We start from the raw sequence: 144179 nt of genomic DNA, 5'->3' as shown, positions 1-144179 counted from the left end.
CGAAGCGGATCCAGCCGCTGCAACACAGGGACCGCCTGATGTTTGAATACACAGGGCGCGACGATCCAATGCGCGCCACCAAAGACAATCTCTCCTCCGACGCCATCGACAAGAGGATCCGGGTCCTCATCAAAATCCCACGTGAACTCCACGTTCACGTATGCAACAAAGACATCCACACGGAGGGATCCGGAACCGCGGTACGTCGTCTTGACTTTGGTTTATTGTTTTTCTTCAAACTTTTTTGTCTAAGCGTTAACTTTGCATTCAGCTCGAGGCGCTTGAGGAAAGCGAACTCGGAACTCTCCTCCGAGTCCCGTCCACCGGCAACGCGGATCCGGAAGCCGCATCGGAGGCGGAAGCTCCTGAAGCTCCACGTCCTGCGAAGAGGAAGAAGCCAGCCCCTTCCAGCCCTTATGCGAAACGCCCTCGCGAGACGCTCAGCATTGCGGCTACCCGGAAAGCTGAGGCGGAAAAGAAGCGCCTCTCTCTGATTAATACCAGGAACAAAGGGCAGCCTGCCATCCAAAGCATTTCTTCAAACCTTCCGGTAAACGTCCACTTCCGAGACCCAAGTTCTGGTTTAACGCTTGCTCTTATACTTTTATGTTTTTTCTGAAGCTCCGGAAGCCAGCCCCCCAAGGCCCCAAGGGTCCTCAAGAAGAAAGCCAAGCCATCTCCGGCTTCATTTCCCATTACTCCTGAGGTTGAAGTTCCGCCCAAGGCTTCCTCCGCCACCAAGCCGGATCCAAAGGATGTCATCGACATTGATGACCTTCCTGAAGATCCCGTTCATCATGGCGATTCCACCAAGGGGACCTCGTCACCAATTCCTCCGCCAGATCAACCAAGCTCCGCTTTCGCGGGGCCCACTGAAGGAGAACAGGAGCAAAAGGCTAAGCTCCTCCAAGTTACCAACGCGATCCGAGTCAACCTCCAACCAACTCCATCCCTCCAAAAACTTACCCTTGCAGAACGTCACGCGGAAGTTTCCGCCATGCTGAACAAGGTATGGGGAAAACCGGACGAGGAGGTGCGTGAACTCGCCGAGCTGGAGAGCGACTTGAAGGATTTTTTCGCCAAGCACAAGGAAGTGCGGCAGGTAATACTAGCCCCCAAGCATTGGGTGATATAGTTCCGTGCAACGTGTATTATCCGATGCTTTCCCAGAATGTACTTTAGACGGAAAAAAAAATTTATACCTACTGAATTCCTCGCTAGCCCCCAGGATTTTTAAATATCCGGCTAACTCCCTGCTGCTTCACAGACCACACGGAAATTGCACGAAGATCTGCGCATTCACGTGCTAGAGCAGATCACGGAGATCGAGGGGCTGCGCCAGAACGCGGAAAACAGCCAAAAGGCTATCCAGCTGCTTGAGACCCGCCTTAAAGGTACGAGATCCGGGTCTTCACTTTTTGTACTGTCATAGTTCAGGATGCATAATGTGTGCAACTTTCTGCCTTCAGAAGAATCTGCCAAGCACTCCTCGTTTGATGAGCTTTCCGCCAAAGTCAAGGTGCTTAAGGCGGAGAACGAGTCCCTCAAAGCCTTCATCCAAGAATCCTCAAGCAAGGAGACTGAGGCGAGGAAAGAGCTCTCCGAGAAGCATGCCCGCGACCTGGCGGAGCTGAATGAAAAACTGGAGAGAAGCCAAGGCCGCGTGATTTCCACAATTGCCAAGAACAAAGTTCTGGAAGCGGAGGCGGAAGCCATTGACAAACTTATCTTTCGTAAGCTTTTTTCCGTATCGTTGCTCCGACTAACTTGTATGAGTCCTCTCCAATGAACTGAATCTCTTTCTTCCACAACAAGCCTTGGCTTTGAATGGTCAAAAGAGTCAAACCTTACGAGGACGGAGGCATACGATGAAGCGCGGATATCAATTGACGCGTTATTTGAAGCTGTCGCGGAATCGCCACAGCTCGTCTCTCGAAGAAGGCCAAAACCACGGTCATCGATACGATGACCAAACTTATGAAGCCGGTGCCAGATTTCATCAAGGATCGGCAGAGTCTTCAAAGACGCGGAGTCGCCTCCCTAATCCTGGCCACCTGCAAGGCTCACTTCCCCTCGCTCAACCTGGCGAATGTTGCACGCGGAGCCCCCAAGGGTTCCGACATGGATGCCCTCCTCACGGAAACCGAAGGCTATGAACAGCTGTTTGTCAGGCGAGTGGATCACTCGTTCTGGTATAACAAGCACGATCTGCCCGAAGGATTTTCCGATGCAGAGGAAGAAGCGGGTGAGCCGGAGTATTACGGGGAAGGATCCGGGTCAAGCGGCGATCATTCCGGAGGAAACTCTGGTGACGACTCCGAAGCCGGATCTGGTGACAGCCGACGACGGCTCCTCCTACCAGCAATCAGAAGAGGAGGACTCCGAGTAGAGTTCCTGTTTTAAACAATGAAACAAGTTGCATCATTTTGGCCCCAGAGTGGGTTTGTAATAAGACTTAAATTCTTAAGTAGCTAGGAACGAAACGATTATGCATGGGGCGGAAACACTTATCCTGCTATCCGTTAATATTATGTGCATGTTTCGTTTTATGTCGGAAAGCAAGTGCTGACTTCATTGTTTTCCGGCTTACTCGCTTGACCTTCCGCGAGCCGGAAGACCTTAGCCGGAAACGCTCGCCAGCGGCGACGAAGCCCAATGGCAGTCCGTCAATAACCGCGGAAACAAGCCCCCAGGCATAGGTGCCGGAAATCGCTACTAGGAATCCACAAGTTCGCAACAGATAACAACTTAATCAGAAAACTTAAGCTTACGTCCTAAAGGACGATTTTGGAAATCACAACTTTCATACACGCCTAGGCGGAAATATCCAGCTCTGCGGTTTTAGTCGGAAAAAACATACACGATCTAAAATGAACAAGTAAAGGAGGTAAAAGACTCAAAGAGTGAACCATAAGCTTTATTTCATTGATCATGTATAACTATTACAGAGTTTATAACTCGGAGAGTATATGCTAAGTGTAGAAAGGACGTAGCTGTGCGATGTTCCAAGGGCGATCTGTTTCATCGTAAATGTCATCCGGATCCTCACGCTTGCGTTTCCGGTGCCAGATTAAGGGTGTCTATCCCTCAGCTCGCGGAAATCAACAAGGTAGTACGACCCGTTATGGAGCACTTTGCTAACGACGAAGGGTCCTTCCCATGGAGATTGCAGCTTATGGTCTTTCACCTGTCGAAGGCGGAGGACCAGGTCTCCTGCCATGAAGGAGCGATTCCGAACTCGACGACTGTGATAGCGTCGGAGCTTCTGCTGGTAGATGGCGGAACGCTGATCAGCTAGGTTCCGAGCTTCCTCGATTAGGTCCACAGATAGCTGTCTGGCCTCGTCAGCTGTTTCTTCATTGTAGGCGGAAACTCGCGGTGAATCGTGGATGATGTCGGAGGGAAGCACGGCTTCGGATCCGTATACCAGGAAAAATGGGGTGAACCCTGTTGATCTGTTAGGGGTAGTTCGTAAACTCCATAAAACAGCTTCCAACTCGTCAGCCCAAGCTCCAGCTGCTCGTCGCAGTGGTTCTTCAAGGCGCGGCTTAATTCCTGATAATATTAGACCGTTAGCCCTTTCAACCTGACCGTTAGATTGTGGATGAGCCACGATGCAAGGTCCAAATCGAATCCCCATTGTGTCACAATAATCCCTCAACTCTCCTTGAGCGAAGTTTGTGCCATTATCTGTGATTATGCTGTGTGGGATGCCGAATCTCATCACGAGGCTGCAGACGAATTTTAGTGCCGTAGCACCATCGGCTTTTCTCACTGGCTTTGCCTCGATCCACTTGCTGAATTTGTCAACAGCGACCAGGAGGTACTCAAAACCGCCAGGAGATGATCTTTTTAACTTACCAACCATATCAAGCCCCCAGACCGCAAATGGCCAGGTGATAGGTATGGTCTTCAGCTCTTGGGCTGGAGCGTTTGGTTGAGTAGCGTAGTACTGACAACCTCGGCAGGTTTTTACCAGCTTGTCAGCATCTTCTTTAGCTGTGAGCCAGTAGAATCCTAGCCGGAAAGCTTTGGCAACAAGGGATCTGGGAGCGGCGTGATGCCCGCAATCCCCTGCATGGATCTCTCTGAGGATTTCAATGCCATCTTGATTGGAGACGCATTTGAGAAACACCCCCGCTGCACTTCGTTTGTAGAGCTGTCCATCAACAATTGTGTAGGTTCTCGCTCGTCCGATGATTCGTCGTGCGAGGACCTCGTCCTCTCGGCAACTTTTGATCGATGAGGTAGTCCAGGAAAGGTCGTGTCCAAGCCGGAATGATAGCCATCACTTCCCTAGCCGGAGACACCGCCACCTCTGGGTTTTCCGGTTAGCGCCCTTAACCGAGGGTATCCGGAGATGCTCCAGGAAAATGCCGGGCGGAATTTGCTTCCTGCCGGATCCGAGCTTGGATAGCATGTCTGCCGCTGTGTTATCGTCTCTCCTGACGTACTTGACTTCGTATCCGAGGAAGCACTTTGCGATCTCGTCAACTTCGTCTCTGTAGGCCGCCATGACGGAATTTCTGGCGTTCCAGGTTCCGGCTACTTGTTGTGCCACCAGGTCGGAATCTCCACAGCATATGATGTGCTTGATCCCAATTTCCTTAGCGATGCGCAGACCGTGTAGTAGAGCCTCATATTCCGCCATGTTGTTAGTAGCTTCGAAGTGGATCTGCAGAACGTACTGCAGTTCTTCTCCGGTAGGGGACTTCAGGGTGACTCCGGCTCCTGAGCCTTGATGCTGCTTGGATCCATCGAAGTGCATGACCCATGTCTCTGGTTCCGGCTCCAGACTTGCATCCGGAGCTTCATCCAATCTGCAACGAAATCGCCAAGACTTGGGATTTAACCGCAGTCCACAGGCTTGTAAGCGATGTCGAAGGCGGATAATTCGATGCCCCATTTAGCCGTACGTCCTGTTGCGTCAGCGTTGTTGAGAATTGTTGACAGCGGAGCCTTGCTCACAACTGTAACTGGATGCTCTTGGAAGTAATGCCTCAGCTTCCGGCTGCCTAGGAACACGCCATAAGCTAGCTTCTGAAAGTGAGGATATCTCTGTTTTGATTCCGTCAGCACCTCGCTAATGTAGTAGACCGGTCTCTGGACGTCATATTCATGACCTTCTTCCTTTCGCTCCACCACGATGACGAGGCTGATGACTTTGTTGGTAGCTGCCAGGTAAAGGAGCATAGGCTCTGACTCTGCTGGGGCTGCCAAGATAGGCGGGGAGGTGAGTATTTCCTTCAACCCTCGAAGAGCTGCGTCAGCTGCGTCGTACCAGACGAATTTGTCTGTTTTCTTCAGCAGCTTGTATAGAGGTAGCGCCTTCTCGCCAAGACGGCTAACAAACCTACTGATTGCTGCGACGCAACCAGTTAGTCGTTGCACATCTTTGAGACAAGTTGGCCGTTTGATCCACAGGATTGCCTTGATCTTTTCCGGGTTAACCTCAATGCCTCTGTGAGAGACTATGAAGCCAAGGAGTTTTCCGGCTGGCACGCCAAAAACGCACTTCAGCGGATTCAACATCATCTTGTACCTGCGGAGGTTGTCGAAGGTTTCTGTGAGGTCGCTGATCAAGTCGGATCCTTTCCGGGTCATGACCGCGATGTCGTCGACGTAAGCGTGCACGTTCCGGCCAATTTGGTCCTTCAGGCACCGCTGCATCGTACGTTGGTAAGTAGCACCTGCATTTTTCAAACCAAAAGGCATAGTAACATAGCAGTAAGTACCAAACGGGGTAATGAATGAAGTCGCCTTTTGGTCGGATTCCTTCATCCGGATCTGATGATACCCGGAATACGCATCAAGAAAACACAGAAGTTCCGCCCCCGCCGTCGAATCAATGACCTGGTCAATGCGCGGCAAAGGGAACGGATCCTTCGGGTAATGCTTGTTCAAGCCAGAGTAATCGATGCACATTCTTAGTATTTCAGTGTCTTTTTTGGGTACAAGGACGGGATTCGCGACCCAATCGGTGTGGATAACTTCTATTACAAAACCTGCTTCTAGTAACTTTGCTAGTTCCATTCCTATGGCGCGGCGCTTCTTGTCTCCAAAGCGTCGCATAGCTTGCTTCACTGGTTTGGCCCCTGGATTTATGTTGAGGTAGTGCTCGGCGAGTTCCCTAGGTACTCCGGACATGTCAGAAGGTTGCCATGCGAAGATATCCATGTTAGCGCGGAGGAACTCGATGAGCGCGCTTTCCTATTTGGGGTCCATGTTGGCTCCGACTGAAACCTGCTTGGAAGAGTCACCTGGGATGAGGTCATGCTTCTTGGTTTCTATCGCGGGCTTGAAGGAGGTTTTCTGCTCGAAGATCTGCTTCTTGGTGGTCTGCATCTCAGTCGGATCCACCGCGGCTCTGTAGCCTTTCAGCTCTTCTCCGGATATCACAGACTCTGCGAAGGCGGCTTCGCCTAACTCGCACTCATGAGCCTTTTTGTAGTCTCCGGATACGGTAATCATACCTTTAGGACCCGGAATCTTGAGCTTGTTGTAGATGTAGCACGCTCTTGCGTGGAACTTGTGGTAGGTGGGCCTGCCGAAGATGACGTGGTAGGAACTCTTGAAGGGCACAACTTCAAACGTGATCTTTTCTTGGCGGAAATTATGAACATCGCCAAAAGCCACGGGAAGTGTTATGCTGCCGAGGGAATTCGCCTTCTTACCCGGAACCACGCCATGAAACTCAGTGTTGCTGTGTTTGAGCTGTTCCTTGGTGAGGTTCATCCGCTCTAGAGTCTCCAGGTATATGATGTTCAGACTAGCTCCACCATCCATGAGGCACTTGGAGAAGTCATACCCATCTATGCGGGGACTTACAACCAAGGCGTAGCATTCTTTTGGCACAACGGCAGGGTGATCCTCCCTGTCAAATGTGCACGGGACTTCCGACCACCTAACATACTGCGGCACAGCCGGAACTGTGGCGTTCAGGATCCGGGTAGCTGATTTGGTAGCGCGGACTGTTGGGGTTCCGAGGAAAGTGTGGTAAGCCCCCACGCTCTTTTTATCGAATGGGTTGGATTTTCCTGCGGATCCTGCCTTGGGATCCGGCGAGTTATCATCCTCATCCATCGCCTCGGAACTATCATCTTCTTTGTCCTTGTTCTTTCCCTTGCCACCTTTGCTACGTGGGCGGTGCTTCCGGGCGCGCTTGTATCCTGCCTCCGGGTCGTTTTTTAGATCATTGACCCACTTGCAGTTGCGGTTGGTGTGAGTGGACTTCCCCGTAGCCGGATCCAGATGGGCCAGGCAGGGCATGTCTCTGTATTCCTCATAGGTTTGCGGGGCGCGGATCCGCCACCGTGACCTCGGAGGTATGCCGCCGACCCCTGCCGGCTCCGCCTCCGCGTCCGCGTCCTCTGCCGCCTCCTGAACCTCCGCGTTGAAACGCCATGGCGATCATCTCGGATCCGCCACTCTTCTGGTCATCAGGGTTCTTGCGCTTATGGCTGCTGCTGCTACCGTTGTCACGGTTCTTCTTTTGCTGATGCAGGGGGATCGCTGTGGCTGCGAGATCACCGCCTGCGTCGTCATCGGCGGCAGTGTGATCGCTGGCGATGGTGATCATGTCGTCCAACGTCAGTTGATTTGCATTGACCATGCAAGTTAGCTTGTGCCGTAGCAATCCTCCTCGCTGCAAGCCCCCAATGAAGGCGTGCATTGCTGTGCGGTTGTCGACGTTCTCGCACTCGTTTCTGCATGCTAACCATCGGGTGAGGAAATTCCTCGATGTTTCGCCCTTCTTCTGGATGCATGCCTGTAGGTCGCTTGTTGTGGCAGGTCTCTTGTAGGTGCCCCTGAAGTGTTTCTCGAAAGCATTCTTCAGGTCGAACCAGCAAAAGATGGAATTCTTCTCGAGGTCACTTAGCCAGATCCGGGCTGGACCTACAAGGTACAACTGAAGCATGCGGCAGGCGATGTTAGGGGTTCCTCCGGCGAAGGTTACAGCATTGTAGTAATCCTCAATCCAGGTATCCAGCCTTTCGGTGCCATCATAATGCTTCAGGTTTCCGGGTAGCTTGAGGTTCATCCTTGGCTTTGGTTCCTCTCGAATCATCCTGCCAAAGCACTTCGGACCGATGTAGTCGGTTCTGTATTCGTTGAGGCGATCCCGTGCGTCGCGTGAGCCGTGGCGAGGAGACTTTGAGCGAGAGCGAGATCTTCGACCGTTGCCTCCGCCTCCACCTCCGCCTCCACCGCTAGGTGGTGGTGAGGGAGACCTGCGAGGTGGGCGGTGCAATCTCTTGCTTCCGCCTTCTGACTCTCCTTGGCCTTCCTGGTGCTGGCTCCGGCTCCTGTGGCTGCCTTCGCCCTGGCGCTGGCTGCCCTGGTCGTTCCTGCGAGGCTCCGGGTCACGGCTCCGGCGAGGCTCTGGGTCCCGGCTCCGACGAGGTTCTGGATCGCGGTCCTCATTCCGACTCCTCCTGGGCTCGGGCTCATGAACATTGCTCTGGTTCCGGCGAGGTTCCGGCGAGCGCTCCCTGTTTCTGTTTCTTGGCAGCACGTTGTCGCGGATAACAATCCCACCATGCCCTGGGGGCCTGGTGTTTCCGGCTGGACTACGGCGGCGAGGGGGTCGCGGGTAACCGTTGGGCGGAGGAGAGGGGTTGCGGTATTTGTCTCGTCCAGAGTACATCGCATCCTTTCCCTTTCTTGGATCTGACGGTGGCGTCTTTGATGGTACGGGGATTGGATTTGGGTGTTCCCTGGCTTTCCTTCTGCGCTCCGAGGATCCGGTGTGTGATTCGTCATCGGGTCGCCGATCAGCGCGGGCGTCCTTCTGCGCGGTAGATATACAGATATCCGGATTGGAGTCCAACGTGCGCCAAGTATCCGCCTTGCTGTGCTGCTTCATTGCTGAAGCGACGAGTGTGCGAAGATAGTTGATATCGACCTCTTCGTCCTTCTTCTGCAGTAGTTCCGCAGCTTTTAGCATGTTGTCCTTTGGGGTTTCCAGCGGCTGGTGCTCTGCGGGCGTGTTGAAGGGTATCCTGCGAGGCGGAATTGCTTCTCTAACAATTCGATCGGCCTCCGCCTGCGCATAGATCATCTTTACTTCCCACTCAGCCCTCATGCTCTTGACTTGCTCGAGTGTGGCAGCAATCTCGCGGTCCTGTCTGTCGAAGTTTTCCGCCCAGCCGCATGATCTGCCCTCCCTACCTTTAACGCAGCTTCGGTATCGGCGAGCTTCTTGGCTGTGGCCAGCATTTCCTTTCTGGTGGTTTCTAGAGCCTCCAGATCTGCGGCGTCGCCCGGGGTTATAGGTGTGTTAAGAACTGCTCGCGCGGCCACCTCCTCTCGCCGACAGATTTCCTCCGAGGAAGAATCCCTTTGGGGTCGTACCGAGACATTGGAGATCCTTGTTGGGATGGTTGAGGGTCAGATTGGCTGGTTGGTTCTTCAGATCCGCTTGTCCCTGCGCCGCTATCGTTGCGAGAACCTCGTTTAGGCCGGGCGGAGTCGACTTCAGGCTGATCACTGTATCCGTATTCCCTTATCTTGCGAACGAAGTCATCAGACTCCATGGAGGGGGTATCTCCCGAAATTGGGCTCAGGTTGCCCAAAATCGATTCTTCAACCGGAGTCTCGCTCTCTCCGACAAGCTCAGCCTGATCCGGATCCGCGTTGTGTTCCGGTGCCTCTTCCTGCTCAGGACCAGCTCCGTCTTCTTGAGGGGCGGTTCCGGCGGTATGGGCCAAGAAGTGTACGAAGTGGCACCTCTGCTTTTCTAACACACGGGAGACCTGTGCGGATCTGCATTGGTCTTCCACCTTTGTTTCCCTGCTCGGGCGGATTGGGTGGGCTTTGAAATTTCCAGATCCAAGGCGGAATCTTCCCCGGGGAAGCTCCTGCGTCTCGATCGGATCTTCGCGACGGCGTCCAGCTCTGCGGCGGTCGCGTCTGCGTTACTTACCGGTGGGTTTCCGTTGGAATCGACGGTTTCCCGATGAAGATGTGTATGCCGCCAATTGGGACGATGGAGAGCTTGACGGGTTTGTCCTAGCCGAATCCAGCACTCATCCGGAGGGACGATCGGCAGATTTCCGGCGTAAAGGACGCGCCCCACAGCGATGGTGTCGTCGTAGCTTCCCATGGCGGAACCCTCCCGGTTCCGGCCTCCAGACGCCACAGGCCCCACGGTGGGCGCCAACTGTCGTTGCCTAATCGACGGTACCCCGGAGGAGGGATCCTCACGAGGGGGAAAAGAAGTAGGGGCCATAGGGCGGAGTGCTCTCGGGACGGTGGTACGCGAGTTACCCAGCTTCGGAACACCTGCACGATGACAGGGCCTACTGCTGCTTGTCTGGAATTATCTGGGCGCTTTCGCGTTGTTACAATGAGTTGTGGTTGTGCCTCTAGGGCTCCCGGGATCCGGCTTATAAAGGCGCACGGATCTAGGGTTTACATGGAGAGTCCTAGCCGGATTACAGATAGCCTAGCTACGGTACAATATCTTGCCGTGCACGTCACGGATCCGCCTTCCATACACGTCGTACTGGATCCGGGTTCCTCATGAGCCTCCATGGATCCGGGTTACCCCTATGTCGGTACGGATCCGGCTTACTGATCCTGGGCTGGACTTCTTCCTTTATGATCAACAGCAACTGGGCCGCCCGATGGGCCACATGCCTCATCACCGTCTGTGGGCCACCCGGGCTTGCCGGATCTAGGCACTGTCGATGGTACACCCATGAAGTATACCCACAACACTAAGTTTATGACAAATTGAGTTCAAATTTTAATTCAACATAATTAAAAATCTAGGTGAACTCCCACTCAAAACAATATCCCTCGCATTGTCTTAGTGATCACACGAACCAAATCCACCACACCTAAACTCGATCATCACGAGAAAAGGTGTGATTTCAATGGCGAACACTCAAAGTGTTCATCATATCAACCATATGATTCATGCTCTACCTTTCGGTATCACGTGTTCCGAGACCATGTCTGTACATGCTAGGCTCGTCAAGGCCACCTTAGTATCCGCATGTGCAAAACTGTCTTGCACCCGTTGTATGTACTTATTGAATCTATCACACCCGATCATCACGAGATGCTTCGAAACGACAAGACTTGGTAACGGTGCTACTAAGGATGAACACTTTATTATCTTGAGATTTTAGTGAGGGATCATCTTATAATGCTACCGTCGCGATCTAAGCAAAATAAGATGCATAAAAGGATTAACATCACATGCAGTTCATATGTGATATGATATGGCCCTTTTGTCTTTGCGCCTTTGATCTTCATCTCCAAAGCACGGACATGATCTCCATCATCTTCGGGCATGATCTCCATCATCGTCGGCGTAGCGTCAAGGTCAATGGCGCCGTCTTCATGATTGTCCTCCATGTAGCAACTATTACAACTACTTTGAAATACTACTCAACATGAAATATAAAGACATAAGGCTCCTGCCGGTTGCCACAATACAATAATGATCATCTCATACATATTCATCATCACATTATGGCCATATCACATCACCAAACCCTGCAAAAATAAGTTAGACGTCTCTAATTTGGTTTGCATATTTTACGTGGTTTAGGGTTTTCGAGAGAGATCTAATCTACCTACGAACATGAACCACAACGTTGATACTAATGTTTTCAATAGAAGAGTAAATTAAATCTTCACTATAGTAGGAGAGACAGACACCCGCAAAGCCTCTTATGCAATACAAGTTGCATGTCGAACGAGGAATAAGTCTCATGAACGCGGTCATGTAAAGTTAGTCTGAGCCGCTTCATCCCACTATGCCACAAAGATGCAAAGTACTCAAACTAAAGATAACAAGAGCATCAACGCCCACAAAACCATTGTGTTCTACTCGTGCAACCATCTATGCATAGACACGGCTCTGATACCACTATAGGATAACGTTGCATAGAAAACAAAAAATTTCCTACCGCGAACATGCAATCCAAGCCAAGATGCAATCTAGAAGACGGTAGCAACGAGGGGTTTATCGAGTCTCACCCTTGAAGAGATTCCAAAGCCTACAAGATGAGGCTCTTGTTGCTGCGGTAGACGTTCACTTGCCGCTTGCAAAAGCGCGTAGAAGATCTTGATCACGATCGGTTCCGGCGCCACGAACGGGCAGCACCTCCGTACTCGGTCACACGTTCGGTTGTTGATGAAGACGACGTCCACCTCCCCGTTCCAGCGGGCAGCGGAAGTAGTAGCTCCTCTTGAATCCGACAGCACGACGGCGTGGTGTCGGTGGTGGTGGAGAAGTCCGGCGGAGCTTCGCTAAGCGTGCGGGAAGTGGAGGAGCGGGGCGGCTAGGGTTTGGGGAGAGGGGAGCGCCGGCCACTATGGGGTGCGGCCACCTTGGTGGTGTTTGAGGTGGCCGGCCCCTATGGGGTGCGGCCACCTTGGTGGTGTTTGAGGTGGCCGGCCCCCTCCCCCTTGGCCCTCTATATATAGGTGGAACCCCAAGAGTTGGTCTCCAAGTCTTCGAATAAGACCCGAACCAAAAACCTTCGATATGGAGGGGAAACCTAGCCAAGCTAGGACTCCCACTAGAGGTGGGAGTTCCACCTCCCATATGGGGGGGTGGCCGGCCCCCTAAGGGGGAGTCCACTTGGGACTCCTCCCCCACTAGGGTTGGCCGGCCATGGAGGTGGAGTCCCATGTGGACTCCACCTTCCTTGGTGGTTTCTTCCGGACTTTTCTAGAACCTTCCATAGAACCTTCCGCGACATTTTAATTCATATAAAATGACATCCTATATATGAATCTTATTCTCCGGACCATTCCGGAACTCCTCGTGATGTCCGGGATCTCATCCGGGACTCCGAACAAATATTCGAACTCCATTCCATATTCAAGTACTACCATTTCAACATCCAACTTTAAGTGTGTCACCCTATGGTTCGTGAACTATGCGGACATGGTTGAGTACTCACTCCGACCAATAACCAATAGCGGGATCTGGAGATCCATAATGGCTCCCACATATTCAACGATGACTTTAGTGATCGAATGAACCATTCACATACAATACCAATTCCCTTTGTCACGCGATATTTTACTTGTCCGAGGTTTGATCTTCGGTATCACTCTATACCTTGTTCAACCTCGTCTCCTGACAAGTACTCTTTACTCGTACCGTGGTATGTGGTCTCTTATGAACTCATTCATATGCTTGCAAGACATTAGACGACATTTCACCGAGAGGGCCCAGAGTATATCTATCCGTCATCGGGATGGACAAATCCCACTGTTGATCCATATGCCTCAACTCATACTTTCCGGATACTTAATCCCACCTTTATAGCCACCCATTTACGCAGGGGTGTTTGGTGTAATCAAAGTACCTTTCCGGTATAAGTGATTTACATGATCTCATGGTCATAAGGACTAGGTAACTATGTATCGAAAGCTTATAGCAAATAACTTAATGACGAGATCTTATGCTACGCTTAATTGGGTGTGTCCATTACATCATTCATACAATGATATAACCTTGTTATTAATAACATCCAATGTTCATGATTATGAAACTAATCATCCATTAATCAACAAGCTAGTTTAAGAGGCATACTAGGGACTTCTTTGTTGTCTACATATCACACATGTACTAATATTTCGGTTAATACAATTATAGCATGATATATAAACATTTATCATAAACATAAAGATATAAATAATAACCACTTTATTATTGCCTCTAGGGCATATCTCCTTCAGCTAGTATTTACGGATGTTTGCTAACAAGCCAATCATATATTACTTGTAATCCCGGAGGGAGAGCATGTATATTTAGCCTCTCCTACATAGAAAGCTGCATCGAAGACATTGAACCCAAGATCTTCACTAATTGATCTTGGACAAAGCCACCACTATTACCACCGCCTTTCCGCACTCATGGTACTGTTAGTTTAGTTTGTTTTATTGCTGCAGCACTAACATTTATTCCGTGTATTTTATTGTTCTGCAAAGTCACCTCTCATACCCGTTATCGCTCTAGTTTTATTTCCTAGATATTGCAAACGCTTAGTGTGCGTAGAGTTGTATCAGTGGTTGATAGAACTTGAGAGAATGTTTATCCTACCTTTAGCTCCTCGTTGGGTTCGACACTCTTACTTACTGAAAAGGCTACACACGATCTCCTATACTTGTGGGACATCAGGGGTCTCCGGTTGCTGCAGCGCGACACCTTGGACGAGAAGCTGCTAGCGGCGGAGCTAGGGCGGTGGGCCCAGCATACTTCGGCAGGGATGATGGCCGCGGTGGCTGCTAAGGCAACGCTACGACCTGGGCTCGGTGTGCGGCGTTCTTCGTGGAGGATCTGCAGGTTGGGTCTTTGCGGGTCACATCTAGGCCTGTGAGGGCCCGATCTAGGCCTGGCGGGCTCGAGATGATGTCCTGCCAGCGTGGGGGCGGCCAACGAGGAGATGAACGGCGAGAATGGCAGTGGGGTTCTGCTGGTGTCTGTTGTTTGGTGGCCTTGGCGGGCTGCTCGAGCTGCTATGAGCCGTGGTCCGTCTGTGACCCTTCGGTGCGGCGGATTGGCGGCGCTGCTCAGGCCTAGGGTGCGCGGGCACCTCTTTGGCTCAACGTGCTCCTGGCAAAGAGGAGGCCAGGACAGCGGCATGGGCGTGCAGTTCTGACGGCCAACAGAGTATGGCCTCGTCTGGTCTTCGCAGCGCGAGGTGTGCTGTTGTGCGAGACGCTGCACCGAAATGTCGTGACTCTGCCCTCCTGATGACAACGATGTCGGGGCGGTGGCCCCGGATAGGTGGCCAGGATGGCATGGCGCGGGTGTCGCGGCGTGAGGTGTTGTGACTCTGCAACATGTTGTTTTGACCGGTGGTCGGCTACAGTGCCACGCCCCTTGTCTCGCTGCTCCTTAGCCCATGTCGTCAGGCCTGATGGTCGAGATCGCGCACCAGGTGAAAGCCTTGCACTTAGGTGCCAACGTCGGCGGCGGCCTAGGGTGGCATTCTCCTTCTTGATTGCGACGTGCGGGTGTTGCGATGTTCTATCGACACGAGTGCCTTAAGTCTCTCCGGGTGAAAACCTAAGCTCTTATGGAGCGAGCGGCTGCGACGCATGTGTCGTCACCTTCTTGAGGCGTCGCCTTGGAGTCTCTTAACTCTCGCGGTGCGATGGGATCATGGTAGCCATGTGGGGTGGCATTGTGGTCAGGATGGTGGATGTCGGGGCGGCGGCCTTGGATGGCGATCGTATGCCGAGGCGGCGGCCTCGTGTAGCGGAGCAGCCATGGCTCTACGAGGCAGAGTTGTGGTTTTTTGTTTCGCATTGGTGTCAAACTAGCCACGAGGATGTCTCGTTTGTCACATCTTTCTTTTATATTTCTCTTCCTTTTCATCCTTTTCGTATAGTGCAAAATTGTAAATATTCTTCTACATGCTAATATATGAGAGCCAGCGATTGCTGGATCTTTCGGAAAAAAAATAACAACCTAAGTATAATTTATATTATGTTAGTCAAAATAACGATCTAGAAACACGTGTAGGCCCAATGAACTAGAACAAAGAAAGTATTGTAGTGTGGCACGAAAAAACATGTCGGTTACACATAAATTATACAATTGTACAGTACTTTTGTCACTCCCTTTGGTGCCGCAAAGAATAAAAGTTGGGTACATGTAGTTCTAGAATATTATAGTGTGGCACGAAAAAATATGTCGGTTACATATAAATTATACCATTATGCGCTGGTTTAGAAGCTTTAATTATAACGACAACCTATACAGGTTGATCTTGAAAACAAAGTGTATTTCAGCTGTATTTTACATATTTTGTTGCTAAAATCCAGTCAAACAACACGCATAGCTAGTAGATGCTCCCTAATTAGTTCCTCATCGCAATAATTGATGATAGATTTCCTAAGCTATCATGGACGCATATAATTACATGTAAAAAGGCGATAGAAATAAAAGTAGTAGGTTTTCCAAGTGTTGAAAAAACTCTAAAATCCATGCAAGCAACTCACAAAGAAACCAAAAATGTTAGTGTAGGTCTCTAGTAGTAAGAGCATGACATAAAAGAGGTTAATTTGATAATTTTCAGCAATTTAAGAAACATCATTGTAGTTCCTATTTTTCAAAAAATGACACTGCAATTCTCTTTGCACCATACAGATGCCATTGAGCTTACTTAAACACGCAAGTTGGAAAATATACTTTGTCTTTTCTATTGTAAGGACATCTACATGGTGGTGGACTCGATCTGAATCGCATGTTGACCAGCTCGACCAGCGACGCGGTCTCCATCTTCCTCCTTGATAAGTCCAAAAAATAACATGGTTTTCACTACATAAACATGTACTTTTTTTTATCTCGTTGATTTAGCTTTGACTATGTCCTAAATGCACGATTACAACTATTGATTTATTTTCACGAGAGATTTGCACACTCATTAGGGATTTGATCTTATCATTTCGGATTCGATCTTATCCCTACGAGGGCTGGCCGACTAGGCTTCTTGGGCCTGGTGCAGCTGCCCCATGAGGCCCCCGCAGCATTCCCTCAGCCCATGTGGCCCCTCCCGAGGTGGTGGGCCCACCGTTGGCCCTCTAGAACCTTCTAGAAGCTCCAGTCAAAACACCAAAACTTTTCCCGAACCCTGGAAGATGACATCCCTTATATGAATCTTATTCTCCGGACAATTCCAGACCTCCTTGTGATGTCTTGGATCTCATCCGAGACTCCAAACAATATTTGGTTTACATCTCATATTTCATATCTACTTAAACAACATCGAATCTTAAGTGTGTCACCCTACGGTTCACGAACTATGCAGACATGATCGAGACACCTCTTCGATTAATAACAAATAGTAATACCTAGGGATCCATAATGGCTCCCACATATTCAACAAATTTCGTGATCGAAAAACCATTAACATACGATATCGATTTCCTTTGTCGCGCGATACTTTACTTATCCGAGGTTCGATCATTGGTATCTCCATACCTAGTTCAATTTCGTTACCGATAAGTACTCTTTACTCATACCGTGATATGCCATCTCTTGTGACCTAGTCACGTGCTTGGAAGCTAATTAGATGACATTCGACCGAGAGGGCCCAGAGTAAATATATCCATCATTTGGATGGACAAATCTGACTCTTGATCCACGCGCTTCAACCCATACTTTCATAATACTTGACGCCACATTTACAACCACCCAATTACGAAGTGGTGTTTGATGTCATCAAAGCATCCATCTGATGTAGATGATTAACACGATCTCATGGTCGAAGGATTAGGTAACTATGTGTTTGAAAGCTTGTAGCAAGACGAACTCAATGACTTGATCTTATGCTATGCTTACTATGGGTGTGTGTCCATCACATCATTCTCCTAATGATATGATCTTGTTATTAACAACATCCAATATTCATGATCAGGAAACCATGATCATCTATTAATCAACAAGCTAGTTTAACAAGAGGCTTACTAGGGACTCTTTTATGTTTACAAAACACACAAGTATTAATGTTTACGGTTAATACAATTATAGCATAGGATGCAAACATTGATCATAAACACAAAGATATAATAATATCGACTTTATTATTGCCTCTTGAGTATATCTCCAATAGTCTCTCACTTGCACTAGAGTCAATAATTTAGATTACATGGTAAAGTACCTAACACCCATGGCGTTGTGGTGTAGGTCATGTTTTGCTCTAGGGAGAGGTTTAGTCAATGGATCTGCCACATTCGAATCTGTGCGTACTTTGCAAATCTTTATGTCACCATCTTGGACATACTCGCGAATAGAATGAAAACGTAGCTTGATATGCTTCAGCTTCTTGTGTGACCTTGGCTCTTGTGCATTGGCTATGGCACCCATGTTGTCACAACAGATGGTCATCAGATCCAACACACTAGGAACCACACCAAACTCAGTAACGAACTCCTTCATCCATATCGCTTCTGATGAAGCCTTCGAAGCAGCTATGTATTCTGATTCAGTTGAAGATTTTGCCATAGCGCTTTTCTTGGCACTCCTCCAGCTCATTGCTGCACCATTCAAAATAAATACGTATCCAGATTGAGACTTTGAGTCATCCGGATCGGTGTTCCAACTAGCATCGATGTAACTGATTACAGCGATCTCTTGATCACCTCCATAACAAAGAAACATATCCTTAGTCCTCTTCAAGTACTTCAGGATACTTATGACCGTTGTCTAATGTTCCATTCCATAATCACATTGATATATGCTGGTCAAACTAACAGCATGTGCAATATCCTGTCTCGTACACAACATGACATACATGATAGAGCCTATGGCCGAGGCATAGGGGATTTTGTTCATCCTTTCTCTTTCTTCTGTCGTAGATGGACTTTGAGTTTTACTCAAGGTCTTACCTGGCAGCATGGGCAAGAACTCTTTCTTGCTTTCATCCATTCTAAACTTCTTTATAACTTTGTCCAAGTATGTAATCTGTGAAAGCCCTATTAAGCGTCTTGATCTATCTCTATAGATCTTGATGCCTAAAATGTATGCTGCATCGCAAAGATCCTTCATTGAGTTTTTTTAATTTAAATAGCCTTTGCCACTTTCAACAAGTTCTATATCATTCCCAATCAACAATATGTCATCCACATATAGTACCAGGAATGCTACAAAGCTCTCACTCACTTTCTTGTAAATACAAGCTTCTCTAAAATTCTGTATAAATCCAAAGTCTTTGATCACCTAAGCTTCGGTTCCAACTCCGAGATGCTTCCTTCAGTCCATAAATGGAACGCTAAAGTTTGCATACCATGTTAGGATCTTTAGGATCGAAAAAACCCTTGGGTTGTATCATATACAACTCTTTCTCAATGTCACCATTAAGGAACGCCATTTTGACATCCATCTACCAAATTTCATGACCGAAAAATGCAGCGATTGATCACAAAATCCTCACGAACTTTAGCTTCTCTACCGGTAAGAAAGTCTCATCGTAGTCAACTCCTTGAATTTTTCGAAACCCTTTCGCGATAAGTCGAACTTTATAGATAGTAACATTACCATCATCGTCTATTTTTCTTTTGAAAATCCATTTGTTCTCGACAGCCTTGGGGCCATCAGGTACATCCACCAAAGTCCATACCTAGTTTTCATACATGGATCCCATTTCGGATTTCATGGCTTCTCGCCATTTGTTGGAATCTGGGCTCATCATTGCTTCCTCATATGTCGCAGTGTCATTATTGTTGTCCACCAACATTACATTCAAGGCGGGGTCATACCAATCAGGAGTGGTACGAATCCTCGTCGACCTGCGAGGTTCAGTAGCAACTTCATTCGAAGTTTCATGATCATTATCATTAGCTTCATCTCTTATCGGTGCAGGCGACACAGGAACATCTTCCAGTGCTTCGCTACTCTCAAATCCGAGAGAAGGTTCAGTAACCTCGTCGAGTTCTACTTTCCTTCCAGTCACTTCTTTCGAGAGAAACTCCTTTTCAAAAAGGATTTGTTCTTGGCAACAAAAACTTTGCCTTCAGATCTATGATAGAAGGTATACCCAGTTGTTTCTTTAGGGTATCCTATGAAGACACATTTTTCTTCTTTGGGTTCAAGCTTGTCAGGTTGTAACTTCTTTACATAAGCTTTAACTCTTAGGAACAACAACTTAGGTTTCTTACCAAACCATAATTCATACGGTGTCATTTCAACGGATTTAGATGGTGCCCTATTTAAAGTGAATGCGGTTGTCTCTAATGCATAACCCCAAAATGATAACTGCAAAGTTGTAAGAGACATCATAGACCGAACCATATCTAAGAGAGTTCGATTACGACGTTCGAACACACCATTACGTTGTGGTGTTCCCGCCGGTCAACTGTGAAAGTATTCCGCATTTCTTTAAATGCATGACAAACTCGTAACTCAGATATTCACCTCCGCGATCAGAATGCAGAAACGTAATCTTCTTGTTACGTTGATTTTCTACTTCACTTTGTAATTCCTTAAACTTCTCGAAAGTTTCGGATTTATGATTCATGAAGTAGATATACCCATATCTACTCAAATCATCTGCGAAAGTAAGAACATAACGATAACCACCGCGTGATGCTACACTCATTGGACCGCACACATTTGTATGTATTATTTCCAATAAGTCTGTAGCTCGCTCCATGATACCAGAGAATGGATTCTTAGTCATTTTCCCATTAGACATGCTTCGCATTTTTCAAGACATTCAAAATCAAGTGATTCCAGAAGTCCATCGGAATGGAGTTTCTTCATGCGCTTCACTCCAATGTGACCAAGACGACAGTGCCACATGTATGTAGAATTATCATTTAATTTTATTCGTCTAGCATCAATGTTATGAACATGTGTATCACTACTATCGAGATTCAATAAGAATAAACCATTCATCTTAGGTGCATGACCATAAAAGATATTATTCATATAAATTTAACAACCATTATTCTCAGACTTGAATGAATAACCGTCTTGCAATAAACAAGATCCAGATATAATGTTCATGCTCAATGCATGCACCAAATAATAATTATTTAGATTTAAAAGTAATCCCGAAGGTAGATGAAGGATGAGCATGCCGACGGCGATCACATCAACTTTGGATCCATTTCCAGCGCGCATCGTCACCTTGTCCCTCGCTATCTTCGTTTATGCCATAGCTCCTGTTTCGAGTTACAAATATGAGCAACCAAACCAGTATGAAATATTCAGACACTACTACGATTACTAGTAAGATATACATCAATTCCATGTATATCAAATATACCTTTCTTCTTGTTGTTGCCGCTCTTCAGATCTGCCAGGTACTTGGAGCAGTTCCGCTTCCAGTGCCCATCGCCTGTGTAGTAAAAGCACACAATATCAGGTTTAGGGCCAGCCTTGGGCTTCTTCAGAGGCGCAGTGATGACCCACAAGTATAGGGGATCGCAACAGTCTTCGAGGGAAGTAAAACCCAATTTATTGATTCGACACAAGGGGAGCCAAAGAATATTTGTAAGCCTTAACAGCGGAGTTGTCAATTCAGCTGCACCCGGAAACAGACTTGCTCACAAGAGTTTATCAGTAGCAACAGTTTTATAGTAGTAGCAGTAGTGAAATATCAGCAGCAGTGTAATAAGGACAACAGTAGTGATTATAGTAAACAGCAGGATTAAAATATTGTAGGCACAGGGATGGATGAACGGGCGCTGCATGGATGAGAGAACTCATGTAACAATCATGGTAGGGCATTTGCAGATAGTAATAAAACAGTATCCAAGTACTAAACAACCATATGCATGTGTTCCGTATATAGTCGTACGTGCTCGCAATGAGAAACTTGCACAACATCTTTTGTCCTACCAGCCGGTGGCAGCCATGCCTCTAGGGAATCTACTGGTAATTAAGGTACTCCTTTTAATAGAGCACCGGAGCAAAGCATTAACACTCCGTGAACACATGTGATCCTCATATCATAGCCTTCCCCTCCGGCTGTCCCAATTTCTGTCACTTTGGGGCCTCGGGTTCCGGACAACAATATGTGTATACAACTTGCAGGTAAGATCATAAAGCAATGAATATCATCATGAATCGATAACATGTTCAGATCTGAGATCATGGCACTCGGACCCTAGTGACAAGCATTAAACATAACAAGTTGCAACAATATCATAAAAGTACCAACTACGGATACTAGGCACTATGCCCTAACAATCTTATGCTATTACATGACCAATCTCATCCAATCCCTACCATCCCCTTCAGCCTACAGCGGGGGAATTACTCACACATGGATGGGGGAAGCATGGCTGGTTGATGGAGAGGCGTCGGTGGTGATGATGGCGATAATCTCCTCCAATTCCCCGTCCCGGCGGAGTGCCAGAACGGAGTTTCTGGTCCCGAGACGGAGTTTCGCGATGGCGGCGGTGTTCTGGATGTCTTCTGGCAATTTCGTCGAACCCCCTCGCGTTTTTAGGTCAGAGGGCTTAAGTAGTCTAGAGGGGAGCGTTGGGGGTGGCCGAGGCGCTGCCACCATAGGCCGGCGCGGCCCAGGGGCCCACCGCGCCGCCTGGTGGTGTGGGAGCCTTGTGGCCCCCCTCCGTCTCGTCTTCTGGCTCCGTCAATCTTCTGTGAAAATAGGCCCAATGCAATTATTCCCGGGGATTTTCCTGAAAGTTGAGTTTCTGCACAAAAATAGGACACCAGGGCAGTTCTGCGGAAAACAGCATTAGTCCGTGTTAGTTGTATCCAAATTACACAAATTAGAGGCAAAACAATAGCAAAAGTGTTCGGGAAAGTAGATACGTTTTGGACGTATCAACTCCCCCCAAGCTTAGCTTGTTGCTTGTCCTCAAGCAATTCAGTTAACAACTGAGTGCGATAAAAGAACTTTCACGAACACATTTGTTCATATGATGTAAATATCCTCATGATATGGGCAAGTACTTAGGCAATTCATAATAAGCTACATGCAAATAAAGTCATCTAATAGTTATGTCAATCATGCAAAAGATACCAACAAACTAATAATAAGCATCATGAATCATGTCTATCAGCAGGATTGCAATGTTCATAAAAAGATATGATAAAGTGGTATCTCGCTTGCCCGTATTTGTACAGCAAAACATAAATGCCCGGGCACCTTTGAAGTTCATGGAAAGACTGGAAGTAGAGATTATCAAGGATAAAAGCATCAAAGTTATACTACAGCTAATCATATTTTAGGACAAGCATATTATACTAAGAATGGCAGTTGTGCTCTCAAGAAGATGCTCAAAGAAAGGATGGTGACTCAACATAAAAGTAAAAGATTGTCCCTTCGCAGAGAGAAGCAGGGATCAACATGTGCTAGAGCTTTTCATTTTTAAAACAGAAGTAAAATTATTTTGAGAGGCGTTTGTTGTTGTCAACGAATGGTAGTGGGCACTCTAACTACCTCATCAACCAGACTTTCAAGAGCGGCTCCCATGAAGGACGTTATCTCTACCAGCAAGGTAAATCATCCCTCTTCTCTTTTGTTTACACATGTACTTTAGTTTCATTATGGATGACACTCCCCCAACCTTTGCTTACACAAGCCATGGCTAACCGAATCCTCGGGTGCCTTCCAACATTCACATACCATGGAGGAGTGTCTATTTGCAAATTAAGTTGCTTACTGATAAATCAGAACAAAACATGTGAAGAGAATTATTGATGAAAGTTAATTAATTGGGACTGGGAACCCCGTTGCCAACTCTTTTTGCAAAATTATTGGATAAGCGGATGTGCCACTAGTCCATTGATGAAAGTCTGTCAGGAGTAAATGACAAGGTTGAAAGATAAAACACCACATACTTCCTCATGAGCTATAAAACATCGACACAAATTGAGAAGTATTTTGAAGGTTTAAAGGTAGCACATGAGAATTTACTTGGAATGGGTATTTATGGTGGACACTTTGGAATAACTTGGTTTTCAGGGGTTTGGAAGCACGAGCAGCGTTCCCTCTCAGTACAAGTGAAGGCTAGCAATAGACTGGGAAGCGACAATCAAGAGAGCAATAACTGTCATAATCATGCTTAACTAGAGATGATAACTAGAGATGTTGCTAGTGTTCTCCCTACCAAGAATGCTAGTAGCAAGATAGTAAGTGAAATATCTAATGGCAGGGAGTTGAATGTTCCTTATCTTGCCGCGCTGAATGGTGCGGCTATCATCATTGGTAACTTCTCGATAGAGCTCCGTCAAAGCTTTGGGACTGTTCTCGATCTTCTTCGCTGTACCTACAGGAGTAATATCCAATGCAGCAAAAAAATCCTTCAACTTCATAGTAACAGGCCTGTCATAAATCCTAAATTTAAGTGACTGATGTCTACTTCCCCCTCCTTTTCCTGTAGACAGTGTTGGGCCTCCAAGAGCAGAGGTTTGTAGAACAGCAGCAAGTTTTCCCTTAAGTGGATCACCCAAGGTTTATCGAACTCAGGGAGGAAGAGGTCAAAGATATCCCTCTCATGCAACCCTGCAACCACAAAGCAAGAAGTCTCTTGTGTCCCCAACACACCTAATAGGTGCACTAGTTCGGCGAAGAGATAGTGAAATACAGGTGGTATAAATATATATGAGCAGTAGCAACGGTGCCAGAAAATAGCTTGCTGGCGTGTAGTTGATGGTGGTAGTATTGCAACAGTAGTAACGCAAAGGTGGAACAAGAAACAAGCGTAGTAACGCAAAGATTTAGGAACAAGGCCTAGGGATTACACTTTCACTAGTGGACACTCTCAACATTGATCACATAACAGAATAGATAAATGCATACTCTACACTCTTGTTGGATGATGAACGCATTGCGTAGGATTACACGAACCCTCAATGCCGGAGTTAACAAGCTCCACAATTTGTTCATATTTAAGTAACCTTATAGTGTAAGATAGATCAAAAGACTAAACCAAGTACTAACATAGCATGCACACTGTCACCTTCATGCATATGTAGGAGGAATAGATCACATCAATATTATCATAGCAATAGTTAACTTCGCAATCTACAAGAGATCATGATCATAGCATAAACCAAGTACTAACACGGTGCACACACTGTCACCTTTACACACGTGCAGGAGGAATAGAACTACTTTAATAACATTGCTAGAGTAGCACATAGATAAATTGTGATACAAACTCATATGAATCTCAATCATGTAAAGCAGCTCATGAGATTATTGTATTGAGGTACATGGGAGAGATGAACCACATAGCTACCGGTACAGCCCCGAGCCTCGATGGAGAACTACTCCCTCCTCATGGGAGCAGCAGCGGTGATGAAGATGGCGGTGGAGATGGCAGCGGTGTCGATGGAGAAGCCTTCCGGGGGCACTTCCCCGCTCCGGCAGGGTGCCGGAACAGAGACTCCTGTCCCCCAGATTTTGGCCTCGCGATGGCGGCGGCTCTGGAAGGTTTCTGTGGTTTTCGTCGAACGTCTCAGGGTTTTCGATCCAGGGGCTTTAAATAGGCGAAGAGGCGGCGCAGGAGGGTCGAAGGGGCGACGACACCATAGGGCGGCGCGGCCAGGGCCTGGGCCGCGCCGGCCTATGGTCTGGGGGCCCAGTGCCCCCCCTCTGGTCCTTCCCGGGTGTTCTGGATGCTTCCGGTGAAAATAGGAACTTGGGCGTTGATTTCGTCCGATTCCGAGAATATTTCGTTACTAGGATTTCTGAAACCAAAAACAGCAGAAAACAGGAACTGGCACTTCGGCATCTTGTTAATAGGTTAGTTCCAGAAAATGCACGAATATGACATAAAGTGTGCATAAAACATGTAGATAACATCAATAATGTGGCATGGAACATAAGAAATTATCGATACGTCGGAGGCGTATCAGCATCCCCAAGCTTAGTTCTGCTCGTCCCGAGCAGGTAAAACGATAACACAGATAATTTCTGGAGTGACATGCCATCATAACCTTGATCATACTATTTGTAAAGCATATGTAGTGAATGCAGCGATCAAAACAATGTATATGACATGAGTAAACAAGTGAATCATAAAGCAAAGACTTTTCATGAATAGCACTTCAAGACAAGCATCAATTAAGTCTTGCATAAGAGTTAACTCATAAAGCAATAATTCAAAGTAAAAGCATTGAAGCAACACAAAAGAAGATTAAGTTTCAGCGGTTGCTTTCAACTTGTAACATTTATATCTCATGGATAATTGTCAACATAGAGTAATATAATAAGTGCAATATGCAAGTATGTAGGAATCAATGCACAGTTCACACAAGTGTTTGCTTCTTGAGGTGGAGAGAAATAGGTGAACTGACTCAACATAAAAGTAAAAGAATGGTCCTTCAAAGAGGAAAGCATCGATTGCTATATTTGTGCTAGAGCTTTGATTTTGAAAACATAAAGAGAGCATAAAAATAAAGTTTTGAGAGGTGTATGTTGTTGTCAACGAATGGTAGCGGGTACTCTAACCCCCTTGCCAGACAAACCTTCAAAGAGCGGCTCCCATTTTATTTTATTTTGGGTGGCACTCCTTCCAACCTTTCTTTCACAAACCATGGCTAACCGAATCCTCGGGTGCCTGCCAACAATCTCATACCATGAAGGAGTGCCTTTTTATTTTAGTTTTATTATGATGATGACACTCCCCCCAACCTTTGCTTACACAAGCCATGGCTAACCGAATCCTTCGGGTGCCGTCCAACAATCACATACCATGGAGGAGTGTCTATTTTTGTTAATTAATTTGGGACTGGGAATCCCATTGCCAGCTCTTTTTGCAAAATTATTGGATAAGCAGATGAAGCCACTAGTCCATTGGTGAAAGTTGCCCAATAAGATTGAAAGATAAACACCACATACTTCCTCATGAGCTATAAAACATTGACACAAATCAGAGGTGATAAATTTTGAATTGTTTAAAGGTAGCACTCAAGCAATTTACTTTGGAATGGCAGGAAATACCATGTAGTAGGTAGGTATGGTGGACACAAATGGCATAGTGTTGTTTGGCTCAAGGATTTGGATGCATGAGAAGTATTCCCTCTCGATACAAGGTTTAGGCTAGCAAGGCTTATTTGAAACAAACACAAGGATGAACCGGCGCAGCAAAACTCACATAAAAGACATATTGAAAACATTATAAGACTCTACACCGTCTTCCTTGTTGTTCAAACTCAATACTAGAAATTATCTAGACCTTAGAGAAACCAATTATGCAAACCAAATTTTAGCATGCTCTATGTATTTATTCATTAATGGGTGCAAAGCATATGATGCAAGAGCTTAAACATGAGCACAACAATTGCCAAGTATCACATTACCCAAGACATTTATAGCAATTACTACATGTATCATTTTCCAATTCCAACCATATAACAATTTATCGAAGAAGAAACTTCGCCATGAATATTATGAGCTAAGAAAACATGTGTTCATACGAACCAGCGGAGCGTGTCTCTCTCCCACACAAGCATGATGTAATCCAATTTATTCAAACACAAACAAAAACAAACCGACGCTCCAAGAAAAGCACATAAGATGTGATGGAATAAAAATATAGTTTCAGGGGAGGAACCTGATAATGTTGTCGATGAAGAAGGGGATGCCTTGGGCATCCCCAAGCTTAGACGCTTGAGTCTTCTTAGAATATGCAGGGGTGAACCACCGGGGCATCCCCAAGCTTAGAGCTTTCACTCTTCTTGATCATAGTATATCATCCTCCTCTCTTGATCCTTGAAAACTTCCTCCACACCAAACTCGAAACAACTCATTAGAGGGTTAGTGCACAATAAAAATTAACATATTCAGAGGTGACACAATCATTCTTAACACTTCTGGACATTGCATAATGCTACTGGATATTAATGGATCAAAGAAATTCATCCAACATAGCAAAAGAGGCAATGCGAAATAAAAGGCAGAATCTGTCAAAACAGAACAGTTCGTATTGACGAATTTTAAAATGGCACCAGACTTGCTCAAATGAAAATGCTCAAATTGAATGAAAGTTGCGTACATATCTGAGGATCATGCACGTAAATTGGCTTAATTTTCTGAGCTACCTACAGGGAGGTGGACCCAGATTCGTGACAGCAAAGAAATCTGGAACTGCGCAGTAATCCAAATCTAGTACTTACTTTTCTATCAACGGCTTAACTTGGCACAATAAAACACTAAACTAAGATAAGGAGAGGTTGCTACAGTAGTAAACAACTTCCAAGACACAAATATAAAACAAGGTACTGTAGCAAAATAACACATGGGTTATCTCCCAAGAAGTTCTTTTCTTTATAGCCATTAAGATGGGCTCAGCAGTTTTAATGATGCACTCGCAAGAAATAGTATTTGAAGCAAAAGAGAGCATCAAGAGGCAAATACAAAACACATTTAAGTCTAACATGCTTCCTATGCATAGGAATCTTGTAAATAAACAAGTTCATGAAGAGCAAAGTAACAAGCATAGGAAGATAAAACAAGTATAGCTTCAAAAATTTCAGCACATAGAGAGGTGTTTTAGTAACATGAAAATTTCTACAACCATATTTTCCTCTCTCATAATAACTTTCAGTAGCATCATGAGCAAACTCAACAATATAACTATCAAATAAAGCATTCTTATCATGAGTCTCATGCATAAAATTATTACTCTCCACATAAGCATAATCAATTTTATTAGTAATAGCGGGAGCAAATTCAACAAAGTAGCTATCATTATTATTCTCATCAAGTGTAGGAGGCATAGTATAATCATCATAAAATGTACTCTCCATAGTAGGTGGCACCAAAAGACCACTATCATTATAATCATCATATATGGGAGGCAAAGTATCATCAAAGTAAATTTTCTCCTCAATGCTTGGGGGACTAAAAAGATCATGCTCATCAAAACCATCTTCCCCAAGCTTAGAATTTTCCATATCATTAGCAACAATGGTATTCAAAGTGTTCATATTAATATGTTCCATGGGTTTTTTAATTTTCGGATCAAACCATCCATGTCTTAAATCAGGAAATAGAGTAAAAAGCTCATTGTTGTCCATTATGCCTTACTAGTGCAAACAAGAAACAAAAAGTTGCAATTGCAGGATCTAAAGGAAATAGCTTTGAGTACTTACAATCGCCGGAAAATAGCTTAGTAGCCGAGGTCCGGAGTGTGAGTACCTTTTACCTTTCCTCCCCGGCAACGGCGCCAGAAAATACTTGATGCTGTCCAGGACTGGCGCGTGGTTGACGAGGGAGGAAATCCCCGTTGTGTAGCTTTCTGGTCCCCGGCAACGGCGCCAGAAAATAGCTTGATGTCTACTTCCCCCTCCTTTTCCTGTAGACAGTGTTGGGCCTCCAAGAGCAGAGGTTTGTAGAACAGCAGCAAGTTTTCCCTTAAGTGGATCACCCAAGGTTTATCGAACTCAGGGAGGAAGAGGTCAAAGATATCCCTCTCATGCAACCCTGCAACCACAAAGCAAGAAGTCTCTTGTGTCCCCAACACACCTAATAGGTGCACTAGTTCGGCGAAGAGATAGTGAAATACAGGTGGTATAAATATATATGAGCAGTAGCAACGGTGCCAGAAAATAGCTTGCTGGCGTGTAGTTGATGGTGGTAGTATTGCAACAGTAGTAACGCAGTGGAACAGTAAACAAGCAGTAGTAACGCAGTATTTAGGAACAAGGCCTAGGGATTACACTTTCACTAGTGGACACTCTCAACATTGATCACATAACAGAATAGATAAATGCATACTCTACACTCTTGTTGGATGATGAACGCATTGCGTAGGATTACACGAACCCTCAATGCCGGAGTTAACAAGCTCCACAATTTGTTCATATTTAAGTAACCTTATAGTGTAAGATAGATCAAAAGACTAAACCAAGTACTAACATAGCATGCACACTGTCACCTTCATGCATATGTAGGAGGAATAGATCACATCAATATTATCATAGCAATAGTTAACTTCGCAATCTACAAGAGATCATGATCATAGCATAAACCAAGTACTAACACGGTGCACACACTGTCACCTTTACACACGTGCAGGAGGAATAGAACTACTTTAATAACATTGCTAGAGTAGCACATAGATAAATTGTGATACAAACTCATATGAATCTCAATCATGTAAAGCAGCTCATGAGATTATTGTATTGAGGTACATGGGAGAGATGAACCACATAGCTACCGGTACAGCCCCGAGCCTCGATGGAGAAGTACTCCCTCCTCATGGGAGCAGCAGCGGTGATGAAGATGGCGGTGGAGATGGCAGCGGTGTCGATGGAGAAGCCTTCCGGGGGCACTTCCCCGCTCCGGCAGGGTGCCGGAATAGAGACTCCTGTCCCCCAGATCTTGGCCTCGCGATGGCGGCGGCTCTGGAAGGTTTCTGTGGTTTTCGTCGAACGTCTCAGGGTTTTCGATCCAGGGGCTTTAAATAGGCGAAGAGGCGGCGCAGGAGGGTCGAAGGGGCGACGACACCATAGGGCGGCGCGGCCAGGGCCTGGGCCGCGCCGGCCTATGGTCTGGGGGCCCAGTGCCCCCCTCTGGTCCTTCCCGGGTGTTCTGGATGCTTCCGGTGAAAATAGGAACTTGGGCGTTGATTTCGTCCGATTCCGAGAATATTTCGTTACTAGGATTTCTGAAACCAAAAACAGCAGAAAACAGGAACTGGCACTTCGGCATCTTGTTAATAGGTTAGTTCCAGAAAATGCACGAATATGACATAAAGTGTGCATAAAACATGTAGATAACATCAATAATGTGGCATGGAACATAAGAAATTATCGATACGTCGGAGGCGTATCAGTGACGGTGAGAAGTGTGTGTTGTTGAATTTAAAGCTTTCAACAAAGATTTTAGTTAGCCTGTAGTATTGACTCCTCTCATCCTCCATATAGGTAGATAAGCCCACATTATTGATAAGGAACAAGAAGTCATCAAGTAGCCCTGCATTACGCAAAATGTCATAGCATGGAAAGGATGAAGCATTAGGAACTCCATTATCCTCTTCAACTTCGAAGCTCGGTGCAATGACATCCTCATCATAGGATCATCTAACTCGAGTGGCTGCCCTTGAGGGCCTCCCCGTTCTTGTCGTATCCCTTTTGAACACTTCTCCAAAGGTGTGGTTTTGCATCTTCCTTTTCGGAGAGCAAATGTGCCAAATTTCAGACAGAAATCTAGGCTGAGCAAAGAGATCGAGAAATCCTGAGCTCTTGGGCGAAAACGCGAGTGAGAGAAAGCTGGTACGAGTTTTTTCGGGAGAGAGAGTAGAATGAGTGGAAGGGATGACCAAGTGGGGCCAGGAGGGGCCCTCACCACAGGGTGGCGCGCCCCCCTCCTTGGCCGCGCCGGCACATGGGGGGCAGCCCTGGGGTGCCCCACTGGTCAGCCCCAGGCACTCCCAGGTTGCCCTTCGAAAAATAAGACCAACAGTATAATTTTTGTAAATTTTTTAAAACTTTGAAAAATGCACATTTCTGGGTGTTAAAATTATTATTACAGGGCAGAAAAAGATTTTCAAACCTCTAAACAACTAAAGCATCTTGCAAAACAAGTAGTACTACAGCAAGTAAAACAAGTGGAGGAAGAAAGAAAGGTTGTTTAGCTCTTCCATGCATATAAAATATACTTGTTAACAAGGTTGATCAAGTCTTGCCACCAAATAAATTTTACATGGCATAAGAAGAAATAAACCTCAAATCAATCATGTTACCTTATATTGTATTGATATGGATCCAATCATAATATTTTGATATCCTTGTTTAGCCTCATATATAGGACAATCAGTAACTCCCACCTTGATAGTTCTCGCATTAGAAATTGTATTAACTCCACATACTTTATCAATCCTCTTGGGAAAATAAACAGTATGCTCGTCATCAACATTGAAAGTAACTTTTTCTTTATTGCAATCAATAACAGCCCCTGCAGTGTTAAGAAAAGGTCTTCCAAGAATAATAGACATATTATCATCTTCAGGCATTTCCAACACAACAAAATCAGTTAATATTAAGCAATTATTAGTAACTTGAACAGGAACATCCTCACATATACCAACAGGAATAGCAGTAGATTTATCAGCCATTTGCAAAGATATATCAGTGGGTATCAACTTATCTAAATAAAGTCTCTTGTAAAGAGAAAAAGGCATAACACTAACTCCTGCTCCCAAATCAGATAGAGCAGTTCTAACATAATTATTCTTGATGGAACAAGGGATAGTCGGTATACCTGGGTCTCCCAGCTTCTTTGGAACTTTGCCATTGAAAGAGTAATTAGCAAGCATAGTGGAAATCTCCTCATTAGGAATTTACCTTTTGTTAGAGACAATATCTTTCATATACTTTGAATAAGGAGGCAATTTAATAGCATCAGTCAAAGGGATTTGCAGGAACAAAGATTTCATCCAATCACAAAATTTATTATAGTGTTCTTCTTCCTTTGATTTTAGTTTCTTAGCAGGAAAAGGCATTTGCTTTTGAACCCAAGGTTCTCTTTCATTACCATGTTTCTTAGCAATAAAATCTTCTTTAGTGTACTTTTTATTTTTAGCATGCTTTTCAGGTTCATCTTCAACCTCTTCTTTATCAGAAGCATCATTCTTATCATTATCTTTATCATGTTCATTACCACTTTCAGTTTCAGCATTAGAAATAGAAATACTATTAGGATCATTAATAGGCTCAGAGGATTCTACAACAGTTTTATGTTTCTTCTTCTTTTTGTTAGAAGGAGCACTAGTTTCAGTTCGTTGAGAATCTTGTTCAACTCTTTTGGGATGCCCCTCAGGATATAGAGGATCCTGAGTAGAAACACCGCCTCTAGTTGTTACTTCATAAGCATGTTTTTTATTTAGAACTATTTTTTAACAAGTCATTTTGCACTTTAGTGAGTTGATCAATTTGAGTTTGAACCATATGAAAATGTTTAACAAGCATCTTAACATCATTGGAGGTTCTCTCCACAATATCATGCAATTTACTAATAGCTTGAGAATTTTCCATTAAATGATTCTCTACTCTCATATTAAAATTATCTTGCTTAACAACATAATTATCAAACTCATCTAAACATTGATCAGGAGGTTTTGAGTAAGGAATATCTTCCCTACTAAAGCGTTGAAGAGAATGTACCTCAATCGTGGATGAAGGGGGAGTTATCTTACATAAATCTTCTATGGGAGGTAAATTCTTCACATCTTCAGATTTAATACCTTTCTCCTTAAGAGATTTCTTGGCTTCCCTCATATCTTCATCATTTAATTTAATCATACCCCTCTTCTTCAATATTGGCGTTGGGGTTGGTTCAGGTGTAGTCCAATCATCATGATTTCGGCCTATTCTAGCCATTAATTCTTCAGCTTCGTCTGGAGTTCTTTTCCTGAAAACACAACCAACACAACTATCCAGATATGCTCTAGACTCAATGGTTAGTCCACTATAAAATATATCAAGTAAGTCATGCTTCTCCAAATCATGTCCAGGCCGAGCTCTGATAAGAGAGCAAAACCTTGCCCAAGCTTCAGGCAATTTCTCTCCATCTTCCTGGTCAAAACTATAAATTTTCTGCAAAGCAATATGTTGAGCACTAGCAGGAAAGTATTTTCGAAAGAAAACATCAAGCAAACCAGTTGGACTATCAATAGAATCAGGAGGCAAACTATTATACCAAGTTTTAGCATCATCCTTTAATGAGAAAGGAAAAATTTTAGCAACAAAATAAGTACGCTTCTTGATATCATCAGAAAACAGGCTACTCAAAGTAGAAAGTTCATTCATGTGTTCTGCAGCACTTTCTTTTTCAGTACCACAAAAAGGTGTTTTCACAACAATAGATATATGAGACAAATCAAGAGAAAAATCATAATCCTTATCCTTAATGTTTATAGGAGATGTGGCAAACTTAGGATCAGGAGACAGTTTATATCTAATTGTATGTTGTGCAAGAAGCTTTTTAATATTACTTGTACCAGTAGTAGCATTACATTTATCAATAAAATCATCATCAAGTTCCACATAATCTTCATCAAGATCATCACTAGAGTATTCAACAGACTCAGGTGAATTAACAGGTGTAACAGTATTTTCATTAGGATTTTCAGTATTTTCAATTTGTCTAGACCTAGCAATTGTAGCTTCTAGAAAAGGACCTAACGAACCATCATCATCAAGCACAGTATAAGCATCATTAAAATTATAAGAGGAATTTTCAGATTTAGCAGAAGTACCAGCATGTGAAGCTTGTGGTGGTGAAACAAGTTGATTTATCACAGATGGTGAATCAAGAGCAGCAGAGGTACTCAGAGTCGTACCTTTTCTTGTAGTGTATGGTAATATGGCGAATTTAGTATCGCGAGGTTTACCCATGATGGAGAATTTGCAGCGAACAATATTAATCCAGGTGAACTTGCAAATAAAGCTATGCTCCCCGGCAACGGCGCTAGAAAATAGTCTTGATGACCCATAAGTATAGGGGATCGCAATAGTCTTCGAGGGAAGTAAAACCCAATTTATTGATTCGACACAAGGGGAGCCAAAGAATATTTGTAAGCCTTAACAGCGGAGTTGTCAATTCAGCTGCACCTGGAAACAGACTTGCTCGCAAGAGTTTATCAGTAGCAACAGTTTTATAGCAGTAGCAGTAGTGAAATATCAGCAGCAGTGTAATAAGGACAGCAGTAGTGATTATAGTAAACAGCAGGATTAAAATACTGTAGGCACAGGGATGGATGAACGGGCGCTGTATGGATGAGAGAACTCATGTAACAATCAAGGTAGGGCATTTGCAGATAGTAATAAAACAGTATCCAAGTACTAAACAACCATATGCATGTGTTTCGTATATAGTCGTACGTGCTCGCAATGAGAAACTTGCACAACATCTTTTGTCCTACCAGCCGGTGGCAGCCGTGCCTCTAGGGAATCTACTGGTAATTAAGGTACTCCTTTTAATAGAGCACCGGAGCAAAGCATTAACACTCCGTGAACACATGTGATCCTCATATCACAGCCTTCCCCTCCGGTTGTCCCAATTTCTGTCACTTTGGGGCCTCGGGTTCCAGACAGCAATATGTGTATAGAACTTGCAGGTAAGATCATAAAGCAATGAATATCATCATGAATCGATAACATGTTCAGATCTAAGATCATGACACTCGGGCCCTAGTGACAAGCATTAAGCATAACAAGATGCAACAATATCATAAAAGTACCAACTACGGATACTAGGCACTATGACCTAACAATCTTATGCTATTACATGACCAATCTCATCCAATCCCTACCATCCCCTTTAGCCTACAGCAGGGGAATTACTCACACATGGATGGGGGAAGCATGGCTGGTTGATGGAGAGGTGTCGGTGGTGATGATGGCGATGATCTCCTCCAATTCCCCATCCCGGCGGAGTGCCAGAACGGAGTTTCTGGTCCCGAGATGGAGTTTCGCGATGGCGGCGGTGTTCTGGATGTCTTCTGGCAATTTCGTCGAACCCCCTCGCGTTTTTTAGGTCAGAGGGCTTAAGTAGTCCATAGGGGAGCGTCGGGGGGTGGCCGAGGCACCGCCACCATAGGCCGGCGCGGCCCAGGGGCCCACCGCGCCGCCTGGTGGTGTGGGAGCCTCGTGGCCCCCCTCCGTCTCGTCTTCTGGCTCTGTCAATCTTCTGTGAAAATAGGCCCAATGCAATTCTTCCCGGGGATTTTCCTGAAAGTTGAGTTTCTGCACAAAAATAGGACACCAGTGCAGTTCTGCTGAAAACAGCATTAGTCCGTGTTAGTTGTATCCAAAATACACAAATTAGAGGCAAAACAATAGCAAAAGTGTTCGGGAAAGTAGATACGTTTTGGACGTATCACGCAGCAGCTTGCTTGCCGCCCTTCTTGAAGTTGTCCTTTTCTTTAGGCTTGCCCCGTTTCTTGAAACTGATGGTCTCATTGACCATCAACACTTGGTGCTCTTTCTTAATCTCTACTTCAGCAGTTTTCAGCATTGACAAGAGTTCTAGCAACGTATTGTTCATGCACTGCATGTTGTAGTTCATCACGAAGTTCTTGTAACTAGGTGGTAGTGATTGGAGGACACGATGAATCCCCAATGCATTAGGAATCGTTGTTTCTAAATATTGGAGCTTCTTCGCGTGCCCAGACATTTTGAGCACATGCTCGCTAAAGGAGCTGCCCTCTTCCATCTTATAGTTAAAGAACTATTCAGAGGCTTCATAGCTTTCCACGTCCGCATGAGTTTTAAATATCATTATGAGATCATTGATAATATCACAAGGGTCGTGGTTCTCAAAGCGCTTCTAAAGCTCTGGTTCTAAACCGTAGAGGATGGCACACTAAACTGTTGAGTATTGATTCTTTCGAGTGAGGTAAACATTTTAAACCTCATTGGGAGCAATTTCTGTAGGTGGGTCACCCAGCAGTGCATCGAGCATATAGAGCAGATGCTCAGCAGTGAGGACAATCCTCATGTTACGGAGCTAGTCCGTAAAGTTGCTTCCATTGTTTTTCATCTTTTGTTTCTCTGGGAACGCATTAAAGTCGATGGTAGGGGCCACCATGATCTACAACATATTTGCAAAGAATTTAGACTAAGTTTATGATAAAATAAGTTCAGTTTTAATTCTTAAATTAACTAGGTGAACTCTCACTCAAAACAACATCCCTCATGTTTCCTTAGTGATTACACGAACCAAATCCACTACACCAAGTCCAATCTTCACGAGAGAATATGTAGCTTCAAAGGCAAACATTCAACATGTTCATCATATCATTCATATGACTCATGCTTTACCTTTTGGTATTCCGTGTTCCGAGGCCATGTCTGTACATGCTAGGCTCGTCAAGTTTAACCTTAGTATTCGCATGTGAAAATCTAGCTTGCACCCGCTGTATGCACACGTAGAATCTATAACACCCGATCATCAAGTGATGCTTCAAAACGACGAGTCTTAGCAACGATGCATACTATGGACGAATACTTTATTATCTTGATATTTAGTGAGAGGGATCATCTCTTCTAGTGCTACCGTCACGATCTAAGCAATATAAGATGCATAAAGGATTAACATCTCATGCAATTCATAATATGTGATATGACATGGCATTTCTTCTTGTGCTTTTGATCTCCATCTCCAAAGCACGGACATGATCTTCATCATCACCAGCATGGCGTCAAGGTCAGTGGCGCCGCTTCATGGTTGTCCATCACTAATAGCAAATATAACAACTACTTGGAACAAAGCTATTACATGATGAATAGACACACAGGTCTTAACAAATTTAAGGAAAACCATTTTGCTCCTGCCGGTTGCCATAATACAATAATGATCACCTCATACATCAAATATAATCACAATCACATGGCCATATCACATCACATGCCCCTGCAAAATCAAGTTAGATGCCTCTAATTTTCTTTGCATGTTTTACGTGGCTTGGGGCTTTCGAATAAGAACCGTTCTTACCTACGAACAAGAACCACAACGCTGATACAAGTGTTGTCAACTGCACATTGTAAATTGTATCTTAACTATAATGGGAGAGACAGACACTCATAAAGCCACTTATGCAATACAAGTTGCATGTCAAGCGTGGAGGAAGTATCATGTGCGTGGACATGTAAGGTTAGCTGATGTCTATGCACGCTTCTATTCTTGTAGGCAGTGTTGGACCTCCAAGTGCAGAGGTTTGTAGAACAACAACAAGTTTCCATTAAGTGAATCACCCAAGGTTTATCGAACTCAGGGAGGTAGAGGTCAAACATATCCCTCTCAAGCAACCTTGAAATTACGATACAAGAAGTCTCTTGTGTCCCCAACACACCCAATACACTTGTCAGGTGTATATGTGCACTAGTTCGGCGAAGAGATAGTGAAATACAAGTAATATGGATGATTGTAAGTAATAATTGCAATCTAGAATAAAAATGGCAGCAAGCAAACATGTAGCATAACTGGGTTGTAAACGATGTTTCAATGCTTAGAAACAAGGCCTAGGATCATACTTTCACTAGTGGACACTGTCAACAATGATACCATAATTGAATACATAGATATTATCACTTCGCTATGCTACTCTGAACCACTCTCCGATTTGATAATAAACACAGATTCACTACGTAGGGATTGATACGCGTACAACACGTGACCGTTGGGAACCCCAAGAGGAAGGTGTGATGCGTACAGCAGCAAGTTTTCCCTCAGTAAGAAACCAAGGTTTATCGAACCAGTAGGAGCCAAGAAGCACGTTGAAGGTTGATGGCGGCGGAGTGTAGTGCGGCGCAACACCAGGGATTCCGGCGCCAACGTGGAACCTGCACAACACAACCAAGATACTTTGTCCCAACGTAACAGTGAGGTTGTCAATCTCACCGGCTTGCTGTAACAAAGGATTAGATGTATAGTGTGGATGATGATTGTTTGCAGAGAACAGTAGAACGAGTATTGCAGTTGATTGTATTCGATGTAAAGAATGGACCGGGGTCCACAGTTCACTAGAGGTGTCTCTCCCATAAGAATAAGCATGTTGGGTGAACAAATTACAGTTGGGCAATTGACAAATAAAGAGGGCATGACCATGCACATACATGTTATGATGAGTATTGTGAGATTTAACTGGGCATTACGACAAAGTACATAGACCGCTATCCAGCATGCATCTATGCCTAAAAAGTCCACCTTCAGGTTATCATCCGAACCCCCTCCAGTATTAAGTTGCAAACAACAGACAATTGCATTAAGTATGGTGCGTAATGTAATCAACAAATATATCCTTAGACATAGCATTGATGTTTTATCCCTAGTGGCAACAGCACATCCACAACCTTAGAGGTTTCTGTCACTCCCCAGATTTAATGGAGACATGAACCCACTATCGAGCATAAATACTCCCTCTTGGAGTTACAAGCAAAAACTTGGCCAGAGCCTCTACTAGCAACGGAGAGCATGCAAGATCATAAACAACACATAGATGATATTGATAATCAACATAACATAGAATTCATTATTCATCGGATCCCAACAAACACAACATGTAGCATTACAGATAGATGATCTTGATCATGTTAGGCAGCTCACAAGATCCAACAATGATAGCACAATTAGGAGAAGACGATCATCTAGCTACTGCTATGGACCAATAGTCCAGGGGTGAACTATTCACTCATCACTCCGGAGGCGACCATGGCGGTGAAGAGTCCTCCGGGAGATGATTCCCCTCTCCGGCAGGGTGCCGGAGGCGATCTCCTGAATCCCCCGAGATGGGATTGGCGGCGGCGGCGTCTCTGGAAGGTTTTCTGTATCGTGGCTCTCGGTACTGGAGTTATTCTCGACGAAGGCTTAAGTAGGCGGAAGGGTAGGTCAGGGGGCGCCACGAGGGGCCCACACCACAGGCCGGTGTGGCCAGGGCTTGGGCCGCGCCGCCCTGGTGTGTGGCGGCCTCGTTGCCCCACTTCGTTTCCTCTCCGGACTTCTGGAAGCTTCGTGGAAAAATAAGATCCTGGGCGTTGATTTCGTCCAATTCCGAGAATATTTCCTTACTAGGATTTCTGAAACCAAAAACAGCAGAAAACATCAACTAGCTCTTCGGCATCTTGTTAATAGGTTAGTGCCGGAAAATGCATAAATATGACATAAAGTATGCATATAACATGTAGGTATCATCAATAAAATAGCATGGAACATAAGAAATTATCGATACGTTGGAGACGTATCAGCATCCCCAAGCTTAGTTCCTACTCGTCCCGAGTAGGTAAACGATAACAAAGATAATTTCTGAAGTGACATGCCATCATAATCTTGATCATACTATTGTAAGCACATGTAATGAATGCAGCGATTCGAAGCAATGGTAAAGATAATGAGTAAACAATTGAATCATATAGCAAAGACTTTTCATGAATAGTACTTTCAAGACAAGCATCAATAAGTCTTGCATAAGAGTTAACTCATAAAGCAATAATTTCAAAGTAAAGGTATTGAAGCAACACAAAGGAAGATTAAGTTTCAGCGGTTGCTTTCAACTTGTAACATGTATATCTCATGGATATTGTCAACATAAAGTAATATAACAAGTGCAATATGCAAGTATGTAGGAATCAATGCACAGTTAATACAAGTGTTTGCTTCTTGAGATGGAGAGAAATAGGTGAACTGACTCAACATAAAAGTAGAAGAAAGGCCCTTCGCAGAGGGAAGCATTGATTGCTATATTTGTGCTAGAGCTTTGATTTTGAAAACAAGAAACAATTTTGTCAACGGTAGTAATAAAGCATATGCATCATGTAAATTATATCCTACAAGTTGCAAGCCTCATGCATAGTATACTAATAGTGTCCGCACCTTGTCCTAATTAGCTCGGATTACCTGGATTATCACCGCAATACATATGTTTTAACCAAGTATCACAAAGGGGTACCTCTATGCCGCCTGTACAAAGGTCTAAGGAGAAAGCTCGCATTGGATTTCTCGCTTTTGATTATTCTCAACTTAGACATCCATACCGGGACAACATAGACAACAGATAATGGACTCCTCTTTAATGCATAAGCATTCAACAACAATTAATATTCTCATAAGAGATTGAGGATATTTGTCCAAAACTGAAACTTCCACCATGGATCATGGCTTTAGTTAGCGGCCCAATGTTCTTCTCTAACAATATGCATGCTCAAACCATTCAACTCATGGTAAATCGCCCTTACTTCAGACAAGACAAACATGCATAGCAACTCACATGATATTCAACATAGTTGATGGCGTCCCCAGGAACATGGTTATCGCTCAACAAGCAACTTATAAGAAATAAAATGCATAAGTACATATTCAATACCACAATAGTTTTTAGGCTATTTGTCCCATGAGCTATATATTGCAAAGACGAAGAATGGAAATTTTAAAGGTAGCACTCAAGCAATTTACTTTGGAATGGCGGAGAAATACCATGTAGTAGGTAGGTATGGTGGACACAAATGGCATAGTGTTTGGCTCAAGGATTTTAGATGCATGAGAAGTATTCCCTCTCAGTACAAGGCTTAGGCTAGCAAGGATATTTGAAACAAACACAAGTATGAACCGGTACAGCAAAAATCACATAAAAGACATATTGTAAACATTATAAGACTCTATACCGTCTTCCTTGTTGTTCGACCCTTACTAGAAAATATCTAGACCTTAGAGAGACCAATTATGCAAACCAAATTTTAGCGAGCTCTATGTATTTCTTCATTAATAGGTGCAAAGTATATGATGCAAGAGCTTAAACATGAGCACAACAATTGCCAAGTATCACATTATCCAAGACATTATACCAATTACCACATGTAGCATTTCCCGTTTCCAACCATATAACAATTTAACGAAGCAGTTCAACCTTCGCCATGAATATTATGAGTAAAGCCTAAGGACATATTTGTCCATATGCAACAGCGGAGCGTGTCTCTCTCCCACACAATGAATGCTAGGATCCAACTTTATTCAAACAAAACAAAAACAAAAACAAACCGACGCTCCAAGCAAAGTACATAAGATGTGATGGAATAAAAATATAGTTTCACTAGAGGAACCTGATAATGTTGTCGATGAAGAAGGGGATGCCCAAGGCATCCCCAAGCTTAGATGCTTGAGTCTTCTTGAAATATGCAGGGGTGAACCACCGGGGCATCCCCAAGCTTAGAGCTTTCACTCTCCTTAATCATATTGTATCATCCTCCTCTCTTGATCCTTGAAAACTTCCTCCACACCAAACTCAAAACAACTCATAAGAGGGTTAGTGCACAATCAAAATTCACATGTTCAGAGGTGACATAATCATTCTTAACACTTCTGGACATTGCACGAAGCTACTTAAAGTTAATGGAATAGAAAATTCATCAAGCATAGCAAAACAGGCAATGCGAAATAAAAGGCAGAATCTGTCAAAACAGAACAGTCCGTAAAGATGAATTTCTAAGAGGCACCAGACTTGCTCAAATGAAAATGCTCAAATTGAATGAAAGTTGCATACATATCTGAGGATCACTCACGTAAATTGGCAGAATTTTCTGAGTTACCTACAGAGAATTAGGCCCAGATTCGTGACAGCAAGAAATCTGTTTCTACGCAGTAATCCAAATCTAGTATGAACCTTACTATCAAAGACTTTACTTGGCACAACAATGCAACAAAACTAAGATAAGGAGAGGTTGATATAGTAGTAACAACTTCCAAGACTCAAATATAAAACAAAAGTGCAGTAGTAAAATCATGGGTTGTCTCCCATAAGCGCTTTTCTTTAACCCCTTTCAGCTAGGCGCAGAAAGTGTGTATCAAGTATTATCAAGAGACAAAGCATCTACAGCGGGGTTTGGAGTTTTCTCAACTATGCATTGTATCTTATCTATGTAAGTTTCAGAGGCTCCCTTTTCATTACCCTTAGGCTTGCTACTCTCATCAAACAAATTTTCAGGAACAATCCTATCAAAATTCTTTTCTAGTGCCTCGCACATTCCCAAGAGCTTGCAAGGTATTGATGTTTTAATATCCCCTCATAATTAACTTTATTAGTGTATTTTCGTCTATCTTTTTCCATCTTTTCAAGGGTGCTAGCAAAGTTTGTATAAGAGCCAAGCATATTATATTTAGTAAAGACTTTTCTAGCTTCTCTTGCTACATCACAAAATTCTTTAAGAAGGGTTTCTAAGACAAAATCTTTCTTTTCTCCTTCTTCCATATCACCTAGTGTAAGGAACATATGCTGCATTATGGGGTTAAGGTTAACAAATCTAGCTTCTAACATGTGTACTAAAGAAGCAGCAGCAATTTCATAAGTAGGAGAAAGTTCTACCAAGTGTCTATCTTCAAAATCTTCAACCGTACTAATATGAGTGAAAAAATCTTCTATATTATCTTTCCCGAGGATAGACCCTCGGCCTACCGGTACATCTTTAAGAATAAACTTAGGAGGAAACATGATGAAGTAAGTAAAGTAAATGCAAATAACTATTTTTTTGTGTTTTTAATATGGCAAACAAGATAGCAAATAAAGTAAAACTAGCAACTATTTTTTTGTGTGTTTTGTTTTAGTGTAGCAAACAAAGTAGTAAATAAAATAAAAGCAAGACAAAAACAAAGTAAAGAGATTGGAGGTGGAGACTCCCCTTGCAGCGTGTCTTGATCTCCCCGGCAACGGCGCCAGAAAACAGTCTTGATACGCGTACATCACGCGACCGTTGGGAACCCCAAGAGGAAGGTGTGATGCGTACAGCGGCAAGTTTTCCCTCAGTAAGAAACCAAGGTTTATCCAACCAGTAGGAGCCAAGAAGCACGTTGAAGGTTGATGGCGGTGGAGTGTAGTGCGGCGCAACACCAGGGATTCCGGCGCCAACGTGGAACCTGCACAACATAACCAAGATACTTTATCCCAACGTAACAGTGAGGTTGTCAATCTCACCGGCTTGCTGTAACAAAGGATTAGATGTATAGTGTGGATGATGATTGTTTGCAGAGAACAGTAGAACGAGTATTGCAGTTGATTGTATTCGATGTAAAGAATGGACCGGGGTCCACAGTTCACTAGAGGTGTCTCTCCCATAAGAATAAGCATGTTGGGTGAACAAATTACAGTTGGGCAATTGACAAATAAAGAGGGCATGACCATGCACATACATGTTATGATGAGTATTGTGAGATTTAATTGGGTATTACGACAAAGTACATAGACCGCTATCCAGCATGCATCTATGCCTAAAAATTCCACCTTCAGGTTATCATCCGAACCCCCTCCAGTATTAAGTTGCAAACAACAGACAATTGCATTAAGTATGGTGCGTAATGTAATCAACAAATATATCCTTAGACATAGCATTGATGTTTTATCCCTAGTGGCAACAGCACATCCACAGCCTTAGAGGTTTCTGTCACTCCCCCAGATTTAATGGAGACATGAACCCACTATCGAGAATAAATACTCCCTCTTGGAGTTACAAGCAAAAACTTGGCCAGAGCCTCTACTAGCAACGGAGAGCATGCAAGATCATAAAAAACACATAGATGATATTGATAATCAACATAACATAGCATTCATTATTCATCGGATCCCAACAAACACAACATGTAGCATTACATATAGATGATCTTGATCACGTTAGGCAGCTCACAAGATCCAACAATGATAGCACAATTAGGAGAAGACGACCATCTAGCTACTGCTATGGACCCATAGTCCAGGGGTGAACTACTCACTCATCACTCCAGAGGCGACCATGGCGGTGAAGAGTCCTCCGGGAGATGATTCCCCTCTCCGGCAGGGTGCCGGAGGCGATCTCCTGAATCCCCCGAGATGGGATTGGCGGCGGCGGCGTCTCTGGAAGGTTTTCCGTATCGTGGCTCTCGGTACTGGAGTTATTCTCGACGAAGGCTTAAGTAGGCGGAAGGGTAGGTCAGGGGGCGCCACGAGGGGCCCACACCACAGGCCGGTGCGGCCAGGGCTTGGGCCACGCCGCCCTGGTGTGTGGCGGCCTCGTCGCCCCACTTCGTTTCCTCTCCGGACTTCTGGAAGCTTCGTGGAAAAATAAGTTCCTGGACGTTGATTTCGTCCAATTCCGAGAATATTTCCTTACTAGGATTTCTGAAACCAAAAACAGCAGAAAACAGCAACTGGCTCTTCGGCATCTTGTTAATAGGTTAGTGCCGGAAAATGCATAAATATGACATAAAGTATGCATAAAACATGTAGGTATCATCAATAAAATAGCATGGAACATAAGAAATTATCGATACGTTGGAGACGTATCAGGGATGCATAAGCACTCCTTAAAGTTCGCATTCCCAATCTATGAACGCCCCATGCTATCACTTTGAGCATACAAAGATGTTACTAACTAGACATCACAATTCATAAGTATTTCTGCAAATTAAGCATAAGAAATAAACACGGTGTGCACACTGTCACCTTCACACCGTATCCCCGGAGATCACATAATAAAACCACTTGAGCAGCACAATAGTTGAAGAATAACATCTACTTATTCAACTAGTTGAATAAGTATATGTTATTCTTCAACTATTGTGCTACTCAAGTGATTTTATCATGTGATCTCCGGAGACACCTTGCCCAACGGTGTGAATGTGATAGTGTGCACACCGTGTTTGTTTCTTAAGCTTAATTTTTAGAAATACTTATGAATTGTGGTGACTAGTTAGTACCATCTTTGTATGCTCAAAGTGACAGCGTGGGGCGTCCACAGATTGGGAATGCGAACTTTAAGGAATGCTTATGCAACCCTTCGCAGTGAATTTGTGTTTATTATCAAACCGGAGAGTGGTTCAGAGTAGCGTAGTGAAGTGATAATATATATGTATTCAATTATGGTATCATTGTTGAGAGTGTCCACTAGTGAAAGTATGATCCCTAGGCCTTGTTTCCAAGCATCAAAACACCGTTTACAACCAGTTCTGCTACATGTTTGCTTGCAGCCCTTTTTATTTTAGATTGCAATTACCACTCATAATCATCCATATTAGTTGTATTTCATTATCTCCTCGCCGAACTAGTGCACCCATACACCTGACAAGTGTATTGGGTGTGTTGGGGACACAAGGTAGTTCTTGTATCGTAACTGCAGGGTTGCTTGAGAGGGATATCTTTGACCTCTACCTCCCTGAGTTCGATAAACCTCGAGTGATCCACTTAATGGAAACTTGTTGTTGTTCTACAAACCTCTGCACTTGGAGGCCCAACACTTTCTACAAGAATAGAAGCATGCGTAGACATCAGATGCCGATTTCCTTTATCGCGCGATACTTTACTATTCCGACGTTTGATCATTGGTGTCTCCATACGTAGTTCAACCTCGTTATCGATAAGTACTCTTTACTTGTACCGTGATATGAAATCCGTTGTGACCTAGTCACGTGCTTGCAAGCTAATTAGATGACATTCCATCGAGAGGGCCCAGAGTATATCTGTCCATCATATGGATGGACAAATCCCACTCTTGATCCATGCGCTTCAACCCATACTTTCAGAATACTTAACGCCACCTTTATAACCACCCAATTACTAAGTGGTGTTTGATATCATCAAAGCATCCATCCGGTGTAGATGATTAACACGATCTCATGGTCGAAGGATTAGGTAACTATGTATTCAAAGCTTGTAGCAAGATGAACTCAATGACTTGATATTATGCTATGCTTACTATGGGCGTGTATCCATCACATCATTCTCTTAATGATATGATATTGTTATTAACAACATCCAATATTCATGATCATCTATTAATCAACAAGCTAGTTTAACAAGAGGCTTACTAGGTACTCTTTTATGTTTACAAAACACACAACTATTAATATTTCTGGTTAATACAATTATAGCATGTGATGCAAACATTTATCATAAACACAAAGATATAATAATAACGACTTTATTATTTCCTCTTAGGAATATGTCCAACACAAATGGTGGTAAAAATAACATAAGAGGGTAGAACACTTAACGAGCACTCGTACGGTTGTGATGATCGTACCGCGCGCATGTACCCGACATTTTGGATCGCAAGAACACCCGGATCTGGTGCAATTCTACACTGATTTTGTCCCGGTTTGTCCCTAGACTTTTCTTAGGTGTTAAATTCAATTGGGGGAGCATTGAAGACCCCTCATAGGGTTATATAATGGAGGGAGATCCTCCAAAAGATCCAATCTCATTCACATCTCCACACGGTGAAGCCCTGCTATCGTGCCGCCTCCATAGTCCTTAATCACCACCACCGCACCATTGAAGGGAGAAGAGAAGGAAGAGGAGGAGAAGGGGCACACCGCCATCACCGCGGATGCCGGACCTAGGCCGTGCACGTCGCCATCATCACCATCTCCATCAAGGCCCCATCTCCTTCTCCATAGTTTGTGTAATTGTAAAGTTGAACATGGTTGGAATCTCAATAATATATTCATCTATTTTTTTTATTCATCCATGCGTGATTGATTCGATTCTAGGTTGAGGTATGATCTAATGCCCTAAGTTAGAATGTGTTGTGATCTAGTATTCATGTACATGAGTTACGAAGAATAGTTCATAAGATCCTTTGGCTTGGAACTGTACTTTTGCCTTGACACCCAAGAATTATGCACAACATACATAGTGTGACATCCCGGTAATGTATATTTGTCTATGAAATCTCTTGTAAATAATGGATATCATATATTCACCCATCTGACATTCCATTCAATCCTACAACTACGTACAATATCTTTAGTTTAATCATTGTTTATGGTTTACTTTCTCTACTTTTTTTTATTGTGTCTCATTATTTTTTCTTATTCACAAGTATTTATAAATCTTTAGTTGATTATAGTAGTTCCATAGAAATCTATAGAATATTCTAGTTCAAAACCATGGTTTGGGTGTGAACTTGGCTGCACTGACAACGTAATTTGTGGGCTTGTGTAGTGTCCATTATTTTAAACTCTCATTGGATCGATCTTTTAGTCAATTATTACTATTATTAAGTACTACAATAACCTTGTGTTGGTGCAGGAAACCTAGACATCAAACTGGCACCATTACCGGGGAGTAAAGCACTTGGTCATTATCTTCCCAATCACATATAATTTATTGTTGTTTGTTGCTATTTATCTTACTGTCTTAATTTATGTTAAATAAAAAAAATCTACTAATTTTTTTTCTACTAATCATGTCTCCCAAGTTGTCTATTCTAGAACATATGAAACTTGCAATGGAGGAGAAGGTATATGAGGAAATATATGTATTATTGCTTTGCTGGTTGATTTGAGGTTTTTTGTTTTTGTTTTTTCATGTGTGTGGGTTGCATCTTTTATGTGCAAGCCGCGCATGTGTTGGTGGGTGTTTAGAAAATTAAAAATGTTAGTCTTATGTGTACATATGTTAATGTATGTGAAATACTTTTGTACTTACACGCGTGGGTGTGGGCATTTCCATCATCATCTATTTTGCTTTCAGATTCGGATAAAAGGAGGAGAGAGTTATTTTTTTCATCTACCACGACTAGTGAGGATTTTGAGGAATAAATCAATGGTACACAACACATCCACACTCATACATGTGTATATAAAATCCACTTGCTAATATATGCTTGTTTTTTTATCGTGTAAAGCTTTGCTATTGCGTAAAACCGAGAAATATGATCATCGTAGACTGTGTCGATGCAAAGTACTAATCTTCTATTTCTAAATAGGAGACCCCCACTACACTATTTCTCTCTACATGCAGGCTATACACATCAGCAAATCTCTAATTGGTCCATGTCATTTAGCCATCCACATTTTTTTCCCAAGTGGCCTAAGTAATACTCCCTCCGTTCCTTTCTATAATGCATATTGTTTTTTCACTTTTGTTTCAGAATATAAGAGTAAAGCTATGTTTTTTTGCAAAGAACCCCTTCCACCGATCTGTTCCCATTCAGAAAATCTGGAAATGAATCTATTCCCGTCCAGAAAATCTGGAAACCAATCTATTCCTGTCCAGAAAATGTGGAAACCAATCTATTCCCGTCCAGAAAATGTGGAAACCAATCTGATTATGGAAAGAATAGCGGGAGAGAGGGAGTACATGACGCTATCGGTTATGGAAACAGGATTATTTTCTGAGATCTGATTTCAGTTTCCTATTATGTCTCTAAGATCGCTAGGGGGTTTTGTGTCAAAAAATGGCTTGCGCTAATTTCCGTGCAAAAATACAATAGGCACTATAGAAAGGAACGGAGGGAGTATCATTTTTCCCTCAAGTATTTGTCTATGGACCCTGGTCTAGTGCGACGATGTATTGGAAACTGAAACACCCCAACACATTGATTCTAAAAACTGAACAGTTAATAGCCCAGTCCATTCCTCTACCCGGGTGTCCCATTCCCGTAGAGGTTGCCTGCTAATCTCTTTGCTCTCGATTTATTCTACCCCTCTCTATATATATGAATAGAACTTCTACTCAATCCCATCGTGTATTGCTTCAAGACCTACCATGATGCAGTCTAGCCATGAGCCATCTTCTCTACATTCTAGACAGTGCTGGCATCAACAAACATGCAGATCATTTGCATATGTATATATCAACGCAACTATGACTAGATTGCATTGATTTGCCATCTGTCTTTACCTCTTGGGAAGCTCGGCGGAATTGGTTTTGCTCCTGGAGGATTATTCAATCAATTGATAGGATTCAACACAAACTGTCAAGGTGTGAGTTTGGTCATGCAAATCACTCTCTTTAGAATTTTGTTGGCTTGGTAATGATTCTCATTTGTTAAGCATAATCCTCTGCAGATTCATATATTCTTCTAATACTCACGTGCAAAATCAAAAACTTTGTAGTTCAATTGTAGTTGCTTTTCCCGTGGAGGCTTATTCAATCAATTGACAGGATTCAACATAAACTGCCATGGTGGGTGAGTTTGGTCATGCAAATGATTCTCTTTCAAATTTTGTAGGCTTGGCAATAATTCTCATTTGTTCAGCATAATCCTTTGCGGATTCATATATTCCTATAATACTCACGTGCAAATCAAAAACTTTGTCATTCGAAGTTACCTCTCATTATATTTTACATGGAAACTTTTTCTCTTAACCTTTTTCTTCTTTTGATTCAATCGCAGGAAAGGGCAAAGTAGATGTGTATCTGTGTTTTCTTTCCAACTCCAATCTTATCACAGGAAAAGAAACCACCACAAGGGATAGACCATTGTATGGTATTGTTAATTAATGTCTTCAGATCCATCTCAGAATATGGATGCATGGAATTTGTATTCACGAAAAAGTGTACAGTATAATTATCCATAGCAGATTATATCTACGCTCTGTAAAGGAGATGTATACCTATATAGCTGATCACTTTTGGCATTCACATTTATAAATTGAGTTGCTTCATCTTATATATAGTGCCTCATAAAGATGTGTTCTTTAATTACACTTATTTCTGCTACATGTAATGGTTTGATATGAGCTATTGCTCAAGCAAAAACGTTTCGAAACATAAGAGTATGGCGATTTCATTGTATAGGAATAAAGCATGCTATAACAACTCAAATCATTCGATAGTAATTATCACAGTTCTTGAATTTTTTGAAGGTGGGTGGGAATTATAATTCAGGGCGAACTAAAAAATAATTGCATTTTTTATACTGATATAAAGGTTATGTTTAGTCGAGATAGTTTTTTCGCTCAACTTCCCGCAGCAACGCGCGGGGTATCCTCTAGTTAAGGAGTAATGAAGGTGGCACTAGTACCTAGTCATGCTGTGAAAAATAAAAGTTGTGTGCATGTAGTTCTAGAGTTATAGAGTGTGGCAAAAAAATGTCGGTTACGGGCATATATTATACCATCGTGCACTGGTTCAAAAGAATTAATTGTACCAATAGGCTATACATGTCGATCTTGAACAAAAATAATGTATTTCGGCTGTATTTGACATATTTTGTTGCTAAAATCCAGTCATGCAACACATGTAGCTAGTAGATGCTCCAAAACTATTTCATGTTCGCGATAATTGATAATAAATTTGCTAAGCTGTAATGGACACATATAATTACCTATGAAGGCAATGGAAATAAAAATTAGTAGGTTTTCCAAAAGTGTTGAAAAAACTCTAAAATCCTCCATGCAAGCAACTCAGAAAGAAACCAATAATGTTAGTGTAGGATTCTATTAGTAAGAGCATTACATAAAAAAGGTTAATTTGATAATTTTCAACTATTTTAGAAACACCATTGCAAATTTTATTTTCCAAAAAATCTCACTCAATTCTTTTTACAACATATAAATGACATTAAGCTCACTTAAACACACAAACTAGCGAATATAATCAATACAAAACGGACATCTACGTGGTGGACTCGATCTGAATCACATGTTGACTGGCTCGACCCATGACGCAGTCTCCATTTGACCCCTTGATGAGTCCAAAAAACAACATGTTTTTCAGTGCATAAATATATACTATTTTTGTCTCATTTTATGCTCTATCTACCTTTGACTCTATCTGAAATGCACAATTACAACTATTGATTCATTTTCATGATATATTTGCACAACTAATAGTTTTTGTAGTATTTTATCACTTTTCCTTGTCTTTGTTAGGTGTAGGTGTTATGAACCTCTATGAATCAAGCAAGAAGAAATTAAGGAGCCAAGATGAGGCAATATGTATGAGTTACATGCACCACGAATTAACTATTTCAAGGGTGGAAAAGGATAATATTTCTATCACAAGATAATGAAGATCCAAGACTATGGTGTTATAGCCCTCATCGATATGAATCCAACATGACAGAAGAAGACCTAAATCGGAGTTGGAGTCATTGGTTGGCCATCACCATTGTTCTTCCTCTCTAATTTATCCCTAACATTGTTTTGCTTGGTGGGATTTGAGAGAGAAGAATTTTAGAATGTTTCTTAGCTTTCTTGTTTTGTATTCTTTCATAATGTTGAGCTATCCTTTACAATCTTTTCGAGTGAGAGATCATGTGCTTGTTACAATTGGAGGGTAACACCTCCTTGCTGGCTTGGCGGTTGGTGCTGCAATGACCTCTTGATGGAAGATTTGAAGAGGTATGGGATTCTCCTTTGTGGAGTTTCTGAAGTGGTTGTGAATCTAGCCATTTCTGAAGTGGAGGAAAAGCTAGCTATAAGAAAAGATCATTATCTTCGTCAGGGCTTGAAGAAGAAGGTGAGACTCTGTGGCGTTCTATGGTCCTTCATGGTAACCTAGATCTCTTCAACAATAATTATCTTACTTTGTGTAAGTGAATATCAAGATAGATCTTTGCACACGATCGTCTCTACACCGAGTTTTATTTCCTTGTGATACCCCTCATGCTTGAAATACTTATATCTTGTTTATCACTTGTGAAATATATCTTGCGCTTTGTTGCTTAGCTTAAGTTGTTAGTGCACTTAGTTGAACCTAGCTTATTTAATCTTTGTGCTTGAAACCTAAGCAATAATTTACTTTCACACTCTTTCAAACCAAATCCGTAATAATTTCAAAAAACACTTATTCACCCTCTTTAGGCGACATCTCATCCTTTCACGAGGGAGTAGATAAATGTGAAAACATGGAATTAAAAATATGTAGGGGCATTAGTTGTATTTCAGAAAAAAACTCTAAGATTCGTGCAAGCAACTTGTAGAAACCAAGTACATCATACTAGAGTTCTAGTATCAGGAGCGTGACATAGATATCATTTGTTGTCCGCTATTGCCTCGCGAGGCTTAGGGTGAAGTACCTCAACAACAATAATAAACGTCTTTGGTAAAAAAGGAGGAAGTGTCAATTTCTTCCATTCATCTCTCTATCCTGGCCCTTAACCTCCTTTTTTTTAGTGTGTGGTCATCCCTTCTCCTTTTCCATGATTCCTGATCTTGGTATCAAGATAAGTCATTTTTTTTAATATGGAGGTAACATAACCTAGATATCTCAACACTAGTTATCATAATTGTTACCCCGTCTGGTTGGGTTTATAGGTCATGTGCATCTAAGTCACAATTTGACCAATGTAATACAAGATATATTACAAAAGATATATCACTGAAAACTTTAGATATTATATTTACTAATAGTATAATTTCTACATTATAATATTAGAAAAATTAAAGATATAGGAATACGCACATGACCTATAAACGAACTAGAGGAGTACTAAGAGCATCTCGGGAGTGCACGGCTAGGTAACTTATCACTAAAGAGGTGTGACCTTAAGATCTTGGGCATGCGGAAAAGACGAGGTAGAGTTATTAAGGCACAAAGAAAGCGGGCCAACATTTCCCACAGAGATAAACAAGTAAATAGAATATGGAATAATGGGGTAATTAGCAATTGGAGTTTGTTTTAAAGACGAGGTAGAGTTATTAAGGTGTATTTATTGTTATACGAAGGCGCATTAACCACAACTCTTCGGTAATTATCAATTAGAATTTCTTTTAAAACTTAGCAATCGGAGTTTATGCATCTATATTTTTAACTTATCACGTTCTCTCTTCTACTATAAGTATTCATAAAGAAGCTACCTAGAGCTAAAATCATATTAATCAACAGGTGGTAGACCGTGAGGCCTACAAGTGACTTGTCCGCATTTTAATCGGTTTCAACCGGATTCAAATTTAAGTGTAGAAATATACTAATGGTTGATTTTCGTTATTAGAGTAAAGATAGTTTGTCCAATCTAGGTGTATTTAGACCATCTCCTTGTGGAAAATTAGCATGGAGTATACATTGTACATACGCAACAAGACAAACTCTCGTTTCCAGTCTTCAAAATTATACATCTTCTACCTTTTCAATCTCTCAACATTTGGGGGGGGGGGGGGGGGGGGGTAGGGGGGGGGGGGCATGTTGCCGCCAAATTTCGTGTATAAACAGATTAGGGAGGCCGAAATTCTGAAAATCATTTAAGATTTAAATATTTTTTGACAAAAAGAGAGAAGAAAGTGTGTGTTGACGATCTATATAATTTTCGACAATAAAGAGAGAAGAAAATGCAAAATGTCGTCTGTGGGGATCAAACCCACGACCACATTGTTAAAAGCCATGCGCTCTATCACTAAGATAAGAAGGCCGTTTAAGATTTTATATTTTTTGACAAAAAAGAGAGAGAAGAAAGTGTGCGTTGAAGATCTATATATACATTGTACATAGGCAACAAGCCAAACTCTTGTTTTCAGTTTTCAAAATTATAATATTGTACCTTTTCAATCCCAACATTTAATTGAAACAGATTTGTGGGGGTTGGGGGGACATGTTGCTGCCAAATTTCGTGTATAAACAGATTAGGGAGGCCCAAAAAATCTGAAAGTCTTTTAAGATATATATATTTTTTTACAAAAAAAGAGAGAAGAAAGTGTGCATAGAAGATCTATATTTTCAGTTTTCAAAATTATAATATTGTACCTTTTCAATCCCAACATTTAATTGAAATAGATTTGTGGGGGTTGGGGGGACATGTTGCTGCCAAATTTCGTGTATAAACAGATTAGGGAGGCCCAAAAAATCTAAAAGTCTTTTAAGATTTATATAATTTTTGACAATAAAGAGAGAAGAAAGTGCAAAACGCCGTCTGTGGGGATCGAACCCACGACCACGTGGTTAAAAGCCACGCGCTCTACCACTGAGCTAAGAAGGCTGCTGTGGTCAAACTAAATTATTTGTTTTATACAAACCTATTTTAGCCTATTTGTAATGCTCAATGGGTTCATGCCCGCCCGCACCGAAATCAAAGTGAGCGTGCAAATCGGGCACCGCGGTTCCCTCTTTTCATAGTACTCCGATACACTATAGCGTCGGCCACATATATATCTATAAGACTGTATAACTGAATCTCCATTATCGACGAGGCTGCTCGACGTTAGCACCGGTCGGACAACACACACGGAGCAGAGCAGTCCCAAGCACTGCAATCAAGTGACAATGCAAGCGAGCTGCGCGTCTGTCGCAGTTACATCTTCACGACTAAACCGTCTTTAATTTGTTACACTACTAAACCACAAGGTCCACAACAAAGACGATCCATCGATATCCTTCTTGAGAACCCATGCCGTCATCCCGTGCGAGCATACTCCTCCTAAGTGAGGGGAACTGGTGCCAGCTTCCCGCCGTACACCTCCGGCACCTGGCTCTCGTCTAGCTCCCGCCGCAGAGTCTCCCCTAGTTTTTTGTCGTCGATGAAGACGAACTGGGCCGATCCATCCAGAAGAAAGGATCAATATAAGAGAGATTGAGAACCAGGGACGGTCGAGGGTGCGAGGAAGTACATACCTTTTCTCTGGTGTTGGCGTCGATGAAGGGTTGCACCATCTTCCAGGCTTTCATGAACAGGTAAGGGATGTGGATCATGAGCGCCTTGCCCAGCCTCTCTGGGTAGTAGTTCTGCATGATCTCAATGGCCGCTATGTATGCCCTGACATCGCAGTTGGCGTACCCCCACCCCTTCAGGTCCACGATGCACAGAAACTTCTCCTGCCCTCGAGGGATCCTGCAAAATCAAATCCCAGTGCTATACTGAATTCTGCTAAGATTCAGACTTATCAACAAACATGTAGCTAGTAGTAATGTAGTACCTGGTACAAATATTGTCGAGCAAGTAGATAATATACCCTGCAGAAAGAAAAATAATATCAATGATAACTCCATATTTTCTGAAATGCGGATCATGTTTGTTTCTTTAAAGCGTATAAATATGGGGCACGACTAAATCACTTATCCGAAACTTTAGGATCTTCTTCACACAGCCACTTAAACTTAATCATCACTCTATAGAATTTGTTTCGTTGGCCCACTTTTAAGTGTTGACAGAGCATCGTTCTTTTCTTTTTTTGACATGGAGGCAAAATCTTTCAGGCATCTCATTAATTAAGAATAATAGAATTTCCTAGCTAATCTTTGACGCATTCATTAATTAAGAATAATAGAATTTTCTAGCTAATCAGAATAGTCCTGGTCTGGTGATATATTCTAACCCCAGGGTCCATGTCTGCAAATCTAGAAAATGACCGCTCAAGAAAATCTTCGAATTCCATTCTATTTCTCTAACATGAGATCATGAGAGTGAAGGTGGGATGTGCACGGCACGTACGCTTGAAGCCGGCCATGTCGCGGTTGGCCGATAAGTGCTTGGCCGGCAAGACGAGCAGAACGGGGCGGCCGGCTCGGTCCACGCCACACATGGAGGCGCTGTGTGCATCGATTGATGCAGAGGCCGGGGCTATGCTCCCATATCTAAAAAAAAAAAAAAAAACATGGAGGCCATCTGGTTCGACAGCTCCGCCTGCACCCGCTCCGGTGGGATACCGCCGCCCGGCACGGCGTCCCGTCTCCACGCGACGGACTTGAGGAGCATCGCCGACGCCTTGCCCACGTCCTGGCCCCGTGCCCGCAGGAACCTCCTCAGCGTCAGGTTGTCCACCTCCTGCACGACCCATGCATGTGGCTATCTGTTAACTAAGTTACTGAATTAATGGAATTCAATTGCTGAAGTGCTGTACCAGCTGCGTCATGTGACCTTGTGAGTGAGAGAACTATTTGGTCGTCGCACATGCTTCACGTGGTCACGAGTTTGCTAGCTAGAGTTGAAGTCGTGACACACGTGTTCCCAATTCCCATCACTTTACTGGAGTATAAGGGCATCTCCAGCGGCGCGACAGCGATCGTTTGCGTCCGCGCGGACCGGAAATGCGTCTGACACCACCTCCAGCGAGACGACGCAAAGTGATCGGACCGTCCGTGGAGACGCAAACCTGGCCCAAATATGCGTCAGGTTTGCGTCTCCGCGGACGCTCGGCGGTCGCGCCTAGCGTCCGCTCGCTTCCCCACGGGCCTTCATGGCAGTGATCCAGGTTCGATTGGCCTCGAATTCACAACGCACGTCGGTGTGGCAACCGCGCCGAGCAACCGCCGCAATGGAGCGCCGAACCGCTGCGGAAGAGCAACCGCCAGCCTGTTCGTTATACGCGCCGCTGTTAATCCTCGCACATTATAACCCCGCGTCTACGGTAATTCAAGTTCAACCTCCTCTTCTTCCTCTTCTCCAACACCGGCACGCCATGAGAGACTACACGCTGCCATCCGACTCGGAGAGCGAGGGCAAGTCGCCGGGATTTCTGCATTGGTGGGAATCCCCTGCGACGCCAAGCGATCCGGGCTCCACGCCCAGCGACCCTGCCTCCAGGCCGAGTGAGGAGGAGGAGGAGGACGGAGGCGGCAATGGCAGCGAAGGCCATGCGGAGGACGGAGACGGCGCTGCTAGTGACGCCGAGGACGAGGAGGACGCCATTTCTTCCAGTTTCAACTCCTCAACAGGCGCGTCGTCCTCCAGTTCCGACGAGGAGGTGACAAGCAAGAGGCGCAGGAGTTTCGACGAAGAGGCAGGGCCTTCTAACAAGAAGGCCAAAAAATAGTTTTAGTTTATATGTTTTTAAATTTGTTCTTCTTTGTATGTTAAATATGTTTGAATCTAGTCGATTGAAGTATCCGGTTAATTGTTTAGGCTATAATCTATTCGATTGGAGCAACATGACATCATTGAGTACTACTTTTTCGCGTTTAAACTTTATCATTCAACAAAATTGAAAATAAGTAGCACAAAAAAAAAACACTTGCATGTCCAAAATTCGTTGGACCGCTAGAGGTAGCCCCCGATGCAAACGGTCATTTCGCCCTTGACGGTCATTTTGGCATCCGCCAGGCGATGCAAACGGATGCTAGCGGACAATTTGAGCGTCCGAAATGCGTCGCGCCGCTGGAGATGCCCTAATACTACGTGAGTATTCAGTCAACGATCAGTTTGTTAAGATGAATCCCCATCAGCTTTTTTTTCGAAATGGGGAATGAAACCCCGGCTTCTGCATCATGATGATGCACACGGCCTTTTATTAAACGTTTATGAGTACAAGATTAAAACATCTCAGGCATCGCCTAGAGTTGATACAAAAATCAATCAACGAAATAAAACAAGAAAATACAGACTACACATCATTGTATCCGTCTATTGTGCCGCCAGCCAGCCTGGCACAAGATATCCTGAGCGACCATCTGGAGCCGTGTGCATCCAGTAGCCATAGCATCCCGCTGTCCCTTCGGTGACAGAAGAGCCCACAACTGGACAAATCCCCATCAGCTAGCTTAATTAGAGGGCGAATCTGAAAGTAGGTGGAGCACGAGCAGCGGTAGCGAAAGTTGGCGTCTTCGTGAGTCCCGCCGGAGCTAGGGCCTAAGGCCGCCCGCGGCGGCCGGATGTCGTCGGAGTGGACAAGGGAGCCTCTGCAGGCGGTGGAGCTCCCGGAGTCCATCCGGGGACGTCGTTGGGCGGACGTCGCGGACGAGGAGGCCTCCGAGGAGGCGGCGCATGCAGAGGTCGCCGCGCGATGCTAGCCGCCAGGAACTGCGACGTTCGGCGACTACCTCGTCGTGGCTCGGCGTGGTCGGCCGCGCCGCTCCCCTCCTCGCCGCCGTGCGGGTCCGGGCAGCGCCGTCCGCCGCCGTCGCGGGAGCTGCGGGGCGGGCGAGCCTCACGCGCCGCCGCTGCGCCGGGAGGAGTCGCCCAGGGGCGCGTCGGAGGAGCCCATCACGGGCCAGGGGAGGGCGCCGCAACCTACAGGGGAGGTGGCCGTGCGCGGGCCGGACCAGCTGGCTTCGGTACCGCCGCCGCCGCCACCTTTGTCGGGGTTGGGGAGTCCCTCGCGTGGGGAGACGACGACGCCCGCTCCTGGGCCGTCTGGGCCGCATGGGCCTGGGCCTGTGCTGGCCTGGAGACGCCAGGATGCGAGGTGCGCCGGGCCCGCGTGGCCCACCCACGCGGCTAGGTGGCTCTGGATTAGGCGCGACGCTCGGGACCTAGGGTTAGGAAGTCCCGCTCGCCCCGACCAAGTCCGCCGCCACGCCGCCTCTGCCCGCTCCATCCGCCTCCACCCTCCCCCGCCGCCGCTCACCGCCTCGTACCGCGACATAGTGAAGGAGATATGCCCTAGAGGCAATAATAAAGTGGTTATTATTTATATCTTTATGTTTATGATAAATGTTTATATATCATGCTATAATTGTATTAACCGAAACATTAGTACATGTGTGATATGTAGACAACAAAGAAGTCCCTAGTATGCCTCTTAAACTAGCTTGTTGATTAATGGATGATTAGTTTCATAATCATGAACATTGGATGTTATTAATAACAAGGTTATATCATTGTATGAATGATGTAATGGACACACCCAATTAAGCGTAGCATAAGATCTTGTCATTAAGTTATTTGCTATAAGCTTTCGATACATAGTTACCTAGTCCTTATGACCATGAGATCATGTAAATCACTTATACCGGAAAGGTACTTTGATTACACCAAACACCACTGCGTAAATGGGTGGCTATAAAGGTGGGATTAAGTATCCGGAAAGTATGAGTTGAGGCATATGGATCAACAGTGGGATTTGTCCATCCCGATGACGGATAGATATACTCTGGGCCCTCTCGGTGGAATGTCGTCTAATGTCTTGCAAGCATATGAATGAGTTCATAAGAGACCACATACCACGGTACGAGTAAAGAGTACTTGTCAGGAGACGAGGTTGAACAAGGTATAGAGTGATACCGAAGATCAAACCTCGGACAAGTAAAATATCGCGTGACAAAGGGAATTGGTATTGTATGTGAATGGTTCATTCGATCACTAAAGTCATCGTTGAATATGTGGGAGCCATTATGGATCTCCAGATCCCGCTATTGGTTATTGGTTGGAGTGAGTACTCAACCATGTCCGCATAGTTCACGAACCGTAGGGTGACACACTTAAAGTTGGATGTTGAAATGGTAGTACTTGAATATGGAATGGAGTTCGAATATTTGTTCGGAGTCCCGGATGAGATCCCGGACATCACGAGGAGTTCCGGAATGGTCCGGAGAATAAGATTCATATATAGGATGTCATTTTATGTGAATTAAAATGTCGCGGAAGGTTCTATGGAAGGTTCTAGAAGGTTCTAGAAAAGTCCGGAAGAAACCACCAAGGAAGGTGGAGTCCACATGGGACTCCACCTCCATGGCCGGCCAACCCTAGTGGGGGAGGAGTCCCAAGTGAACTCCCCCTTAGGGGGCCGGCCACCCCCCATATGGGAGGTGGAACTCCCACCTCTAGTGGGAGTCCTAGCTTGGCTAGGTTTCCCCTCCATATGGAAGGTTTTTGGTTCGGGTCTTATTCGAAGACTTGGAGACCAACTCTTGGGGTTCCACCTATATATAGAGGGCCAAGGGGGAGGGGCCCGTCACCTCAAACACCACCAAGGTGGCCGCACCCCATAGTGGCCGGCGCCCTGATGTCTACGTTCCCCCTCCTTTCCTGTAGACAGTGTTGGGCCTCCAAGAGCAGAGGTTTGTAGAACAGCAGCAAGTTTCCCTTAAGTGGATACCCAAGGTTTATCGAACTCAGGGAGGAAGAGGTCAAAGATATCCCTCTCATGCAACCCTGCAACCACAAAGCAAGAAGTCTCTTGTGTCCCCAACACACCTAATAGGTGCACTAGTTCGGCGAAGAGATAGTGAAATACAGGTGGTATGAATAAGTATGAGCAGTAGCAACGGTGCCAGAAAATAGCTTGCGGGCGTGTAGTTGATGGTGGTAGTATTGCAGCAGTAGTAACGCAAAAAAAAACAAGAAACAAGCAAAGTAGTAACGCAGCAGTATTTAGGAACAAGGCCTAGGGATTACACTTTCACTAGTGGACACTCTCAACATTGATCACATAACAGAATAGATAAATGCATACTCTACACTTTTGTTGGATGATGAACACATTGCGTAGGATTACACGAACCCTCAATGCCGGAGTTAACAAGCTCCACAATAATGCTCATGTTTAAGTAACCTTTAGTGTAAGATAGATTAACGCTACTAAACCAAGTACTAGCATAGCATGCACACTGTCACCTTCATGCATATGTAGGAGGAATAGATCACATCAATAATATCATAGCAATAGTTAACTCCATAATCTACAAGAGATCATGATCATAGCACAAACCAAGTACTAACACGGTGCACACACTGTCACCTTTACACACGTGCAGGAGGAATAGAACTACTTTAATAACACATCACTAGAGTAGCACATAGATGAATTGTGATACAAAACTCAGATGAATCTCAATCATGTAAAGCAGCTCATGAGATCATTGTATTGAAGTACATAGTAGAGAGATTAACCACATAGCTACCGGTACAGCCCCGAGCCTCGATGGAGAACTACTCCCTCCTCATGGGAGCAGCAGCGGTGATGAAGATGGCGGTGGAGATGGCAGCGGTGTCGATGGAGAAGCCTTCCGGGGGCACTTCCCCGCTCCGGCAGGGTGCCGGAACAGAGATCCTGTCCCCCAGATCTTGGCTTCGCGATGGCGGCGGCTCTGGAAGGTTTCTGTGGTTTTCGTCGAACGCTATAGGGTTTTCTGATCCAGGGGCTTTTTATAGGCGGAGAGGCGGCGCAGGAAGGTCGAAGGGGGGCCCACACCCTAGGGGGGCGCGCCCCCCCCCTAGGCCGCGCCGGGGTGTGGTGTGGTGGCCCTGCCACCCTTCTCTGGCGGTTCTCGTGTGTTCTGGATGCTTCCGAGTAAAATAGGAACCTGGGCGTTGATTTCGTCCGATTCCGAGAATATTTCGTTACTAGGATTTCTGAAACCAAAAACAGCGTAAAAACAAGAATCGGCACTTCGGCATCTTGTTAATAGGTTAGTTCCAGAAAATGCACGAATATGACATAAAGTGTGCATAAAACATGTAGATAACATCAATAATGTGGCATGGAACACAAGAAATTATCGATACGTTGGAGACGTATCGATCCCAAGCTTAGTTCTGCTCGTCCCGAGCAGGTAAAACGATAACACAGATAATTTCTGGAGTGACATGCCATCATAACCTTGATAATACTATTTGTAAAGCATATGTAGTGAATGCAGCAATCCAAGACAATGTATATGACATGAGTAAACAAGTGAATCATATAGCAAAGACTTTTCATGAATAGCACTTCAAGACAAGCATCAATAAGTCTTGCATAAGAGTTAACTCATAAAGCAATAAATTCATAGTAGAGACATTGAAGCAACACTATGGAAGATTAAGTTTCAGCGGTTGCTTTCAACTTGTAACATGTATATCTCATGGATAGTTGTCAATGCAAAGCAATATAACAAATGCAATAAGCAAGTATATAAGAATCAATGCACAGTTCACACAAGTGTTTGCTTCTTGAGGTGGAGAGAAATAGGTGAACTGACTCAACATAAAAGTAAAAGAATGGTCCTTCAAAGAGGAAAAGCATCGATTGCTATATTTGTGCTAGAGCTTTGGTTTTGAAAACATATAGAGAGCATAAAAAATAAAGTTTTGAGAGGTGTATGTTGTTGTCAACGAATGGTAGCGGGTACTCTAACCCCCTTGCCAGACAAACCTTCAAAGAGCGGCTCCCATTTTTATTTTATTTTTGGGTGGCACTCCTTCCAACCTTTCTTTCACAAACCATGGCTAACCGAATCCTCTGTGCCTGCCAACAATCTCAGACCATGAAGGAGTGCCTTTTTATTTTAGTTTTATTATGATGACACTCCTCCCAACCTTTGCTTACACAAGCCATGGCTAACCGAATCCTTCGGGTGCCGTCCAACAATCACATACCATGGAGGAGTGTCTATTTTTGTTAATTAATTTGGGACTGGGAATCCCATTGCCAGCTCTTTTTGCAAAATTATTGGATAAGCGGATGAAGCCACTAGTCCATTGGTGAAAGTTGCCCAACAAGATTGAAAGATAAACACCACATACTTCCTCATGAGCTATAAAACATTGACACAAATCAGAGGTGATAAATTTTGAATTGTTTAAAGGTAGCACTCAAGCAATATACTTTGGAATGGCGGAAAAATACCATGTAGTAGGTAGGTATGGTGGACACAAATGGCATAGTGGTTGGCTCAAGTATTTGGATGCATGAGAAGTATTCCCTCTCGATACAAGGTTTAGGCTAGCAAGGCTTATTTGAAACAAACACAAGGATGAACCGGTGCAGCAAAACTCACATAAAAGACATATTGAAAACATTATAAGACTCTACACCGTCTTCCTCGTTGTTCAAACTCAATACTAGATATTATCTAGACTTTAGAGAAACCAAATATGCAAACCAAATTAGCAAGCTCTAGGTGTTTCTTCATTAATGGGTGCAAAGTATATGATGCAAGAGCTTAAACATGAGCACAACAATTGCCAAGTATCACATTACCCAAGACATTTATAGCAATTACTACATGTATCATTTTCCAATTCCAACCATATAACAATTTAACGAAGGAGAAACTTCGCCATGAATACTATGAGTAGAAACCAAGGACATACTTGTCCATATGCTACAGCGGAGCGTGTCTCTCTCCCATAAAGTGAATGCTAGGATCCATTTTATTCAAACAAAACAAAAACAAAAACAAACCGACGCTCCAAGAAAAAGCACATAAGATGTGATGGAATAAAAATATAGTTTCAGGGGAGGAACCTGATAATGTTGTCGATGAAGAAGGGGATGCCTTGGGCATCCCCAAGCTTAGACGCTTGAGTCTTCTTGATATATGCAGGGGTGAACCACCGGGTGCATCCCCAAGCTTAGAGCTTTCACTCTCCTTGATCATGTTGCATCATACTCCTCTCTTGATCCTTGAAAACTTCCTCCACACCAAACTCGAAACAACTCATTAGAGGGTTAGTGCACATTATAAATTGACATATTCAGAGGTGACACAATCATTCTTAACACTTCTGGACATTGCATAATGCTACTGGACATTAGTGGATCAAAGAAATTCATCCAACATAGCGAAAGAGGCAATGCGAAATAAAAGGCAGAATCTGTCAAAACAGAACAGTTCGTATTGACGAATTTTAAAATGGCACCAGACTTGCTCAAATGAAAATGCTCAAATTTAATGAAAGTTGCGTACATATCTGAGGATCATGCACGTAAATTGGCTTAATTTTCTGAGCTACCTACAGGGAGGTAGACCCAGATTCGTGACAGCAAAGAAATCTGGAACTGCGCAGTAATCCAAATCTAGTACTTACTTTTCTATCAACGGCTTTACTTGGCACAACAAAACACAAAACTAAGATAAGGAGAGGTTGCTACAGTAGTAAACAACTTCCAAGACACAAATATAAAACAAAGTACTGTAGCAAAATAACACATGGGTTATCTCCCAAGAAGTTCTTTCTTTTTAGCCATTAAGATGGGCTCAACAGTTTTAATGATGCACTCGCAAGAAATAGTATTTGAAGCGAAAGAGAGCATCAAGAGGCAAGTATGAAACAAATTTAAGCCTAACATGCTTCCTATGCAAAGGAATCTTGTAAATAAACAAGTTCATGAAGAGCAAGGTAACAAGCATAGGAAGATAAAACCAGTGTAGCTTCAAAAATTTCAGCACATAGAGAGGCATTTTAGTAACATGAAAATTTCTACAACCATATTTTCCTCTCTCATAATAACTTTCAGTAGCATCATGAGCAAACTCAACAATATAACTATCACATAAAGCATTCTTATCATGAGTCTCATGCTTAAAATTATTACTCTCCACATAAGCATAATCAATTTTCTTAGTTGTAGTGGGAGCAAATTCAACAAAGTGGCTATCATTATTATTCTCATTATCAAATATAGGAGGCATAGTATAATCACAACAAAATTTACTCTCCATAGTAGGTGGCATCAAAAGACCACTATCATTATCATCATAAATGGGAGGCAAAGTATCATCAAAGAAAATTTTCTCCTCAATGCTTGGGGGACTAAAAATATCATGCAAACCAGCTTCCCCAAGCTTAGAACTTTCTATATCATTATCAACAATGGTGTTCAAAGCGTTCATACTAATATTACTACCAGCATGCAAATAAGATTTCATAGGTTTTTTAATTTTCGCATCAAACAATCCATGTTTTAAATCAGGAAATAGAACAAGAAGCTCATTGTTGTCCATTATGCCAAACTAGTGTAAACAAGAAACAAAAAGATGCAATTGCAGGATCTAAAGGAAATAGCTTCGAGCACACACACGACGGCGCCAGAAAAATACTTTACCTGGAACCGGAGTATGAGTGCCTTTTACCTTTCCTCCCCGGCAACGGCGCCAGAAAAGTGATTGAGGTCTACGGTCCCCATCCGTTCCTGTAGACAGTGTTGGTCCTCCAAGATCAGAGGTTTGTAGAACAGCAAGAAGTTTCCCTTAAGTGGATACCCAAGGTTTATCGAACTCGGGGAGGAAGAGGTCAAAGATATCCCTCTCATGCAACCCCGCAACCACAAAGCAAGAAGTCTCTTGTGTCCCCAACACACCTAATAGGTGCACTAGTTCGGCGAAGAGATAGTGAAATACAGGTGGTATGAATAAGTATGAGCAGAGTAACGGTGCCGTAAAAATAGCTTGCGGGCGTGTAGTTGATGGTGGTAGTATTGCAACAGTAGTAACGCAAAGAAAAACAAGAAACAAGCGTAGTAACGCAGCAGTATTTAGGAACAAGGCCTAGGGATTACACTTTCACTAGTGGACACTCTCAACATTGATCACATAACAGAATAGATAAATGCATACTCTACACTTTTGTTGGATGATGAACACATTGCGTAGGATTACACGAACCCTCAATGCCGGAGTTAACAAGCTCCACAATAATGCTCATGTTTAAGTAACCTTTAGTGTAAGATAGATTAACGCTACTAAACCAAGTACTAGCATAGCATGCACACTGTCACCTTCATGCATATGTAGGAGGAATAGATCACATCAATAATATCATAGCAATAGTTAACTCCATAATCTACAAGAGATCATGATCATAGCACAAACCAAGTACTAACACGGTGCACACACTGTCACCTTTACACACGTGCAGGAGGAATAGAACTACTTTAATAACACATCACTAGAGTAGCACATAGATGAATTGTGATACAAAACTCAGATGAATCTCAATCATGTAAAGCAGCTCATGAGATCATTGTATTGAAGTACATAGTAGAGAGATTAACCACATAGCTACCGGTACAGCCCCGAGCCTCGATGGAGAACTACTCCCTCCTCATGGGAGCAGCAGCGGTGATGAAGATGGCGGTGGAGATGGCAGCGGTGTCGATGGAGAAGCCTTCCGGGGCACTTCCCCGCTCCGGCAGGTGCCGAACAGAGATCCTGTCCCCCGCATCTTGGCTTCGCGATGGCGGCGGCTCGAAGGTTTCGTGGTTTTCGTCGAACGCTATAGGGTTTTCTCGATCCAGGCTTTTTATAGGCGGAGAGGCGGCGCAGGAAGGTCGAAGGGGGGCCCACACCCTAGGGGGGCGCGCCCCTAGGCCGCGCCGGGTGTGGTGTGGTGGCCCCGCCACCCTTCTCTCGCGGTTCTCGTGTGTTCGGATGCTTCCGAGTAAAATAGGAACCCGGGCGTTGATTTCGTCCGATTCCGAGAATATTTCGTTACTAGGATTTCTGAAACCAAAACAGCAGAAAACAAAGAATCGGCACTTCGGCATCTTGTTAATAGGTTAGTTCCAGAAAATGCACGAATATGACATAAAGTGTGCATAAAACATGTAGATAACATCAATAATGTGGCATGGAACACAAGAAATTATCGATACGTTGGAGACGTATCACGCCCCCCTCTCCCCAAACCCTAGCCGCCCGCTCCTCCACTTCCCGCACGCTTAGCGAAGCTCCGCCGGACTTCTCCACCACCACCGACACCACGCCGTCGTGCTGTCAGATTCAAGAGGAGCTACTACTTCCGCTGCCCGCTGGAACGGGGAGGTGGACGTCGTCTTCATCAACAACCGAACGTGTGACCGAGTACGGAGGTGCTGCCCGTTCGTGGCGCCGGAACCGATTGTGATCAAGATCTTCTACGCGCTTTTGCAAGTGGCAAGTGAATGTCTACCGCAGCAACAAGAGCCTCCTCTTGTAGGCTTTGGAATCTCTTCAAGGGTGAGACTCGATAAACCCCTCGTTGCTACCGTCTTCTAGATTGCATCTTGGCTTGGATTGCGTGTTCGCGGTAGGAAATTTTTTGTTTTCTATGCAACGTTATCCTATAATGATATCAGAGCCGTGTCTATGCATAGATGGTTGCACGAGTAGAACACAATGGTTTTGTGGGCGTTGATGCTCTTGTTATCTTTAGTTTGAGTACTTTGCATCTTTGTGGCATAGTGGGATGAAGCGGCTCGGACTAACTTTACATGACCGCGTTCATGAGACTTGTTCCTCGTTCGACATGCAACTTGTATTGCATAAGAGGCCTTGCAGGTGTCTGTCTCTCCTACTATAGTGAAGATTCAATTTACTCTTCTATTGAAAACATTAGTATCAACGTTGTGGTTCATGTTCGTAGGTAGATTAGATCTCTCTCGAAAACCCTGAGCCACGTAAAATATGCAAACCAAATTAGAGACGTCTAACTTGTTTTTGCAGGGTTTGATGATGTGATATGGCCATAATGTGATGATGAATATGTATGAGATGATCATTATTGTATTGTGGCAACCGGCAGGAGCCTTATGTCTTTATATTTCATGTTGAGTAGTATTTCAAAGTAGTTGTAATAGTTGCTACATGGAGGACAATCATGAAGACGGCGCCATTGACCTTGACGCTACGCCGACGATGATGGAGATCATGCCCGAAGATGATGGAGGTCATGTCCGTGCTTTGGAGATGAAGATCAAAGGCGCAAAGACAAAAGGGCCATATCATATCACATATGAACTGCATGTGATGTTAATCCTTTTATGCATCTTATTTTGCTTAGATCGCGACGGTAGCATTATAAGATGATCCCTCACTAAAATCTCAAGATAATAAAGTGTTCATCCTTAGTAGCACCGTTACCAAGTCTTGTCGTTTCGAAGCATCTCGTGATGATCGGGTGTGATAGATTCAATAAGTACATACAACGGGTGCAAGACAGTTTTGCACATGCGGATACTAAGGTGGCCTTGACGAGCCTAGCATGTACAGACATGGTCTCGGAACACGTGATACCGAAAGGTAGAGCATGAATCATATGGTTGATATGATGAACACTTTGAGTGTTCGCCATTGAAATCACACCTTTTCTCGTGATGATCGGGTTTAGGTGTGGTGGATTTGGTTTGTGTGATCACTAAGACAATGCGAGGGATATTGTTTTGAGTGGGAGTTCACCTAGATTTTTAATTATGTTGAATTAAAATTTGAACTCAATTTGTCATAAACTTAGTCTAAACTTTTGCAAATATATGTTGTAGAGATGGCGTCCCCAATCAATTTTAATCAGTTCCTAGAGAAAGAGAAACTTAAGAGAAACGGTAGCAACTTCACCGACTGGTTCCGTCATGTGAGGATCTTCCTCTCTGGCGGAAATCTGCAATATGTGCTTGATGCACCGCTAGGTGACCCTCCTGCAGAAACTGAAACCGATGAAGTAAAAGCTGTTTACGAGACTCGGAAAATTCGGTACTCTCAAGTTCAGTGTGCCATCCTGTGCAGTCTGGAATCAGATCTTCAAAAACGTTTTGAGCATCACGATCCTCATGAGTTGATGAAAGAGCTGAAAGCTATTTTTGAGACTCATGCGGCCGTGGAATGCTATGAAGCATCGAAACAATTCTTCAGCTGCATGATGGAAGAAGGCAGCTCCGTTAGTGAGCACATGCTCGCCATGACCGGGCATGCGAAGAAACTCAGTGACTTGGGAATAGTGATTCCTAACAGACTAGGGATTAATCGTGTCCTTCAATCACTGCCACCAAGTTACAAGAACTTTGTGATGAACTACAATATGCAGAACATGAACAAGGAGTTACCTGAACTCTTTGGCATGCTAAGAGCTGCTGAGATTGAGATCAAGAAAGAGCACCAAGTGTTGATGGTCAACAAGACCACCAGTTTCAAGAAACAGGGCAAGTCTAAGGGAAAATTCAAGAAGGGTGGCAAGAAAGCTGCCACGCCTCCTGTGAAACCTAAGAACGGCCCTAAGCCCGATGCCGAGTGCTATTACTGTAAGGAGAAGGGACACTGGAAGTGTAATTCCTCCAAGTATCTGGCTGATCTGAAGAGCGGCCTTGTCAAGAAGAAGAAAGAAGGTATATCTGATATACATGTTATAGATGTTCATTTCACTGGTTCTCGTTCTAGTACATGGGTATTTGATACTAGTTCGGTTGCTCATATTTGTAACTCGAAACAGGAACTAAAGAAGAAATGACAACTGCTGAAAGATGAAGTGACGATGCGCGTTGGAAACGGATCCAAGGTCAATGTGATCGCAGTCGGCACACTTCCTCTACATCTACCTTCGGGATTAGTTTTAAGCCTAAATAATTGCTATTATGTACCTGTGTTGAGCATGAACATTATATCTGGATCTTGTTTAATGCAAGACGGTTATTCATTCAAGTCTGAGAATAATGGTTGTTCTATTTTTATGAATAATATCTTTTATGGTCGAGCACCACAAAAGAATGGCTTATTTCTGTTAGATCTCGATAGTAGTGATACACATATACATAACATTGATGCTAAGCGAATTAAATTGAATGATAATTCTACTTATATGTGGCACTGTCGTCTTGGTCATATTGGAGTGAAACGCATGAAGAAACTCCATACTGATGGATTACTTGAATCACTTGACTTTGAGTCACTTGATAGATGCGAAGCATGTCTAATGGGTAAAATGACTAAGACTCCATTTTCTGGTATGATGGAGCGAGCTACTGACTTATTGGAAATCATACATACCGATGTATGCGGACCAATGAGCGTAGCATCGCGCGGTGGTTATCGTTATGTTCTAACCTTCACAGATGATCTGAGTAGATATGGGTATATCTATTTCATGAAACATAAATCCGAAACTTTCGAGAAGTTTAAGGAATTTCAAAGTGAAGTAGAAAATCAACGTAACAAGAAGATTAAATTTCTACGATCTGATCGTGGAGGTGAATATCTGAGTTATGAGTTTGGCATGCATTTAAAGAAATGCGGAATACTTTCACAATTGACACCGCCGGGAACACCTCAACGTAACGGTGTGTCCGAACGTCGTAATCGAACTCTCTTAGATATGGTTCGTTCTATGATGTCTCTTACTGATTTGCCGTTATCATTTTGGAGTTATGCATTAGAGACAAACGGCGCATTCACTTTAAATAGAGCACCATCAAAATCCGTGAGAAACGACACCGTATGAACTATGGTTTAATAAGAAACCTAAGCTGTCGTTCCTGAAAGTTTGGGGTTGCGAAGCCTATGTAAAGAAGTTACAACCGGACAAGCTAGAACCCAAAGCGGAGAAATGCGTCTTCATAGGATACCCTAAGGAAACTATAGGGTACACTTTCTATCACAGATCCGAAGGCAAAATCTTTGTTGCTAAGAACCGAACCTCTCTTGAGAAAGAATTTCTCACTAAAGAAGTGACTGGAAGAAAAGTAGAACTCGATGAGATTGATGAATCTATACTCGTTGATCAGAGTAGCGCAGATCTGGGAAGTTGTACACTGCATCGCCCGCACCGGCAACAGAGGAAGCTAATGATAATGATCATGAAACTTCGAACGAGGAAACTACTGAACCTCGCAGATTGACAAGGAAACATACCACTCCTGATTGGTATGATCCTTGTCTAAATGTCATGATTGTGGATAACAATGATGAGGACCCTGCGACGTATGAAGAAGCGATGATGAGCCCAGATTCCAACAAATGGCAAGAAGCCATGAAATCCGAAATGGGATCCATGTATGATAACAAAGTATGGACTTTGGTAGACTTACCCGATAGCCGAAAGGTCAGTCGAAAATAAATGGATCTTCAAGAGAAAAACAGATGCTGATGGTAATATTACTGTCTATAAAGCTCGACTTGTCGCAAAGGGTTTCCGACAAATTCAAGGAGTTGACTACGATGAGACTTTCTCACCTGTAGCGAAGCTAAAATCTGTGAGGATTTTGTTAGCAATAGCTGCATTTTTCGATTATGAGATTTGGCAGATGGATGTCAAAACGGCGTTCCTTAATGGAGACATTGAGGAAGAGTTGTATATGGTACAACCCAAAGGTTTTGTCGATCCTAAAAATGCTGACAAAGTATGGAAACTTCAGCGTTCAATCTATGGACTGAAGCAAGCATCAAGAAGTTGGAACCGACGCTTTGATAAGGTGATCAAAGACTTCGGGTTTATACAAAGGTCATGGAGAGGCCTCGTATTTACAAGAAAGTGAGTGGGAGCTCTGTAGCATTCCTGATATTATATGTAGATGACATATTGTTGATCGGGAATGATATAGAACTATTAAGCAGTGTTAAAGGTTATTTGAATAATAGTTTTTCAATGAAAGACCTTGGTGAAGCATCGTATATATTAGGCATCAAGATTTATAGAGATAGATCAAGACGCCTAATAGGGCTATCACAGAGTACATATCTGGACAAGATTCTAAAGAAGTTTAGAATGGACAAAAGTAAGAAATGGTTCTTACCTATGTTACCAGGCAAAGTCTTGAGTAAGACTCAAGGACCAACTACGGCAGAAGAAAGAGAAAGGATGAGTAAAATCCCCTATGCCTCGGCAGTAGGATCTATCATGTATGCCATGCTATGTACTAGACCGGATATAGCACATGCTGTTAGTTTGACTAGCAGATATCAAAGTGATCCAGGAATGGAACACTGGACAGCGGTCAAGAATATCCTGAAGTACTTGAAAAGAACTAAGGATATGTTTCTTTGTTATGGAGGTGACCAAGAGCTCGTTGTAAGTGGTTACACCGATGCAAGTTGGAACACTGATCCTGATGACTCTAAGTCACAATCTGGGTACGTGTTTATATTGAATGGTGTCTGCGCAAGCTGGGCAAGCTCGAAGCAAAGGCACGGTGGCGAAGTCTTCAACAGAATCAGAGTACATAGCGGCTTCAGAGGCTTCATCAGAAGCGGTATGGATGAAGAGGTTCATTGTAGAGCTCGGTGTGGTTCCTAGTGCATTGGACCCATTAATCATTTACTGTGATAACATGGGTGCCATCGCCAATGCACAAGAGCCAAGGTCACACAAGAGGCTGAAGCATATCAAGCTGCGTTACCACTCGATTCGCGAGTACATCGAAGATGAGAAGTAAAGATTTGCAAAGTACACACTGATCTGAATGTAGCAGATCCGTTGACTAAAGCTCTCCCTAGGGCAAAGCATGACCAACACCAGAATGCCATGGGTGTTAGGTATATTACAATGTAATCTAGATTATTGACTCTAGTGCAAGTGGGAGACCGAAGGAGATATGCCCTAGAGGCAATAATAAAGTGGTTATTATTTATATCTTTATGTTTATGATAAATGTTTATATATCATGCTATAATTGTATTAACCGAAACATTAGTACATGTGTGATATGTAGACAACAAAGAAGTCCCTAGTATGCCTCTTAAACTAGCTTGTTGATTAATGGATGATTAGTTTCATAATCATGAACATTGGATGTTATTAATAACAAGGTTATATCATTGTATGAATGATGTAATGGACACACCCAATTAAGCGTAGCATAAGATCTCGTCATGAAGTTATTTGCTATAAGCTTTCGATACATAGTTACCTAGTCCTTATGACCATGAGATCATGTAAATCACTTATACCGGAAAGGTACTTTGATTACACCAAACACCATCGCGTAAATGGGTGGCTATAAAGGTGGGATTAAGTATCCAAAGTATGAGTTGAGGCATATGGATCAACAAAGTGGGATTTGTCCATCCCGATGACGATAGATATACTCTGGGCCCTCTCGGTGGAATGTCGTCTAATGTCTTGCAAGCATATGAATGAGTTCATAAGAGACCACATACCACGGTACGAGTAAAGAGTACTTGCCAGGAGACGAGGTTGAACAAGGTATAGAGTGATACCGAAGATCAAACCTCGGACAAGTAAAATATCGCGTGACAAAGGGAATTGGTATTGTATGTGAATGGTTCATTCGATCACTAAAGTCATCGTTGAATATGTGGGAGCCATTATGGATCTCCAGATCCCGCTATTGGTTATTGGTCGGAGTGAGTACTCAACCATGTCCGCATAGTTCACGAACCGTAGGGTGACACACTTAAAGTTGGATGTTGAAATGGTAGTACTTGAATATGGAATGGAGTTCGAATATTTGTTCGGAGTCCCGGATGAGATCCCGGACATCACGAGGAGTTCCAGAATGGTCCGGAGAATAAGATTCATATATAGGATGTCATTTTATGTGAATTAAAATGTCGCGGAAGGTTCTATGGAAGGTTCTAGAAGGTTCTAGAAAAGTCCGGAAGAAACCACCAAGGAAGGTGGAGTCCACATGGGACTCCACCTCCATGGCCGGCCAACCCTAGTGGGGGAGGAGTCCCAAGTGAACTCCCCCTTAGGGGGCCGGCCACCCCCCCATATGGGAGGTGGAACTCCCACCTCTAGTGGGAGTCCTAGCTTGGCTAGGTTTCCCCTCCATATGGAAGGTTTTTGGTTCGGGTCTTATTCGAAGACTTGGAGACCAACTCTTGGGGTTCCACCTATATATAGAGGGCCAAGGGGGAGGGGGTCGGCCACCTCAAACACCACCAAGGTGGCCGCACCCCATAGTGGCCGGCGCCCCCCTCTCCCCAAACCCTAGCCGCCCCGCTCCTCCACTTCCCGCACGCTTAGCGAAGCTCCGCCGGACTTCTCCACCACCACCGACACCACGCCGTCGTGTTGTCGGATTCAAGAGGAGCTACTACTTCCGCTGCCCGCTGGAACGGGGAGGTGGACATCGTCTTCATCAACAACCGAACTTGTGACCGAGTACGGAGGTGCTGCCCGTTCGTGGCGCCGGAACCGATCGTGATCAAGATCTTCTACGCGCTTTTGCAAGTGGCAAGTGAACGTCTACCGCAGCAACAAGAGCCTCCTCTTGTAGGCTTTGGAATCTCTTCAAGGGTGAGACTCGATAAACCCCTCGTTGCTACCGTCTTCTAGATTGCATCTTGGCTTGGATTGCGTGTTCGCGGTAGGAAAGTTTTTGTTTTCTATGCAACGTTATCCTATACATAGTACTCAAGCGCACCCGGAGCCCGTCCTCGAGCTGTTGGGATTCGTAGCATAGAAAACAAAAATTTTCCTACCGCGAGAACGCAATCCAAGCCAAGATGCAATCTAGAAGATGGGAGCAACGAGGGGATGAACGAGACTAACCCTTGAAGATTTCCAAAGCCTACAAGAGGAGGCTCTCGTTGCTACGGTAGACGATCACTTGCCGCTTTCAAAAGCGCGTAGAAGATCTTGACGGTGCCACAATCGGGCAGCACCTCCGTACTCGGTCACACGTACGGTGTTGATGAAAATGACGTCCTTCTCCCCGTTCCAGCGGCAGCGGAAGTAGTAGATCCTCCTCGGAATCCCGGCAGCACGACGGCGTGGTGGCGGTGGTGGTGGAGATCTCCGACAGAGCTTCGCCTAAGCTATGTGGGAGAGAGAGGGAGGAGGGAACCGCTAGGGTTTCTGGGAGAGAGGGCTCTTGGGGGGTGCGGCCATGGTGGTCTTGGTGTGGCCGGCCAGCCCCTCCCCTCCCCTCTTTATATAGGTGGAAGCCCCAAGGATTAGGTCAAAAGTCTCCGAATAAGACCCCAACATAAACCTTCCATATGACCAAACCTAGGGGGAGTGGGACTCCCCCCTTTCCTTTGGTGGGGTGGCCGGCCACCATGGGGAGGAGTCCACTTGGGACTCCTCCTCCCTTAGGCTGGCCGGCCAAGGTGGGTGGAGTCCCAGAGGGACTCCACCTTCCATGCTGATTTCTTCCGGACTCTTCTAGAACCTTCCAGAAAAAATACCGGATCATTTTCAAACCTAGAAAATGACTTCCTATATATGAATCTTATTCTCCGGACCATTCCGGACCTCCTCGTCATGTCCTGGATTCCATCCGAGACTCCGAACAAAACTTCGAACTCCATTCCATATTCCATATCTACTTAAACGACATCAAACCTTAAGTGTGTCACCCTACGGTTCGCGAACTATGTAGACATGGTTGAGACCTCTCTCCGACCAATAACCAATAGCGGGATCTGGAGATCCATAATGGCTCCCACATTTTCAACGATGACTTTAGTGATCGACTGAACCATTTACATACGATACCGATTCCCTTTGTCAAGCGATATTTTACTTGTCCGAGGTTTAATCATCGATATCTCTATACCTCGTTCAACCTCGTCTCATGACAAGTAATCTTTACTCGTACCGTGGTATGTGGTCTCTTATGAACCATTCATATGCTTGCAAGCTATTAGACGACATTCCACCGAGAGGGCCCAGAGTATATCTATCCGTCATCGGGATGGACAAATCCCACTGTTGATCCATATGCCTCAACTCATACTTTCCGGATACTTAATCCCACCTTTATAACCACCCATTTACGCAGTGGCGTTTGATGTAATAAAAGTACCTTTCCGGTATAAGTGATTTACATGATCTCATGGTCGAAAGGACTAGGTAACTATGTATTGAAAAGCTTATAGCAAATAACTTAATGACGTGATCTTATGCTACGCTTAATTGGGTGTGTCCATTACATCATTCATATAATGACATAACCTTGTTATTAATAACATCCAATGTTCATGATCACGAAACCATGATCATCTATTAATCAACAATCTTGTTATACAAGAGGCTTACTAGGGACTCCTTGTTATTTACATAACACACATGTATCAATGTTTCGGTTAATACAATTATAGCATGGTATGTAAACATTATCATAAACAAAAAGATATATTATAATAACCATTTTATTATTACCTCTTGGGCATATCTCCAACAGTCTCCCACTTGCACTAGAGTCAATAATCTAGTTTACATATGTAAAGATATAACACCTTGGCCTTCCGGTGCTTTATCATGTTTTGCTCACGGGAGAAGTTTTAGTCAACGGATCTGACATGCTCAGAAACGTATGTATTTTGCAATTCATTTGCGTCTCAACGCATCACTCATTTTTCAAATGAGTCGGCATTAAATATGTCTGGTCTTCTGGTGGAACCTTAATTCCGCGTTCTGAAATATGTCACTAATATTGTCATACACAATATAGCTTCAAAGTTCTGACACTATCGGAACTACACCAAGTTCTCAAAGAACCTCTTGACTTAACATCCTCAGTCATTTTCAAAACAATGACATACTCTGCCTTCATTTGTAGAATCCGTCACAATATTTAGAACTCTTCTAAATCTAGCATTGTGCTACCTTTTAAACAACACTTAGTCTAATTGAGATTTGAATTTCATTTTTATATGTGACCAAACAAATATTGGTGCAATACCTTACATCAATTTGTTTGTCATTACCCCATATAAAACTATATATGTATCCTTGGTTCTTCTAAAGCACACAGGGATATTCTTACTGTTTGTCCAATGATCATCACATGAATCATTCTGGTATATGCTCCTAACTCTTTAGAGTATAGGACATCTGATTTTGTACATATTATTCGTGATCTAAAATCACTCATGTGTTTTTACTCATTGAGTGTCAATTACACTCAAGTCTTGTTAAACCTTCACATGACAAGAACATTTTCTTAATATTTCTATATTGAACTACTTCAATATCCATTCTATGTACTTTGACTTAAACTTATTATGTGTTTCAATCTATCTTCATAGATCTTGACACTAAATATGTTTAAGTCCATATCCTTTCATTGAAGTTGAGTTTCAATGAAATCTTTTAATCAAGTATATAATTACATCATTTATAACCAACTATATGTCATCTACATAAAGTATTATAAATATGTCTCAGCGCTCCCACTTAATTTCTTGCAAATGCAAGCCACTTCATCGTTTCTGATGAAATCAAAACCTCTTTGACTATTTCATCCGCTGAAGATTCCAACTCCGCGATACTCGCTTCATCCAATTGAAGTTTGTATACCTATCTAGTATTCCACGGACCAGCAAAACTCTTGGTTGTATCTTGTATACACCTTTAATACACAATTCTGATAAGTAATGTATTTTGCCATCCTACTAGCATATCTCATAAAAGAAATATGTAGTGATTACTAGAATAATCCACATAGACTATAAGCATTGCTATGGAAGATCTAATCTTATCGTAGTCAACTCTTTGAACTTTGTCGTAAACAACTTTTCGACAAGTCAAACTTCATCAATTTTATAGATCCATTTACTTTCAATAAGTATTCATCTATCTTGGATTTCATGGCGTATAACCATTTTAACGGAGTCAGGGCCCATCATAACTTCTTTGTTTGTAGTTGATTTATCATTGTTCAAAATCAATCCTTTGTTCACAAATCATTTATTTGATCACAAAGTAAACCTTACCTACAAGTTTCAATAAGTACTTCGATCTCCATGGCTAAAACACTTTGTAGTCATGGAAGCCATGATCGTCGTGGCCGCTTTCGGAACCAATTTCCGATGCTGCGCTACTCTGATCATTATGCTCAGGTTCATAAACCTTATCAAGTTCTATTGTCCTCCCACTCAAATACTTCGCTAGAAAACAATTTCTTGAAATAAATAAGAAACATCGACAAACATTTTTGTCTTTATATCCATAGTGGAAAGAATTCCCAATCAATACTTTGGGATAACCAACAAAGAAATTCATCCGATTTTGGTTGTAAAATCTTAGACCAAAATATAAAGAAAGGACTATTAGGGTTTATACCCATGCCATAACTTGTATGGTGTCATTTCAACGGATCATGATGATGCTCTATTTAGTGTAAAAGCGGTAGTCTCTAAAGCATAATCCACAAAAATATAATGGCATCAATATATTATCTCATCATTGACCCAACAAGGTTTGGATACATCTCTCAGATACTCCATCATCACTATGATACTCCAAGAAACGTGAGTTGTAGAACAATTTCATAACTCTCTTAGATGTTCGCTAAAACTCGTAATTCAAATATTTTCTCAATGATCCAATCATAGATATTTGACTTTTCTATTACGATGATTTCCACATCATGCTGAAATCTATTTGAATCCATTCAAATGTTTCAAACTTCTTCCTTATCGAATATATCCACATGTATATACTCAAGTCATTGTTTGAAGTTTTCATGAAGTAGAAGAATCTCCCGCACACAACTATGCCTAGTGAACCATATACATCATCATGTATGTTTCCACTAAGTTAGTTGCCCGTTCAAATCTTGGCCTATGAACGGTACTTAAGTCATTCTTTTTAGAAGAGATTTGCAAGCGCCAAATGATTCAAAAATCAAATGACTCCAATAATCCATTTGCATGGAGTTCCTTCATGCGTTCCTTTCTAACATGACCTAAATGGCGGTTCCACAAATAAGTGGAATTCAAATCATTTGCCTTATGGCATTTTAGCGTCAGTGTTATGTATGTGTGTTTTCACCATTAAGATTTATAATAACTTATCCATCGTACATGGAGTAATGTCATAACTTGAACAACTCATTGTTTTCATTTGACCAGAGCAAAATAACAATTATTAAGTTCTTTATTATAAATTCTAAGGGCTACGTAGAATGCCAACGACAAACATAATAACACTTTATTATGTTCCAGACGTGCATTATTACCATATTCCTTATCAGTCACTTAGGCCATTGTATTCTTGTATTGCGTTGTTTTGTATGGCACTTCATACCAACCAATATGGTACAAATACCCAAGAATTTCATTGTGTGACCAAACTAGGAATACAACCATAATATGTATATCATTTATATACACCTGAGCTAGACTTTCTAGTTTTTTATTTTCTTTTTGCCAAAATATCTTTTGTAGTTTCTATTTTAGCTTTCCTCATTATTCAGAAAACACTTCATCTTTAATAACTTCTAGGTTTGTTGGTCAAATACCAATAACCTTGAGGTTCTTACTTTGAAGTTGATCATCATATGACAAGTGTTCTAGATTTCACTATTAGTAACTTTGTAATATGATGAACGATTTCACTCATAATTTTATCCATCAATTCATGATGACTTTCCGAGACCATGTCTGTACATGCTAGGCTCGTAAAGTTTTAACCTCAGTATTCGCATGTGCAAATCTAGCTTGCACCCGTTGTATGCACACGTAGAATCTATAACACCCGATCATCACGTGATGCTTCGAAACGACGAGTCTTAGCAACGGTGCATACTAAGGACGATCACTTCATGGATATGCGAATATTGTTAGTGCCCCAATAGTTGGAGGATTGGGACGCCTGGCGTCTTCAACCTTCATACATTCCCATAAAACTTACGAGTTTATGTAGTCTCACCAAATTATATTCTATCATCTTGCAATAAGGTCTTAGATATCACATATATCTCATACCTTGATTATTTCTGAAAACTAAATTTTCAGCTCCTTACTTTTCAAACAGATTTGAACTTCAAGTTTCACGGAGACAAGATGACTTTAGGTACTAATTGAAACCATAGCTCTTTGAATCAACAATGTGAGGTTTACTAAAAGTTTGCAATAAGACTTAATCATTTCTTGATTCTTTAACAATACGGTACCAGTCCGTAAAGTTTCTTGTCAAATTTTAACAGTATTTCTATCTCAATTACAAGACTAGCGCATGATAGAAAACGGATGCCAATACTACAAAATTAATTCAAAATAATACTCAGACTATGTTTATGATAATTAGTTCATGTTTTAATCCAATTACTAATGAACTCCCACTTAATACAACATCCCTCATAGTTTTTAAGTGGTACACGATCCACATCCACTACACCAAAACCGATCATCACGTGAGATGATGTAGCTTCAATGGTGAACATCAACATGTTGATCATATCATCCATATGACTCGTGTTCAACCTTTCGGTTTCCGTTGTCCCGAGGCCATGTCTGTAAATGCTAGGCTCGTCAAGCAAACCCAAGTATTCCGCGTGTGCAACATGGCTTACACCCGTTATATGTGAACGTTGAGTCTATCACATCCGATCACCACGAGATGGTTCGAAACGACGAACTGTGCAATGGTGCATACGAGGGGAGAACACTTTATTATCTTGATATTAATGTGAGGGATCATCTTATAATGCTACCGTCGCGTTCTAAGCAAAATAAGATGCATAAAGGATTAACATCACATGCAATTCATATGTGATATGATATGGCCCTTTAGTCTTTGCGCCTTCAATCCTCATCTCCAAAGCACGGACATGATCTTCATCATCAACGGGCATGATCTCCATCATCGTCGGCGTAGTGTCAAGGTCCATGGCGCCTGATGGCGTGTAACTCACACGTTCATTGGGAACCCCAAGAGGAAGGTATGATGCGCACAGCAGCAAGTTTTCCCTCAGAAAGAAACCAAGGTTTATCGAACCAGGAGGAGCCAAGAAGCACGTTGAAGGTTGATGGCGGCGGGATGTAGTGCGGCGCAACACCAGGGATTCCGGCGCCAACGTGGAACCTGCACAACACAACCAAAGTACTTTGCCCCAACGAAACAGTGAGGTTGTCAATCTCACCGGCTTGCTGTAACAAAGGATTAACCGTATTGTGTGGAAGATGATTGTTTGCAGAAAACAGTAGAACAGTATTGCAGTAGATTGTATTTCAGTAAAGAGAATTGGACCGGGGTCCACAGTTCACTAGAGGTGTCTCTCCCATAAGACAAACAGCATGTTGGGTGAACAAATTACAGTTGGGCAATTGACAAATAAAGAGAGCATGACCATGCACATACATATCATGATGAGTATAGTGAGATTTAATTGGGCATTACGACAAAGTACATAGACCGCCATCCAACTGCATCTATGCCTAAAAAGTCCACCTTCAAAGTTATCATCCGAACCCCCTCCAGTATTAAGTTGCAAAGCAACAGCCAATTGCATTAAGTATGGTGCGTAATGTAATCAACAACTACATCCTTAGACATAGCATCAATGTTTTATCCCTAGTGGCAACAGCACAACACAACCTTAGAACTTTCTCACATCCTTTGTCCCAGGTGTCAATGCGTGCATGAACCCACTATCGAGCATAAGTACTCCCTCTTGGAGTTACAAGCATCTACTTGGCCAGAGCATCTACTAGTAACGGAAAGCATGCAAGATCATAAACAACACGTAGATATAACTTTGATAATCAACATAACAAGTATTCTCTATTCATCGGATCCCAACAAACGCAACATATAGAATTACAGATAGATGATCTTGATCATGTTAGGCAGCTCACAAGATCCGACAATGATAGCACAATGGGGAGAAGACAACCATCTAGCTACTGCTATGGACCCATAGTCCAGGGGTAGACTACTCACACATCACACGGAGGCGACCATGGCGAGCGTAGAGTCCTCCGGGAGATGATTCCCCTCTCCGGCAGGGTGCCAGAGGCGATCTCCTGGATCCCCCGAGATGGGATCGGCGTTGGCGGCGTCTCTGGAAGGTTTTCCGTATCGTGGCTCTTGGTACTGGGGGTTTCGTCACGGAGGCTTTAAGTAGGCAGAAGGGCAAGTCAAGAGGCGGCACGGGGGGCCCAGACCATAGGCCGACGCGGCCAGGGGTGGGGCCGCGCCGCCCTAGGGTTTGGCCACCCCGTGGCCCCTCTTCGTTTCATCTTCGGACTTCTGGAAGCTTCGTGGAAAAATAGGCCCCTGGGCTTTGATTTCGTCCAATTCCGAGAATATTTCCTTACTAGGATTTTTGAAACCAAAAACAGCAAAACAAAGAATCGGCAGCTGGCATCTTGTTAATAGGTTAGTTCCAGAAAATGCACGAATATGACATAAAGTGTGCATAAAACATGTAGATAACATCAATAATGTGGCATGGAACATAAGGAATTATCGATACGTCGGAGACGTATCAGCATCCCCAAGCTTAGTTCTGCTCGTCCCGAGCAGGTAAAACGATAACACAGATAATTTCTGGAGTGACATGCCATCATAATCTTGATCATACTATTTGTAAAGCATATGTAGTGAATGCAGCGATCAAAACAATGTATATGACATGAGTAAACAAGTGAATCATAAAGCAAAGACTTTTCATGAATAGCACTTCAAGACAAGCATTAATTAAGTCTTGCATAAGAGTTAACTCATAAAGCAATAATTCAAAGTAAATGCATTGAAGCAACACAAAAGAAGATTAAGTTTCAGCGGTTGCTTTCAACTTGTAACATGTATATCTCATGGATATTGTCAACATAGAGTAATATAATAAGTGCAATAAGCAAGTATGTAGGAATCAATGCAATACTTCACACAAGTGTTTGCTTCTTGAGGTGGAGAGAAATAGGTGAACTGACTCAACATTGAAAGTAAAAGAATGGTCCTCCATAGAGGAAAAGCATCGATTGCTATATTTGTGCTAGAGCTTTGATTTTGAAAACATGAAACAATTTTGTCAACGGTAGTAATAAAGCATATGCATCATGTAAATTATATCTTATAAGTTGCAAGCCTCATGCATAGTGTACTAATAGTGCCCGCACCTTGTCCTAATTAGCTTGGACCTACCGGATCATCACAATGCAATCGTTTTAACCAAGTGTCACAAAGGGGTACCTCTATGCCGCCTGTACAAAGGTCTAAGGAGAAAGCTCGCATTGGATTTCTCGCTATTGATTATTCTTCAACTTAGACATCCATACCGGGACAACATAGACAACAGATAATGGACTCCTCTTTTATGCATGAGCATATAACAACAATTAATAATTTTCTCATTTGAGATTGAGGATATATGTCCAAAACTGAAACTTCCACCATGGATCATGGCTTTAGTTAGCGGCCCAATGTTCTTCTCTAACATATGCATGCTTAACCATAGGGTGGTAGATCTCTCTTACTTCAGACAAGACGGACATGCATAGCAACTCACATGAAATTCAACAAAGAGTAGTTGATGGCGTCCCTCAAGAACATGGTTATCGCACAACAAGCAACTTAATAAGAGATAAAGTGCATAATTACATATTCAATACCACAATAGTTTTTAAGCTATTTGTCCCATGAGCTATATATTGCAAAGGTGAATGATGTAATTTTAAAGGTAGCACTCAAGCAATTTACTTTGGAATGGCGGAAAATACCATGTAGTAGGTAGGTATGGTGGACACAAATGGCATAGTGGTTGGCTCAAGTATTTTGGATGCATGAGAAGTATTCCCTCTCGATACAAGGTTTAGGCTAGCAAGGTTTATTTGAAACAAACACAAGGATGAACCGGTGCAGCAAAACTCACATAAAAGACATATTGAAAACATTATAAGAATCTACACCGTCTTCCTTGTTGTTCAAACTCAATACTAGAAATTATCTAGACCTTAGAGAAACCAAATATGCAAACCAAATTTTAGCATGCTCTATGTATTTCTTCATTAATGGGTGCAAAGCATATGATGCAAGAGCTTAATCATGAGCACAACAATTACCAAGTATCACATTACCCAAGACATTTATAGCAATTACTACATGTATCATTTTCCAATTCCAACCATATAACAATTTAACGAAGAAGAAACTTCGCCATGAATACTATGAGTAGAAACCAAGGACATACTTGTCCATATGCTACAGCGGAGCGTGTCTCTCTCCCATAAAGTGAATGCTAGGATCCATTTTATTCAAACAAAACAAAAACAAAAACAAACCGACGCTCCAAGCAAAGCACATAAGATGTGATGGAATAAAAATATAGTTTCAGGGGAGGAACCTGATAATGTTGTCGATGAAGAAGGGGATGCCTTGGGCATCCCCAAGCTTAGACGCTTGAGTCTTCTTAGAATATGCAGGGGTGAACCACCGGGGCATCCCCAAGCTTAGATCTTTCACTCTCCTTGATCATGTTGCATCATACTCCTCTCTTGATCCTTGAAAACTTCCTCCACACCAAACTCGAAACAACTCATTAGAGGGTTAGTGCACAATATAAATTAACATATTCAGAGGTGACACAATCATTCTTAACACTTCTGGACATTGCATAATGCTACTGGACATTAGTGGATCAAAGAAATTCATCCAACATAGCAAAAGAGGCAATGCGAAATAAAAGGCAGAATCTGTCAAAACAGAACAGCTCGTATTGACGAATTTTAAAATGGAACCATACTTGCTCAAATGAAAATGCTCAAATTGAATGAAAGTTGCGTACATATCTGAGGATCATGCACGTAAATTGGCTTAATTTTCTGAGCTACCTACAGGGAGGTAGACCCAGATTCGTGACAGCAAAGAAATCTGGAACTGCGCAGTAATCCAAATCTAGTACTTACTTTTCTATCAAAGACTTTACTTGGCACAATAAAACACTAAACTAAGATAAGGAGAGGTTGCTACAGTAGTAAACAACTTCCAAGACACAAAATAAAAACAAAGTACTGTAGGTAAAAAACATGGGTTGTCTCCCATAAGCGCTTTTCTTTAACGCCTTTCAGCTAGGCGCAGAAAGTGTGTATCAAGTATTATCAAGAGACGAAGTGTCAACATCATAATTGGTTCTCATAATAGAATCAAAAGGTACCTTCATTCTCTTTCTAGGGAAGTGTTCCATACCTTTCTTGAGAGGAAATTGATATTTTATATTACCTTCCTTCATATCAATGATAGCACCAACAGTTCGAAGAAAAGGTCTTCCCAATATAATGGGACAAGATGCATTGCATTCAATATCCAAGACAACAAAATCAACGGGGACAAGGTTATTGTTAACGGTAATAAGAACATTATCAACTTTACCAAAGGTTTCTTTGTAGAATGATCAGCAAGATTAACATCCAAATAACAATTTTTCAGCGGTGGCAAGTCAAGCATATTATAAATTTTCTTAGGCATAACAGAAATACTTGCACCAAGATCACATAAATCATTACAATCAAAATCTTTAACCTTCATCTTAATGATGGGCTCCCAACCATCCTCTAGCTTTTTAGGAATAGAGGCTTCGCGCTCTAGTTTCTCTTCTCTAGCTTTTATGAGAGCATTTGTAATATGATGTGTGAAAGCCAAATTTATAGCACTAGCATTAGGACTTTTAGCAAGTTTTTGCAAGAACTTTATAACTTCAGAGATGTGGCAATCATCAAAATTCAAACCATTGTAATCTAAAGCAATGGGATCATCATCCCCAATGTTGGAAAAAATTTCAGCAGCTTTATCACAGGCAGTTTCAAATGATTTAAAGATTTAGGCAGTTTCTCGCTTTGCATTAGAAATGGAAACATTGCTAACACCAATTCTTTTATTAGTATTAGTAGGAGGTGCAGCAACATGTGTAGCATTAGCATTACTAGTGGTGGTAATAGTCCAAACTTTAGCTACATTCTTCTCTTTAGCTAGTTTTTCATTTTCTTCTCTATCCCACCTAGCACGCAGTTCAGCCATTAATCTTATATTCTCATTAATTCTTACTTGGATGGCATTTGCTGTAGTAACAATTTTATTATGATGATTCTCATTAGGCAAAACTTTTGATTTCAAAAGATCAACATCAATGACAAGACTATCGACTTTAGAAGCAAGTATATCAATTTTCCCAAGCTTTTCTTCAACAGATTTGTTAAAAGCAGTTTGTGTACTAATAAATTCTTTAAGCATGACTTCAAGTCCAGGGGGTGAACTCCTATTATTATTGTAAGAATTTCCATAAGAATTACCATAGCCGTTGCCATTATTATAAGGATATGGCCTATAGTTGTTACTAGAATTGTTCCGGTAAGCATTGTTGTTGAAATTATTATTTTTAATGAAGTTCACATCAACATGTTCTTCTTGTGCAACCAATGAAGCTAATGGAACATTATTAGGATCAATATTAGTCCTATCATTCACAAGCATAGACATAATAGCATCAATCTTATCACTCAAGGAAGAGGTTTCTTCGACAGAATTTACCTTCTTACCTTGTGGAGCTCTTTCCGTGTGCCATTCAGAGTAGTTGATCATCATATTATCAAGAAGCTTTGTTGCTTCACCAAGAGTGATGGACATAAAGGTACCTCCAGCAGCTGAATCCAATAAATTCCGTGAAGAAAAATTTAGTCCTGCATAGAAGGTTTGGATGATCATCCAAGTAGTCAGTCCATGGGTTGGGCAATTTTTAACCAGAGATTTCATTCTTTCCCAAGCTTGAGCAACATGTTCAGTATCTAATTGTTTAAAATTCATTATGCTACTCCTCAAAGATATAATTTTAGCAGGGGGATAATATCTACCAATAAAAACATCCTTGCATTTAGTCCATGAATCAATACTATTCTTAGGCAGAGATAGCAACCAATCTTTAGCTCTTCCTCTTAATGAGAAAGGGAACAATTTTAATTTTATAATGTCACCATCTACATCTTTATATTTTTGCATTTCACATAGTTCAACAAAATTATTAAGATGGGCAGCAGCATCATCAGAACTAACACCAGAAAATTGCTCTCGCATAACAAGATTCAGTAAAGCAGGTTTAATTTCAAAGAATTCTGCTGTAGTAGCAGGTGGAGCAATAGGTGTGCATAAGAAATCATTATTATTTGTGGTTGTGAAGTCACACAACTTAGTATTTTCAGCGTTGGCCATTTTAGCAACAGTAAATAAAGCAAACTAGATAAAGTAAATGCAAGTAAACTAATTTTTTTTGTGTTTTTGATAGCAAACAAGATAGCAAGTAAAGTAAAACTAGCAACTAATTTTTTTGTATTTTGATTTAGTGCAGCAAACAAAGTAGTAAATAAAACTAAGCAAGACAAAACAAAGTAAAGAGATTGAGAAGTGGAGACTCCCCTTGCAGCGTGTCTTGATCTCCCCGGCAACGGCGCCAGAAAATATGCTTGATGGCGTGTAACTCACACGTTCGTTGGGAACCCCAAGAGGAAGGTATGATGCGCACAACAGCAAGTTTCCCTCAGAAAGAAACCAAGGTTTATCGAACCAGGAGGAGCCAAGAAGCACGTTGAAGGTTGATGGCGGCGGGATGTAGTGCGGCGCAACACCAGGGATTCCGGCGCCAACGTGGAACCTGCACAACACAACCAAAGTACTTTGCCCCAACGAAACAGTGAGGTTGTCAATCTCACCGGCTTGCTGTAACAAAGGATTAACCGTATTGTGTGGAAGATGATTGTTTGCAGAAAACAGTAGAACAAGTATTGCAAGAGATTGTATTTCAAAGAAAGAGAATTGGACCGGGGTCCACAGTTCACTAGAGGTGTCTCTCCCATAAGACAAATAGCATGTTGGGTGAACAAATTACAGTTGGGCAATTGACAAATAAAGAGAGCATGACCATGCACATACATATCATGATGAGTATAGTGAGATTTAATTGGGCATTACGACAAAGTACATAGACCGCCATCCAACTGCATCTATGCCTAAAAAGTCCACCTTCAGGTTATCATCCGAACCCCCTCCAGTATTAAGTTGCAAAGCAACAGACAATTGCATTAAGTATGGTGCGTAATGTAATCAACAACTACATCCTTAGACATAGCATCAATGTTTTATCCCTAGTGGCAACAGCACAACACAACCTTAGAACTTTCTGTCACACGTCCCGGTGTCAATGCGGGCATGAACCCACTATCGAGCATAAGTACTCCCTCTTGGAGTTACAAGCATCTACTTGGCCAGAGCATCTACTAGTAACGGAAAGCATGCAAGATCATAAACAACACGTAGATATAACTTTGATAATCAACATAACAAGTATTCTCTATTCATCGGATCCCAACAAACGCAACATATAGAATTACAGATAGATGATCTTGATCATGTTAGGCAGCTCACAAGATCCGACAATGATAGCACAATGGGGAGAAGACAACCATCTAGCTACTGCTATGGACCCATAGTCCAGGGGTAGACTACTCACACATCACACCGGAGGCGACCATGGCGGCGTAGAGTCCTCCGGAGATGATTCCCCTCCGGCAGGGTGCCGGAGGCGATCTCCCGGATCCCCCGAGATGGGATCGGCGTTGGCGGCGTCTCTGAAGGTTTTCCGTATCGTGGCTCTCGATGCGGGGTTTCGTCACGGAGGCTTTAAGTAGGCGGAAGGGCAAGTCAAGAGGCGGCACGGGGGGCCCAGACCATAGGCCGGCGCGGCCAGGGGTGGGGCCGCGCCGCCCTAGGGTTTGGCCACCCCGTGGCCCCTCTTCGTTTCGTCTTCGGACTTCTGGAAGCTTCGTGGAAAAATAGGCCCCTGGGCTTTGATTTCGTCCAATTCCGAGAATATTTCCTTACTAGGATTTCTGAAACCAAAACAGCAGAAAACAGCAACTGGCACTTCGGCATCTTGTTAATAGGTTAGTTCCAGAAAATGCACGAATATGACATAAAGTGTGCATAAAACATGTAGATAACATCAATAATGTGGCATGGAACATAAGAAATTATCGATACGTCGGAGACGTATCAGTGCCGTCTTCATGGTTGTTCACCTCATGTAGCAACTATTACAACTACTTTGAAATACTACTCAACATGAAATTTAAAGACAACCATAAGGCTCCTGCCGGTTGCCACAATACAATAATGATCATCTCATACATATTCATCATCACATCATGGCCATATCACATCACCAAACCCTGCAAAAACAAGTTAGACGTCTTTAATTTGGTTTGCATATTTTACGTGGTTTAGGGTTTTCGAGTAAGATCCAATCTACCTACGAACATGAACCACAACGGTGATACTAGTGTTGTCAACAGAAGAGTAAATTGAATCTTTACTATAGTAGGAGAGACAGACACCCGCAAAGCCTCTTATGCAATACAAGTTGCATGTCGAACGAGGAGCAAGTCTCATGAACGCGGTCATGTAAAGTTAGCCCGAGCCGCTTCATCCCACTATGCCACAAAGATGCAAAGTACTCAAACTAAAGACAATATAAGCATCAACGCCCACAAAACCATTGTGTTCTACTCGTGCAACCATCTATGCATAGACACGGCTCTGATACCACTGTTGGGATTCGTAGCATAGAAAACAAAAAATTTCCTACCGCGAGAACGCAATCCAAGCCAAGATGCAATCTAGAAGACGGGACCAACGAGGGGATGAACGAGACTAACCCTTGAAGATTTCCAAAGCCTACAAAAGGAGGCTCTCGTTGTTGCGGTAGACGATCACTTGCCGCTTTCAAAAGCGCGTAGAAGATCTTGACGGTGCCACAATCGGGCAGCACCTCCGTACTCGGTCACACGTACGGTGTTGATGAAGACGACGTCCTTCTCCCCGTTCCAGTGGCAGCGGAAGTAGTAGATCCTCCTCGAAATCCCGGCAGCACGACGGCGTGGTGGCGGTGGTGGTGGAGATCTCCGACAGAGCTTTGCCTAAGCTATGTGGGAGAGAGAGGGAGGAGGGAACCGCTAGGGTTTCTGGGAGAGGGGGCTCTTGGGGGGGTGCGGCCATGGTGGTCTTGGTGTGGCCGGCCAGCCCCTCCCCTCCCCTCTTTATATAGGTGGAAGCCCCAAGGATTAGGTCAAAAGTCTCCGAATAAGACCCCAACATAAACTTTCCATATGGCCAAACCTAGGGGCAGTGGGACTCCCCCCTTTCCTTTGGTGGGGTGGCCGGCCACCATGGGGAGGAGTCCACTTGGGACTCCTCGTCCCTTAGGCTGGCTGGCCAAGGTGGGTGGAGTCCCAATCAGCATGGAAGGTGGAGTCCCTCTGGGACTCCACCTTCCATGCTAATTTCTTCTGGACTCTTCTAGAACCTTCCAGAAAAAATACCGGATCATTTTCAAACCTAGAAAATGACTTCCTATATATGAATCTTATTCTCCGGACCATTCCGGACCTCCTCGTGATGTCCTGGATCCCATCCGAGACTCCGAACAAAACTTTGAACTCCAGTCCATATTCCATATCTACTTAAACGACATCGAACCTTAAGTGTGTCACCCTACGGTTTGCGAACTATGTAGACATGGTTGAGACCTCTCTCCGACCAATAACCAATAGCGAGATCTGGAGATCCATAATGGCTCCCACATTTTCAACGATGACTTTAATGATCGACTGAACCATTTACATACGATACCGATTCCCTTTGTCACGCGATATTTTACTTGTCCAAGGTTTGATCATCGGTATCTCTATACCTCGTTCAACCTCGTCTCATGACAAGTACTCTTTACTCGTATCGTGGTATATGGTCTCTTATGAACCATTCATATGCTTGCAAGCTATTAGACGACATTCCACCGAGAGGGCCCAGAGTATATCTATCCGTCATCGGGATGGACAAATCCCACTGTTGATCCATATGCCTCAACTCATACTTTCCGGATACTTAATCCCACCTTTATAACCACCCATTTATGCAGTGGCGTTTGATGTAATCAAAGTACCTTTCCGGTATAAGTGATTTACATGATCTCATGGTCGAAGGACTAGGTAACTATGTATTGAAAAGCTTATAGCAAATAACTTAATGACGCGATCTTATGCTACGCTTAATTGGGTGTGTCCATTACATCATTCATATAATGACATAACCTTGTTATTAATAACATCCAATTTTCATGATCACGAAACCATGATCATCTATTAATCAACAAGCTAGTTATACAATAGGCTTACTAGGGACTCCTTGTTGTTTACATAACACACATGTATCAATGTTTCGGTTAATACAATTATAGCATGGTATGTAAACATTATCATAAACAAAAAGATATATTATAATAACCATTTTATTATTGCCTCTTGGACATATCTCCAACACGAGCAGGTCGCCGCCGCAGCATCATCGCCGAGTTCGCCAGGTTTCCCCGCGGCCCCCGCCTCCTGAGCCCTACCGGCCGCCGGCGCGGCGCTCTCCTCCACGCCGCTCTCCCCCGCGCCGGCCCTCTCCCCACAGGAGGTCGCCGGCCCCTCCATCTCCGCGCAGACATGGGAGGGATGAGGAGGGCCGGGACCGTGCGCGCCCGTCGCACCACCTGGAGGTCCGCGCGCCTGCGCACCATCGCGGCTCGCCGGCTAGGCGTGCTCCGTCCCCTGCAGCAGCGCGCAGGGAGGCCGCCCTGGGGTCTGAGCTGGTGGAGAATGCCCAGTACCCGGCCAGGGATCATGACCGGGCGGCCTCTTGGAGGTCGGACCGCGGCCGGTTGCCGCCTCGCCGCGAGTCACGTACGGCTGCACCGGTGCCACAACCTGCAGGTCCGCCTGCTGCTAAGAAGAAGAAGAAATCGAAGAAGAAGAGGACCGGCAGGGGAGGCGCTGCGGGTGGGAGCCAGCTCGGGCACCCGCCTAAGGCGCCTCCGCAAGGATTGTTGCTCGATGGCCGCGCTGACACCCAGCTGGTGGTGTCGGCGCCACCGGAGAAATCCCCCACGTCGAACATTTGCTTCAACTGCGGGCAGATGGGGCATTTTCGGTCCGCTTGCACGAGGCCGGAGCAATGCCTCTTCTGTGAAGACCCGGCTCACCAAGCTGCGGCCTGTACTGAGCGGTTCAACAGTCGCAGGAGGCGGGAGGTCATTGAGTACCTCGGACACGGGATCGATGGGGGCTTCTACTACATCGACCTTGGGGGGGGGGGGGGGAGCTCAGCACCCCTCAGCACCTGGCCGTGATCACCGTGCTCCCGAAGCAGGATCCCCCCTACAGATCGAGGTGACAGTCGACCCGATCCACGCCGAGCTCACTCAGTTGGAGTCGACTTGGGTGTGGAACGTGAGAGAGATCTCGCCTACTGAGTTTGCAGTGGCGTTCCCCTCGGCTGAGCTCCTTCATGCCCTATCCTGGAGCAACACGACCATCCTTCCTGCTAACAACATCAACGTCTCTGTCAGGCCGTCTTGTGTGGATCCCGTTACTGTGGCTACTTCGTCGGAGGTTTGGGTCCGGGTCCACGGCATTCCTGAGGAGGCGAGGAGTGAGCATATCATCGAGCTCATTTCCCAGACCATTGGCAAGCTTGTCACCGTGGACCCTCTCTCCCTCCCAGGTGCCGGGCCGGTGCGCATGCTGATCCTATGCCCGGACCCCGCGAAGCTCGCCTGCACTCTTCCCCACGTATTCTTCGGGAAGGGTGGCCGGTCCTTGACGGTTGAGGTGGAGGGGGACGAGGCTCAGGCGGGGTCTCAGTCTCCCTCCCCCGACCCCTCTCAGCCCCACCCCGACGATGACGCCGAGGATGAAGATGATTCCTTCGACGGAGACTCTGAGGATGACAGGGGCGGTGATGGCGAGGAGTCCGCTCTGCGTTAGCTTCCTACTACCGGGGCCGGGGCTACTGCGGCTCCGAACGCCAGACCTGGGGTGCAGTCGGCGCTATCTGGGTCAACGCTGCTTCATAGGAGCGCGCCGGCCAAGCTGGGGACGTCTTTCCCCCGCGCTCCCCCGATCGTCACCGTGGCGTCCGGCGGCCTGCCCATCATGGAGTACGGGTCCAACTTCCCTCCGGAGACGTCGTCCACGAGCGTGGGGTTGGATGTGTTCCCCCCGCAGTCGCCGAGGTCGCCAGGTCTGGTCTGCTACACGCGCTCCCCGGGCTCTACTCCCACCTCGCCCATGGGCCCTGCGACCCCGGGTCCTACCGTCCTTGAGCCAGCCTCGGTCTTCCTCGACACTCCCGTGGCTGGCGCCAAGGCGAGGGCCCCGAGGCGCCTGCGCCAGTCCACCCAGCCGTCCCGCCACAGCGCTAGGCTCACTCGCTCCCGTACCGGGGCGGAGGCGATGGAGCCGACGGTTGCTAAGCAGGCTGAGAGGCGGGCTGCGGCCCGTAACCTTGACTCAGGTACCCACCCCACTCCCCTCTCCCGCTGCCCCCCTCCCCCCTCGGGTTCTCGGTTCTCTGTTCTTGCTACGGCGTCGCTTGACCACCTGGGTCAGGTGGCGTCGGATTGTGGTGTGATTTTTAGGGGTGAACGCGGCCCACGGGCTGAACAGCTGGTGGCAATTCAGGCCAAGGAGGTCTACGATGGCGTGCTCGCCGCCTCTCCCGCTCAGTTGGAGCGCGAGAGGGCGACCACTGCATCCCTGACCGACCCTGTGCAGCTGGCACCCGGGTCTGGTCCAGAGCATTCCTATGGGACTATCCCTGTGGATAGCTCTGATGCGGCCCCCCAGGTTGGGGGCCTGCGAGCGAGACCTCCTAGACCACCGTCCGGACCCTCGACGTGTAGTAGGGCTCGCTCGGTTCCCAGTAGGGGAACCCCCAATCTGATGTGATCCAATGAGTAACCCCTTCTTCTCACTCATTTGGAACATCAGGGGGTTCGAGGCCCCGGGTCGCAAACAACAACTGAAGGCGTACATACGGCGTGAGAATGTGGATATTGTGGGGCTTCAAGAGATGATTAAGGAGTCCTTCCTTCTGCACGAGCTGGAGGGTCTTAGTAGACACAAGTTCGCCTGGCATTGGCGGCCTGCGTCAGGACACTCGGGTGGCATCCTCCTAGGCGTCAAGGAGGATACCTTCGAGGTTGAGGATATGGAGCATGGCGAGTTCTTCGTGAGTATGGCCGTTACCCATAAACGATCTAACCTTAGCTGGGAGGTTATTATCGTTTATGGGCCGGCGGACCACTCGAGGTCGCATGCCTTCCTGGCTGAGCTGCGAGATAAGATTGATCGGTGTACCACCCCAGTGGTGGTGGCCGGCGATTTTAACTTGATTCGCTCACCGGAGGACAAGAGCTCGAGCTAGGTGGACATCCCTCGGATGCGGATGTTCAACGACTGCCTTGCGGATCTCGCCCTTAGAGAGATCACGCGTGTGGGCGCCCGGTTCACTTGGAGCAACAACCGCATTGACTCGATCCAGAGTGTGCTGGACCGGGTATTTGTGTCGGTTGAGTGGGAAATGTCTTTCCCACTGTGCTCTCTTAGGGCGGCTACTAGGATTGGGTCTGATCACTCCCCACTCCTGCTTTGCTCTGGGGGGTTGCCCCCCCGAGGCTTAACCGCTTTCACTTTGAGAACTTTTGGCTCGGACAACCAGGGTTCGTGGAGGCGGTTGGGTACAAGTGGGAACACGCAGCGGATTCCCCTCCGAGGGTCTCAATGCAGTTGATGTGTGGCATCACTGCGCGAAGATCACCCGCCAGTTTATGAGAGGCTGGGGGGCTAACCTCGGGGTGGAGGTACGCCAGAAGAAGGACCTTATCCTCCACCAAATCCAGGAGTTAGACCGCATCACGGACGAGGAGGGGTTAGTCGCTGAGGAGTGGCTTCAGCGATATGCCCTTGAACACTCGCTTATGGAGATCTACCGTGGGGAGGAGGTTTTCTGGCGGCAGCGGTGCCGCCAGAATTGGCTCCTCCAGGGGATGCGAACACTGCTTACTTCCATGCGGTTGCGAATGGCCGTCGTCGGAAGTGTTCCATCCCCTGTCTCTGGGATGGTGATCTCTTTCTGGAGGAGGCCGGTGAGATCACCTCCCACATTTATACCTTCTATAAAGGTCTTTTTGCGGCTGGCCCCAGATCTGGGGTGGCCCTCGCGGCAGACTTATGCCAGCTAGGGCCTGGGTCTCCGACGATGAGAATGCCGCTCTCACTCTTCCGTTCCTCTCAACGGAAGTTCGGAGCGCTCTCGAGGGCATGAAGGCTAACTCGGCCCCTGGCCCGGATGGGCTCCCGGTTGTCTTCTTCCAGAAATTCTGGGCGAAACTCCAGGAGACTATCCTGCCCATGTTTCAGGAGTTCTACGTGGGAACCCTTGATATGGGTCGTCTGAACTACGGCGTCATTACCTTGATCCCCAAGTTAGTGGGGGCCACGGATATACGCCAGTTCAGGCCAATTACAGTCATCAACGTGATCCAACGGTTGTTTTCCAAGGTGTGCGCGGTGAGGTTGGCTCCGGTTATGGAGCGGATTACGCACCAATACCAATTCGCCTTCCTCAAGGGTCGCCACATCCACGATGGCATTCTTCCACTTCATGAGATCGTGCACGAGGTCAGGAGTCGACACCAGAGGGGTGTCTTCTTAAAACTGGACTTCCAGAAAGCCTACGACCGCTTGGACTGGTCCTTCCTCCGACAGGTTCTTCAAAGGAGGGGCGTGGATGACCGGATGATTGGTTGGGTTATGCAGATTGTGATGTCTGGCAGCACGGCCATTAACATTAATGGGGACGTGGGTCCCTATTTTAGGCCGGCGTGTGGAGTGCGTCAGGGTGACCCCCTGTCCCCTCTCCTCTTCAACGCGGCGGTGGACTCCCTGGCCGAGATCCTGGAGAGGGCTAGGATCTCGGGCCATATTACTGGTGTGGTGGGACACCTCACCCCTGGCGGAGGGGTGACTCACCTCCAGTATGCGGATGATACCATGATTATGTTTGAGGGCTCGTACTTAGATATCCAGAACACCAAGTTCCTACTCCTCTGTTTTGAGGCCATGTCGGGCCTCAAAATTAACTTTGATAAGAGTGAGGTGGTGGTCTTGGGGTACCCCCCGGATATTCTGCAGCGGATCGCTGACAACCTCAACTGCAGGTTGTCATCTTTCCCTATGAACTACCTGGGAGTTCCTGTTAGGGATTCTAGGATCCTTATTAGGGATCTCGCCCCCCTGATGGGGCGAGTTAGAGCGAAGGCTGAACCGTGGTGTGGGAGGTTCACCTCCAAGGGTAGCAAGATGGTTCTCATTGACTCGTGCCTGTCTAGTCTTCCCATGTATATCATGGGTCTGTACATCCTTCCCGAAGGGGTACATGCTGCCTTTGACAAAGAGCTCTCCCGCTTCTTTTGGCAAGACATGACATGACGCCAGAAATACCACATGGTCAAATGGGCCGATGTGTGCGCCCCCAAGGACCTTGGGGGCATAGGGATTATTTCCTCGTGCCACATGAACGTGGCCCTCATGTTGAAATGGGTGTGGAGGATCCTGTCGGACGACGGGGGCTTGTGGCTTAAGCTGATTAAGGCCAAATACCTACGGGGTCGGCCACTTCTTGCTTGTGACCGCCGGGAGGGATCTCAGTTTTGGAGAGCCCTCTAGGACATCAAGCATGAGATTAGAGCAGGACTCTCCCTCTCCATAGGCGATGGTAGAGGGACCATGTTCTGGCTCGACCTATGGCTTGGCGACCGCCCCCTGAGTCTTGACTTCCCGGACCTCTTCGCCATTTGGGTATTTTGTTCCGTCGCGGTCTCACCCAGGGGGAAGCCCTGAGTCTGGCCTCGCCGCGGGACCTCCTCCCGGACGTTCTGCCGGGAGGATTAGATGCGCCTTCGTGGCGCTTGACGCCTTCCGGCTCATTCTCCGTGCAGACGGCCTACAGGGCCATGTTTAGGGGGCCTCTGCTTCCCTGGACGGCCCCGCTTTTTAAGGCCCCAATCCCGCTTAAGACGAAGATTTTCCTTTGGCAGTTGCTTAGAGATCGCCTCCCCTCTGGGGTGGAGGTTTTGAAGAGGCACGGGCCGGGCGACGGGCTTTGCCCTTTGTGTGTTGTCCCGGAGACGACGACACACATCATGTTCTCATGCCCTGCGGCACGTTTCCTTTGGAGCTTCCTGCAGGAGGCGCTGGGGCCTGAGTGGCAGGCCTCGGCCCTCGGGGAGTTCATCGAGGCCCGTGCGAACAACACTAGTAGGAGGAGGCGCCTCTTCTGGTTATTGTTCGCGGCCTTGACCTGGACTCTGTGGACTGTGCGCAATAAGATGGTCATCGAGCGTATCTTACCTCGTCGCGCTTCTGACTCTGTCTACTCTTTCTTGGCTTTGTTGCAGCAGTGGTACCCGTTGTGTAGACAGCGGGACAGGGAGCGCCTGGACGGCATGCTGGAGGATCTTCTTGCGGCTGCCCGTCGCATATCTACACCGTCCAACCTCTGAGTGCACCTCTTGCGTGGGGTGCTGTATCGTCTATCTCATTTGTGTGGGCATGTTGTGCTGGGGCTCTTGTTGTGGGGCGTGTGTTCTGTGTGTTGTATCTGAACTATGTATGGTTGTGGTTGCTTTATTTATAAAGCGGGCGAAAACCTGTTTCGAGGAGGCTAGCTTAATTAATTTGTCCATACAGTACTGCTTAAGATTTTAACTACTGATGATTATAGTGACAACGAGAATAGCTCTAAACATATATTACTGGCAAATTAAAGGGACATGTTGCCGGCCATATGGCGTACTCAGCTTAGATACACATATATACATGACTGTATAACGGGAGCACGCGAATGGTCATGAATCACAGGTCGATTGATCGTATAACAGATCATCCTCGATAGGAAGAAGACCGGCAGCGACGAGGAAAAGGATGAAGAAGAGGGAAGACGAAGAATGAATCAAAGAAGAACGTATACCTTGGCATGTGGGTCCTGGGTTCCGGCCATGGCCTTCAGCTCGGCGACCTTGAGCCACTCCCCTTCCCCTGCATCGCCGGCTGCTTTTACGCTTTTCGCCATCTCCCGCGGCTACTGCTGCTGCTCCTCCTAGTCCTAGAGGTGGGTTGGTGTAGTGATACGGCGAGTACTGCGAGCGCGGAGAAATAGCCCGGAAGGGAGAAAGATGGTGGGTGTCTTTAGTCCGGCTGCGGCCTGCGGGGGAGCGAGTGCTAGACTGCATTCATAAGCCTGAAACCGTGGATGGAGGCCAGTGGAAACCGTGGAATATAAGCGAGAGGTTGACAGTTTTGGCCCAAGATACAACACACATACATATGGTGGAGAAGAACACACGAGTATTTTTCGCAGCACCGCACTTGTACTTTCTTTTCTCTTGTTCTAAACTCCACAATGAACTCAGCTTCTGATTACATGGCTTATATAGCCCACAACGCACGCATACACAGCCAGGCAGAACGGCCTTATCCTATTTCTACTCCACTAACTACACACACGATCAACACTAACAGCTAGCTGATCCTATCGCTAACGGCCACACAACTCTGACCATCTTGATCCATGCATGTAGCATCCACTAACTAACACTTGACTAATCCGAACAATACGTGTATGCAAGTACTCGACTACTGGCTGGCAGTCTAGCCGCTGCACTGCACTCCCTCTATCGCTGCGTGCTGTGCTCTCTTGCCGATGCCTCTCTGCCATGTTTACATGCATACAACTAGTTCTAACATCATGTAATAAGAAATAAACATGACACTAAACCTATACAACAAGGTTAGCTCCAACAATCACCCCCTTAACCTTGTTGTCTTTTATTTTGAGAACTCCACGACGACCATCACAGCAGCGCCGACTCGAAGTAGTTCGCCGTCAACAGCGGGTAGACGACGGTGCTGCTGGCCTTGTGGACGACGCGCTGCTGCGCCACCACCTCACGGCCGCCTCGCCACGCCAGGCTCCGGCCACGGCGTCCCAGCGAGGTTGAGCCAGCACGGCGATCCGGCGAGCATGACGGGGTGCGCGAACCTTCCCCGTCCCTGGCTCTGATACCAAGTGACAGTTTTGGCCCAAGATACAACACACATACATATGGTGGAGAAGAACACACGAGTATTTTTCGCAGCACCGCACTTGTACTTTCTTTTCTCTTGTTCTAAACTCCACAATGAACTCAGCTTCTGATTACATGGCTTATATAGCCCACAACGCACGCATACACAGCCAGGCAGAACGGCCTTATCCTATTTCTACTCCACTAACTACACACACGATCAACACTAACAGCTAGCTGATCCTATCGCTAACGGCCACACAACTCTGACCATCTTGATCCATGCATGTAGCATCCACTAACTAACACTTGACTAATCCGAACAATACGTGTATGCAAGTACTCGACTACTGGTTGGCAGTCTAGCCGCTGCACTGCACTCCCTCTATCGCTGCGTGCTGTGCTCTCTTGCCGATGCCTCTCTGCCATGTTTACATGCATACAACTAGTTCTAACATCATGTAATAAGAAATAAACATGACACTAAACCTATACAACAAGGTTAGCTCCAACAGAGGTTTCCAGGGATTCTTCGTTTATGCTTCTTGTCATGGCGTTTGGTTGCATTTGTTTTCTTATGTTTATTTTCTTCTCTCCCTTTAGTCAGCACACGTGACAATCTCTACGACTTGTGATTCTCGCTTGCCTTCTAGTGTCTCCGGTTTCCTAACCTCCTCAGAATCTCAGCACAGGTTTTCTATGTCAGATGTCTGACCTAATTATTTGTCAAGGTTTTCTCCGCCCATGAGGGTTGATTAGTGGGCCTTGGATTTAGTCAAAGTACGTTAAAATTTATAAAGTTTGATTAAATGTTTAGAAGAAACACCAACATCTACAATATAAAATTTATTATATTACAATCATCATAATATATATTTTTAAATTATATGCATTTGATATTATGAATTCTGATTTTTTTTCTTCTGTTCTTGGTCAAACTGTCATAATTTTTGACTTTTACTAAACCCAGAACGCGAGATAATTTGTTAACGGGGAGAGTATAACCTGTTCAATTCCTTAAAAAAATTATAGTAGGAAATATAGTTCTCGGACGGAGTTATATGGAGGTGAAATTACTATAGCTAAAGTTAACTTGAAAGTTTTGAACAATCTTTGAAAACACTAAATTTGATTTAAATTAAAATCACAAAGTGAAACCTATTCAACATGACGAAGGATTGCAGTTGAAGTTATATTATATTTCTAGTACTCACCTCGATCTCACTCCCTCCCTCCCTCCCCCCTCTCTCTCTCTCTAGTGTGTGATATATAAACATATTTACATATAAAAAGTACTTTGTTTATCGATTTGTTCCTCGGTGCTGACGAAGTTAGTTGCTTGTCATTGTCGGTAAGGCGTTAGGGGCATGTCATATACTCCTCCTTTCTAATTTTGGATGCATATTAGTTTTGGTCAAGATTTAATATTATAAAGTTTGACCAACTATATATAAGTATATATCTGCTTTCATAGTTCTAAATTCATATGATATGAAAATATATTTAGTGATGGTTACAATAATATTGAGTTGATGTTGATATTGTTTTTTTTTTTACATATTTGGTTAAAAGTTTATAAAGTTTGGTGTTGACTAAAACTAATATGCATCGTAATGTGAGAGGAAGGGAGTAAGTAAAATAGGTTTAATAGGATGCCACCGGAATGTGAATACACCTCTAGAAAATTTGCACAATCCATTGAATTGTGAATTCCTCCACGTCATTCATGGGTTTTAACATAAAGATTATTTCTACCGATACTATTACATGGCAACAATTGTTTCTTTGGAGTTAGATCGTACCATTTTTGAACCTTCCTTTTGACTTCCTATCGAAGACAATGCTGCAAATTTTAAAATAATACGATTCAACTATGTTTTAGCACAATATTTTTTGTTGGATTTTACGGAGGAGAAAAGACTAGATCTAAAACAACTTGAAATATAAAGAATTTTTAACAACAGTAAACTTAGTTGAAAATGTTCCAAATTTGTGCTATTCTAATGTAGAATATGATTAATTACTTTATCATGATTGGTGCCCTAGAGGCGCTAATATCAGCCTTGTATTCATAATATATATTGTCCCGTTTGTAAAGTATTTGCACCTTTTGTTAGATACGATTCGGCTATGGAACCTTGTGCTTAATTAGTTTAGACATGTTTTTATTTTTAGTCGTTTGAGGTTGTGATGGATACACACCACCGAGACTAATGTGTTAAGCTGGAAGATGACTAGGTTCCATATGTCATGTGCATAGAGGTGCTATTTGACTTAAAATGGCTAAGCAAAAGAGCTATGCTAGCCGGACTGACCCAAAAATCAAGACGTCACTAGCATGTCGTCATGTGCTCGATTTGAGTAATGGAATCCTTAGACCTAAGGTTTTCACACTAATACCGGGTTGTGCACTATCTGGGTTTGAGGTTACCCAAAGCTCTCCGTAACTAGTAGCTATAAAGGTGACTCTTGGGCCGACTAGAAACAAGTCGCGTGACGTGGTTCAACCAAGACGGAATTTGCCACTCCATCATGCAGACATATTCTCTGTTCTCTCTCATGTGGTATGATTCGGAAGCATGGCCATACACAACCCGATTAAGTGTTTATCTAAGATTGTTCGACTAAGGTATTAGCCGGAGGGAATCACATAGCACATAGATGAGAAAAGAGAGCTAAGCCAACATTGGCATGTTGAGTTACTCGCCTACGGCTTACCACCAATATCGTGAGGCAATGGAACTTAGACAGAGCATCACATTTATAAGCTACTCAAAGGTATCCACGAGACAACATGCTTTGCTAGAAGCAGCTACCATCTATATGCTTTGATCACGTCTCACAGAGCTATGTCCGACTTGCCTTGAGCCTGTGAGGTCACACACTTAAGAGAGTGAAACGAATCGGATGAGATCTGAATGACCGAAGCCAGCTAAGTGGAGACTTAGGCATACAAGGACACATGGGGTTGTCCCCTCACCCACTCCCTATAAAAGGAGAAATGCAGTTGCAATGGCTTGAATCCCATCCTGGTCTGATCCAGTCCAAGGAAAGAACTTGTCTTGGAAGGCTAGTTGGTACGCGCCACCACCTACCGTTTGTCATCATTTCACCCTATATGTGTGTAAACCGGCAGAGGCACCACACCTGTGGTGTTCTATGAGGCGGAGTAACTAGAGTAGGAGAAGGAAGAGCAAGCCGGCAGCGGAGCAAGATCAGTGGAATTCTTGTCTTCACCAAGAAGGACAAGGATGAGCAGTCTGAGACGAGCACAAGGATTGCATTACCCCGAGTGACGTGCCACCGACTTTTGCACAAGCGCGTATAGAAGTAAGATCCATGGTTTGTCACTTGAGTCGGGTCCTTAGCGACATTTGACCAGAGCCAATAGGTTTTTTTTTGTTGCTCTTCCTGCTCCGAAGACAGGACCCAACATACTTATCAAAAAACACACTTAGGGAAATATACCCCTAAAATGCATCCCTTGGTTCTCACGTTTGTGCGCTCAAGGTCGCAACCTTCAAAGGGGCCTACCACCTCTTGTCCACAACTCGAGGTTGAAGTCGATTACTATAATTATTGTGTCCCTCGATTTAGTGTCCAACTCCCAAGAACGTGGTCATCAAGCACACCCTTTAATTTATCGATATTTTCGCGTACCTGTATTCATGTTGTTTCTTCATGATAACAACATTGCTGCCCGACCATGGGCATTCACTAACCTGAAGATGTGCCTCCTCCAACATTCTGCAACTAGGCAAATCAGAAACTCAGGGCAAGTTCAAGACCCCTGGATCATCACTTTCAACAAACGACTAATGGCTTCAAAGGAAGATCAATGGCTCCGGCCAGGCCTACAATGGCACGTCATGAGTCATATGTATCTCATCTCTCATATGAAGGCAAGAACTGTCCCTAGGGGTGACACCGATTCCTTAAGGTGATTAGTTCAGACATCAGGATCAGGCACTGAATTCGAAGGTCATGAAAAGGATATCGAGTGTGGTGCATATCAGTCGGAACAAATCCTAGATGCGTCTTCCAGCGGTCACCTTTGTTCGAGGATGTCACAGCCCTCAATGGGACCTAGGCCCCTCTAGTTCGTGACTCGAGGCTAGACCCGATTACTAAAAATATCGTGTCAGATGTTTTTGTGTATGTTATCCATCAACACGATTGTCAAGCATGCCCGGTACCCCGAATTGTTTCACTACTACACACAACAGAGGTCGAGTTGACAACTCGACATCGCTCCTGGGAACCCCTTCCGTGCATGTTCGTCCTAACTGAGAGGAACAAGAGTCAGCTTCCCGCCATACATCTCCGGTACCTGGCTCTCGTCTAGCTCCCGCTTCAGCGTCTCCTCCAGTTTCTTGTCGTCGATGAACACGAACTGCATCGCGCACATACATAACCGATCGAGAAGAAAAGAAGTAATAACACATATCAGACGATCTAGAGTATATATACGTTCTTGGCAGCGATGAAGCTTGTACGCACAAACCTTGTCTTTGGTGTTGGCGTCGATGAAGGGCTGCACCATTTTCCACGCCTTCATGAACAAGTAGGGGACGTGGATCATGAGCGCCTTGCCTAGCCTCTCCGGGTAGTAGTTCTGCATGATCTCAATGGCCGCGATGTAGGCCCGGACGTCGCAGTTGGCGTACCCCCACCCCTTGAGATCCACGATGCACAAAAACTTCTCCTGCCCTCGAGGGATCCTGCAAAATCAAATTCGATTCAATTCAGGTCAAAACAAAATTCAATTCAATGTGCCATTCCACTGCAAAAATCGTTCAGACACATGAGGCTGGCAGACTGTTGTAAGTGCAGTAGTAGGAGTACCTGGCGCAGATATTGTCGAGCAAGTAGACGACAAATCCTGCACAAAGTTATTTCGAAGAAAAATCATCATAAGATTATGCTGTGGGGTTACTGGTTAGCAACCAACATCATGTTAGCTCGATGTGCATAGCTCGATGTGCAGGTTGTGCACGTACGCTTGAATGTGGCCATGTCGCGGTTGGCTGAGAAGTGCTTGGCGGGGAAGGCAAGCATGACGGGGCGGCCGGCGCGGTCGACGCCAGCCATGGAGACCTTCTGGCCGGCGATGTCCGACCGCACCTGCTCCGCCGGAATGGCGCCGTCTGGCACGGCCTCCCGCCTCCACGCGACGAACTTGAGCAGCATCGTCGACGCCTTGCCCACGTCCTGGTCGCGCGCGCGCAGGAACCTCCGTAGCGTCAGGTTGTCAACCTCCTACACGGAGTTCAGCTTTTTTTGTGAGAGGAAATAATTTAGTAGCACTGAATTCTTCTGGCAGTCCCATGCCTTCGTGATACGATCATATTCGATTATGTGACTATGTGTATCTTTACTTAACTATGCATCGCGAATAGGGGTGTAAATGGTACGGATAATTTCCGTTTTGCATCCATTTTTGAGAATATGGTATTCACTTTTAAAAATTCGTCGGATATGGATGTGGATGTGAATATTGTTCAAGAGAATATCCGACGCATACGGTAGCGGATTTGGTATTGATAATATCTGGCGGATATGGATTATCCGATATTTTTTACGGATTATCCAAGGTTCTCAAAGAAGATAATCCGATAAAATAACCCTACCCCAAATGTCTAAACAACATAGTTAGTTCATTGACCCAACTTTGTTTTCTACCGGTACGTAACTTTCTTTGATATATGAACAAGTGTGCAAGTTTACCTATAGTGTAATGTTAAATGCTTTTTTGCTTACATATTTTACATTAAATAAATTTATTTCTTATTTTATTTGTGTATTTTTCTCAACCATCCGCTTCCGATTCGAGTCCGCTCCGAATCCGCTCCATATCCGCAATCCGATGTAATCCGCATCCGGATCGACATCCGAGCAGTATTCGCTCCGATCTAAATCCGCTACAGAAATATGGTAAAAGATATGAAAATAGAAAAATCCAATCCGATCCGATCCGATCCGTTTACATTTCGAATCGCGAATGGTATTAAGTCGCCTATGCTTCACGTGGTCACGACTTTCCTACTTGTGGTATAATATAATGTATACGATTGTTCAGTCAACGATCAGCTTGTTCACGAGTCCCTATCAGCGAGCTTAACTAATATGTCCATACACCATACCAACAGCTGCTAAAGATTTTGACAACAGTACTCATGATAGCTCTCTATGTACTATTGGCAAATTAAAGGAACATGTCACCGGCCATGTGACTATATACTAATACAATCTGTTTTTTGTGCTCCCAAAGACCAGGAAGAAGAACTAGCAGAAACCACAAGAACACATGGATTATTATCCGGTTGCAGATCGATCGATCAGCGGCCGTGAAACAGCAGAAATCTGTCAAGCATTGCCCCTCGAAATGAAGAAGACAGGGCGAGGACGAAGCATGATTGAATGAATCAATTAACTGTCGAGTAAGAAGAACTTACCTTGGCTTGTGGGTCCTGGGTTCCCGCCATGGCCTTGAGCTCGGCGACCTTGAGCCACTCCCCTTCCCCTGCATCCCCTGCTCCTCTCACGCTCGCCATCTCCTTCTCCTTCTCCTTCTCCTCCTCCACCTAGAGTCAGGCCGGCGGGCAACCTACTGACACGGTAAGTACTGGGGGCGCGGAGGAATAGCCGGAGGGGAGAAAGATGGTGGATGCCCTGTTCCCGCCTGCAGAGAAGGACAGAGAGTACTACAATGGTGCCGGTATGCACCGCACGGCCTTGACTACAGAGGTGCTAATACTCGGAGAGGGATAGTCGACTGGTGGAATATATAAGCCAGAGGTTTACAGGGATTCTTCGTTTCCTCTCCTTGTCCTAGCCTGGGTTGCATTTGTTTCCTTGCGTTTCTTTTTCCTCTCTTCTCACCTTTAGTCAGCAGTTCAGCACACGTGATAATTTTTAAGACTTTTCGTAATTAATTATATCGCTACTATTCTTACTAGCCTTCTCAGCACAGGTTTTCTCTGCCAGATGTCTGGCCAAAATTCTAGTCACGGTTTTCTTCGTCATGAGTTGTTGATTAATGTGTCACCGATTACCCCATTACACTGTTTCAGGAATTAATGTACCAGATTTTTTCGGTAAAAGGAATATATTAATGTAAAAAAGATACCAATTACACCTAGCCTTTGTAACAACGCACCACCCTAATGGCACTACGGATGCACACAGCCAAAAAAAGGAAAATAAAACTAAAAAAACAAAAGTCCCGCTACAGCATCTCGGGTCTAATAACAACAATACATCCACCGTCAAGACAACATCTGAAATACAGATTCTCCAAAAATGATGCCTCCAAGAAGGAACAGTGCTCTAACACCGTCGTCGCCCGATCAAAGATCAACCTGAAGATAGTTCCCGCTCTCAAAACAATGCCTCCAACAAGGTCATTGCCAAACACAACCAGTTAAGGCCAGACCTTGAGTTTTCATCCTGAAAGGTATGACTCTGAATTTCACATGTGTTGTCGCCTCCATTTTCATACCGCTGCTGTGAAGCCGGAACACCAAGCAAGTCTCTCAACAGCGCGAAGATTTGAACCTCCGTTAGCTAGTCCTCCCCTCCGGCCTTCATGTAATTCTCTTCTTCCGACTTTCATCATGAATCCATAGTCACTTGATGTCAACACAGAAAAAGAGCTTCGCGCCGCTCCCTCCAGAACCAATCGGTCGGAATAAAAGCATGGGTGCACACGACCGAATACCACTGATCCAGCAAACTCCAGGCAAAAAACACTGTTACATTCGCCGGCGGAGCCTCCGGAACTCAGCACACCGGCCAGATAACAAGTCCAGGCCTTCGGTAGGTCTTCCTCTTCACGCAAGAGAGGCCCTAGGACCGCCACCTTTATTCAGGTCGGACCCCCACGTCGGCGACCATCCCGGGCTGGCCAGTCCAACCCTCCACCGGTGACATCGTCGCCGGCTTCTATGCTTCTCCATCACACCGCTGGAACGCGGTGATAGATCGATATATCCACCACCACCAACCGCAGGTCGACCCTCTCAAGCGAAGAAGAGGGCCACCTCCACCGTTGAACCCAAGGCTGCTGCCCCGGGCGACCTTGTGTCGCGGAAAAAGCCTGAGATCGCCTCCACTCACCGGCGAGAGTGTATGATCTTTACTATTAAAGTGAAAGATGTGAATGCCTGGTGGTGTCACACCGTAACAACCTCAACCTTCTTTTACTCTTACTTGATATCTTTACTATTAAAGTGAAACATGTGAATGCCTGGTGGTGTCACACCGTAACAACCTCAACCTTCTTTTACTCTTACTTGATATACACCAAAACGTCTCTCCTCGCCCACGCACAACCAGCGCCCGCAACAACAAACAGCCCGCCCTTGCTCCTTGTCGCGATTTTTTGTGTGTTTTAGTTACGGATCACCGAGTTATGTGCGTTGAAAACTTGAAATCCTAACAAAACTAGTTGAATGCCCGTGCGTTGCTACGGCCTCAATTATTTTTATAGATATGCTTACAGATGCTTCTAACAACATTGGATCGTGGGTTATGTTGGTTGTTTCCTATAAGCGTTAAAAATATCTATTTTTGGTGTGCCCATTATTTACAAAAACAAAACATTCATATTCGAAGAATTCAAATAATGGTCATACGAAATATTTAAAGAATGAAGAACGACAATTCCTTTGACCATGTAAAACTCGATGACTTTTTGTTCCACTCTAGCATCATCACAAAAGTCAGATATATTGTCTCCACAAACCATATGATCTTCATAAGGAAACACAATGGAAAAAAATAAAAAATTGAGAGAATAAACTTAGGAGAATTTAACAATATCGTGCAATATGTATCGTACGCATACTTGTTGTCTAAATTTGGCACTGGGGGATGCATTGGCTTTAGAGGTATAATTCTTGCACCAAAAATATCCTAAATCACGTGTAAATATTTTAAAAAATAGGCACATAGATTGAGACCTTACATATGAGTGACTCCATCTAGCTTCACACATGGCCTCGCTCTGTCTCCCACCCACATATGGGCCATGGATGTGGTTGTCGTCTGCTCTGCCGCCTAATATCCACCGCTCTGCGGCCCTTACCCCACCGCGTGCCAGCGACATGACGCTAATCTTGTCCGCCACTCGTTGATCAGATGGATACAAGGTCCACCCCTCTGCCTCCGATGTCACAAGTTTGATGGCTCGTATCGATCAATTCTATTTGGTTAGACTTCTTCAACATTATGTAATTCTACTTTTACAATTTACATGCAATTCTACTTTTACTATTGATATGGGCTTTTTCATAAACTTTTAATCATGGACCTATGTAGCTTAATGGAGCACATAAACTAAGTAGCCAGAGAAGATAGACCATCATAAGTATACAAGACCGTCCCTCTGAATTCCCCCAATCCTAACTTAGTAGTACCATATTACTCACACATTTCGGTTTAATGTAATATCAATCGAGCACGTGTACATGCACGTTATACATGTATATGATAGAATAATCAAATATAGTTAAAGAAGTATATACATTATCTGATATTATGACCTGGCAAAAATTCTAATTTCAATAACATTACAAAAAACACACTAGAGAAGCTTCATCTGCAGCAGACTCGCCCAAGTTGTGTAGTCAAACATAGCACATGTGAAGCTGTTTGACGATGTGGTTCTCAATTTTCACACGATCCCCCCCCCCGCAAAAAAAAGTAAGAGAGTGTTTCAGCTCCGTAAACAGCTTGAAATAGGTAGTGTAGAACTAATTCGGTGCTTTGCACCAGCTCCAGCAGGAAGTTCCTCGTCGCTCGCCTCACCATGAACGCCAGCATGAAGTGATTTGCTAGGCATAACAAGAAGTTGACATGAGCTTTGACGCCAAAGACATAGCCAGTTGCGCCACCATGGTACATGAGGAAGAACCATGGCCGGGGTTGAGACTGGCAATAGCACGCAGCAGGAACGACAACCTTCCTATCTTTTGCTCATTAAAAAAAAGAAACTGACTCAGTGTAGAAATCTGGTCTAATATCTAGAAATTCTAAAATTGTTGTAGCATCCTTTAAAAATCACCAAGGCATCAATTACGATCTATACTTAATAGAACAAAAACAATTCTGGCAAACATTGTGTCATGTAAAGAGCAACCTTCTATCTAAGAGGATGTTGCAGTCATCCACGGTTCAAGAGAGCACGATGCAAGAAAAACTATGTCTTCTATATATCACCTAACAAAACTCCTATTCTGGATGCCAAAAGAAATTGCAAGTATGACAACGATTAGTATTCAGAGCATAGGAGCAAGGTCCAACAAAAAATAGAACAATGAGATCATTGGCATAATAGGATAAATAAAAGCTCCATCACTTCAACACACATTTTGCAGCCTGTACACAACGTCTATGTTCTTTCTGGTGGTATCTATGCCAAATTATCGGATTGGTCGCAATGCAAGAAAACAAAATTCCACACCTATTTATTCAACACTTACATATATTGTTAGGCAACAAATAGTGTTTCATAAAATAAATTCCTCAATGGTAAATATGAAAAAACATGCTACAAAAACATGATGAAATATACAATAAATGTTCATAACATGTGGTTAATCGGTTCCTCTCCCAAAATTGAAATGAAAAAGTCTCAAGTGTGTGGTGAATATGGATGAGAAGACATCAGGGACAACAAAGAGTTGTTGATCCTCCTGCGGTCTACGAAGATGGAGATGGCGCATGATAGTGCAGGCACCACCCCTGGACCGTGGACTATCAATGATAACGTACCTGATCAAAGCTAAAGGAAATCAGCGGCGACGGCATGCATTGTCGACTTGCGGTGCTACTGCTGTCTCCCCTTGATCTGAACGTGGATGTCGATCGGCAGCGGTAGATACTCTGGCTGTGCGGTAGATCAACATTCGAGGCAATACATGCCATGCAAGGATTGGCGAGGGAACATAACATAAAGGGGAGCGTGACCTCCGGTGGTAGTGGTGGCTATATCAGCGGCCAGCGTATACGGTGGTCGATGCGGGAACGGGTTGTGCAAGGCGATTCGGTCGCGAGAAGAGGACTTCCGCACGATGCGGCGCTGGCCCAGGAACCCTAGAGCTCGGGACAAGATGCAACAGAGAGACCACCCAAGGAGAGAGGGAGACAATGAAAAGGCACGGACTACTCCTCTCATGCAGCGTGTTGCGAAACGCTGGTCATCACTGCCGCCACCTACTGCTCGTCTCCTGCACACCCGACATATTTTTTCGATCGAAAATTCAGCCGGTAGAATTAAACAGAATGAGGGGCACCATTTCCTACGAAGCAAGCAAACCCCATATGTACATATATAGCGTGTATTCCATAGATCAAGGGGATAGACGGCATCATGTTCTGATTTTTTAGATGGCCCTACATTTGTTAGCAAAAACTACGTATCATGCTCTAATTATAATAGGAAAGAGAGGATTCTGTCCCAATTTTCTGGTAGGGGCAGGATTGGATTAGCAGCAAGAAAGGAAGGTGGCGAGGCGACTTAGCTTGAGAAGCCATTGGACGATCCTAGTGCGATGGTTCTGGGGTTTTCAAGGAAGGAGAAATATCTTTCCTAACCAGTTAATTGCGGGATTTATGAGACCATATCCTAGTGCGTTGGATCTGGGGGTTTGAAGCAAGGAAAAATATCTTTCCTAAACAATTGACTGTGAGATTTATGATTCCATAAATAATGTGGTGAAATTAAATCAGACGAAGCGGTGACCGTGAGATTGATTGGACGGACAGGATGCTTCTAATAACGACCACCAAAGTGCGTTGAGTGTCAAACGACCAACTCCCATTTAATAGTAAAACTAGTTGAATGCCCGTGCGTTGCTACGGTCCTTGTTATTTTATCATATGTGCAAACATTATATAGATAAAAATCACATGTTTCAAAAAAGATAGCAATATAATATTCTGATACATTAAAATTCTATATAATTTGTTCTTAATTTTTTGCACCAACACATTAATTCTTCATCATCGGTAGCTAGTGTTGCACCTCCACGAACTGGAATATATTAGTTGCTTGATTAGTTACATGTACCATGATAATCCCCATGTCGACCAAAAACAAGAAAAATATCGACAGGAAAGTTCCAAGTCTGGACCTGTATATGCACAACAAGAAACAAATGATCGAAATAGTTGGCAAAACTTCAGCAAGTAAAAGGGACATTCGTGTTGCATTAATCCACCACAGTGAACACTACAATATAGAGGATGTACCATATAATCTGTACAATTATCAGATACAAATTTATTTTATAAATTCCCACCTATTATATGCAATGAAAGAAACATAAAAGCATATGTGCATATCATATGAGGTAAATAAAGTGAACCTTGTTTTATTTAGCCAAATTATCACCATGTTTTTATGGATGCATGTGTATGAATAGAAAGAACAATCCAACAAGAGAAGAAATTTATGTATACTTTCTAAATTGCTAAAATTTAACTTGAATATAGTAAGTCACAAATACTGATTTTGAATATGTAGACTTGTACAGTGCGGAAATAGGAAACTTCTAATTGGCATTAACTCTATGCAAAATCATTGACCATGGTCTGAACTAAAATATGTAAGCTGGATACTTTTCATAGAAGAGAACTCTTACCGAGACAATTATCTATGCATTAGCGGAATAATTAGCAGTTCACATTTTACTTCACCTCATTTTCTTCAGTGTGACCCTGCGTTACAAAACAAATTTAGTCAGATTGAAATTCTATTGATCATTTAGCAGACTGACTAATGAGAAAGTGAGGTCATGTCATTGTCTGACTGATCTTTCCACTAACCAATCAGGGAAATGCTTTTCTTGAGCCTTTGGTTAGAGGAAAGAGCTCTTGGAAGAAACAAGCCATGAAGAACTTGTTGAAGCGGGTAGACTAATTTCTTTCAGCTTGCTTTGTCAGTTAACCATTTCGTCTATCAAATCTTGTTGTAGCTTCATGCGCACTTAGGAGATCCAACACTGCGAGCGATCATACTTCAGTCTTACAACACAAAAAGAAATAACATATCGGTGGCGACACCAGTCCAAGAATCGACAGGTAAACTGATTCCTATTGTGAATAAGAATAACAAGAGCATTAAGCCGGTCCAAAAGAATATTTGCAAACAAATTGGGGCGTACCTATGATTATCAATGTGGTTATCTGCACTCGGTAATATAAGGACATCATCTCCTGAATGACTAAGAGGTGTTGGATATTTTGGTGATCTAGGCTGCTTTCCTAGGTCAGATATTTTGGACTGCTACAGTAGGGCGGCACTACTGTAGCTACAGTAAGGCGGCTCTACAGTAAATGGCCACCTATCCTTATGTGTTGTCTTGATCGGAGACATCGATTTTGATCCAACGGTGCTGGTTCCCCTAGTGCATAGTGCTACACATATAAAAGGGGTCAAATGACCTAGAAGAGGAGTGGTGGAAGATGGCTGCTGCTCTCTGCCTTCTCTCTTACACACCCTCTCTCAAGAACAAGCCACCGATCAGGCTAGCACTAAAGCACTAGGAAGAACCTAGCACAAATTGCTCCATCCTGGTGTGAGCAATTAAACAAGAGGAGGCATGGCATCATCTTCAGACCAAGGTATTTCTGATCTTATTCTTTTGTGGCTCAAACTAGAGCTAGTTGATCTCTTTGGATCCAACAATGGTATCAGAGCATCTAGCTCTTAAGTTTGAGCCCTCTTATGTTAAGATTCATGCTTGATTTATCAAGCCAAGATCAAGATCAAGGGCATATGCACATACCCATGTGTTTATGTTGTCACCAAGTCAAGGCATATGCCCAAGTTGCTTCTGTGAAAGTATTTTATGCTTATGTTTAAAGGCTGTTCTTCCTGGTTATTAATCATGCCTTAAGTTTAAGCCCTGTTTTCTCAAACTCCAAGCCCTAACAGACTACGTGACACTCTAGGGTTTCAATTTGAGCTATTAACTAAAGGAATTAAAGCTCTTATGTTAAATTCCTATTTTTCCAGAAACCCTAGAAATGTTGTCCTCTTTTCCCCTCCTCAATTATGAGCTTCTGGTTTAAGATTGATTAAGATTTAAAGGGGAAATAAGTTAATTATGCACAAATCTTGATGATTTTCCCCAATCCGGAACCCTAACATGATGAAAATTTCCCCTGTTTTGATGCACATGGTTTCGGTCAAGCATGAATTGAAGTGGGGATTGGTTGATTTGATGCCGTAATCAACCCTAAAGCAAAATCCCCAAAATTAACGAAACCCTAAATTGTGAAATTCCCCATTTTTGGAGGAACCCTAACCCTAATTCAAGATTAAGAAGTGGACGATTACCTTATGGGCCTCGTCGTCGTCGTTGGTCACGGCGGCGTCGGAGCCATTCTCTAATGTTGGCAGGTGTGCTCGGGTTCAAACCCGAGCGGCCTCGCCGTCCGCTGCACCGGCCGGCAGCTTGTCTCTACGTGCGCTTGTCGCCGCTGGAGCTTGCAGCCGTGCTGGAGAATGGTGAGGGGAGGTCGCCGTCGCGGGGACGCCCGCACGCGCGCGCCTGCCTCGCACGGAGGCGCCGCCCAGAGCCGCTCAACGGAGCTGCGCGCTGGCCAAAGCTGCACGCAACTCCGACGAGAGGGCCTGGGTGACGCCGAGTCTTCTTCCCCGTCGCGTGGTGCTCGCCGTCGCCGCCTCTTGGTCGCTCGGCGTCGCCATCGCTGTCGGGAGAGGAGAGGAGGAAGAAAGAAAGGGGGCTAGGGTTTTTTTTCGCCGGGAGCCGGGCGACGGTGAGCTGGTTTTGTTCCAGCTGCGGTCGTTCCTGGCCGTCGGATCGCATCCGACGGTTCAGGTCGTCCAGGCGTATTGCTAATGGGCTGTGGCCCAAGAGGGGATCAGGGGGAGCTAAGTGCTGGGCTGGGCCAATTTTGGCCCAGTTCAGCAGGATTATTATGCTAATAATAATAATAATAAAAATTAGGGCTGAAATAAATATCTTTTCAGGGCTTTTTTTTTCTGGATAAATTGATTATGCTTATTATGTTTATTTTAGGCCACAATTTTAATTGTCATGCTTAGTTAATTTACATGTTGATATTACTTTTATTATTTAGTTTATTTATGATTAATGAATTATGGTGATATTTATCACTATAATTATTATGTGATAATGCTTTATTTGCAAAATAAAGTTTATGGATCCTCAAATAAAGTGTGGTTTTATGCCTTGTCATTCTGACCAAAGTTGTTTGACGGGCATTTTAACTGCAAAATTCTTTTATTGGTCTGTTTCACTTCTGGCCAAAGCTGATGTGAACCGGGTCGGTAAAAGAAAATAATGAATGAGGATCATTAATGTGTTGCTTCTATTTATCAATTTGGCCAAAGCTAATTGATGAATATTTGTCCACAAAATTTTGTTGTTCATTTTCATCTCTGGCCAAAGCTGATTTGAATTTGATCAATAAAATTTAATGATGATTATGATGATGCTTACTAAAGCATTTTTGAATTTTTCTTTTGCAGCAACTAATGTCTCTAATATTGCTGGAATGCTAAATGGCATCGAACAGCTAAATGGCAGCAATTATGTCACGTGGAAGGAGAAGCTTGAGATCACTATGGCCTTACTCAATATTGATTATGCTCTCCTTAATGATCCTCCTGAGGTGCCTAAAGAAAATAATGAAAATTATGAAGCCCTCAAGAAGGAATATGACATTATTAAGGCTAAGTGGGATGACTCTAATCGCAAATGCCTTATGATGATAAAGGGCTCCATTACACAGTATGAGGGGAGCCCTTCTGATTGTGAGACGACAAAAGGGTACTTTGCAAAAATTGAGCATCAATTTAAAGGGTCTTCTAAAGTTTATGCAACAAGTCTTATCAGAAGGCTAATTGATGAAAAATATGATCCCACTGGAAGTCTTCGAGAGCATATTATGAAAAAATGCAACATGGCCGCCAAACTAAAGTCAATGGAGATGGAAATCTCTAATGGTTTCCTCGTCCATTTTATTATGTCATCTTTGCCTCCCCAATTTGATCCATTTATGATCAACTATAATGCGATGGATGTTAAATGGGAGATTGATGAAATGATGGCGCGATGTGTGCAAGAAGAAGAAAGGCTTAAGGCTGACAGAATTGATCATGTTAATCAGTTTGGTCATTCACAAAAGAAGAAGTATAGAAAATTTGTGAATGAATATGTGAAGCCCAAGCCTTATAAGTTCAAGGAAAAAGGCCAATCCTCAAAAGGTTCACAGCAAAAGAAGCCAGAAAAAGCGCCTAATGCTGAAGGAAATAATTCCAATGCTTGCCACTTTTGTGGAAAAGGTGGGCATAGGCGAAAGGATTGTTTTGGCTTCAAGAGATGGCTCAAAGAAAGAGGTACCGACACTATTACTGTTGTTGAAGAATCCCTTTATGTTAATTATGCCACCAATACTTGGTGGATTGATTCAGGTACAACAATTCATGTTGTAAATTCGTTGCAGGGATTCAATATGAGGAAGACCCTAAAAAGAGGGGAAAGAACAATTAGAGTTGCTAATGGTGTTGAAGCTTATGCCGAGGCGATTGGAGACTTCACTCTTACACTTCATGGCGGTTTTAAGCTTCAGCTAAATAATGTTCTTTATGTACCCTCAATGAAACGGAATTTAGTTTCCGTCTCATGTTTAGATGATGATAGTTATGAGTGTCACTTTGGGAATAAGCAATGTATAATTATGTATGACAATAATAATGTTGGTCTTGCCTGTCGACAAGACAAACTTTATGTAATTTCCCTTTGTGATGATATAAATAATGTGGATTCTACATCAAATATAAATGTCGGTACCAAACGCAAACGTAATGATAATGAGACTTCTTCGAAATTATGGCACTACCGTTTAGGCCATATTTCGAGGGGGAGGATTGAGCGTCTCATTAAAGATCAAGTTCTTCCTTCTCTTGATTTTTCCGATGCGGATGTTGATCATTGTATCGATTGCATCAAAGGAAAATATGCCAAGAAAATTAAGAAAGGTGCAAACCGAAGCACGGGAGTTTTGGAATTAATTCATACGGATATATGTGGTCCGTTTAATGTGAGATCGGTGGACGGTTATAATTCATTCATAACGTTCACTGATGACTTCTCCCGTTATGGATATTTTTATCAAATTAAAGAAAAATCAGAGGCATTAGACAAGTTCAAGATTTTTAAAGCTGAGGTTGAAAATCAGTGCAATAAAAGAATTAAAGTTGTAAGATCTGATCGTGGTGGTGAATACTACGGCAGACATGCAACTTATGGTCAAATTCCTGGACCATTTGCAAAATTCTTACAGGAAAATGGCATTGCCGCCCAATACTCAGCACCGGGTGAACCTCAGCAAAACGGGGTGGCTGAAAGGAGAAACCGCACACTTATGGATATGGTGCGGAGTATGTTAAGCCACTCCACTTTACCGGTGAATTTATGGATGGAAGCCCTTAAAACAGCAGCACATATTCTTAACAGGGTTCCCAGTAAATCGGTGCCCAAAACACCGTATGAATTATGGACTGGGAAAAAGCCAACCCTGAATTATTTTCATGTATGGGGCTGTCCTGCTGAAGCAAGGATTTTTAATCCGGTTATGGGAAAATTAGACCCCAAGACAGTCAGTTGCCATTTTATTGGTTATCCTGACAAATCTAAAGCATATCGATTTTATTGTCCAAATCAGACAACGAAATTTGTTGAAACAAGACACGCTGTGTTCTTGGAAAGTGATATGATGAGGGGGAGCATGACTCCCAGAGAAATAGTCTTGGAGGAAAAACAGGAATATGTCCCGATGCCTGTAATCCAAGAGCCAGTGTTTCCAGTACATACTGAAATTGCACCTCAAGTTTCAGCTCCTGTAGCTGATGGTGCTCACATAACTGGACAACAAAAGGACCAAGGACAGCAATTACGAGTGTATTCAAGAAGGCAACGTGCTGCTAATGCAACACCTGCTGATACACCGGCGACTGTTCCAGATGTCACATCTAATGATGCTCTTATTGAAAATAATCAGCAGTCTCAAACTGTTATTAATGTGCCGAATAATGAGCCTCTTAGAAGGTCATAGCGGGCCAGAAAGCCTGCTATTCCTGATGATTATCTCACCTACATGAGTGAGGATACAAATGAGCCAGTGTTGGATAATGATCCCACCTCATTTAAGGAGGCTATGGAAAGTGAATATTCATCTAAATGGCTCGATGCTATGAAAGATGAAATGAAGTCCATGAGCACTAATGATGTATGGGACTTAGTAGAAATCCCTGAAGGAGCCAAAACAGTTGGATGCAAATGGGTCTATAAGACCAAACGTGACTCCAAGGGTGATATCGAAAGGTTTAAAGCAAGGCTTGTGGCAAAAGGATTCACTCAAAGAGAAGGGATTGATTATAATGAAACTTTTTCACCCGTCTCTTCGAAGGATTCATTCAGAATAATTATGGCACTCGTGGCTCATTATGATTTAGAGCTACATCAGATGGATGTCAAAACGGCATTTCTAAATGGTGACTTACGCGAAGATGTTTACATGGCACAACCGGAAGGTTTTGTTATGGAAGAAAACAAATATTTAGGATGTCATCTAAAGAAATCCATCTATGGTTTGAAACAAGCATCAAGAGAGTGGTATCTCAAATTCGATCAAGTCATAAAAAAATTTGGTTTTAAGGAAAATAAGGACAATTGTGTTTATGTTAAGTTCAAGGGGAGTAATTTTATCTTCCTAATATTATATGTTGATGACATACTCTTGGCCAGCAGTGATAAAAATATGTTGATGGAGACCAAGAGATTCCTGTCTTCAAAGTTCGATATGAAAGATCTCGGTGAAGCAACTTATGTTTTAGGAATTGAAATTCACCGGGATAGATCCAGAGGGATCTTGGGGCTATCTCAGAGAGCATATATTGAAAAGGTACTGAAAAAGTACAATATGTATAAGTGCTCAGCCTACTTTGCTCCTATTGTTAAGGGCGATAAATTTGGGACTTTCCAGTGCCCAAGAAATAATTATGAATCTGCGCAGATGAAGTCAATTCCTTATGCCTCAATTGTTGGGAGTATTATGTATGCACAAGTGTGCACTCGCCCTGATTTAGCTTTTGTGACCGGGATGCTTGGCAGATATCAGTCCAATCCTGGTCTGGATCACTGGAAGGCTGCTAAAAAGGTCTTGCGTTATTTGCAAAGTACTAAAGGCCTCATGCTTACTTATGAGAAATCTGATAACCTCGAAATAGTGGGTTATTCAGATGCTGATTTTGCGGGGTGTGTTGATACTAAGAAATCCACATCAGGTTATATCTTCACCCTTGCAAAAGGAGCTATATCATGGAAAAGCTCAAAGCAAACTGTTACTGCATCGTCGACAATGCAGGCAGAATTTGTAGCATGTTATGAGGCAACCGGGCAGGCGGTATGGTTGAAGAATTTTATCCCGGAACTAAGAGTGATTGACAGCATTTCCAGGCCTCTCACTCTATACTGCGATAATCAACCCGCAGTGATCTATGCGAGTAACAACAAGTCAAGTGCAGCTGGCAAATTTATTGACATTAAGTATCTTGTTGTGAAAGATAGAATCCAGGATCAAACAATAGATATCAAGTACATTAGTACTAAGTTTATGTTAGCAGATCCGCTCACGAAAGGCTTACCACCCAGCGTATTTAGAGAGCATGTTGCCGGCATGGGTTTGGTTGAAAGCTTTTAATCCTGGAGAAGTTGGAACTATTATGGCACCATCTCCCCAAAAGGGACTCATTTTGAGATCGGATGGGAACCATAGTCACTTGGTTTAGCAGTACTTAATTGACTGTTGTAACCTATTGTCTTGGTGTACCATTTTATCAAAAGATGAGTCTGTAATGTTTATGATGTTTATGTAAAGAATTATGTAAATTAAGTTAATATATGATGTGAATAAAGTTTATGGAGCTCATAAATTAAAGAGGTTCATTTTGATATGAAGTAATGTGCTATAGTCACTAGATTAAATGGTACCTAACAGACCATTATAATCTTTTCGTCCTAGTGCATTATTTTGTTGAAAAAATGAGCTTATAATGATCAGCCTTACGATCAAGGGGGAGAATGTTGGATATTTTGGTGATCTAGGCTGCTTTCCTAGGTCAGATATTTTGGACTGCTACAGTAGGGCGGCACTCTTTGTAGCTACGATAAAGGCGGCTCTACAGTAAATGGCCACCTATCCTTATGTGTTGTCTTGATCGGAGACATCGATTTTGATCCAACGGTGCTGGTTCCCCTAGTGCATAGTGCTAAACATATAAAAGGGGTCAAATGACCTAGAAGAGGAGTGGTGGAAGATGGCTGCTGCTCTCTGCCTTCTCTCTTACACACCCTCTCTCAAGAACAAGCCACCGATCAGGCTAGCACTAAAGCACTAGGAAGAACCTAGCACAAATTGCTCCATCCTGGTGTGACAATTAAACAAGAGGAGGCATGGCATCATCTTCAGACCAAGGTATTTCTGATCTTATTCTTTTGTGGCTCAAACTAGAGCTAGTTGATCCTGCTGGATCCAACAAGAGGCGCAATCAATATATGTTTTTTTGGCACAAAGATAAAGTACATGGGTTTATATAATCAAGTGCATTCACTCGCAAGCTTCAAATATTCATATTTGCACTTATAGTAGGGACATGCTATTCCGGCAGATAACCATAGTAATCACAATAGTGAAATTATATAATCAACAGTTTTGGCTCGCAAGCTTGAAATATTCACGTTTGCACCAGACGTGCTATTCCGGCAGATAACCACAGTAATCACAACAATCAAGGTACGTGTTAGAAGCAAACAACCAAGTTTAATTTTCAAAGGACTGACGTGCTCAGCCATGCTGGTTTTACTATATTATATCTATCGGCAAACTCATCGTAGGAAAATTATGATGAAATGATAACTTCACCTGGTAAGGGTACACACCCATGTTTAGTTAGAGGTCTACCTTTGCATCAACAAGAGCAAGTACCAGCAAACATACTAACAAAACTGCCAATCTTTCTGAAAAAAACTAGAAAAGGAATAGTACTTACCAGAAAACTTTAGAGTTTTACATGTATTCTTCATGCCAACAAAACTGATAGAAACTTTGCATTGTATAAAATTTCTCTTGCAAACATATGATATTTTAGCTTGAATATGCATCCACAGTGCATGGCCCAGAAGCGCTACTTGACAAACCCTGGAACGAAAAGTAAGCTCCATGTGGGCATTCTTTAGAAATAGATGTTACTGGTTTTTAAATAAATCCTCAAACATATTCAGTAGGTTTATCATTTATTGAGAAAAAGAGAAAGATGGCATGTACAACTAAACCTGCATTGCTCCGAGTCACACATAAGAGAACAGATTGGGATTGGACAATACTATTAGGTTAGGACAAAACCAGTCATGTTGCCTTAAGAGTCAGACTCTACTTTTGGGTCTCTTGGGTGCTACACACAAACTCCAAAGTTTAATCGTGTGCACAATACAAGTAAGAAGTGCACTTCAGTCCGTAGGATAGTTCAAGATAATTGTAAATTTTGCTGGCACATATATCATGGTAACTGAAAGATTAAACTTAAAGGAAGCTAATAGACATGAAAGCTAATAATTGCATTGGCACAACAATATGCTGCATAATAAGCCTTGTGACAGTGTGAATGCCATCAATAGGATGTCTTGTCACAGATATCTTATAAATGAAAATCTCTGGATATTTAGATTCACGTCCCTCAAAGGCTACAGACACCATCATCACCTATCATGCAGGAAAGCAATAGAAATGTAGGTCAAACACGCCTAATTGGTATAGAAATGTAGGTCAAACATACATGCCACTAATATTGTGATTCACGTCCCTCAAAGGCTACAGACACCATCATCACCTATCATGCAGGAAAGCAATAGAAATGTAGGTCAAACACGCCTAATTGGTATAGAAATGTAGGTCAAACATACAGGCCATTAATATTGTGATACACACGTGTAGCTTTTATTGGCAAGCATGGTTGCATGTGTTCAGTAATAGCTGGGATTAATGAAAATTGGGACAAATGCAACCATCTTATCTCGGTGTTGCCAATTTGTGGTGATCTAACATCACATGCCCTTAGCCCAGCAATCTCACTATGATTGGCTTCAGAAATCGTGATGTAGTAAGCAGAATGACACTTAAGAACATAAAAAATACATGGGAAGAATCTGAAGATGTAAAGGGTCACACGAGATTTAGACAAAATGCACAGACAAATGTACCTATCCTACTGGCCATCTAGAACTCCTCATCGTCAGCGAAGTACCTGTGGGCGGATGCGGTGCTCGTTGTCAGCACATGATTGGAGATAACTATATCTTAGAAAGAAAAAAAATCTTAACAAGAAGCACAAATTGCACACACCACTAATTCAAATGAACATGAAGAAAACATACCATTGATCGGAGTCAGCGGCATGCATATCCTCTTCCCTTAAACGGCCTTCAGCATCGCCGGAGAACAAACTCTGCATCATTGGCATCCTTCTCCACCATCTCCCACACTTTGGCGCACCTGGCCAAGACCAGCTCCTAGCCTTCCTTCCATCAAAATCTCGGCTAAGGAGCGAGTCCATTAAGGCATTAAAAGGTGATCTCTGACAAAATAAGCTCAATGAAGTGACCACCTAAAAGATGTCTTTTTTTTGCAGGAATACTAAAAGATGTCTCTGACTACTCATGTAGTCCAAAATTTGCAACGATCCAAAATTTACAAAAGCTTCAGTTTATCTTCTAAACTAATTAGGGCTAGTATCAAGTCGATGGTACCACCAGATGACCTCTCGCAACTACGGCAACAACATATCTTTTGCTACTTACATACTTGCATATAACTTTGTAAATAATATATTGTATGCAAGATGTGCAAATAAGATTGAGCTAGGCATGCCAATTCTACTGAATTACTTACGTTAAAATTAAATTAAATAGAAAAGCACTCTTTTATATTGCAATGTTACTGAATTACTTACCTATGTCATTGAGCATGCATGGCAAACGAGTGCATTAGCAGGACTACATATAGTTGATGAACAGTAACCACAAGTGAGCAGTGGCCTGTAGACTGTAGAGATCAAGCAACAAAACCTAATCCTTCAAATACAAGACGTGATTGCCTGATGTTAGCAAGATGTAGAGAAGTGATATATCATGTTCAAATCAAGAGGTGCTAAAAAGTTCACGTGCTTTCCAGACTGCAGGCGGTGAATCAATCGACCCATAGGAGCCATCACGTGCTTTCCAGAATAATAACTTATTTTATAAATCTAATTGGTGTGATCTTTGTTTACCTCTCAATCATAAGCGGTGTGATCTTCTAAATCTCTGTAGATATAGAACCGGACGTTGATTTAGGTGGCGGAGGAAGAACGATAGGGCGGCTGACGAGGGGATCTGCTGGATGGCGGCGCACGGAGGACAGTCGACATGTGGAACCAGCGGCAATAAGAGGTCGGGGAGGAGTCCGGCAGCAGCAGCTCCACCAGGCAACCAGGCCGACGCTTCAGATCGGGGGAGGCAGCTATCCCATCGGTGGGAGCCCAACTCCGGCGGGAATCTGCTCGATCAAAAAGCGAAACAGCCTGTCGATCGAGTGGTTGACGAAGAAACACCCAGATCCCCGCCGCCGCCTGGATCCATGCCCAGTAGGCTGAGCTCGCCCGAGTCGCGGGGCATCATCGGGCGCGGCAGACACGACTGCAACGAGGTCAGGGAACTTGAAAGGAAAGACCACACTTGATATGAAGGATAGAGTCATGGGGAAAATCGACGGCGGAGGGGAAGCGAGGAGTGATGAACCCTAAGGCGAGAGAGAGAAATCGTGGGGGGAATAACGGAGACGGGATGGGTGAGAGCGTTCCGTCGCAGCGCGATCTTCAAGGGCAATCGGACGGATTGCATGTGTCCGGAACGGAGAGGGACAATTGGACGAACAGGATGCTTCCAATGACGACCACCAAAGTGCGTTGAGTGTCAAACGACCAACTCCAATTTAATAGTAAAAAAAAAAGATGTGGCCATCCTCTCTCCCCGATTTCCCGTATTCCTTGTTTGCCCGTGAAGATTTCCCCCTTTCTCTCACCCCATGTGTCCCTCCCGATAACCTTAACCCCTCGTCCCTCACCCACCCTGGCGGCGACATCGGCTTGGGCATTGGGCGGTGGCTTCGGGCGGCTGAACGTTGGGGCAAGGACGTGCGGCCAAGGACCTGCTGTTACACCCTGATGGAAGGTACTCCGTAGAACGGAACTTTCATCGACAACAGGTATGTAGGACGAAGCGATAACAAACCTGCAAGGTCTTTTGAATCCTGGTCCTCTCCTACAAGAGTGCCTTTCTGATCTGCGTGGTCGCCAATGTGGAGGGGCGAGTTCCTCGCATCCAGGACCTCTACAAGATTTCTGCTGATAGATTTCGTTCTCTTGTTTCAGGAACAAAGTGACTCTTATCTGTTCATTCTCTGTCTTCTCACTAACATTGTTTAATCATTCAGCTGCACCTCACGATATGCTTAAAGTCTGAAGAACATATGCTACCGTTGAGGTATTTGGTCTGATGTAGGAGATCGAGAAGATAGTTTGTTTATTGTCGGGTTGCCGTTGCCGCGGCATTCGTGGGCACCTTCGACAATGAGAAGAGGCTGGTGGTGCTCGTCATGGTCTGTAGACCAAGGGATGTGGAGGTGTTTCTACTTTCTACTCTGTCAGCATACAGCAGCCACAAATGTCCTCTGCCTAGAGCAGCTGCCATAGATTTTTGTCTCGGCAGTCGCCATAGCCGTGACGACCTCGCTCCATATAAGAAGTTGCTCACACGTCTGGGCCAGTCATTAATCTGCAGCTGCCGACCTCAAGGCACTGCGCTCATGTCATTTTTAGGTACGGTGGCTTCCTCTATCAGATCACAAATTTGTTCCTATTTCTTGTGTGATATGTACTACATCAATGTAATTGTGTTATATGGTCACCTGTAGGCTCCTCACATACATGTGAATCCGTAAAATTAGTACAAAACGAATCTAGCATGCAAATCAAGGAGAAGTTCCATCGAGGTTTAGTTTTTTTTTTTTTTGAGTCAAAACATAAGAGATCCTTCGTTGATGGGTTCTTAGATCGGGAGTAGTAAATGGTTAAATGTGGTGCTAGATGGGAAAAAAAAGGGTCCAGTTCTTGTGGCATTCTGCACGTCCTGTAAAAGCTACTGAATTCTAATTTGCTATTCAATATTCACCTATTCAGTTTTCGTACGGACACTTATTCAGATTATTATTTAACTATTGCGTTGTATAAGGTACTGCTCTTGACATGAAACTAGATAGTGTGTACGAATTTGCTGTTGGGAAAAGAGTAGAGTTGCATCGCAAAAAAAAATTCTGAAGTCTGAACTATAGAAGTTTGTATTTCCAACATTTGAGCAAGATAAACTTTTACTCTATGAGGTAGTGGATAATTTAATTCCCCCTTCCCAAGTATGTTATTGTGGATTTGATGCAATATGAAGTAATCCCTTTATCATAAGAGAAAAAAATTGTAATAATCTGTGAACAATGGGGCAAGGAGTGTATGCAGCAAACTTGTTTCCATTAGATATCAGTCTAAAGGTGAATAACAGAATATGCATTGTTGTTGTAGATAGTTGTGTTCATGATTCCAGAGCGTATTTCCATCTCATTAATGATGTTGTGCCCTAACCCTTTGTCTATCTACATCTGACCAATTGACTTACTTTCATTTATAGGCTAAACATATAAGCATGTATTTCGAGGGCGAACAAAGAAGCTCAGAGTTTGTGATATATCAAATTGCCTCCTTGGGGCAAAATTAGTTGTTGTATTTTCGAATTTGTGATCTTCAGATTTCTTTATGGCCTTACTGACCAGGCTATTAATTAAATCTATTTTTAAGCAATAATTTTTTGTATAATTTTACATAAAATGGCCTGTCTGGCGGCTAATAGAGTATAGATGATTTGTTGGAACGGAAGTCACACACACATAAGGCTTGTAAGTTGGTCACCCATCTACGTCACTGCTAGCTACTAAGACTGCTTATAGTGGGAGTAACTTCGCTAGTAACATCACACAATCCAAGGCATTTTGATGACATGGCATGGCAATGAATGAAGAAAGAGAATGAGGTGGTAACTAGCTATGTTACCATAACATCACACACCCTAAGACAAGTTGAGTCTACACCATAGTAAATGATACAATGCATGACACCACATATTAGTTAGTACTACCCACTATGGAGGTAGTAACTTAGACTAGTAACATATGTCATGTTACTAGTCTAAGTTACTCCCCACTATGACTAGCCTAAATGTGGAGGAACAAATGTCTTGTTTCACATATGGATCTGATTAATCATGTCAAGAATAGGCACTTGATGAGCCATCATTTTATTTCTGGCAGACATGTGATCTCTAATTAACAGTAGGAGTTGGAACTTGGAATCCAACGGAGTGAAATCCCCCAAAGAAAAATGGAGTGGAAAAAAATTGGTAAAGCTGAAGACAATGTCGAGTGCTATACTATTATGGAGAGAAGATAGTGAAGTCTTCTTTTCTTATATTGTGGTGGTGGGACGAAAAGGGATAGGGTGGGTTAGCGCATGGTAGTCTTCATAGAGAAAAGGAATGCATGAAAGTTATTGATATTTGTCACAGAGAGTTCACATCAAGGTCATACCAAGTGACATAGGCATCTCCAATGGGTCTGCCGAAGATGGTATCCAGGGTTTACTGAAGGCCCATGAAGTCGAAGAATATGAAGATCGGAAGCCCAATTAGTTGTTAAGGAAAGATAGAGTTGTATTAGGAATAAAGAGATTTGTAACTTTACGGGTTGGACACATAAAGTCTCCCGGAATCTGTAAACTTGTGTAATGCGAAACCCTCGGCTCCGCCTCCTATATAAGGGGGAGTCGAGGGACAAAGAGAGGATCGAATCATTGTTCACGTAACCCTAGTTTCCATAAGCAGTCGAGTACTTTTCCGGCTGAAACCCTCGAGATCTACTTGCCCTCTACTTCCAACAAAATCCTAGTCTACAACTTGTAGGCATTGACAAGTCGATACCTTATCAATTGGCGCCGTCTGTGGGAATTAGAGGCGACAAGGAGCTGATCTCGATGGCACGTTCAAGATCGTCGACTTCTTCGGTAGCAAGCAACGCGATGGATAGAGGTAAACGGATCGAAACTGATCTAGTCGATTTTGTTCCTCACCCGCCCTCCCGTTTGGATGCATATGCGTATATGGAGGAGCCTATGGAGATGACGTTCGGATGGTTCCACTTCCGCATCGAGAAAGAAGGATCGTATCGTCTTGAGGTTCCAATTTCGTCGGGATTATCGGCGGAAGATTCCGATTTTTCGGCATCACCATCATCGTTCAAGATCGACGCCGAGGAAATCTCATCGCCGCGCTTCGACAAATCGTCCACAAGCGGAGAAATCGTCAAGATCCTCGGCGGCATGTCCTTCGAGTCATTTGCGGACTCCAATATAAGCAGCGACTCAGACATCGTCGACAGCTATAACTCCGTCGACAGATCTGCCTCTGTTCGGGAGATCTTCACCGATCTATACGACGGTGTCACCAATCCCACCAAAAGAACAGCTTCAAAATACCATCAAATCTATGTAGTTGGAGAAGCAAGTCGCGCGGAGGAGACGTCGGAGGCTTTCGATGATGTGGGAAATCCATACGTCGATCCTGCTGATCTCAGGCGAGGTTTAGGCACTAAATATGTCGGGCTTACACCACGCCTAAGGGTTCAACTCCCACAAGCGGCCTGGGACAGAGCCGCAAGAGCCATGGACGGTACAGAACCAATGAACACAACTGCTACGGCGGAAGAGTTACAAGCATACCAATATAGACTCGCCCGTGTTGGACGAGAATTAGAAAAGCAGACAGCTGAGCTTAATAGAAGAAAGGAGTCAGCTTCCGCGTCAAGCCGAAGAAGGGCAGAGCTCAGCAGACAGTCAGGTACTTCGGGAGATAGTCACAGGGCAGCCAGAAATAGAGGAAGATCTCGGCTGCAAAATATACCTGAGGCTGATAGGGAGAATTTAATTAAAAACCTCGACATGTCCTTTATGTGGATCGACACGAGGGGGAATATTATTCCCAAAACACCAGAAGCTAGATACATGGCGACACAAGCTTTCATCCTAGCATCCAGGCCATCTCCCGGAGATCCAAGAGAGACGTTGTATAACATGGCCATGACAGGAGTTGGGGCCATGGGAATGGCGTTCGCAAATACGCCTCCTGAGGGATCTGCAAGGCAAAATAGTCCACGACCTGCTGCAGCGGTGCAAGATCCTGCGAGAGCAAGTGGGGCAAGAGACACAACAACGCAAGCAAGAGTGGATAGAGCACGACAGGAAAGAAGGGAACGTCGGCACTCACCAGAGGTTGATGAAGAAGATATGTGCGGAATCCCATGCTTTACGAGACGAGTCCGCAGAACTCGAGTTCCATTAGGGTTCAAGCTACCCGATAATTACAAAAAATTCGATGGATCACAAGATCCTGAGGATTGGCTAATTGATTATCTCGAGACGGTAAAGTTAGTGGGCGGAACTAGAGCAACAGCCATGCAGAGCATTCAAGTGCACTTGAGTGGTGCCGCACGATCATGGATAAAGAAGTTGTCTCCTGGGTCTATCGACAGCTGGGAAAGTTTTGAGGATATATTTGTAAAGAATTTTCGATCCACATACAAGAAGCCTGCATCATTGGAGCAATTGAGGGCTTGCACGCAGAAATACGACGAGTCAATGAGAACGTACATTCAAAGGTGGAACATCATTAAAAACTCGGCAGAAAATATATCGGACGAGAGGGTGATAGATCCGTTCGTTGCTGGTCTCCGAAGAAGAGACTTTGTAGAGGATTTGGGGAGAACCAATCCAAAGACAATAGCAGCACTCATGGAAATAGCGAATAGGTGGGCGGATGGAGAAGATGCTGTTCACAACAAACGATACAGGTTGAGGAAGACCGCAGCCGAAACTTTTAAAATAGACGACGATTCCCTCGACAGTCCTCAGATTATGACGCTCCCGGCCAAATATCGGCTGGATTTCGAGAAAATAATGGAGGAAACAATCGCGATGATTATCAAAACAGCAGCGAGCAGCGCAACGACCACAAGGACGGCCCCCGTCCAAAATAATGGTCCAAGGTTCCAGAGGCTATACATATCTCCCGTAGATATGATGAACGGACCATGCCAAATGCACTTTTATCTCGACAACAATGGAAAGAGACAGTCAGGACACTTGCAAAAAGATTGTCGAACTTTTCAGGCGTTGAACATGTTTGCAGGGCATGTGACAAGGGATTAACTTGTCAATGCCTATGGATTGTAGGCTAGGGTTTAGTTAGAAGTAGAGGGTAAGTAGATCTCGAAGGTTTCAGCCGAAAAGTACTCGACGATTGTGAAAACTAGGGTTTGCAGACAATGATTCGGTCGATTCTTTGTCCCTCGACTCCCCCTTATATATGAGGTGAAGCCGAGGGATTCGTGCTATACAAGTTTACAGAGTCCGGGACGGTTTCTAACTCATCCCGCCAGATTACAAACAACACTTCCTATTACAACTCTATCTTTCCTTAGTAAATCTTGGGCTCCCGAATCTTCTTATTCTTCGGGTATTGGGCCTCCAGTAAACCCCGGGTACCATCTTCGGCAGGCCCATTTGGGATGCCTATGTCAGTAGCCCCCGAGATTTTGCTTGAATCGTAGAGTCAGGGAAAATCTCCATTGTTTATTTTTACTCGAAAGCTTTAACCTTTTATATTTCTTCACATAAAATTCTATATTGTACAGGGATACTGGTAATTGGGGCTAGTTCATCTGACGGATCAGGTACTAGTTAACTGCTCTAGTGGCAATCCGCAAAAACCTACTTCAAAATCACGTCCCCGGACATGATCTCGGGATACTGGTATAGTAAACGTCGATGTGCCGCTTAAGGTCTTACCATTCTGTCGAGTCCCGGTCAAATTTATCGGGTACCTAACGCGTCCGTTAGGATTTTTCTTCGTATCTGTTGATACGGATAAAAAAATGTGACGCAGTCTTTGGCGATGCCACGCCCAGTGAAACGGATCTGGGTCTTATCTTCGCACATTTGCGGCATTCAGAAATTGATCGCAACTTCGGCGTTCTGAGAATATATTGTCGAGTGCTTTTCCGGCTGTTGGAATGGCACATTTTATCGAGTCATATATGACTTATATTGTTCTCCCGATGGGAGTATATGTAGAGTTAATTATAACTCGAAATATACTCTCTTGTTTTTCTATTTTTGTTAATTTCATCGGGCACGCGAACAGCGTTCCCGATGGGAGTAGCCCCCGAGGCTACAACCAAGAACTTGTGCTTGGTTGTAGGCTCAACATTTTAGTCCACCTTGTCGCTATATTTTCATTACTTCCCAATATGATCTCTTTCTTCTTCTCTCTTTTTTTATCTCTCGGGTGCGCGAACAGCGTTCTCGATGGGAGTAGCCCCGAGGCTACAGCCAAGGACTTGTGCTTGGTTGTAGGCTCCTAATTTCTATATTTATCATACTCGAAAATTTACTTTTTCTGAAGTAGCCCCCGAGCATTTGGGCAAAAACTTGTATTTGACCAAAGGTTCCCGAGGTATTGAATAATTCTTTCTGTCGCCGTTTTTCTTGTCGACATACTTCCCTTAATCAAATTTACTTCATCCTCCTCGAATAATCGTGATTTTTCTGCCCTGTGGGTCCATTGCTTCGACTACGTTGACACGTCGTGCAAGTAGTGGACACACGTCCTCCGCTTTTCCTGGCGCACGTACGGTAACGCCTATTTCAGTAAAAATACTCTTTTGCCCTTGTGTCTAGAAGATCCATCCTCACCACACGATTTCTTCATCCAACGGCACACTGCTTCACCCGAATCTTATATAAACCCTTCTTCAACCTTCGTTCATCCCCTCGCTTGCGCCGCTTACCTGTTCCTTTTCGCAAAACTTCCCCTGCGCCCAACTCTCTCCAATCTTCCGTACGCACATACATTGCTCTGCCCACTGCCGTTGATGCCACCGCGCACGCGTCTGACTCGCCACAGCACGCCGGAATCCAAGATGGCCGCCGAGGATTTTGAGTGGGAGAGATCCAAAATCTCCAATCAAGACATCAACACGCTGAAGAGGCTCGGCCTCATGACGAAGGAGGACGCCATCCGCTTTCCTAGCGAAGAAAGCTACCCCAAGCCTCCAATGGAGTATCGGGTTAGTTTTGTTGATCACCGATCCGCGGCCTTTCAACCCCAATCCACGATTTCCTCCGCGGCCTTCTTTTTGTTTATGGGATTCAACTGCACCAGTTGACTCCCAATTCCATCCTTCACATTTCTATTTTTATCACACTTTGCGAATGCTTCCTCGGAATCACTCCCAATTGGGCTCTGTGGAAGCGCATTTTCTGCCTCCGCCGTAATGGTTCCCACAACGTCACTTATAACATAGGTGGCGTTGTTATCTGTGTTCGGACTGATGTCGATTATTTCGACGTCAAGTTTCCTGATTCTGTCCAAGGATGGCGCAAAAAGTGGCTCTACATCCACGAAGAAAGCGCCAATTCTGTGGAGCACAACATAGTTCCTTTCGACGGAAGTGCCAGGATTCAGCGTCGCCGTTCCTGGGATGCCGAAGCTTCTGAAGAAGAGAAAAAAGCGACGAGGCGCTCATGGCTCGTATCCGTCATCTTCAAAACACTCGAGGCAAAGAGCTATCTGGTGTTCAAATTCTTGCCTACTTCCTTAGGATTAGAGTGCAGCCTCTTCAGGCTCGCAAAAATCCCCTTTGGACGTATTCTGGTGAAAATGACGCCAACAGAATCTCCAGTGATCTTTCTGTAAAGGACTTGGAAAAATTGGTTCGAAGAATTTCTCGATTAGGCAAGAAGGATCCTATTCCCTCCTCCTGTCGAGTGGAACCATACAGTGCTTCCAATCCTCTTCCCGAGGTATTTTGTCTTCTCGAAGTTTTATCTTGTTTTGAACTGTTCCTCGTATCTTATTTGCAGTGGTATCTCACTTATTCTCTTTTGTCACTATTTCTTTGTAGAATCATCCTACTATGGCTTCCCTTCCTCCTCTTCCTGAGGATGGAGAGGTCGAAGAAAGAGCCGTTGTCGATGATGTCAACCAGGAGACCCCCTCTTTTGTGAATGAACCCGCAGATTCTCGAAAATCTGCGGGATCTACTGAGAAGGATGCTGCCTCTGAAGATACAACATCAGCACAATCTCCTCCTCCTGCTGTTTCTCCGAAGAGCAAAAGGAAAAGGAGCAATGCCGAAGATTCCGGGACCTCGAAACCCGAAGAAACTGCCCTGCACCTCGAAAAGCAGCTTATGATCCATACATCGAGAGTATCATCAGCTCGTAGGTTCCTTGCTCTTTTCCTTTTTTATTTGAAGAATTTTATTTTGCCTTGCTTTTTATGCTGCCACTATTTTGTCACAGTGATGATGAAGAAACTCCAACTTTAGATGTGGCTGCTCGAACGAGCACGTCACATACTTTAGTAATTTCAGAAAAACCAGTTGAAGGGGAGGAATCGTCGCCTCCTCAACAAAATGTTGATACATCTACTCCTTCGAGCCCCCGTGCCCCTTCACCAAAAAGGGCACGGGTTGAAAAGATTGTTGATCCTGCCCCTCAGTTGGGCAGTTCGTCGCCCCCGCTCCTAGATGATGTAAGTTTGTCGACATCTATATTTTCTTTATTTTATTTCTTCACATCTCTTTTTTTTTTTTTTTATGCCGATGTTTCTCTTACTGTGTTCACGTTGAACAGCCTATGATCAAGGATCTTCTCCGCATCGGTTCCCAATTTATTGGGTACCGTGAATATGCTAATAGAGCCGAAGGTAACGACTGTCATACTTGTCGTTTTTCCTTAATTTGTCACTCCTGTTGCTTGCCGCGATTTTTTGATCTTTCTTCTCTCTTTTTCCCATATCTCGACAGAGAAATTTGCAGAGGCTAACGAACGCGCCGACGCACTGGCTCAAAAACTTGAGCAAAGTGAGGCGGCTCGCAAGAAAGCCGAACTCGCTGCTAGCAAAGCCAAGGTCGAAGCTGATGAAGCTAAGGCGAAAGCTGCTGGTGTCGAGGAACTGCAGAAGAAACTTGAGGATGCGACAACTGCCTTGGATGAGCTCAAAGCTGCACAAGCTTCTCGTGACGAAGGAATCCTCAAGCGTTTGAAGTCGCAAAGTCGACGTACTCTGAGTAATATTATCAATCCCTTTTATTTTACTGCACTTCCTGTTTCTTGATTGTTTGACTGATGTCTTGTCTCGTGTGGCAGCCCAAACAAACCAGGATTTTGATCTGGATAATCCTGTCAACGATCCTCTCCTTGACGCACTTTCTCTTCTGGAGTTTCACGGGCGCGAAATTCGTGAAGGCGTGGCAAATGCTAATGCAGGATTGTCAGCGTTGTTCCCTTATTTCTTTCCGAAGAAAGAAGAACCCGCAACTTTCCTTAACCTTGCCAAGATGTTTAATGCTTCGGAAGACCTGGGATTGAAGATGCGTCAGGAGAATATGAAGGTTCTTTGTCGAGAGTATCTTTGTTGCCCTGGTTGCTTGACAGCCAACGTACGCTTGATTGGATGAAGGTTGGCGACACCGATCAGATAGAGCAGTCAAGATGGAGGTCGCTGATCAAGGCGGCCAAGCCCAACACGAAGAAGATCTTGGCGTATCTGGGGATCAAGCCAGCTTCAACTCCTAGCTCCTCGAGGCCGGAGGTCTAGTTGCATGCCTCTGTTTTTCTTTCCGTTTCTTTTGCTTCTGTCGCCAAAGTAGTCATTTGGCGACACGTACTTTCTTAACTCCACTGTAATGCCCTTGTAATTATTCCAAGAGATTAATGAAGACTTCTATCTTTGCTTGTTATTTGATGTTGTCTTGTTTATTTTTCAGTTGATATTTGATAACTATACTCCATCTTCTGCTCCTTCCAATGTTTCGCCTTCTTCTTCCCGCGCGAGGAAAGCTTTTGGTGATACCGCTCCTGTTGACGATACCTTGTCGCAAGAACTGGATGAACTTCGGCAACAACTTCAGTATGCGAAGAAGCAAACACTTGTGATGATGGAGCAATCTCGTAAGTCATCTGAAGCCGAAAAAATTGCTCTTCAACAAGCTCGCGAGGCCGTAGCTGCTAAGGAAATTGCCTGCTTCCGAGGCTGAAAAAGGCGACTATTCGAGAAAATTTCATGCTCGAATTAATGAATGAAGCCGAGTGCGTATATGTCGGGTATGTCTGTTTCATCCTCTCGATATCTTCCATCTTCATGCTACTCATCTTTTTAAGGTTTCCACTTCTTTGTTTTGATAGGTGCCTTTACTGATGCTGCTGCCGAAGAAGAGAGGGTAAATGCTAGGACAACCCTCCTTGTTAATCTTTCCCTGGACCATGGTTCTTTGTTTTGGGCTACCCCGGAGAGGACCCGCCAAATTGTCAGATTTCAAGATCGCGCCTCTCAAACTCGCGATTTCCTTGACTTCTGTACCAAGTCCTTGTCCATGGTTTATAACTCCATGTTTCCTCGGAACGCCCAACCAAAAACTCTTCCTGAATTGATGGAAAGGTTCAAGGATGCGCGCAGTATCCATGATTTTGTCAAAGCCCAATTGGTAGCTGGCGCCAGATTTGCTCTTATCATGCTCCAGATCTGCCACTCGAAGCTTGACCTTACCCAGGTTGTCGAGAGGGTTCATCAAAAGGTAAAACGTCGGAGAGTTGGTATTGACAGGATTAACACAAAGGTTACGCCTATAGCCGAAGAAATGATTGAGGACCTGCTTCGGATGGATGCCGACTTTTTTGCCGATGGCCATTATGCCGATTTCCTTGGTGCCGCTCCTGAGGAAAACAGAATTACTCTTGATGACATATTGAATCAAGACTAGTTATTTTCTTCTTGTAGATATTTCTTCTTTGTAATCCATGACTATATTGTAAAGCAATCATTATATTTCTCTGTTTGTTTAGCCCCGAGTGTTTCGGTGACTCTTTACTATATTTGTATGTTTGCGAGGTTTTGAACCAAGGCATTTATATTTTTAGGGCGAATATGATCCCCCGAGTTTTTATTGAGTACTATTTTGCATTTTTGTTTACTCACGAGGTATCTGAATACCAAGGCAAGGTTTTTTTTTTTTTGTCGATGAACTATGTTGAAATTCGTCGGAGCGAAGACTTTGGTCATGTCGATAAAGAAGAGAAGTTATATTGTCACTATCTTTATTATATTGCAGCACCGCGAGCCCGCCTCATTAAAAACCTTCTCCGGCCCCACTCGGTGCCCCGAAAAAGGAAAAGAGTGCGTCTGAAAACTCGCGGGCGTTTCGGTACATTGAAGCTTTACAAAGACTATATTTTGACTCTAGGCGTAAAAAACGCCTAAGTTGCGCCACGTTCCAGGGGTTTGGCTCCTCCACCCCTGTCTTCTTGTCCTTTATTCTGTATGCTCCTCCTCCGATTACTTCCGTGACGATGTAAGGGCCAAGCCACGGTGACTCGAGTTTTTCATGACTTTTTTGCGTGAGTCGAAGGACTAGGTCTCCCACCTGAAAAGATCTTGGCCGCAATCGTCGAGCCGTGGTAATTTTACAAGTCCTGCTGATATTTAGTTACCCGAGATAATACTTCATCTCGAGCTTCATCAAGTGCATCGACGTCATCTTCTAGCGCTCTTCTCGACGTTTCTTCATCATATTCAGAGACACGTGGAGAGTTGTGCTCTATCTCGATTGGTAGTACTGCCTCTGCTCCATGAACCAGGAAAAACGGAGTTTCCTGCGTTAAGCAGCCGTGTTTGGTGTTGTTCGGATGCTCCACAACACGCTTGGTAGTTCTTCCGGCCAGGTATGTCGAGCTTTTTCCGGTGGTCCTAACAAGCGTTTCTTAATACCATTGCGAGATGATGCCATTGGCTTTCTCGACTTGCCCATTGGTTTGAGGATGTGCGGCGACGCAAAGTTCAGCTTAATACCCACTTCTTCGCAATAATCTTTGAATTCATGGGATGTGAAGTTGCTGCCGTTGTCCTGTGACGATGCTTGTGGGGCACTCCAAATCTGAAGACGAGGCCTTTTACGAATTTTCTTGCGGATGCTCCATCTCGGTGAATTTATCGGCTTCGCTTCTATCCACTTTGTAAACTTATCGACACTACTAGCATGTACTCCTTTCCTCCCGGCCAGGATTTGTGTAACTTACCCACCATATCAAGTCCCCATTGAGCAAAGGGCCAAGACAATGGTATTGGTGCTAGCTCTGCTGCTGGAGAGTGAGGTTTTGCGGCGAACCTTTGACATGCGTCGCAAGTTCTTACTATGTCCTTGGCGTCCTCGATTGCTGTCAACCAGTAGAATCCTGCCCGAAAAACCTTGGCTGCGATAGCTCGACTACTTGCGTGGTGGCCACATATTCCTTCGTGTACATCCTTCAGATTATTCTTCCTTCTTCGGGTGTAATGCACCTTTGCAAGACGCCTGAAATACTTCGCTTATACAATTCTCCCTTGACCACCGTAAAAGCTTTGGAGCGTCGAATTACTCGCCTTGCTTCAACTGGATCATCGGGTATTTCTTTCCTCATGATGTATGATATGTACGGCTGCATCCACGGTATCTGTATCACCATGACCAAGTCCTGATCTTCTTCTTCGTCCTCTTGCTTTTCCTTGGCAGCCCCCGAGGGTTTCTTCTCCTTCTTTTTTGACTTTGTTGGCTTAGTGGATCTCTCTGTTATCTCTTCCCCGAATACACACTGGCGGGATTGGAAGGCACCGTGACCCGATGTTTGCAAGAACGTCGGCTTCGTCATTGCTCAACCTGCTAATATGATTTACTTCGCATCCATCGAATAACTTCTCAAGCTCGTTGTACACCTCCTTGTATGCCATCATGCTATCATTGATTGCATCACATTGGTTCATAACTTGCTGAGCCACCAACTGTGAGTCGCCAAAGATTTTTAATCGAGTTGCTCCGCAGTGCTTTGCCATCTTCATCCCGTGTATGAGAGCCTCATATTCTGCTTCATTGTTAGATGCGTTAAGGAACGTCATCCAGGAGGATGTACTTTAATTTGTCGCCTTCGGGTGATATGAGTACTACTCCTGCGCCAGCTCCTTCTAGTCTCTTGGACCCATCAAAGTTCATGGTCCAAGTTCTCGATAAATCTGGAGGTCCTGTATTTTGCAACTCCATCCATTCTCGCGATGAAGTCCGGCAAGATTTGCGACTTTATTGCTTTTCTTTTTTCATACGTGATGTCCCGAGGGGAAAGTTCTATTCCCCAAAGGGAGACACGACCCGTAGCTTCTGGGTTATTCAGTATATTTGATAAGGGAGCTTCATTGACCACTATGATCGGGTGTGCCGAAAAATAGTGGCGCAATTTTCGTGCTGTCGTGAACACTCCATATGCTAGTTTTTGGTACCGAGGGTACCTTTGTTTTGAAGGTGACAAGACTTCGCTCACGAAGTATCTTGCTTGCCGCACTCCATGGATTTTCCCTTCTTCTTCTCTTTCGACAACTAATACCGTGCTAACCACTTGGGGCGTGGCTGCAATATATAGCAGAGAGGTTCCTTTTCCTTTGGAGCCACCAGGATTGGTGGTGTCGAGATTTTTCGCCAGATCCTCGAAAGCTCGTCGGCCTCTTCGTTCCACCGGAATTTATCTCCTTGTTTTATCGAGCGCATAAAATGGTAACGCTTTTCTCCTAACCTGGCGACGAACCTGCTCAAAGCTGCGACTCGCCCAGTTAGCTGCTGTATTTCTTTCAACTTTGTTGGCTTTCTCATTGTTACTATGGCTTGTATTTTGTCGGGATTTGCTTCAATCCCTCTTGCCGAAACTAGAAACCCCAGAAGTTCTCCTGTTTGGGACGCCAAAAGAACACTTCGTCGGGTTCGGTTTGAGGCAGAATTTGTCGAGGTTGTCAAAAGTTTCTTTGAGATCCTCGATCAACGTTGTCCCCTTTTTTGATGTTATGACGACATCATCGATGTATACTTGCACGTTTTTCCCGATCTGTGTTGCTAAACACTTCGCATCATCCTCGATATGTTGCTCCCGCATTTTTTAGACCAAAGGGCATTGTTTTGTAGCAAAACACGCCGTAAGGTGTAATAAACGCTGTCTTGGCTTCATCGTCTTCTTTTAATCTGATCTGGTTATAACCAGAGTATGCATCCAAGAAGGAAAGACGTTCGCAACCTGCCGTGGAGTCGATAATTTGATCGATCCTTGGGAGGGGAAAGTGATCCTTAGGACAATGTTTATTGAGACACGTAAAGTCGACGCACATGCGAAGGACTCGTCGTGTTTTTCTTCGGCACCATCACCGGGTTAGCTACCCATGTGGCTTCAGAGATATTTCTCTCGATAAAACCAGCTTCTTCGAGTCGATTTATTTCTGAAAGCATGGCTTTGCGGTTTGGTTCCGAAAATCGCCGCAAAGGTTGTACGATTGGTTTATTGTTGGATCCAAATTTAGGTGGTGCTCGGCAAGTTCCCTGGTACTCCTGGCATGTCAGCTGGACACCATGCAAAGATTTTCCAGTTCTCACGGAGGAACTTGACGAGCGCGCTTTCCTATGCGATATCCATATCGTTTGCGATAGATGTCGTCTTTTTTGGATCTGTCGGGTGAATCTCGCACCTCCTTAGAATTTTTCTCTGTGTTGAAAGTTGATTCTTTATTTGCCCTTCCAGCGCCTGGCAAGACGTCGTAATCAGTCATGCTTTTTGACGCCAAGTACTCGGCTTGCATCCCGAAAGTTTACGCCAACCCGTGAAAATCCTTGTCGCACTTATCGGCTAAGGCAAAGCTTCCCTTGACTGTGATTGGTCCTCTTGGTCCGGCAACCTCCACAACAGGTATGTATAGTGTGGTACTGCCATAAATCTAGCATATGCTGGTCGTCCCAACAGAGCGTGGTATTGTGATGGAAAATCCACGACTTCAAATTCGAGCTTCTCGATTCTATAATTTTCTCGGGTCCCGAATTGAACATCGAGATTGATTTTTCCCAATGGATAACTTGGTTTCTCTGGTGTGATGCCGTGGAATCTTGTGTCTGTTGGTTTCAAGTTTGCTAAGGATATGTTCATCTTCCTCAATGTATCTGCATACATGAGGTTCAAGCTGCTGCCGCCGTCTATGAACACTCGAGAGACATCAAATACTGCGATAACTGCTGGCAGAATAAGTGCTTTGGCCCCCTGGTCGAGGAACTTGCTGCGGATGATCTGCTATTGTGAAGCCGATATCTTGTCCTGACCAATTAAGGTACTCAACTGTTGGTGGAGGCATTTTCTCTGCCATAAACACCTGTCGTGAGATTACTTTTTGAGCTCTATTGGACGGCCTTCCCTTCGAATCATCAACACCGCTCCGTTGGAGTTAGGATCAACATAGGGTGGTGGTGCGAGGTGCCGCCGCTATTCTTAGCTGGTGTCGATTGTCCTCTGTAATCGCGGGAGGTGGCGGTAGATGAACCTCGCTCCTAGGCTCCCGAGGGTTTCTCTCGTGCTGCTCGAGCGTGAGCATTTTCTCGCGTATCCGAACATTGCCTGAAAATTTCGACAGGTCTTTCTGCAGTGCCCTGACTGTCTTTTCCCGTTCTTTGTCGAGGAAGAAGTGCATCTGGCACGGTCCGTTCAGCATTTCCTCGGGGGACACGAAAGGTCTTGGAAACCTCGGCCCACTATTTTGCCTGTTGCGTGAATCATCCCTATTATCACCTCGCTGTTCCCTGCTTCTCTGGTAATCATCTCTGTTGCCTCCCTGTATTTGTCCGAAAACCTGCCGAAATTTGTCCTGGGCGTCGTAGTTACGGTACGTCCGAGGAAATCTTCGCCTCGGTTGATAGTTTCGACCACGGTCCTCCTCGGCGACCTGTGTCGTTTGTTGTGGACAGCGTCTTCTCCATCTGCCCATTTATTTGCTATCTCCATCAACGCGGATACCGTCCTTGGATTGGTCCTTCCCAAATCCTCGACAAAGTCTCCACGCCGACTCTGCGACAAACGCATCTATTGCTCTCTCGTCAGATATGTTTTCTGCCGAGTTTTTGATGATATTCCACCTCTGGATGTACTTTCTCATTGGCTCATCTGGCTTTTGTCGACACGCTCTCAACTCCTCTAACGATGCGGGTTTTTTGCACGTGGATCTGAAGTTCTTGACGAACACGTCCTCGAAACTTTCCCAGCTGTCGATGGATCCTGGAGCGAGTTTCTTTATCCATGATCGTGCGGCACCACTCAGGTGCACCTGGATGCTTTGCATGGCTGTTGCCCTAGTTCCTCCTGTCAGCTTCACCGTCTCCAGATAGTCGACTAGCCAATCCTCTGGATCTTGAAGGCCGTCGAATTTCTTGAAATTATCGGGTAACTTGAATCCTGAGGGGACTCGCGTTTTTCGGACTCTCCTCGTGAAGCATGGTAAGCCGCACATATCTTCGTCGTTAAGTTACGGGGATTGCCGATGATCCCTTACGCTTTGCCGCGCTCTCGTCGACTCTTGCTTGTGCTTCTTGTGTCTCTTGCTCCACTTGGCCCTTCGAGTCTTGCCGCCGTTCTTCTTTGCGGGTCGCGGACTATTTTGCCTTGCCACTCCTTCGGGAGGCGTTGATATAAACGCTGTCCCCATAGCTCCAACTCCTGCTACCGCCATATTGTACAGTGTTTCCCTTGGGTCACCCGGAGGTGGTTTAGATGCAAGGATAAAAGCATGTGTCGCCATATACCCAGCCTCTGGTGTCTTAGGGATGATGTTTCCTCTTGTATCTATCGACATAAAGGACATGTCGAGGTTTTGAACTAAGTGTTCTCTTTCTGCCTCGGGTATGTGTTGCAGCCTTGATCTTGCTCTGTTCCGCGCCTCCCGATGGCTATCACCCGTAGTTCTAGATTGTCGACTTAGATCTGCCCTTCTCCTGCTGGATGCAGAAGCTGCCTCCTTTCTCCTGTTCAACTCAGCTGTCTGTTTTTCCAATTCCCTGGCAGCTCGTGCGAGCCTATATTGATATGCTTGCAATTCTTCTGGTGTGGCTGTGGTAGCCATTGGTTCTGTGCCGTTCATAGCTCTCGCAGCTCTGTCCCACGCTGCTTGTGAAAGTTGAACTCTATCTCGCGGCTCTGGCCCGACGTATTTGTTGCCCAAGCCTTGTCGCAGATTGGAGGGATCGACGTATGGATTTCCCAAACTGTCGAAAGCCTCAGATGTCTCCTCTTGACCTTCAATGGCGTAAATCTGATGATACCTTGTACTCAGATCTATGTTGGGTTTGGTGACATCATCGTTGAGATTGATGAAGACCTTGCCCACTGTGAGAGATTTGTCGATGAAGTCATGACTGTCGACATCGCTTGAGCCATCGCTTATATACGAGTCCGCAGATGACTCAAACGATATGTCGTTGAAGATCTTGGCGAGTTTCTCTCTTGCTCTGATACTGACGTAGCGTGTCGCCGAGGTTTCTTCTTCTCCTGACTCGTTTGACGATGCATAGCTTGAAAAATCGGAATCGGCCACTGATGATCCCGACGAAATCGGAATTTCGACACGATACGATCCTTCCTTCTCGACGCGAAAGTGGAACCTTCCGAACGTCATCTCCATGGGCTCCGCCAGATACGCATATGCATCCAAACGGGAGGGTGGGTGAGGAACAAAATCGACAAGACCAGTAGCGATCTGTTTACCTCGATCCATTGTGTTGCTTGCGGTTGACGATGTCGAAGATCTTGAGCGTGCCATCGAGATCAGCTCCTTACGCCTCTAATTCCCACAGACGGCGCCAATTGACAAGGGATTAACTTGTCAATGCCTATGGATTGTAGGCTAGGGTTTAGTTAGAAGTAGAGGGTAAGTAGATCTCGAAGGTTTCAGCCGAAAAGTACTCGACGATTGTGAAAACTAGGGTTTGCAGACAATGATTCGGTCGATTCTTTGTCCCTCGACTCCCCCTTATATATGAGGTGAAGCCGAGGGATTCGTGCTATACAAGTTTACAGAGTCCGGGACGGTTTCTAACTCATCCCGCCAGATTACAAACAACACTTCCTATTACAACTCTATCTTTCCTTAGTAAATCTTGGGCTCCCGAATCTTCTTATTCTTCGGGTATTGGGCCTCCAGTAAACCCCGGGTACCATCTTCGGCAGGCCCATTTGGGATGCCTATGTCAGCATGTCAACGCACAGGCAGCAAACAGATACCCCCAGGGGCCAAGGAGTGAGGTTCATCTTCCACCTCCTCCCGTGATCACAGACGCAAACCGACACCAGTTACAAATAGCGGCAGCACCACAACCGCCTCCTTATATCGAAACCAATGGAGACGCGGTGTCGATGATTTAGAAGGCCAGGCCATCAAATAGAGTTCAAAAAGTAATTTCGCGACAGGTCTTTATGGCAGAGAAGATGCCTCCACCAACAATTGAGTACTTGAATTGGTCGAGACATGATATTGGCTTTACCATTGAAGACCACCTGCAGCAAGTCCCTCGACCAGGGCAATCAACTTTAATCTTACCAGCAGTGATCGCAGGGTTTGACGTCTCACGAGTATTCATAGATGGAGGCAGCAGTTTAAACCTTATGTACGCGGATACATTGAGGAAGATGAATATATCCTTGGCGAACTTAAAACCAACGGATACGCATTTCCATGGTATCACACCGGACAAGCCAAGTTATCCACTGGGGAAGATCAATCTCGACGTTCAGTTTGGAACCCGAGAGAATTACAGGATAGAAAGGATGGAGTTCGAAGTCGTGGATTTCCAATCACAGTACCATGCTTTGCTGGGACGACCCGCATATGCTAGATTCATGGCAGTACCACACTACACATATTTTTTGTGGCGACTCCCTGGACCTAAGGGACCAATTACACTGAAAGGCAGTTTTGCACTAGCGGATAAGTGTGACAAGGATTTTCATCGATTGTCAGAAACCTTCGGGATGCAAGAAGAATATATGGCGTCAAAGCTGACAACAGACTACGACGTGTTGCCAGATGTCGGGAGGCCTCTCAAGGAACCAACCTTTGACACCACCAAGAACTCGAAGGAAGTGCAGATACACCCGACAGATCCCAAGAAGACGACAACTATCGCCACAAACATGGACCTCGCATAGGAAAGCGCGCTCGTCGAGTTCCTCCGTGAGCGCTGGTGTCGTTGCCTATTCGACGGTACCTCGGAGGAGGGATCCTCACGAGGGGGAGAAGAAGTAGGGGCCATAGGGCGGAGTGCACACGGGACGGTGGTACGCGATTTACCTAGCTTTGGATCACCTGCACGATGACAGGGCCTACTGCTGCTTGTCTGGAATTATCTGGGTGCTTTCGCGTTGTTACAATGAGTTGTGGTTGCGCCTCTAGGGCTCCCGGGATCCGGCTTATAAAGGCGCACGGATCTAGGGTTTACATGGAGAGTCCTAGCCGGATTACAGACTGCCTAACTACGGTACAATGACTTGCCGTGTACGTCAAGGATCCGCCTTCCATACTCGACGTACTGGATCCAGGTTCCTCATGGGCCTCCATGGATCCGAGTTCCTTCATGGGCCTTCACGGATCTGACTCCTGGCATAGACCTCTTCGGATCCGGGTACCTCTGTAGGTCGGTTCGGATCCGGGTAGCTCTGTAAGGCGGTTCGGATCCGGCTACCTTCCTAGGGCGGTTAGGATCCGGGTACCTCTGTAGGGCGGTTCGGATCCGGCTACCTTCGTAGGGCGGTTCGGATCCGGCTACCTTCGTAGGGCGGTTCGGATCCGGCTACCTTCGTAGGGCGGTTCAGGTCCGGCTCCTTGTTCCTGGGTTGGACATCTTCCATCTTGATCAACAACAACTGGGCTGCCCGGTGGGCCATATGCTATCACCACCATCTGTGGGCCACCCGGGCTTGCCGGAATCGGACCATGTCGATGGTATACCTATGAAGTATATCCACAACAGTAGCCCCCGGAGTTCTCCAAGATTCACCGTTCTTCCATCCAGTTCAGCTTGCGCACGTATCTTCATCCTTTGGCTGGAACGAATAATAGAGAATCTTGAAGGACTACAAACTTCATATCTCCAACCAAGTATTGGTCGGAAACTTCATGATCCAATGGTCAGATTCTTCGAAGACACCATCCAACGTAATCTTCGGTATGGATCCGACTAGCCAAATGTAGGTTCGGATCTGACTAGCCAAAATATAGGTGTGGATCCGACTACCCAAAAAAATATAGGTGCGGATCCGACTAACAAAAAATTAGGTGCGGATCCGGCTACCGAAAATTGAGGTGCGGATCCGACTACCAAAAATTAGGTGCGGATCCGGCTACCAAAAAATTAAGGTGCGGATCCGACTACCAAAAATTAGGTGCGGATCCGGCTACAAAAAAATTAGGTGCGGATCCGGCTACCAAAAAATTAGGTGCGGATCCGGCTAGTTAGCCAGATTTTCTCCATCTTTGAAAATTTTCTTGACATAACCATATGTATGTAGCCCCCGAGCGTCGAGTCGGCTTGCTCCAAGGAGACTCGATGCTCAGAAACTTAGCCCCCAAGCGTCAAGGTGGAAATTTTTCGGTTAGTTGCTCCAAAGAGAACTTCATCGATGTAGCCCCCGAGCGCCAAGGTGAATTTACTTGAAAATCCGGCTTGGAGCTCTTAGAGTAGCTTTATCTTTATATGTGACCAAGGAATAGTGTAAATCCCAAGCATCTAGGCGGAAATTTCCAGCACTAATACTCGAAAGGAAACACACTTTTCACTTAAGATCAAAATCGCAGCCCCCGAGGGTTGGTTCCGGCTAAGCATAGCGGAATCAAAACTCAAGTTGCTTTTCCAGCTGTGCATGCTACGGATCCGCCTAACCTTATCTCATATGGATCCGGCTAGCTTCCCCTGGGCTTCTCGCGATTGCTAGGTCTGCTTGAAAACACCTTAGTTCGAGGACTGTTGAAGGTCCAAGCATCATGTACCTGATATATAAACACAAAAACACATTTGTATTAAATTATTTCTTTGACCATGTTCAACAAACAAATGTAAGGCGGAACAAAAACGGCCTTTGAACAAATGTTTTGAAGCTGAAACTATGCAGCGGTTGAACAACATAAAACTGTCAAGGCGGAAAAACACTCGTCTATCTTGAACAGTTAATGCAATTTATATATTTTAAGCAAGTGCTGGTTTATCCGTTCTTCTGGTTTATATGCTTGACTTTTCACGAGACGGCAAACTTTAAACACAGAACATCTGCTGAGGCGATAGCGCTTAATAGCGAAACAATCAAGAACCTCAGAAACAGAGGCCGGTTTTAAGTACCGAAATGTCACTACTAAGGAATCCACATATAAACAACAGAAAACGTGTAGGCCAGAAAACTCAAGCTAACGCCCGAAGGCGGAAATTTTGTAGCGTACTGGAGCCTTAAGCGGCAAAAACAGTACAAAGTTTTTCACGAGCGCGAGGCAAATCGTGGGAAAGATATGACCAGCAGCGAAAGCGGTAAAAGACTCAGGATATGAGCGAACCAATCTTAATCTCATGATCATAAATATTAAAATATTGAATATAAAAGAGACTTATCTGTTTTGAGCAGAGTCAATAGTGGTCGTGACGGAGAAAAAATCAATCCGCGTTAGCGGCGATGCCAGCCATAACGGAGAAAAGTTAGTCTTTGGTGCATGCAAAATCTCCGCCTGATGCTAAACGCGACAAGCAGCGCTGCCGCTGTCTTTTCCGAAAACAGCAGGCGAACAACAGCTTGCAGGTTCTAGCTAGTAGCTTCATTCATATTTTGCTTCACGTGAAGAATTAACAATTGATACACTGCATGTGGCTCATGCTTCCGCCTACCAACTCTGACGGAAATTGTCTTGTTTTTGCTGCTGGTCGATCCGGCTGTTAAGCTTTGCCTACCACAAACCATGCCGGAAATGATCGCCGATTCCGCCAACATGACCGCGATTATTCTTTCGTACCATCCGGTTCAGCTCAATAGTTGTAGACTCGTACGTAGCATAGCTGACATTGGATCCACGATTTACTTCTCACGGAGCGATGGAACTAAATCAAAGATCAAGGTCAACTCGGCCACACGACTAGATCGATATGGCGGAATAAAATTTCTAACTTCTAAATTTTAGGTGCGGATCCAACTTCTAAAATTTAGGTATGGATCCAACTACCAAAATATAGGCGCGGATCCGGCTACCAAAATATAGGTGCAGATCCGGCTACCAAAGTTTAGGTGCGGATCCAGCTACCAAAATATAGATGCGAATCCGACTACCAAAAATATAGGTGCGGATCCGGCTAACAAAAATATAGGTGCGGATCCGACTACCTAAAATATAGGTGCGGATCCGGCTACCTAAAATCTAGGTGCGGATCCGACTACCGAAAATATAGGTGCGGATCCGGCTACCTAAAATCTAGGTGCGGATCCGGCTACCAAAACCAGGATTTCAAATTTCCAAATCTAAGGCGGATTCTTTCGAAGCTCCAGCGACTCGGATCGGATCTTTGCAGCTGCGTCCTGCTCGGCGGCGGTCGTAGCTGCAATACTTACCAGTGCGTTTCCGTCGAAATTGACGGTCTCGCCGATGAAGATGTGTATGC

At 44.2% G+C, this 144179-nt stretch overlaps 3 protein-coding genes and 1 non-coding gene across 4 annotated transcripts; 1 reads left to right on the top strand and 3 right to left on the bottom strand.

Moving 5' to 3' along the window:
* Window positions 1-53497: 53497 nt before the first annotated feature.
* TRNAK-UUU (transfer RNA lysine (anticodon UUU)) lies at window positions 53498-53569 on the bottom strand. The gene has a single exon. It is a non-coding gene; the product is annotated as a tRNA-Lys (tRNA).
* Window positions 53570-53745: 176 nt separating this feature from the next.
* Window positions 53746-96564, bottom strand: LOC127345467 (uncharacterized). Its single transcript, XM_051371947.2, has 6 exons — window positions 96275-96564; window positions 55193-55351; window positions 55019-55118; window positions 54504-54540; window positions 54202-54418; window positions 53746-54118 (listed from the first exon to the last, which is right to left on the bottom strand). The coding sequence occupies exons 1-6, from the start codon at window positions 96374-96376 to the stop codon at window positions 54008-54010; spliced, it is 726 nt and encodes a 241-aa protein (XP_051227907.1). The 5' UTR covers window positions 96377-96564; the 3' UTR covers window positions 53746-54007.
* Window positions 96565-101314: 4750 nt separating this feature from the next.
* On the bottom strand, window positions 101315-104140 carry LOC127345466 (uncharacterized). Its single transcript, XM_051371946.2, has 5 exons — window positions 103826-104140; window positions 102371-102629; window positions 102216-102252; window positions 101875-102091; window positions 101315-101763 (listed from the first exon to the last, which is right to left on the bottom strand). The coding sequence occupies exons 1-5, from the start codon at window positions 103922-103924 to the stop codon at window positions 101653-101655; spliced, it is 723 nt and encodes a 240-aa protein (XP_051227906.1). The 5' UTR covers window positions 103925-104140; the 3' UTR covers window positions 101315-101652.
* A 25727-nt stretch (window positions 104141-129867) lies between these two features.
* LOC139838249 (uncharacterized) lies at window positions 129868-131138 on the top strand. Its single transcript, XM_071827634.1, has 4 exons — window positions 129868-130210; window positions 130312-130384; window positions 130485-130748; window positions 130828-131138. The coding sequence occupies exons 1-4, from the start codon at window positions 129956-129958 to the stop codon at window positions 131136-131138; spliced, it is 903 nt and encodes a 300-aa protein (XP_071683735.1). The 5' UTR covers window positions 129868-129955.
* Window positions 131139-144179: the final 13041 nt, after the last annotated feature.

This window comes from Lolium perenne, chromosome 3 (assembly GCF_019359855.2).
Source record: "Lolium perenne isolate Kyuss_39 chromosome 3, Kyuss_2.0, whole genome shotgun sequence".
Classification (NCBI taxonomy): domain Eukaryota; kingdom Viridiplantae; phylum Streptophyta; class Magnoliopsida; order Poales; family Poaceae; genus Lolium; species Lolium perenne.
The sequence above is the reverse complement of the archived record's forward strand: the minus strand, read 5'-3'. Positions and strand labels throughout refer to the sequence as shown.

Bases quoted from the DNA above. Each gene is read 5' to 3' on its own strand.
- LOC127345467 (XM_051371947.2), bottom strand. From the start codon at position 96,376: ATGGCGAAAAGCGTAAAAGCAGCCGGCGATGCAGGGGAAGGGGAGTGG. The intron at 55,119-55,192 runs ATGGCCTCCATG...ATCGATGCACAC, and splicing joins AGGCGGAGCTGTCGAACCAG to AGCGCCTCCATGTGTGGCGT. The intron at 54,119-54,201 runs GTATGTACTTCC...GGATCGGCCCAG, and splicing joins ACGCCAACACCAGAGAAAAG to TTCGTCTTCATCGACGACAA.
- LOC127345466 (XM_051371946.2), bottom strand. From the start codon at position 103,924: ATGGCGAGCGTGAGAGGAGCAGGGGATGCAGGGGAAGGGGAGTGGCTC. The intron at 102,253-102,370 runs GTACGTGCACAA...AACTTTGTGCAG, and splicing joins CGACATGGCCACATTCAAGC to GATTTGTCGTCTACTTGCTC. The intron at 102,092-102,215 runs GTACTCCTACTA...TTGATTTTGCAG, and splicing joins CTCGACAATATCTGCGCCAG to GATCCCTCGAGGGCAGGAGA.
- LOC139838249 (XM_071827634.1), top strand. From the start codon at position 129,956: ATGCTGCCACTATTTTGTCACAGTGATGATGAAGAAACTCCAACTTTA. The intron at 130,211-130,311 runs GTAAGTTTGTCG...CACGTTGAACAG, and splicing joins CGCCCCCGCTCCTAGATGAT to CCTATGATCAAGGATCTTCT. The intron at 130,385-130,484 runs GTAACGACTGTC...ATATCTCGACAG, and splicing joins ATATGCTAATAGAGCCGAAG to AGAAATTTGCAGAGGCTAAC.